Consider the following 144,179-nt stretch of genomic DNA (forward strand, 5'->3'; position numbering starts at 1 on the left):
TTCCTGACATTGTATTAAATCTCACTATCTCCTTTCCATTTTTATCCTAGAGCATTCCTCTCTTTGAATTGTGTGTGTGCAAGTGCATCTGTGTTAACCTGCTTCATGGCATCTGAATCATAACTCCACTCTTTTTCACAATGCACACCTGAAAATACAGGAAGTCATGTTCAGACAAAGAAACTTCTAACACAGAGTCCAGGACTCATTTAACATGACCACCATCACAGTCATTCATTAGCAGCCTTATTTTTTGCTATTATTTTTGTCTTGTGGACATTTAAATTTCAAACATTGAGCTCAAGTATGATCTGGCCCTTTGTTCAGATTTCTGAAATAAAGATAAACTGATAGACAGCTTTAAGGGTGCAATGTATTTAACACTGTACATTAAACAATTAGAGAAAATCTAGGGGGTATCATAACTATATACCTTTTATATTTAGTAGCACAAACATAGGGGCAAGCCATGCAGTTGGAGGAAAAACCTGTTCGGGACTGACAGAGAGGTCCTTGGTTGCTGGCAGAATCTCCTCTTGACTCCAGACTTGAGAAAAGCTAGGAGTCTGTCAGTATACGAAAACCACTGAACTCAGGACAAACAGTTACGGGATATTAAGGAACTGGCTCTTGCCAATTCAGATTATGGGGCCCAGTCTGAAGTAAGCAGGGTTGGCTGGAGACTGGAAGTGTTGCAGCTCAAGTCTAGAATCTATAGATTAGCACAGCAGTCCAGAAACAGAATGTTAGTGCCTTCTTCAAAAATCCCCAGCTTTCCAACAAGTTCTAGGATTCTTTTTGCAAACAACAGCAACACTTACTAAACTGACGTGGCTCCTTATAAATTCCTCTAATCTATATTCTAAGCCCTTCATCCTCGAGTTCTTGAGAAAACATCTTTCATTTCCACCAAACATTTTAGGAACCAAAGGAGTCGTTTAGGTCAGAGATTTTAGACCAGAGTCTCATTTATTCATCCATTGAATAAATATTTATTGAGTGCCTATAAATGTATAAGGCACTGTTATAGCCACTGGGGCTACAACTGTGAGGAAAAAAAAAGTAGAAAAATTCTACCCTCATGAAATTTATACCCTATGACATCTGTATATAATTTCCAGAGGATGGAGGCAGCCTCCAGGATGATTCCAAATGATTCTTGTCTCCTGGTGTTCCTGTAACCCTCTTCCCACAGTGAATAGAAATGTCCTGTGCAATCAATACAAAAGTTCAGAAATGACAGTGTGTGACTTTCAAGACAAGGTCATAAATGGTACTGCCCTCTCTTGAATCACCCACTGTGGAGGAAGCCAGCTGCCAACATCAGGATGCCCAAGCTGCCCAAAAAGAGATCCCTGTGGCCAAGAACTGATTCCTTCTACAAACAACCAGAGCTAACTTGCTAGGTTCATTAAAGAGCCATCTTGGAAATGAATCCATGAGCCCCGGGAAAGGCCTTCAGATGATTGAAGCCTCAGTTGACACATTGACTGGATTATGAGATAAAATACAGAATGCCCAATGAGATTTGAATTTCAGGTGAGCAATGAGTACTTTTTTCAGTAAAATCATGTCTTGATTATTACATGGGACACCCTTCTACTAAAGAATTATTTATTGTTTTTCTAAAATTCCAAATTAACTGAACATCTTGTATTTTTACTTGCTAAATCTGGTCACTCCAGTACAATCTAACCAGAGTCCTGGGTCAGAATCACTAAGCTAAACCACTCCTGGATTCCTGAAACACAAAACTGTATGAGATAATAAATCCATGTTGTTTTAAGCCACTAAGATCCAAGGTAATTTGCTATGCACTGATGGGTAGCTATTACACAGAGAGTCTGTGATCCCACCTGAAGTCATATGCAAGTTTCTGTGTATAATTGGGTAGGTGTATTTTAGGGTAATGGCTTTGATTAAATTCTTAATGGAGTCGGAGCTATTCCGAAGAGTTAACACACATGAAACAAAGCAAGAAGACAAGAGATATGGTTTAGTTGACCTCTTTGGCAGGTTATTTTAAGTCAAATGACATTTCCAATAGAACTTTCTGCAATGATGGAAATGCTCTATATCTGCACTGGCCAATATGGTAGCCACTAGCCTTAGAATATGGCTAGTCTATCAGAGAAATTAAGTTTTTAATTTTAAGTAGCCATATGTACCTATTAGCTACAGTATCCCACAAGACAATTTCAGAATATGGGGCAAAGTGTTGTAACAGAATTTGGGCTGAGCCACCCAGAACTACAGGACATTCTCAACAAGTGTAAATTCACTCACACAAGATCTTATCTGATACTTCTTCACATATCCATCACCACTATTACTCTTCACCCACCCTGGCAACCAGCAAAGAGCCTCCCTTATCATTGATTGGTGGAAATTAGGTAGAATGGCCACGTGAAACACATACCACAACTGAACTTTTGTCTAAACCCTGATCTTAGAGGGATTCACGCTGACACCAATTTCCAAGACTCTTTCTATCACATTCCAGCTTCACCCTTTACTAGCTCTGTGACTTGGGAAAAATCATTTTACCTGCCTGTACTTCAATTTCCACATCTGTAAACTGGGGTCATGGACATTGTAAACTGGCAACGAGGAACGCAGCCTTGTCTAACTCAATGAAGCTATGAGCCATGTAGTGTAGGGCCACCCAAGATGGACGGGTCATGGTGGAGAGTTCTGACAAAATATGGTCCACTAGAGAAGGGAATGGCAAACCACTTCAGTATTCTTACCTTGAGAACCCCATGAACAGTATGAAAAGACAAACAGATAGGCCTCTGAAAGATGAACTCCCCAGGACAGTAGGTTCCCAATATGTTACTGGAGATCAGTGGAGAAACAACTCCAGAAAGAATGAAGGGATGGAGCCAAAGCAAAAACAACATCCAGTTGTGGATGTGACTGGTGATGGAAGTAAAGCCCGATGCTGTAAAGAACAATATTGCATAGGAACCTGGAATGTTAGGTCCATGAATCAAGGCAAATCGGAAGTGGTCAAACAGGAGATGGCAAGAGTGAGCATCGACATTTTAGGAATCAGTGAACTAAAATGAACTAGAATGGGTGAATTTAACTCAGATGACCATTGTATCCACTACTGCGGGCAAAAGAATCCCTTAGAAGAAATAGAGTAGCCATCATAGTCAACAAAAGAGTCCAAATGCAGTATTTGGATGCAGTCTCAAAAATGACAGAATGATCTCTGTTTCTAAGGCAAACCGTTCAGTATCACAGTAATCCAAGTCTATGCCCTGACCAGTAATGCTGAAGAAGCTGAAGTTGAATGGTTCTATGAAGACCTATAAGACCCTCTAGAACTAACACCCAAAAAGGATGTCCTTTTCATTACAGGGGACTGGAATGCAAAAGTAGGAAGTAAAGAGATACCTGGAGTAACAGGCAAATTTGGCCTTGGAGTAAAACATGAAGCAGGGCAAAGGCTAACAGAGGAGTTTTGTCAAGAGAATGCACTGGTCATAGCAAACACCTTCTTCCAACAACACAAGAGAAGACTCTACACATGGACATCACCAGATGGTCAATACCGAAATCAGATTGATTATATTCTTTGCAGCCAAAAATGGAGAAGCCCTATACAGTCAGCAAAAACAAGACCAGGAGTTGACTGTGGCTCAGATCATTGCCAAATTCAGACTTAAATTGAAGAAAGTAGGGGAAACAACTAGACCATTCAGGTATGACCTAAATCAAATCCCTTATGATTTTACAGTGGAAGTGACAAACAGATTCAAGGGATTAGATCTGATAGAGTAGCTGAAGAACTATGGACGGAGGTTCATGACATTGTACGGGAAGCAGGGATCAAGACTATCTCCATAGAAAAGAAATGCAAAAAGGCAAAATGGTTGGCTGAGGAGGCCTTACAAATAGCTGTGAATATAAAAGAAGCAAAACGCAAAGGAGAAAAGGAAAGATATACCCATTTGAATGCAGAGTTCCAAAGAATAGCAAGGAGAAATAAGAAAGCCTTCCTCAGCGATCAATGCAAAGAAGTAGAGTAAAACAATAGAATGGGAAAGACTAGAGATCTCTTCAAGAAAATTAGAGATACCGAGGGAATATTTCATGCAAAGATGGGTGCAATAAAGGACAGAAATGGTCTGGACCTAACAGAACCAGAAGAGATTAAGAAGAGGTAGCAAGAATACACAGAAGAACTGTACAAAAAAGATCTTCATGACCCAGATAATCACGATGGTGTGATCACTCATCTAGAGCCAGACATCCTGGAATGTGAAGTCAAGTGGGCCTTAAGAGGCATTACTATGAACAAAGCTAGTGGAGGTGATGGAATTCCAGCTGAGCTGTCTCAAATCCTGAAAGATGATGCTGTGAGAGTGCTGCACTCAATATGCCAGCAAATTTGGAAAACTCAGTAGTGGCCACAGGACTGGAAAGGTCAGTTTTCATTTCAATCCCAAAGAAAGGCAACACCAAAGAATGCTTGAACTACCGCACGATTATCTCACACACTGGCAAAGTAATGCTCAAAATTCTCCAGGCCAGGCTTCCAGAATATGTGAACCATGAACTTCACATACTGTTCAAATTTTCTAAATCCAAGCTGGATTTAGAAAAGGCAGAGGAACCAGAGATAAAATTGTTGACATCTGTTAGATCATAGAAGAAGCAAGAGAGTTCCAGGAAAGCATCTATTTCTGCTTTATTGACTATGCCAAAGCTTTTGACTGTGTGGATCACGACAAACTGTGGAAAACTCTTTAAGAGATGGCAATACCCGACCACCTGACCTGCCTTTTGAGAAATCTGTGTGCAGGTCAGGAAGTAACAGTCAGAACTGGACATGGAACAGTTCAGTTCAGTTGCTCAACTGTGTCTGACTCTTTTCAACCCCGTGAATCACAGCACGCCAAGCCTCCCTGTCCATCACCAACTCCCAGAGTTCACTCAGACTCACATCCATCGAGTCAGTGATGCCATCCAGCCATCTCATCCTCTGTCATCCCCTTCTCCTCCTGCCCCCAATCCCTCCCAGCATCAGAGTCTTTTCCAATGAGTCAGCTCTTCTCATGAGGTGGTCAAAGTACTGGAGTTCCAGCTTCAGCATCATTCCCTCCAAAGAAATCCCAGGGCTGATCTCATTACAGACTGTTTCCAAATAGGAAAAGGAGTACGTCAGGGCTGTATACTGTCACCCTGCTTATTTAACTAATATGCAGAGTACATCATGAGAAACGCTGGGGTGGATGAAGCACAAGCTGGATTCAAAATTGCTGGGAGAAATATCAGTAACCCCAGATATGCAGATGACACCACCCTTATGGCAGAAAGCAAAGAAGAACTAAAGAGCCTCTTAATGAAAATGAAAGAAGAGAGTGAAAAAGTTAACTTAAAACTCAGCATTCAGAAAACTAACGTCATGGCGTCTAGTGCCATCACTTCACGGCAAATAGATGGGCCAACAAGAGAAACAGTGACAGATTTTATTTTGGGGGCTCCAAAATTACTGCAGATGGTGACTGCAGCCATGAAATTAAAAGACTCTTACTCCTTGGAAGAAAAGGTATGACCAACCTAGACAGCATATTAAAGAGCAAAGACTTGACTTTGCCAACAAAGGTCCATCTAGTCAAAGATATGTTTTTTTTCCAGTAGTCATATATGGATGTGAGAGTTGGACTATAAAGAAAGCTGAGCTGAAGAAAGAAAGCTGAAGAATTGATGCTTTTGAACTGTGGTGTTGGAGAAGACTCTTGAGAGTCCCTTGGACTGTAAGGAAATCCAACAGTCCATCCTAAAGGAAATCAGTCCTGAATATTCATTGAAAGGACTGATTTTGAAGCTGAAACTCCAATAATTTGGCCACCTGATGTGAAGAACTGACTCTTTTGAAAGGACCCTGATGCTGGGAAATATTGAAGGTGCGAGGAGAAGGGGAGGACAGAGGATGAGACTGTTGCATGGTATCACGGACTCAATGGACATGAGTTAAAGTAAACTCCAGGAGGTGGTGATGGACAGGGAGGCCTGGTGTACTGCAGTCCATGGGTCACAAAAATTGGACATGACTGAGCGACTGAACTGAACTGAAACTGGGATCATGCTTATCTACCTCAAGGTGCTATTGTGAAGATTAGACGTATTATTGTACATGCAAAGAATGTAGAAATCTGGCACAGAATCATTATTAACTAAATGTCAACTATACAATATAAATATTAATGAGTAACAAATTTATTATTAGAATCACAAATCTTAAAATAAATTCCATGATTTACAATATAAAGCCAACTGATTATCCCACCCCAAGTGGCACATTCCTGGCTCAGTGGATGTTGCTGCTCTTCTTGGGAGGATGGAGACAGCATGGCCCTCTAGTCAGAGGATCCAGTTCAGCTGTTCTGGCGGCCTCTTACAGACTGTAATTTCCCCTGAAGGCTTCTTGCTTGCTCTCATAATGTACAGAACAAGTCACAGTCAGGTTGTGTGACAGGAGAAATTTAGATTTGCTCACCTCAACAAGCATTTCCATCAACCCCTCCCAAATACTACCATCCTCTCAGAGTTGCCCACCCCTACATCCCTGGATGCCTCTCTTTTGGTTAATCCTCCACTGGCGTCCATGGTTCACTTCTATGGCTGAGACACAGGCATGTTACTCAGCGGGGAGAGGCTTCTTAAAGATCTCAGGGAAACAGAGTTATAGAGAAAACATATATTCAAGTACTCTTGAAGAAATTACAGATTTGTTTTCCACTCTTACTCCTGCTGTTTGCCTCACGATTATTTATACATGTAATCATTTTTCAACTTGTGTTTACTTTAAGATAGAGATTCAGTGATGTTCACAGACTGCTTAATGGGCCAGCACTACTCTGAAGCCCTCTGAATGACATTATTTTGCAATTCAGCAGTCTGCCCTTTAACCCAACAGTGAAAGCCAGTGTTCTGCTGGTAAATCAGAGACGTTTAGCTTGGCTGACTTTGCTAAGAAGGCAGTTTTACCAGAAAACAGGAAAACAAAAAACCACAAATGGGAAGAAGGAGACACGCTTCCAGAGAAAGAAGCCAGGGGGTTGCTTAAATGAGATTTTCCCCATATCACCACACTCTTAAAACATAAAATCCAAGATCAGGTACTTATTCTGGAGTCCTCAAGAGACTCCGACAAGGTTATAGCAAACATCTTCTAACAGTGTTATATTCTCAGTTGACTTAGTCTCCAACCCCATAATTATCCTTCAGATTATCTATGTATAAAACTAGAAAGCGCATGTCAGTCAGACATGGCAGCAACCTGTAAGGTGATCAGAGTGTTTGATCTACATCCTGACAGAGAGAAACTCTCTAGCAAGAAATTTTCTACAGCTACAGTCTGAGAATTATCATTCTTCAGAATGTCTCTTTCTTTTTAATTTACCTTACGTATCTCTAAAACCAGGACAGAATAAAACATGGGAAGAGTCAGGAGCAAAGTGAGGGAAGGACAGTGGGGCTCATCATAAAAATACGTGTGTTTGTGCACATAAAGAAATCCCTAAGGCATGACCTGAGAAATGGCATTTGCTTCTTCCCTCTGCTTTACCAAACTTTATTTATCCAACGAAACAATATTACTTGTTTGTATTCCTTCTGGACACACTGTCCTGGATTTTATTTATAGAATTAGGTGCTTATCCTGAAAGGAAGATAAATTTGGAGAACACAATTTTCTAAATATATGTGACTCACAGTTTCTTTTTCAATTTGAGAGCCACCAAAAAACACAAGATAAGAAATCCTTCCCTCTACCTTACCTATCACTTCCTCCTAATATTCTGAAGTGACTTTTGAGGATTAAATTGACCAATGCCTTAACACCTCAATTGCACGGCCGTCAAAAAGAAACTCTATCTTAAAACAGGAAATGTGGAGAATTGCTTATTAGTCTGCAGGACAGGTTCAGTAGGACTTTTTAAATTTTTCTGAGAAAGATGGGGGAGTTGAAATTTATCTTTACTTTCATTCCAGTGGAATTATAATTATCTCACATCTCCATGGCTCTGCTTAGAGTTGAGATGGTGAGAATGTGCCAGGCCTGTGGATGGGTGTAGACAGGTCTATGGGGCCATTTTGCAATCTGTACCATGTCATAGAGTGTGGAATGGAGCACCATGACTGTATTAAAAAGGTGTTACTACAAGATAAAGACAGCTAAATAGCAAAGGGCCAAATGTTGGAGGACAAATTGAGTTATACTGTATTTGGAAGAAACCAAAAGAAGTTCTTGATCAAGGTAATGAAATAAAAAAACTAGTATTTTAGCATGCAATTAACAGAGTAGATAAGCTGGCGAGTTGGACATAGGTGACAGCCTTTTCGACTAAGGACTGTTATTTTTAAAAAAGACAGAGACTTCCCTGGCCATTCAGTGATTAAGACTTCACTTTCTAATTCAGGGGGTGCAAGTTTGATCCCTACTCAAGAAGCTAGGATCCCATATGCCTTGTAGCCAAAAGTCCAAAACAATGTTGTAACAAACTCAATAAAGACTTTAAAAATGGTCCACGTTAAAAAAAAAAAAAAAAAAAAACTTTAAAAAATAAAGAAGAAAGAAATGACAGGGTCAATTACTAGTACGGAGACTGAATCAGTAATCAACATTCTTCCAACGGACAAAAATCTAGGACTAGACAGCTTCACCAGTGAATGCTACCAAACATGTAAAGAAGAATCAATACCAATCTTTCTCAAAAAAAATCTTATCCAAAAAATAGAAGAGGAAGGAACACTTCCAAACCAAGGCCTGCATTACCTCGATACCAAAACCAGACAAGGATGCCACAGGACAAGAAAATTACAGACCAAAATCCGTGATTAATATAGATGCAAAAGTCCTCAATAAAATGTTAGCAAGTCAAGTTCAATAGGGTACTAAAAGGATCATACACCACAATATGCTCAAGTAGGATTTATGGCATAACAATTCATAGGAATATAGATCACCTTTCTCTTTTACAAAGTATCACATCACGCAATTGCATTGCTGATTGGATCTAGTGAGCAAGAAATAGCAACTACTCCAGATTTATTGGTAAGACCTTCACATGTTCGAGGTTGGGAAATAAATCTACCTAAACTGAGAACATCTCCCTCAGTGACACGTCTAGGGGTCCAGTGGTATGGGACCATGTGGAGATATCCTATCTATGGTGAAGGGTAAATTATTGCATCCTGCTGCTCCTACAACCAAGAAAGGCACAACGTCTCGTGGGCCTCTCACTTCACAGCAAAAGAAGTGCTACAACAGGCTTTGGTATTTTGGAGCAAAGCCCTGCCATCCACTGCAAATTCCTCTTCTTTCAAGAAGCAAATTCCTCTTCTTTGCCTATTACTAGGCCTTAATAGGGTGGCTCAGAGGTTAAAGCATCTGCCTGCAATGGAGGAGACCTGGGTTCAATCCCTGGGTTGGGAAAATCTCCTGGAGAAGGAAATGGCAACCCACTCCAGTATTCTTGCCTGGAAAATCCCATGGACAGAGGAGCCTGGTGGGCTACAGTCCATGGGGTCACAAAGAGTCGGACACGACTGAGCAACTTCACAGGCCTTAATAGAATGAAATGCTTAGTCGTGGGTCACCAAGTTACTGAGTGAGCTGAGCTGCACATTGTGAATTGGATGTTATCTGACCACCAAGCCAGAAAGTTGATGAGCACCGCAGCACTCCATCATCAAATAGCAGTGATGTATAGTGATTGGGCCTGAGCAGACTGAAGAACATAAGTAAGTTATGAGACTATGTGACCCAAATGCCCATAATCCCTCCTCCTGCTATCTTGCCCTCTTTCTCCCGTGTGCACCCATGACCCCTTGGCACACAATGAGTGCCATGATCAGCTGACAGAGGAAGGGACAACTCAGACCTGGTCTACAGATGGGTCTGCAGTCCCCACTCAGGAGCAGATGGCTGCAGCACCACAGCCCTTCCTCTGAAAGCAGCAGGAAGGGAGAGCCTCCTGGTGGACAGAACTTTGAGCAGGGCATCTGGTTTTCCACTTTGCTTGGAAGGAGCAATGGCCAGGTGTGCACGATACTCAGATTCTTGGGCTGTGTCCCATGATTTTCTAGATGGTCAGGAACATGGAAAGACATGACTGGAAAATTGGTGCCAAGGAAATGTAGGGAAGAGGAACATGGATAAACCTCTCTGAATTTTCAAAAAAAAAAAAAAAAATGAAGAAGTTTGTGTCCCATGTAAATGCTCTCCAAAATGTATATCTCAGCAGGGGAGGACTTTAATAATCAAGCAGAAAGAATGACTTGTTCTATGGTACAAGTTGGGCTTCCCGGGTGGCGCAGTGGTAAAGAATCTGCCTGCCAATGAAGGAGATATAAGAGTTCGATCTCTGGGTTGGGAAGATTCCCCTGGAGGAGGGCATGGCAACTCACTCCAGTATTCTTGCCTGGAGAATCCCATGGACAGAGGAATCTGGGGGGCTACAGTCCCTGGGGTCACAAAGAATTGTACATAACTGAAGTGACTTAGCATGTTCACACAGTACCAGTCAGCCTCTTTCCCCAGTCAGTCCCATCATCACTCAGTGGGCTCATGAACAAAGCGGCCATGGTGACAAGGATAAGGTCATGCATAGACTCAGCAGCATGGCTGACCTGGCCACAGCCACCACGGAGTGACCAGTCTGCCAGCAGAAGAGACTAACACTGAGTCCTCAGTATAGTACCATTCCCAGGGTGGTCAGCCTGAGGGCACACTAATACATTGAACTGTTTCTATTACAGAAGAGGCAGTGCTTTGTTCTTACTGAAACTGACACTAAGTATGGATATGGATTTGCCTTTTCTGCATCCAATACTTCTAGTAAAACTAACATCTGTTGACTTACGGAATGTCTCATCCACAGTCATGGTATTCCACACAGGATTGCTTCTAATCTAGGAACTCCCTTCACAGCAAAAGAAGTGCTGCAACAGGCACATGCTCCTAGTCAAAAATCTGCAGAAGGTTGTACCTGCTCTGAATCCAAATCCAGGAAATGGTACTATTTCTCCCATCCACTATTCAGAGATCCAAGAACCAAGGGATGGAAATGGGGGTGGCATCACTCACTGGTGTCACTCACTATTATTATCCCAAGTAATCCATTAGTAAATTCTGTTTTCTGCTCCCATGATCTTATGACCTGCAGGCCTAGAATTCTTTGTTCTGGAGGGTAAATGTTTCCACCAGGGAACATAACAATGATTCTATTGAACAGGAAGCTAAGACTAACACCTGGCTGAACAGGAAGTTAAGACTAACACCTGGCCACTTTGGGCTCTTCATGCCGCTGAATCAACAGACAAGGAAAGAAGTAATTGTCTGACTGGTGTGATTGATCCTGTTTACCAAGGAGAAATTGAACTACTACTCCACAATGAAGGAAAGAAGAGCATGTCTGGAATACAGGAGATCCTTTAGGGCTTCTCTTGGTGCTACCATGCCCTGTGATTAAGGTCAACAACCTAATCCAGGCAGGGCTACTAACGGCCCAGACAATTTAGGAACGAAGGTGCAGGTCACTCCATTGGGTAAAGAACCACAGCTAGCTGAGGTGCTTGCTCAAGGCAGAGGGAATACAGATTTGGTAACTGAAGAAGAGAACTAAAATACCAGCTACCACCACATGACCAGCTGTATAGTAGAGATGAGAGCTATAATTGTCATGAATATTTTCTCTTTGCTTTGTCATGAATTTCTGCATGTATATTAAGCAAATATAATTTTTTTCTTATCTCCCTTATTTCCCTATCATGCAACATACTTTACATCATGTATGTAAGTATTGTTTATTTGGCATCATAGTACTTAACAGGATATCGAAGAGAAAAGTAAGAAGCTCTCAAGTTCTCTACCTCCTCTTCTGGGGAAAGGATGAGTATGTTTTCAGTTGTATGTAAGATGGTTAGGTGGAATTATGACCTTATTATTATCTTCATTTGGAGATTAAGTACAGCGTAGAGATGTGCATGGGTGCACAGCTTAATAAGGGATGGACTTGTGATGGTCAATTTTCTGTGTCAACTTGACTGGGCTACAAGATGCAAAATATCTAGTTAAACACTTTTTTCTGGGTGTGTCTGTGAGGGCTTCTCCAGAAGAGATTCCCATGTGAAAGTGGATAGAATGAAGTAGATTGGCCTCAATATAGATGAGGATCACCCAGCCCATTGAGGGCCCAAACAGAAAGAGAAACGTTGAATTTTCTCTCTCTACTTGAATGCTTGAGTTGAGACATTGGTCTCCTCCTGATGCTGGAATGAGAATTATACCACTGGCACTCCTGGGTCTCAGGCCTTCAGAGTCAAACTGAAATTTACACCAGGGGCTTTGGGATCTATAGCATGCAATAGTAGATCATTGGACTTCTTAGCTTTCATAATCACATGAGCCAATTCCTAATAATAAAACTTATTTTATATGTACATATATATATTTATACATGTTTATTTAGAGAACCCTAACAAATAAAGTCTACTTATATGTACAGTGTTTATACATACTACTTCAATAATCAAAGGGAAATTGGGGTAGCTATGTTAATACCAGATAAAGTAGACTTCAAAACAAAGAATATATCAGATTCAAAGAGATGTTTGATGGCAACAAACGGGTCAGTTTATCAAGAGGACAGAATAATCCTAAAAGTTTATGCACCTAATAATGGGGTTTCAAAACACATGAAGCAAAACGGATGGAATTGAAAGAAGAACTAGATAAATCCACACAATAGTTGGAGCTCTCAGCACTCTCAATAACTGATAGAACAAGCAGGCTGAAGATCAATAAGGATACAGAAGACTTGAACAACACTGCCAACTTGACCTTACTGACATTGTGGAACACTCGACTGAACCGCAACAGAAGGCAACTTCCTTTCAAGTGCAAATGGAGCATTCACCAAACTAGATCATATTTTGAACCATAAGACAAATCTCCATAAATTTAAAAGGATTAGGGGGGAGAGGGAAAGATGGCGGAGGAATAGGACGGGAAGACCACTTTCTCCCTCACAAATTCCTCAAAAGAACATTTCAACGCTGAGCAAACTTCACAAAACAACTTCTGTAGGCTGGCAGAGGACATCAGGCAACCAGAAAAGCAGATCATTGTCTTCAAAAACAGATTTTTAATCTTTGCTCTTAGGTTTTTGTGGTCAATTTTGTACATTTAAAAACCCAAACTTCACTATCCCAGTTTACCTGAGAGCGAGATTACTGGCTTGACCACTCTCTCCTCCTCTGGACTCTGCTTTTTCTCCACCAGGTGGCCTCTGTCTCTTTTCTCCCCCATCTCTCCTCTATCCAACTCTGTGAATCTCTGTATGTTCCAGACGGTGGAGAACACCTAAGGAACAGGTTACTGGCAGGATTTGTCTCTCTCCTACTCATTCCTCTCTCTGATCCTCCTGGTCACCTCTGTCTACTTCCTCCCTCTCCTCTTCCCCGTATAACTCTGTAAATACCTCTAAGCGGTCCAGACTATAGAGCGCACATAAGGAAGTGACTACTGGCTAGCTTGCTCTCTTCTCTTTTGATCTCACCGCATCTCATTCCAGTTACCTCTAACTACCCCCTCCATCTTCTCTTCTCCTTATAACTCAGTGAACCTCTCTGAGTGTCCCTCAATGTGGAGAAACTTTTCATCTTTAACCTAGATGTTTTATCATCGGTGCTGTATAGATGGAGAAGTCTAGAGGCTACTGTAAAAATAAAACTGAAAACCAGAAGCAGGAGGCTTAAATCCAAAGCCTGAAAACATTAGAGAACTCTTGAATTCAGGGAACATTAAGCAATAGGAGCCCATCTAATGCCTTCATACCTACACTGAAACCAAGCTCCACCCAAGGGCCAACAAATTCCAAAACAAGACATACCACGCAAATTCTCCAGCAACACAGGAACACTCCCCTGAGCTTCAATATACAGACAGCTAAAAATTATCCCCAAACCTTTGATGTCTCGTAACCCATTACGGGTCACTCCATTGCACTCCAGAGAGAAGAAACCCAGCTCCACCCACCAAAACTCCAACACAAGCCTCCCTAACCAGGAAACCTTGACAAGCCACTGATAGAACCCCACCCAAAGTGAGGAAGCTCCATAATAAAGAGAACTCCACAAATTCCCAGAATATAAAAAGGCCACCCCAAACGCAGCAATATAACCAAGATGAAGAGACAGAGGAATACACAGCAGGTAAAGGAACAGGAGAGTTGCCCACCAAACCAAACAAAAGTGGAAGAAGTAGGGAATCTACCGGAGAAGGAATTCCAAATATTGATAGTGAAAATGATCCAAAATCTTGAAATCAAAATGGAATCACAGATAAATAGGCTAGAGACAAGGATTGAGAAGATGCAAGAAAGGTTTAACAAGGACCTAGAAGAAATAAAAAAGAGTCAAAATATAATGAATAATGCAATAAATGAGATCAGAAACACTCTGGAGGCAACAATTAGTAGAATAACAGAGGCAGAAGATAGGATTAGTGAAATAGAAGATAGAATGGTAGAAATAAATGAATCAGAGAGGAAACAAGAAAAACGAATTAAAAGAAATGAGGACAATCTCAGAGACCTCCAGGACAATATGAAACACTCCAACATTCGAATTATAGGAGCCCCAGAAGAAGAAGACAGAAAGAAAGATCATGAGAAAATCCTTGAGGAGATAATAGTTGAAAACTTCCCTAAAATGGGGAAGGAAATAATCACCCAAGTCCAAGAAACACAGAGAGTTCCAAATAGGATAAACCCAAGGCGAAACACCCCAAGACACATATTAATCAAATTAACAAAGATCAAACACAAAGAACAAATATTAAAAGCAGCAAGGGAAAAACAACAAATAACACACAAGGGGATTCCCATTAGGATAACAGCTGATCTTTCAATAGAAACTCTTCAGGCCAGGAGGGAATGGCAAGACATACTTAAAGTGATGAAAGACAATAACCTACAGCCCAGATTACTGTACCCAGCAAGGATCTCATTCAAATACGAAGGAGAAACCAAAAGCTTTACAGACAAGCAAAAGCTGAGAGAATTCAGCACCACCAAACCAGCTCTCCAACAAATTCTAAAGGATATTCTCTAGACAGGAAACACGAAAAGGGTGTATAAACCCGAACCCAAAACAATAAAGTAAATGGTAACGGGATCACACTTATCAATAATTACCTTAAACGTAAATGGGTTGAACGCCCCAACCAAAAGACAAAGACTGGCCGAATGGATACAAAAACAAGACCCCTCTATATGCTGCTTACAAGAGACCCACCTCAAAACAAGGGACACATACAGACTGAAAGTGAAGGGCTGGAAAAAGATATACCACGCAAATAGAGACCAAAAGAAAGCAGGAGTGGCAATACTCATTTCCGATAAAATAGACTTTAAAACAAAGGCTGTGAAAAGAGACAACGAAGGCCACTACATAATGATCAAAGGAACAATCCAAGAAGAAGATATATCAATTATAAATATATATGCCCCCAATATAGGAGCACCGCAATATGTAAGACAAATGCTAACAAGTATGAAAGGGGAAATCAACAATAACACAATAATAGTGGGAGACTTTAATACCCCACTCACACCTATGGACAGATCAACTAAACAGAAAATTAACAAAGAAATGCAAACTTTAAATGATACATTAGATCAGTTAGACCTAATTGATATCTATAGGACATTTCACCCCAAAACAATGAATTTCACTTTTTTTTCAAGTGCTCATGGAACCTTCTCCAGGATAGATCACATCCTGGGCCATAAATCTAAACTTGATAAATTCAAAAAAATCGAAATCATTCCAAGCATCTTTTCTGACCATAATGCATTAGATTATATCTCAATTACAGGAGAAAAACTACTAAAAATTCCAACATATGGAGGTTGAACAATACACTTCTGAATAACCAACAAATCACAGAAGAAATCAAAAAAGAAATCAAAATATGCATAGAAACTAATGAAAATGAAAACACAACAACCCAAAACCTGTGGGACACTATAAAAGCAGTGCTAAGAGGAAAGTTCATAGCAATACAGGCATACCTCAAGAAACAAGAAAAAAGTCAAATAAATAACCTAACTCTACAACTAAAGCAACTAGAAAAGGAAGAGTTGGAGAACCCCAGAGTTAGTAGAAGGAAAGAAATCTTAAAAATTAGGGCAGAAATAAATGCAAAAGAAACAAAAGAGACCATAGCAAAAATCAACAAAGCCAAAAGCTGGTTCTTTGAAAGGATAAATAAAATTGACAAACCATTAGCCAGACTCATCAAGAAGCAAAGAGAGAAAAATCAAATCAATAAAATTAGAAATGAAAATGAAGAGATCACAACAGACAACACAGAAATACAAAGGATCATAAGAGACTACTATCAGCAGTTGTATGCCAATAAAATGGACAACGTGGAAGAAATGGACCAATTCTTAGAAAAGTACAATTTTCCAAAACTGAACCAGGAAGAAATAGAAAATCTTAACAGACCCATCACAAGCACGGAAATTGAAACGGTAATCAGAAATCTTCCAGCAAACAAAAGCCCAGGTCCAGATGGCTTCACAGCTGAATTCTACCAAAAATTTCGAGAAGAGCTAACACCTATCCTCCTCAAACTCTTCCAGAAAATTGCAGAGGAAGGTAAACTTCCAACTCATTCTATGAGGCCACCATCACCCTAATACCAAAACCTGACAAAGATGTCACAAAAAAGGAAAACTACAGGCCAATATCACTGATGAACATAGATGCAAAAATCCTCAACAAAATTCTAGCAATCAGAATCCAACAACACATTAAAAAGATCATTCACCATGACCAAGTGGGCTTTATCCCAGGGATGCAAGGATTCTTCAATATCCGCAAATCAATCAATGTAATTCACCACATTAACAAACTGAAAAATAAAAACCATATGATTATCTCAATAGATGCAGAGAAGGCCTTTGACAAAATTCAACATCCATTTATGATAAAAACTCTCCAGAAAGCAGGAATAGAAGGAACGTACCTCAACATAATAAAAGCTATATATGACAAACCCACAGCAAACATTATCCTCAATGGTGAAAAATTGAAAGCATTTCCCCTAAAGTCAGGAACAAGACAAGGGTGTCCACTTTCACCGCTACTATTCAACATAGTTCTGGAAGTTTTGGCCACAGCAATCAGAGCAGAAAAAGAAATAAAAGGAATCCAAATTGGAAAAGAAGAAGTAAAACTCTCACTGTTTGCAGATGACATGATCCTCTACATGGAAAACCCTAAAGACTCCACCAGAAAATTACTAGAGCTCATCAATGAATATAGTAAAGTTGCAGGATATAAAATCAACACACAGAAATCCCTTGCATTCCTATACACGAATAATGAGAAAGTAGAAAAAGAAATTAAGGAAACAATTCCATTCACCATTGCAACGAAAAGAATAAAATACTTAGGAATATATCTACCTAAAGAAACTAAAGACCTATATATAGAAAACTATAAAACACTGATGAAAGAAATCAAAGAGGACACTAATAGATGGAGAAATATACCATGTTCATGGATCGGAAGAATCAATATAGTGAAAATGAGTATACTACCCAAAGAAATTTACAAATTCAATGCAATCCCTGTCAAGCTACCAGCCACATTTTTCACAGAACTAGAACAAATAATTTCAAGATTTGTATGGAAATACAAAAAACCTCGAATAGCCAAAGCAATCTTGAGAAAGAAGAATGGAACTGGAGGAATCAACTTGCCTGACTTCAGGCTCTACTACAAAGCCACAGTCATCAAGACAGTATGGTACTGGCACAAAGACAGACATATAGATCAATGGAACAAAATAGAAAGCCCAGAGATAAATCCACACACATATGGACACCTTATCTTTGACAAAGGAGGCAAGAATATACAATGGAGTAAAGACAATCTCTTTAACAAGTGGTGCTGGGAAAACTGGTCAACCACTTGTAAAAGAATGAAACTAGATCACTTTCTAACACCGTACACAAAAATAAACTCAAAATGGATTAAAGATCTAAATGTAAGATCAGAAACTATAAAACTCCTAGAGGAGAACATAGGCAAAACACTCTCAGACATAAATCACAGCAGGATCCTCTATGATCCACCTCCCAGAATTCTGGAAATAAAAGCAAAAATAAACAAATGGGATCTAATTAAAATTAAAAGCTTCTGCACAACAAAGGAAAATATAAGCAAGGTGAAAAGACAGCCTTCTGAATGGGAGAAAATAATAGCAAATGAAGCAACTGACAAACAACTAATCTCAAAAATATACAAGCAACTTCTGCAGCTCAATTCCAGAAAAATAAACGACCCAATCAAAAAATGGGCCAAAGAACTAAATAGACATTTCTCCAAAGAAGACATACAGATGGCTAACAAACACATGAAAAGATGCTCAACATCACTCATTATTAGAGAAATGCAAATCAAAACCACAATGAGGTACCACTTCACACCAGTCAGAATGGCTGTGATCCAAAACTCTGCAAGCAATAAATGCTGGAGAGGGTGTGGAGAAAAGGGAACCCTCCTACACTGTTGGTGGGAATGCAAACTAGTACAGCCACTATGGAGAACAGTGTGGAGATTCCTTAAAAAATTGCAAATAGAACTACCTTATGACCCAGCAATCCCACTGCTGGGCATACACACTGAGGAAACCAGAATTGAAAGAGACACATGTACCCCAATGTTCATCGCAGCACTGTTTATAATAGCCAGGACATGGAAACAACCTAGATGTCCATCAGCAGATGAATGGATAAGAAAGCTGTGGTACATATACACAATGGAGTATTACTCAGCCGTTAAAAAGAATTCATTTGAATCAGTTCTGATGAGATGGATGAAACTGGAGCCAATTATACAGAGTGAAGTAAGCCAGAAAGAAAAACACCAATACAGTATACTAACACATATATATGGAATTTAGGAAGATGGCAATGACCACCCTGTAGGCAAGACAGGAAAAAAGACACAGATGTGTATAATGGACTTTTGGACTCAGAGGGAGAGGGAGAGGGTGGGATGATTTGGGAGAATGGGAATTCTAACATGTATACTCTCATGTAAGAATTGAATCGCCAGTCCATGTCTGACGTAGGGTGCAGCATGCTTGGGGCTGGTGCATGAGGATGACCCAGAGAGATGTTGTGGGGAGGGAGGTGGGAGGGGGGTTCATGTTTGGGAACGCATGTAAGAATTAAAGATTTTAAAATTTAAAAAATTTTAAAAAATTTAAAAAAAATTTAAAAGGATTAAAATCATTCAAAGTATGTTCTATAACCACAGTGGAATTGAACTAGAAATCAATAACAGAAAGATATTTTGAAATCTCCAAAATATTTAGAAAATTAATGTAAGTCAATGTTTGTTAAAGTTTCATATCCTTAGGATAAAATCATGATAGACATATTTCTAGGTAGATATACCCACGTGTGCGTATGTACTCAGTCACTCAATTGTGTTCCATTCTTTGTGATCCTATTGCAGGAAGGGGGACCCCTTCCAGGGCCCAAAACTGGGCTCTTGTCTAACACTCGGAAGTGAATTGTTCAAGGAGACACATATGCTGACAAAGCAAGAGATCTTATGGGGAAAGGGCACCCGGGTGGAGAGCAGTAGGGTAAGGGAACCCAGGAGAACTGCTTTGCCACATGGCTCATGGTCTCATGTTTTATGGTGATGGGATTAGTTTCTGGGTTGTCTTTAGCCAATCATTCTGACTCAGAGTCCTTCCTGGTGGTGCATGCCTTGTTCAGCCAAGATGGATGCCAGCAAGAAGGATTCTGGGAGGTGGTCGGACATGTGGTGTCTCCTTTTGACCTTTCCTGAACTCTTCCAGTTGGTAGTGGCTTATTAGTTCCGTGTCCCTTACTGGGACCTCCTGTCTTAAAACAACTCATGTTACTATGGTGCCTGGCCAGGGTCAGGGGTTTCAGTCAGTGTGCTTCCCCTAACAACTCCCCCTGAGAGACTTCATACTCAAGATACTTCTTGGGAATTGAGGCGGAGGTATCTTTCTTCTGTAACTTCTTCCTACTATGCATGGGCATAGGCCTGCCTAGCAGAGCAAATGTCTCTCTCTACCTGATCTAAGTCAAGGTATTCTTTGCCTGAAACCAGCATTCACCCTTGTAAATAACAGCACTGTAGTTTGAAACTGTTGGCTCCTCTCAGAGATGAAATAGACAGGGGCCAAACAGGAGACCTAACAGGATGGTCATTCCTGGTCCCCAGAAACAGAAGGCAACATCTGGGGAGAGGGCTGCAGGGTGTGTGACTTCTTTCTGATTGGTTGGTGGTGAGGCAACAGAGTGGTGCTCTAAGACTCTTGTGTTCAGCCTGAAGTTACCATCCTCCACCTTGGTGGGGGCCCCTGTTCTGCAGAAGAACTCAAAGACATTGCTATGCATATTTCTTGAGTAGGAACCAGGACCCTGTCTCAAGGCTGTACCACCATTTGATTGTTCCTCCTCTGTTTCTGTATCCCCTCCCTTCCCTGAATAGCAGCCATTTGAATCTGGTCTTTGGGACTCAGGGAAGGTTAAGGAGGCTGAATGAATGTTCTTATCTTTAATTATTTTTTTGGCATTTTACACACAATATTTTTTATTATTGTTAATCTAAAACATTCAGAAATATCAATTTTTCATTAATCAAAACTGGCCTCTTAAATATTTCAGGTATGCATACACGTATTCAAAATGAAATCAAATGGAACTGTGTATTGGTTTGATGTCACAGCTGCATTTTTTTTTGGGGGGGGGTGGACAGGAGGTCCTGGTAAGGGACACGGAACTAATAAGCCACTACCAACTGGAAGAGTTCAGGACAGGTCAAAAGGAACCACCACATGTCCGACCACCTCCCAGAATCCTTCTTGCTGGCATCCATCTTGGCTGAACAAGGCATGCACCACCAGGAAGGACTCTGAGTCAGAATGATTGGCTAAAGACAACCCAGAAACTAATCCCATCACCATAAAACCCAAGCCTGTGAGCCATGTGGCACAGCAGTTCTCCTGGGTTCCCTTACCCAACTGCTCTCTGCCTGGGTGCCCTTTTCCCATAAGATCTCTTGCTTTGACAGCACATGTGTCTCCTCAGACAATTCACTTCTGAGTGTTAGATAAGAGCCCAGTTTTGGGCCCTGGAAGGGGTCCCCCCTTCCTGTAACAACCCCATGGACTGTAGCCAACCAAGCTCCTCTGTCTATGGAATTTTTCCAGGAAAGAGTACTGGAGTGGGTTCCTGTTCCCTATTTCAGGAGATCTTCCCAACCCAGGAATAGAACCTGTCTCGTGCATCTCCTGCACTGGAAGGCATATTCTTTACCACTGTACCACCTGGGAAGCCAGGTATAACCATAGACACATTCAAACACACACAGCAGATTCATGGAGCGTTAGAAAAACATTTATTTCAATCCATGTTAAAAGATCAGTTTGAGGAAGTTATCATATTTACCCAGCTGAATCTTTTTAAAAGAGCTATGGAAATTACTGTGTTTTCATTCCAGTAACCAAATCTTATCTTGAATGTTGATTTATTTTTTTATTAAGATGAAGCATAACAAAAATTTTAGAACCAGTTGTTGTTGTTTAGGCGCCAAGTCATGTCTGACTCTTTGTAACCCCATGGACTGTAGCCCACCAGGCTCCTCTGTTCATAGAATTTCCCAGGCAAGACTACAGGAGAGGGTTGCCATTTCCTTCTCCAGGGGATCTTCCCAACACAGGGATTGAACCCATGTCTTCTGCATTGGCAGGTGGATTCTTTACCACTGAGCCCCCAGGGAAACCCTTGAATCAACAAGAAATGCTATTGTCATGCTATTGCTATCTATTGCAATAACTATTGCCTACCTACAATATATCAAAATAGTGGTTAAGAGTGTGATCTACCGAACAAAAGGGCTTTAATTTGAATTGTTTCCTCTAACAGTTACCTGTGTAAGTTGGGTAAGTCACTTAGTTTCTCTATGCCTCCATGTCTTCATTTGTAAAATGAGACTAATAATAGTACTTATTCACAGTGTTATTAAGCTGATTAAATGAGCTAATATATATGAAGTGCTCCCAGCAGGTTTAGGTTTTAATATTAATGTTGCTCCTTTCCTGCATTCAGGTTTTTATATTCCACAGCCCAAGACTGAGTTCCAATGTTGCTTTTCAGAAGAGATGGTATATGTCAGCCTGAGTTCCCTGGGACCTGTATTAGACATTCAAAACATTGGTTTTATAATGAGAGAGAAAAAATGTCTCCAAGAATATGCAGAGAGGATGTGTCAGTTTCCATAAATCTGCCCTGCTCTATTTACATTATTTGCCAAGATTGCCAAAGGGCAAGCTTATAAGATAAGATTCCTCACCAACCCACTGGAAGAAGCAACAGGTTTGACATAAATCACAGCAGTTTATGTCTCTTCTATGGACAAAATGTGTCTCATCAAAATCCAAAAGCTTTAATCCCCAAGGTGATGGTATTTGGAGATGGAACCTTTGGGAGGTAATTAGGTTTAAATGAGGTCAGAAGTCATAAGGGCAGACCCCCATGAGGGGATTGGTGCCTTTATAAGAAGAGGAGACCAGAGCTCCCACGTGAGGGCACAACGTCCACCACGTGAGGACACAGTAAGAAAGCAGTTGTCTGCAAACCAGGAGGAGGGCCCACACCGGAGGCCCAATCTGCTGGGAACTTGATCTTGGACTGTCCAGCCTCCAGGACTGTTTAAATCTTCCAGTCTATGGTAGTATGTTATAGCAGCCAGAACTAAGACATCTTGCTCTTTTACCCACTAAAATGGGAAAAAAAGACTGTTCATCATAGATCAGAATTCCCAGTCTGCATCCCAGGGAACTGTCAGCTATAGCCACTTCCACTCTCAGAAGCAGGATCAACAGTCTCCTAATAAGCCAGCATCCCAAGATCAACTTTTCCAGAACTTGGGCTTTTTGTCAATAACTTTTTAAATATTCATTTATTTATTTGACTGTGTCAGGTGTTTCTTGCAGCATGCAGGATCTTCATTTTGTCATGCGGGATCTTTCCTTGCCACACACTGGCTCAGGCACGGTGCAAGGGGCACACGGCATCTTTAGTTCCCTGACCAGAGATCAAACCCGTGTTCCCCGCATTGCAAGGTGAACTCTTAACCACTGGACCAGCAGAGAGGTCCTATCAATATCATTTAGATCTCAGGTATTTCTGCTTCTCCTTAAGTCCTCTGCCTCATTCTGTACCGCCGTTCTCAAATGCAAACATCCTCACCCTCAGTCAGTCCTCCAACAGGGGACATGAGTCAAAATTTCCTAACAATATTCCAAAAAAAAAGAAGGGAGAGAATTAGAAGGCCCACACTTTTCACAGCACTAAAAGACAAAGTGTATCTACTTAAATCCAAGTATTCAGAATACCTGCCCTGTGGGTGTTATAAGAGAACACTCTCACATAGCACATGAACCTGCCCCTGCCTGGCAAGACCCACTTAAACATGGGTTCACAGGACAGTCAAGGCACCAGCACTATATAGAAATGGACGAGTACCACTCTGGGAAGCATAAGAGCCATTTCCAGCCTAGGTCTGCCAACCAGCTATGTGACAGTGGAAAGTAACTGTAAAACGTCCGTTATTGAGCATATACAGCCAGGGTCCTGAGCTGCAGGGGGCACAGAACCATATCGTCAAGTCCCTACTCTCACCGGTCCAGAGGAGACTTGGGGACAAGATCTTTCCAAATGTGACTTCCCCTCACATCTAATAAATCTGTGCACCATGTCCTTGGTAAACAACCAATCATTGCATTGGTAAGAGACTCAAGATACTTTGGAAAGCTTCTCATCTTCCTACCAAAGTATTTAATCCTATGGGGCCACAGTGATCCCATTAGTGAGCATGTCCAGGTTTACATCACACCTGACTTCAAGATTCACGCCCCACCCCCTCACCCCACAGTACTCAGCGTCTGGACAGAGAAGAGTTTCTGGAGTTCAGTGGGAGCCCTTTATGAACTACCATCATGGTTCACACTTGCGTTGCATATGGTCTAGTAGTACACCAATCCTGGGACCTTCATGTTAATCACTTTCTCCTGAGACTGTCTAGTAAAACTTTCCCTTGATGAGAAAATTCCACTCCACTATTATAGAAAAGTCCTTTGACCTGTCTGTATTCCCAGCCCACTTGGTCAGCAGATTCTTGCATAACACACAGTTATTCAGCAGCACATCTGATTTATTCTGTCAGTGCTTCTCTGTCGTGAGCATCATTGATCTGTTGTATACCTGAGGCCCTTCCCCTGGGATTCAGTACCAGCCCCCTCTTGTAGGGATGCACAGAAATAATAGTGATAACAGAGTAGTACTTAATGTTTGTCCTTTCTCAGGAAATTGTCCTCAGCCTGTAAATCAAAAAGCACTTTATTGTTCTTTCTTCTGCCCACCCTTTCACCTTCAGCCCACCCTCTCTGAAACAACGGTCTTCTCATCTAGTCTTGTTAACCCTTGGCTAAAAAAGCAAAAATTTTTTTACATGATTGATGTTTTGAGAATCAATCGGGAGCTTTGCATAAATCTGGAGCTTTTACAGGAATAAATAAAAAGACAAATTGCAAGTGCTTCGGTTGTCACAGCAGGGACTCCTATCATGCCATCAGCTTTCTTGTCCCCAAATGTGCGAACTGCCTGAAAGACCAAGGTAATTGAAAAGCATGCATATACCTCGGGTTTCTCAGATATTAGGAGGAAATTGCCTCCTACTGCGGTTGCTTTCTGGCTCAGTGTTCTGAAAGAGAACAGGTCATTCCATTTCTAGCTAAAGTATTGAATCCACTTTAACTAGTCCATCAAGGAAGAAAAGTTCTGGTCCACCGGTAGGTAGCAGGGTTAATGCAGCGGCTCAGTTCTGCTACTCCTGTACTAAGGATGCTCCAATCTTTTTTTTTTTTTTTTTCTCTCGCTCTCTCCCCCCACCCTTCCCTCTCTCTCTCCTTCTCTCTTATTTTCATTTCTCTTCTCTCCTCTTGTGTCTCCTCCTCCTAACCTATCTCAGACAAAGAAAGAGTCATAGATACACTTGAATGCCTTAAGTATAGAGGATATTCATTTATCTTCAAGTTTATGATGACCACCTTCACTAACTATTATGCCCATCTTACAAATAATCCAAATGCCTGTGGTAGGTCAGTATGTGTGCAGGTATGAGGGCGTAAGAAATATTGGTAGTACAGAAAAAAATATAGAGCAAATGATAAACTGTGGGGTCAGTCCAAAAATATTGATAAATATACATACCTTAACCAAAACAAAAGTAACTAACAGTCTGTGGTGCAGCTTTTTGAGGGAACACCGAAAAAAACAGCTGCTCAGTACCTGCAGCTCTGAACAGCTACTCACCAACAGGATGGTCTTGCAGGTCCCATGTGAAGCTGAGATTAGCCATGACCTGCCCTGTTGAGAGGGGGTGCCCTCAATCAAATGAGCCAGTCACCTGGCTTGTTGTTAGGAAACTCAGAGTTCCAGAGGACATTTGTCAGACATCCCCCTTGCCATTCTGCATCCCCACCATACCCCACCTGAATACCAAGAACTTTCCCTCTATTTCACGGGGATTACAACCATCCTGGACTGTTGCTGCTGGGAGGGAAGTTCCAAACAGAGCAGTTAGGATGGGGCTCATTAAATCTCAGGGCATTGATAAACAGCACTTCTGTTGGCCAATTGTTAGGAAACGTGTGGAGTGTCGCAAGAAGACACAGTCCAGTGCAATTAGGATAACTTCCAAAGCAGCTTCTCTGCCCAGGTGACTCACAGGGTCCACTGAAATTGTGAGTGATGGGCAGCAGGATGTGAGTGGGCTCTCATGGAGCTCCCTGCAGTGAGTTAATGCCTGAGCCAATTCCCTCCTCTCCTCTATCCCCCAGTAGGTCCAGACAACTTTCACTTCAGCATTTTCTGCCTTCTCCTCCAAGGCTGGATCCCAGCCAGGTGCCCCTCACCTGGTCTGAGGCAGAGGAAGGGGCAGACGAGGGCATTCTCCCGCTGCCTCTGTTCTCATTGTGTCAGTTTTCATGACATAAACAGTCCTTCCAGCTTTCCTAAAACCTTCTCCTTAGATGTTCAGGAACTCATTTTGGAAATCTCAAAAGATTTATAATGTTGTATGTTACTTTCTTCCTGCAGCCCTGATGCCATGATGCTAATTCTCTCATAGAGAATTGTGAATGGCTCTGTCCAACTAGAGAAAAAGCCAAGGATAAGAATGTTCAGAAAAAAGAAAAAAAAAGATGAAATTTAGTATTTCAAGACAGCGTCTCTGTCCAATCTCATTCACTGGTCCCTGTTTAGCCACCAATTATTCACTCATCCAGGATAGAACCTGGAGGATATTATGCTAAATGAAATAAGCCAGACACAAAAAGATAAATACAGCATGATCTCTCTTATACAAGGTATCTAAAACAGTCAAATTCATGGAAGCAGAGAGTAGAATGGTGGTTGCCTAGGGCTAGGGACAGGGAAAACGGGGAGGTGACGGTCAAAGAATATCAAGTTTCAGTTATACAAGATAAGGGAGTTCTAAAGATCTCCTATACAACACAGTGTGTATAGCTAACAATGCTGTAATGTATATTTAAAATTTTCTAAGAGGAAAGATCTTATGTTGTGTTCTTTCTGTTCTTATCATGATAATAATTACAATGAGAGTGGGAGGGAACTTTGGGAGGTGATAGATATGTTTATGGTCTTCATGGTGATGATGTTTTCACACACGTATACGTCGCTTCAGTCATGTCTGACTCTTTGGACTGTAGCCCACCAGGCTCCTCTGTCCATGGGATTCTCCAGGCAAGAATACTGGAGTGGGTTGCCGTGCCCTCCTCCCAGGGATCTTCCCGACCCAGGGATCGAACCCACATCTCTTATGTCTCCTGCATTGGCAGGTGGGAAGCGCCACCTGGGAAGTTTCTCACAGATGTATACTTATCCCCAAACTCCTGTACAGCTCTTTACATGTCAATCATACCTCAACAAAGCAATTTAAAAGGCTTTAAATGTAAAAAAGAGCACATTAGCCATCCTTCATGGCAAGATTCTTTAAAATTAAACATAACACAGATTTTTTTAATGTCAAAGAATGGTATCTATAATGAGTTTTTAAATCATTGTCATTTAAACTAAAGTTTTATTAAAATGTATCAGAAAATACAGATATTATTTGTGTATAAATGCATGCTTAAATCCCACTGAATCCCACTCATTTAACCTACAGCTGCTATTTTGTTTTGATGAAAGATGAATAGGGGATAAATAGAGAGCTAATGCTTCAAACAGATCTACCTGTAGAGTCCCCGGAAAAATCTAGGTGTGTATCCATATTAAAGAACACTCTTCACTCAAATATGCAATCACTCAATAGCTCAAACATAAATGATGCTTCCTACCAAAAAAAAGAGAGAGAGAGAGAGAGAAGAAGAGGAAGGCAAATTACAGGTCTTGAATTTGGTACATACTAAAGAAAAGCTCCAGAGAGAAGCCTGAATTGTATTTGTTCTCAGATAAGAAGGTAGCCATCACAGAACGGATTCCACTTTGATGATGGGTGATTTAACCTTCTGATAAGATTAGGGATCTCCAGGTGTCCTGCCTGGGTCAACAGGGTGAAGCCTGGGATTACCATTTGGGATGGAATAATTGTATCTGTCTTCCTCCATTCCAGATCCCCTTTGTATTCGGTTTCACTGAGTGAAGACAGCCTCTCTAATCTTTCTGTTTTCCTAATCAATTTGTAGAATGTATTCTGGCTTATGAGTGGAGTCAATCATACTTAAAAGAATCATAGAGCATTGAAATTTCTCTAGTCTAACCCTCTAATTTTCAGATTAAGAAAAAAAAAAAAGGCAAGGTCCAGAGAACTACAAAACATTTGCAAAGGTTCATCAATATCCTTCAGACTGACATTTTTTAGAAAGAGAAGAGAAAAAAGATCTGAATTCGGGTCTGGGAGGACAAAGGGCTGTGGGATTATGCAGGGGTACAAGTTGGGGGAAGGGGACACGGAGGGGAAGGAGAAAGAATGGGCCTGCGTGCTTGGAAGCCTACAGGGCTGGCTGTGCAGAGCTTTAGTTCAGCCACAGCGCCTGAGGGACGGCGAGCCGGCACCTACGCGGCCTCGGCGGCGCAGGGCCGGATGCTGGTGACGGAGATGCTCAGTCCTCTGCATCTCAGGACGCCGGCCTCGCACTCCGTCATCGTCTGCTCCCTGCCGTTCACCTCTACGCAGACGCTAAATCCTGCTTCCTCGCACTCCGAGGCGGCTCTGCAGACACATTCGTTGCCCTCGGCTGGAAAAAGAAGCAAGAGAGGCTTAATGGCACCTGGTGGAGGTGGGGGAGCCCAGGCACATCCCATCCAAAGTTATGCAAGTGGTGACTGGAGAGCTACCGGTGTTCCTGTCACCCACTAACTGCCCCGCCCCGACTGTGGGCTAAATAATACAGACGGTAAATAATCTGCCTGTTACGCAGGAGACCCGGGTTCAATCCCTGGGCCAGGAAGATCCCCTGGAGCAGGGAGTGGCAACCTGCGCCAGTAAAGGGAGGCTTTTTGCTCCAGAGTAAGCAGGTTCTGGGGCTGGTGCCCGGCTTCCTGTCGACTGGACGCCCATGGGGCGGTTCACTCCTTCAGGTGCTGCCCAGGGGGGCCCAAACATGATGTGACCCCTCAACGCCCAGACCGAAGGCGGAGACCTCAGCAAAGAGCCGGGCAGCAAGCCTTAGAGGGAGACAAAGAAAAGGAGAATTAACTTGCTTTGAGAGAGAGGAAGTGAAACCCAAAAGGCCTCATACCGCGTAAAGACCAAACAGAAACGAGTGGGAAGGAAAGCTGTGAGGGCGCTGAAGGGGTGATGCTGGAACAGGCATCCCCCGAAGGAGGGTAACCAGGTCAGCCAGCAGACTGTGATGACTGCCAAACCGAATGTGTCGCAGACATGGCCGTAGAGTTGTGTGTGCCGCCTTTTCCGCTGCAAATGGGACAGGGGTGAGGGGAAAGATGCCCAGGGGGTACCAGCCAGGAGCAGGAGGCCCTGAGGAGCTGGTAGAGACCTTACAGATCCAGAAAGCACCATCAGGCTCCCAGATTTATAGATGGGAAAACTGAGGACCATGGCCTGGCTTGGGCAACTCAGCTCTTCTCCCTTAGAGGTGGGGCCCCTGGTGGTAGTGCTGTTAAGTGCTGCCAGGACACCAGGACAGGAGACCAGCAAGTAGTATCTCCTTTTCCATCACATCCTTCGGATTGCTTCTAGGAGAAAGTGTCAGCCTGGCACTCGTGCTTCCAACATGCCCCTTTGTTGTTGCTAAGTCAATAGGTCATGTCTTGACTCTTTGCGACCCCATGGACCATAGCCCACCAGGCTCCTCTGTCCATGGGATTCTCCAGGCAAGAATACTGGAGTGGGTTGCCATGCCCTCTTCCAGGGGATCTCCCCAACCCAGGGATCAAACCCTTGTCTCCTGCTTGGCAGGCAGATTCTTTACCACTGAGCCACCTGGGAAGACATTTTTATGGTTACTTAATATTTATGGTAAGGGATATTTCCTATTAAAGATGTGCTATAAAGTTTCCTCTTTTAAAAATTGTTATTTTTATGTGAGGCTGTTTCTTTTTTAATGAATATATAATATGGATACTACAAGGACAGAGCAAAAATCATGAAGGTGAAATGTGATATTTGGGAGGACATTCAGGCCATCAGGGCTTCCCTGGTGGCTCAGACAGTAACAAATCTGCCTGCAATGCAGTCAACCTGGGTTCGATCCCTGGGTAAGGAAGATCCCCTGGAGAAGGAAATGGCAACCCACTCCAGCATTCTTGCCTAGAGAATTCCATGGACAGAGGAACCTGGCAGGCTACCATCCACGGGGTCTCAAAGAGTCAGACACGACTGAGTGACCCAACAAGTTCAGACCACCATGGAGGGTTCTGCATCCACCACTTCCCCTCCCCAGGGAAGGCAGCGGGGGAGGATAGTGGGGATAGCAGAAGACTGGGGTTTGGTCCCTGGATCGGGAAGATACCCTGGAGAAGGGAATGGCTACCTGCTCCAGTTTGGAGGATCAGGCAAGGGAGGCATTTCGCTCCAGAGTAAGCAGGTTCTGAGCCTCATGGCAGGCTTCACACTCAGACCAGTCTGAGTCTTTGACATACTTAGGGATGTGCTGTCATCCATTGCTAAACATCCATAGCAAACTACATTTTTGAAAACTTCACTCCTACTACTGAAGTATTTTTATCATCACAAATATGAAATGTCCCTTACCATCACATTTTTCCCATAGTGGACACACACCGCAAGCTTCTTCAGCCAAGGCAGGCAGAATGCAGCTCTCCCTACCAGCCACAGTGTAATTTCTACCCTGGCACTGGAGAACGTGCATCTTGCAAACGGTCAGAGGCAGTATTCTTTTGCTTCTCTCATCTCGAGCACATACATGCAAGGAGGACCTGAAACAAAATTTTTAAGTTACTTCCTTTACAAAATTTTCTTTCCTCAAAGCTGAAAATGAAAAGTGAAAGGTGAGGCTCTGGGCTCAGTGCCTCAGATGTTGTCTCCCACAGCCAAATGAGGGGACAGAAATTCAAATCCCCCACATTTCTAAGGCCCAATCCCCTCCAGTCTTCAAAATGAACATATTTTGCTTTTTATTTGCTCACAAGTTTTATAATCTTAGGTATCTGGTGCCGATCTAGTTTCATTTAGAACAGATCAGATACAGCAAATTAAAAGAGAAGGCAATGGTCTGTTAGCAACAGGTAGATTGATGACAAAGGAAGAGACAGAAAATTAGCAAAGATCACTGGAGGAGGGCATGGCAACCCACTCCAGTATTCTTGCCTGGAGAATCCCATAGACAGAGGAACCTGGCGGGCTGCAGTCCATAGGGTTGGAAAGAGTCAGACATGACTGAAGCGACAGCACACACACACTCACTCAGAGGGACCGAAGTCAAATGCGATCATGTGATTGGGGCAGGAGGAGAAGGGGACGACAGAGGATGAGATGGCCGGATGGCATCACCTACTCAATGGACATGGGTTTGGGTAGACTCTGGGAGTTGGTGACGGACAGGGAGGCCTGGTGTGCTGTGGCTTATGGGGTCGCAAAGGGTCAGACACAACTGACTGACTGAACTGAACTGAACTGAACTGGACTGACACCTATGGCTGATTCATGTTGAGGTTTGACAGAAGACAACTAAATTCTGTAAAGCAATTATCCTTCAGTTAAAAAATAAATAAATTTTGAAAAAGTGGGACTACTAACTGCAGAAGAAAGCAGCTCTTCCCAGCCCAGCAGTCCTGAGAGTTCACATCCACATGATGGCATTATCCACAGCCAATGACTAAATTGTCAAGGGAAGATGAACTCTATTTTTCAATGCTATTTTTAGAGTATCTATGTTTACAAAATTGTTTAGAAATATTTCCGTGAAATGTGTTACTTTTTTTCCTTATGCATGGGTGCTAAAAAAGTGCCAGTATTTGAAATGTTGCTAATAAAAACAACCACTTATCTGAATACTGATGGGTAAGGATGCCATTACTGTAGTGAAACCTTAGACAACAAAAGGCATTTTTGAATAACAGACAGAATCTATATTTACTTACATATATTTAGCTCTAATGTTTTCTTCTCTAACCAAGAGCTAAATTTGTTTGGACAAAGAAATACAGAAATATATAACGGAAACAAATCCTTGTATCTTTTTTTAAATCTGTTTATTTAAACTTTAAATAGAAGTACTTAGAACAGCTTAAAGACCTTACAAGCCACCTCCCTTGTTATCAGTGCGCATTCAGTCGCTCAGTTGTGTCTGACTCTGCAGCCCCATGGACTGTGGCTCCATGGAGGAGCCCAGAGGACAGGCTCAACTGTCCATGGAATTTTCCAGGCAAGAATACTTGAGCAGATTCCCATTTCCTACTGCAGGGGATCTTCCCCACCCAGGGATCAAACCCATGTCTCTTGCGTCTCCTGCATTGGCAGGTGGATTCTTTACTACTTGGGCCATCTGGGAAGCCCATATCAGACATTAAAACTCTTCCCAAGTGTATGAACAACAGGCTGCAGATAGGCTCAATGAAGCAAAGAAATTGAAAGGAAGATGAAGGTGAATCAAGGTAAACAATGATTAACAGAGAATAACAGCACAGTCAGAAGATTCTGGGCTGAACTTTTTTGTGTGTTTGTTTCCTTTTTCTCCTTTTTCTTTCTTTCTTTCTTTTTTTTTTTTTTTTACAATTTCCATTTATGTTATTCAGCTATATATTCTCCTTCACACAAAAAGTTACTTCTTATAGGATACCCCTTAGTCATCACTACCCAATGTAGGTATTCAAGGAGTTGGATATGTGTTTTGATGACCATACTAACTGAAAGCCAAGTAATTGGCCAATAAATTTGTGTTTTGATTGTTAATCTTAGAGGTGGTCAGTAAGCCCTAGGGACTGGATGTTTCCTATTTGCCTCTCCAGATTCACCCTCCTCTCTTCTTCACCCTGCCTGGGAAGCTGAAGCGTATGGACCACATCAGTAGGCTTCCTTGTCCTCTAGCTTCAGGCGTGTTTGATCATTGTGGGGTTCTGGCAGAAGAGGAGGGAGGAAAGAGAATACATTTGGGGTATTTATTCCCCTGGCTCACTCCTAGGCACCTCTGAAGCCCCTAAAATGAGAGACTCAACTCCTCAACTAACCCTCTGTCAACAGATTTTCATAAAAGCTCCTCTCTCACAACTTCTGACTTAGGCATGGGAAAAAATGTAAACCAGTTCAGTTCAGCTTCTACCAGTTCAGGAATACTGCCCTGTTATGTGCAGTTTTCTTTGCTCGACCCACATTTCTGTAAATAGTCCCACCAATAAATCTCCTCTGGTCCTAATTTAATCATGCCATCTGTATCCAACATGTAGTAATTACTTCAGCTATATTTCTGCAAAAGAGTGATTTCAAGTGGGATGCTGTTCTTGGAATGCAAATCTAGAAACATATTTCAAGAATTAGAAAAGCAGCTGCTTTTTTCTCTGTTGGTATTGCTTTAAGAGTTTATGTCTCTGGGGCTTCCCTGGTAGCTCAGTGGTAAAGAATCAGCCTGCCAATGCAAGAGAGACAGGTTCAATCTCCAATCCAGGAAGATCCCACATGCTGCGCATAACTAAGCCCATGCACCACAACTACTGAGCTTGTGCTCTAGAGCCTGGGAGCCGAAACTACTGAGCCTGCGTGCCCTAAAGGTCATGCTCTGCAACAAGAGAAGCCACAGCAAAGAGAAACATGTACACCGCAACTAGAGAGTAGCCTCCGCTTGCAGCAATGAAGACCCAGCACAGCCAAAAATAAATAAATTAAATGATTTTTTTTTTAAAGTTTATGTCTCAAGGGAATTTCAGCCCTAATCTCCTCAAGCTCTAAATCCTCGTGTTTTGTCATTTTGTCCCATTTTATACAGAAAACAAGCAGCCTCAAGCAATCCTTCAGCCTTTCTCACCAGCCAGACTAGAACACTGCCTGACACCACCAATGGTCAGCCCTGGTGATCTAGGCAAAAACAGGCAGCAAATGGACTGGCCTGAAATGCAAAGGGCCTTGGTGCTTGGTCAGTAACATCTTTGACCCAACAGAGACTAGCATCCAAGAAATCATTCAATCTATTTTGAAGAAAATAAAACAGAGAAGAAAACAGAGCTTACCCACATTCATAGGGCATTTTACAAACACATCTCAAATTCTGCAGTTTCTCCCAGGGCTGACATTTAGGCACTTTCGGTGTCAAAGGTGCTTCTAAAAGAGAAGAATAATGGAGATGTGACCATTAGGAGAAGAGCTTGTTTGTAGTAAACAAGGATTGTTTCAATCATTGAACCAGGCAATGAATTCTTATAATCAATAAATTAATAAAGCTTTAAAGCATTTTATAAGAGGTACAGCATCACAGACCCAACAAATAACGTCTTTGATCATAATAGCCACCATTTCTTGAGCATTGACTCTTGATCCTGCCCTTTTTATGTGATATTTAATTCTTAATAAATAGCCATTTAAGAGATGAGGAAACTAAGAGTCAGAAAAGTCAAGAAATTCATGCTAGTTAACAAATTGGCCAAGCCAGGATTTAAGTCCATGTTTGTCTGAATTGAAGTCCCATGGTGTAGGCTCCCTTTCTTCAAAAAGGTGGAGTTTAAAATACCATAATAAGAGGGTAGCACTGAAATGTAAACATTACACGTGTAAAAGAGACAACTAGTGGGAATTTGATGATTGATGCAGGGAGCTCAACCGGGTGCTCTCCAACAACCCAGAGGTATGGGATGGTGTGGGGAGTGGGAGGGAGGTTCAGGGGGAGGGGACACATACATACTTACAGCTGATACACATTTTTGTATGGCAGAAACCAACACATTGTAGAGCAATTATCCTCCAATTAAAAATTTTAAAGAAGAAGTTGGGGTTTAAAAACCATGGGTTATTTGGGTACGTTTTGCCCGCTGTGCCTCTCATGAGACAGAAAGCATACCCCTGACCTATACAAGAACTCTCAGTATCTCCAGGATGACTATAATAATCTCTTACATGTAAATGTCCAAGTGGTCTCCCCTCAACAGTGAGTAAATGTGTGGAGGTGTTTAGATTGGTAAAATCCTTTCCTTCATGTTTTCTACAAACTGATAGAAAGCCAATTATCGTTCCAGTTTTGTCAGGGAAACACCTTGGTCTGACTTGCAAGAGCTTCATTTGCCATGGCCGCAGCTAGGCCTGACTACAAGGTGAGCAGTGTTCATTCTGCCATTTCCACTTGCCTTGCCACGTCCACTTCCGGCAGCTTCATTACAATGGAATTCTGCGGCATATACTTTTTCATCATGAAACTAGTTACCTGTTAGATACACCTATAAAGGTCATTTGTCTGAAGGTCATGTTTTTATGGATGCACAAACTGTAGAATGCTTCCTTACTTTTGGAAAACTTAAGAGCTTTAGACATGACAGGAAAATCTCATGAACAAGGAAGGCATAAACTTGTAAAAACGGTACCAAGGTGCAGTGTGTCTGTCGTGTCCAGCATTGTCTGTAGCAAGTATTTATTCTTTAAGCATTTTTCTTTAAGATGGTATTATCTTAAATGCAATGTAGTATCCTGAATTGGATCCTAGACCATGAAAACGACATCCGTGGAAAAACGTGATGAATGAAGAGTCTGTCGTTTAGTTGACAGTGTTGTACTAATTAATATTAATGCCTTGGTTTTGACCAACTAGATTATGTCAAGATATGTGAGGTGTTAATAGTATGGGAAGATGGGTAACTTTTCTGCAACTTTTCTGAAATCATAAATGATTCCAAAATAAAATACTTTAATGGTATTATTTAGATCTATGCTTCTCAACCAGGGACAGTTTTGCTCCCCAGGGGACACTGGGCAATGTCAAAGGACATTTTCAATTGTCACCCCGTGAGACAGCAGAGACCAGGGATTCTGCCAAGCATGTTACAGTACATAGGACAGTCTCTCACAGCAAAGAATTATCAGGTTCCAAAATTCCAATAGTGTGGGGGTTGAGAAAAGTCTGATCTAAATGTACCCAAGGTGAAGTTCAATGATTAAGCTGTGTAAATGAATTCTGCATTATTATTAGCAGTTTTTTGCTAATCATTCTTAAGGATGGAATGTTAGATTTTACATATTTTCTAAAAGTTCTCATAATTGCTTTGTGAAAAAATCGCTTGTGGAATTACCTAGACAAGAGACTTGCATGTGAAAAGAACATGGCTTTGTCATCTTCATAACTTAATTAACCAAGTAAACCCACTCTTAGGGCCCACCTACAGAATGTACCTTCACTATATTAAAATCAAATATTTTCACATCAAGTCTAAATACTGCTGGGGGTGGAGATAAATGAGAGACAAATGTTTAATGGGTAGAGTTTTAGTTTGGGAAGATGGAATGTTGGATGACAGTGATGGTTGAACAATAATGGGAATGTATTTAATGCTACTGAATTGCACATTTTTTAATGGTTCAAATGATAAATGTTGTGTGTATTTTACTACAATTAAAAAAACAAAAGACTACCTAAACAGCAGGTATTTTAAAACTCTGGAGGCTAACAAACCTGGCCTTTTTTTTGTTTATTATAGGCTTATTTTAAGGGTAGTTATTATTGTTATCCACATCTTTCAAACAATACAGAGGTTTGGAAAACATCCTTAATTACAGCCTTAATAGAATTTGCTGAGGGGGAGAAAATTCATGCCAAATTGTGCTATAAAGTGACTGTCACTATATGTTTTATATTTTTAGGATACCAAGAAAACAAAGAATTTCTAAAAGCTGATTTCTGGCTTCCTCCTGACTTTTTAAAAATGTACTTTTATGAAATACAGAGTTGAGATCACAATTTATATAAAATTCTGCCTATTTCATTTTTGGGTTTATAAAATATAAAGTGACAAACTTCAAAGTGAAAGTTGCTCAGTCATGTCCGACTCTTTGCAACCCCATGGACTGTAGCCCACCAGGCTCTTCTGTCCATGGGATTCTCCAAGCAAGAAGACTGGAGTGAGTTGTCATTCCCTTCTCCAGGGGATTTTCCTGATCCAGGGACTGAACAGAGACTCCTGTATTGCCAGGCGGATTCTTTATCATCTGAGTCACCAGGGAATATTATTATTACTTATGGAATTAACTATTTCATCTTTGCCATAGAAGACACACTTCAACATCAAATTAAAAATCATATACTCATGTATGGCAAAAACCAATATAACATTGTAAAGCAATTATCCTCCAGTTAAAAAATTTTTTTAAATCATATACTCAAGAAATAAGAATATCATATAGAATAGAATGCAAGTATGACTTCTTCCTTGGTTTTAACTGTTGCAAGCATAATATTTTCCATTTATTAAAGTGAAAGTCACTCAGTCACGTCCGACTCTTTGCAACCCCATGGGCTATACAGTCCATGGAATTCTCCAGGCCAGAATACTGGAGTGGGTAGCCGTTTCCTTCTCCAGGGGATTTTCCCAACCCAGAGATCAAATCCAGGTCGCCCGCATTGCAAGCAGATTCTTTACCAGCTGAGCTACCAGGGAAGTCCGTTTATTAAAAAATGTAAACAAAAAAGAAAGAGTTTATTTTGAAAACAAATCTTAAATATCTCTGAACAGAAATAGTTTGGACCATTTTATACAAGTGGACTTATTCACAAAACAGAAATGGAATCACAGATGTAGAAAACAAACTTATGGTTACCAGAAGGGAAGAGGGGAAGAGTTAAATTGGGAGGTTGGGATGGACATATACACATTATGATATATAAAATAGGTACTAATAAAGACTTACTGTATAGTATAGAAACTGTACTCAATACTCTATATAGGCCTACATGGGCAAAGAATCTAAAAAAGAGTGGATACATGTATGTGTATAACTGATTCACTTTGTTGTGTACCTAAAACTAACACAACATTGTAAATCAACATTCTCCAATAAAAATTAAAAACATTTTAAAAGGCCATTTAAATTTGCCATGTGTTCAAAATACTGGCTATTTGGATTTCTACTATTAAGAATAATTTCACAAACCACAATACTTTTCCTTCCATAACTTCTGTTTTGTAGGCTTAAATGTAAATGCTTTTAAATATTCAATTTCAATAACACTAATAAACTAATAAATACTAATAAACCCAAAAATGAAATAGGCAGAATTTTATATAAATTGTGATCTCAACTCTGTATTTCATAAAAGTACATTTTTAAAAAGTCAGGAGGAAGCCAGAAATCAGCTTTTAGAAATTCTTTGTTTTCTTGGTGTCCTAAAAATATAAAGCTAATCTTGGATATGAAGGATTTAAGTTAAAATTTGAGAATCACCTATTCTTGCCTTTCCTTGAATTCTGTGAGTCTATATGTTATGTGCAAAAAAGTCTAGTTACCCAGTCTAGACCTCCTTTTCATAGTGGGGTCTGGATGGAGGGAGTGATTCCATTACAGCAGTTCAGAACGGCCACAGGGACTCTCACTCCCTGAGTCCGTGTGTCCTTGGACAGACCCAGGAGCCACTCACCTTTCTGCACACACTGGACATTCTTTACCTCAGGGCTCCACTTAAGGCTGGAACTACAGAGAAATGTCGAGGGACCTTCTAAGGATCTGCTGCCTGAACAGGAAATGGTCACCTTCTCGCCAATGGTGTAGAAAGGTTTGCGGGGATGACCCTGTATGCCATCCATCAGTGCAGGCAGAATGCAGGCAATTTCTAAAGAGAAAAGAGAGCAGAATACAAGGTTCCTTGCTTTCCTAGACCATCTTTTTTTAAATGACAGCCCTGAATGGTGCTGATACACTTGTTCTGCTTTTTCAAATTAAAGGACAAGGTAGAAAAGGTGAGTTCACTCTTAGGAGGCCCTGAAAGACATGTCCCACTGTGCCTGTCATGTAGTGATGCAAACGACTGAAAGCCAAAACAGTTCCCACCCTTTCACCCCTGCCCTCAAAGTCATATGACAACTTGAAATGAATAAGCATTATCAGGTCCCCGAGTCCAGCCTGCTGTCAAAACCAGACTTTTCACAGCTGCCACTTCTCTCTCTCATCTGGTGAAGTCTCACCAAAATTTTCCCAAGAGCTGTATTCATTTGCATATTATTGCATATATCCAATTAGATATTTTGCTATCTGAAATTTTTAAAGAACCACCTTTAACTTTGCAACCATAAAAGTGTTAAATCTTTCTTGGTTTCCCAGTCTATCTTTCCTTATTTCATTACAGTCATTAGTTCATATCTCTACTTAAAAAAAAAAAAAAAGGAAAAAAGTGAAAAACATGCATAATGGTAGAAAGCAAGTCAGAATTCATGACTTAAAAAAAAATCTTTCTAGTGGGATTTTGGACAATATCCTACAAAGTCCTGGTCTATTTCTGCACCATTTTTACCAGAAAATCCATTCATTCATTCAAAATCAGCATTTATTGAGGGCCTACATTTGGCCAAGTATGTTGAATGCTGCTACAGACACAAAATATTGGTCACATACTCTGCTTTCAAATAACTAATAATCTAGCATCAGAACTGTTCATTTCTGGCCATGATATATTTGCCAGTTTCACATTAATGCTCCCACTAGGACATATAGGAAGGCTGTAAAAGTTATAAGAAAAACTATTTCTGAGAGCATCAGAGAACAATCAGAGCAGTGGAAATCCCAAGGTATAAGACTCTAGAAAAAGGAAAGTCTAAATCAGTGATTACAACATTTGATAATGCTTTTGTCCTTGAGGCTATTTGTAAATTTGAAAAAAAAAATTTCTTTTAATGTGCTGAAGGGCTGCTAAACTAAGGAGAAAGCTGCAGCTCAGAAGCTGAATAGCTACAGAGAGTTCTTAGCAGTCTCACGGGGCTAGGAGATCAAAAATTAAAGTCCAGCCCTGTTACAAAAGAGGAGCCTCAGTAGAAATCCAATACTTTCCCTTATGATCCCTTAATGGTTATAACCTAGGATAAAGGTAAACGACATAAATCAGCCTTGTTCTTGCCAGAAACAAACCTAGTTTTTTTCTAGAAAAGAATAACATCATGCAAAGTGTCAAATTATTTATTTTTTTATAAATAAAGTCTGGCATTCGGTCAAAACTAATCTAATATTCAAAAATACAATAGAAACAGATCTACAGCAGATCCAGATGATGGGGCTAACAGACACGAACCATGAAATCACTATGATTAGTATGTTGGAAAAAATTAAATTAGAAGAGGGAGAGTTTCAACAGAGAATTAGAAAGCATAGAAAAGTGGACAAATGGTTTATCTGGAATTGGAAAATGAAATTAAGAATTCAGTAGAGTTCTTGAAAGCAGATTATAACAAGAATACCAAGAATTAATAAACTAGAATATAGATCAACAGAACATACTTAGAATGAAACAGAAAGAGAAAAATTGATGTAAAGCAAAGAAATACAGGGCATTCCCTCATGGTCCAGTGGTTGAGACTCAGCGCTTTCATTGCCGTGGGCCTGGATTTGATCCCTGGTCAGGGAACTAAGGGGCTTCGGCTTCCCTGGTGTTTCAGATGGTAAAGAATCTGCCTGCAATGCGGGAGATCCAGGTTTGATCCATGGGTCAGGAAGATCCCCTGGAGAAGGGAATGGCAACCCACTCCAATATTCTTGCCTGGAAAATCCCATGGACAGAGGAGCCTGGCGGGCTACAGTCCGTGGGGTCGCAAAGAGTCGGACACAACTGAGTGACTAACATTTTCACTTTCAAGTAACTAAGATCCAAAATAAGCAAAAAAAGAAAGAAATGTAGCACACACACACACACATATATATACACGTATGTATATGTGTATGCATTGTAAAAAATGTCTCATCTATGTCTCATGAGCAGAGATGGGCAAGAATTAAACAGCAATATTTAAGGAAAAAGGTGAATAATTTTCTAAAATTGACAAAAAACATTAAAGGATAGGTTAAAAACTGCTTTGAAGATCAACCAGGACAAAGAAAATCACACTTAGGCACATCAGAGTAGAGTTGCTTCTAAAAAAAAAGAAAAATTCTTAGAAACATCTAGACCAAAATAGTATATGATTTCCAAAGGAGAAATAATAAACCTAAAAGTTGACTTCTCACTAGAAAATAGTGAAGTCAGAAGGCAATGTAAAAAAATCTTTAAAGGGTTTAAAGACAATAATTCCTTACCCAGTAAAAATATCCTTCAAAAGTAAAGTTAAAACAAGAATGTTTCAGATGAACAAAGAGTGGGACAATTCCTCACCAGTAGATACACAATAAAGAAAAAGAAGTTCTTAAAGCAAAGTAATCTTTTCAAAGAATCGACTTTTAGCTTTATTACTCCTAGCTAGGGAATATTTATTAATACATTCTATTCAGTAATATTGATATCCTATTTCTTCTGAAAGACTCAAGGGTGGAGAGACAGAGAGACAGAGACAAAGAAAACAGGAGAATTTCCAAGTCATTAAGACAAAGACTAACAAACCACCAGAAAAAAAATGCCCAAAAGATTAGACAGCCATTTCATCATAAAAAAGTATCCAAATGGCAATAAATACATGAAAACAGGCTTAACAACATTAGTCATGAGAAGAAATACAAATTTTAAAACACAAATTAAAAAACAAGATACTGCTACACATTCACCACTATGGCTAAAAGAAATTTTTTAAAGATAGGTGTTATCAAGTGTAGGTGAGGATACAGAGCAATCTTGACTTCTTGGATTCTATCCAAGATGTAAATTGGTACAACCACTTAGAAAACTGGTGTGGTGGCTTAGTCCCTAAGTAATGTCCGACTCTTGCAACCCCATGGACTGTAGTCCGCCAGGATCCTGTATCCACGGAGTTTCCCAGGCAAGAATACTGGAGTGGGTTGCCGTTTCCCTCTCCAGGGGATCTTTCCGACCCAGGGATTGAATTCACATTGCCTGCATTGCAAGCAGTCTCCTGGCCTGCAAGTGGATTCTTCACCAAAACTGGTAGCATACCAAATCTAAACGTGCGTGCGCCTGACAGCTCAAATATTTCACTAATAGGTATGTACCCAAGAGAGTAAAATGTATGTGCGTGCACTCAGACTTTCCTCACACAGCACAGAAGAATCAATATAGGAAAAATACATCACAGTAGTGCTGTCTATCCATCTGCTGCAGAATCTTATGTTGTAGTACAGCTGAGATGGAAACCCGAGAACAGTGTTAGGGGGATACGACATCCAGAAGCACTTATTCAGATGCTACATCTAAACAGACTAGGATCCAAAGCATCTGAGGAAGTAGACTGTAGTACATCCCTGCTAACTGAACTCTGAAGAATGTCTTGACTAGAACTGAGAACTGGCTAGAACTGAGCTCCCTGACCTATTCTGATTTACCCCAGAAACTTTAAAACTGCAATTAGGATTTCCCTGGTGGTCCAGTAGTTAAAATTCCAGTAGTCACATGCTGCCAATGCAAGGGATACTGGATTAGATCCCACATGCCATGTGGAACAGCCAAAAAAAGAGTTTAAAAAAAAAAGGGAATAAAAATGTAGTAAAATGTGCCTCATCCAACAGGACCGCTAGCAACTACAGAAAGCTGAGGATTTTTTCAAGGTACTCCTGAAACCTGATTGGGATCATATGAGCCTTTCAGGAAAAAAAAAAAAGAGAGAGAGAGAGAGAGATCAAGACAGGAGCATATGATAAGTAGCTATTTATTCTGATTTATTCCCTTCCACTCCTCCTAAACGAAATACCACAACCAAGGCCACTCACTCTGACAATGCATTTTCCCAACAAGCCATTGCAAATCTTCTCCACATCTGGCAACAGGGTCTCCAACCAGAGAGTATCCTTCATTGCAAGTATACATTATGTTTTTCCCAACAGGAAATGTGGCATCTTCATCCTAAACAGAAATAAAAGAGGGAGAGAGAAAGAATACATCTCTTTTGCATTAATAAATTGTTTCTTAATATATATTCAGCCTATAAACCATGACTTCTGTAATCATTAGGCAACCTACATTCAAATAGCTCACTTTGAAAATTGTCCATAAAATCATTTTTTCCTGTACAGTCCTAATTAACAACACTGATACCATCATCATTAAGCCATGCCCGTGGGGCCACTCAAGACGGGCGGGTCATGGTGGAAAGGTCTGCAGAATGTGGTCCACTGGAGAAGGGAATGGCAAACCGCTTCAGTATTCTTGCCTTGAGAAGCCCATGAACAGTATGAAAAGGCAAAATGATAGGATACTGAAAGAGGAACTCCCCAGGTCAGTACGTGCCCAATATGCTACTGGAGATAAGTAGAGAAATAACTCCACAAAGAATGAAAGGATGGAGCCAAAGCAAAAACAATACCCAGTTGCGGATGTGACTGGTGATACAAGCAAGGTCCAATGCTGTAAAGAGCAATATTGCATAGGAACCTAGAATGTGAGGTCCATGAATCAAGGCAAATTGGAAGTGGTCAAACAGGAGATGGCAAGAGTGAATGTCAACATTCTAGGAATCAGCAAACTAAAATGGACTGGAATGGGTGAATTTAACTCAGATGACCATTATATCTACTACTGCAGGCAGGAATCCCTTAGAAGAAATGGAGTAGCCATCATGGTCAACAAAAGAGTCTGAAATGCAGTACTTGGATGTAATCTCAAAAATGACAGAATGATCTGTTTGTTTCCAAAACAAACCATTCAATATCATAGTAACCCAAGTCTATGTCCCAACCAGTAACACTGAAGAAGCTGAAGTTGAACGGTTCTATGAAGACCTACAAGACCTTTTAGAACTAACACCCAAAAAAGATGTCCTTTTCATTATAGGAGACTGGAATGCAAAAGTAGGAAGTCAAGAAACACCTGGAGTAACAGGCAAATTTGGCCTTGGAATACAGGATGAAGCAAGGCAAAGACTAATAAGAGTTTTGCCAAGAAAATGCACTGGTCATAGCAAACACCCTCTTCCAACAACACAAGAGAAGATTCTACACATGGACATCACCAGATGGTCAACTCCGAAATCAGATTGATTATATTCTTTGCAGCCAAAGATGGAGAAGCTCTATACAGTCAACAAAAACAAGACCAGGAGCTGACTGTGGCTCAGATCATGAACTCTTTATTGCCAAATTCAGACTAAAATTGAAGAAAGTGGGGAAAACCACTGGACCATTCAGGTATGACCTAAATCAAATCCCTTATGATTATACAGTGAAAGTGAGAAATAGATTTAAGGGACTAGATCTGATAGAGTGCCTGATGAACTATGGACTTAGGTTCGTGACATTGTACCGGAGGCAGGGATCAAGACCATCCCCATGGAAAAGAAATGCAAAAAAGCAAAATGGCTGTCTGGGGAGGCCTTACAAATAGCTGTGAAAGGAAGAGAAGTGAAAAGCAAAGGAGAAAAGGAAAGATATAAGCATCTGAATGCAGAGTTCCAGAGAATAGCAAGAAGAGATAAGAAAGCCTTCCTCAACGATCAATACAAAGAAATAGAGGAAAACAACAGAATGGGAAAGACTATCGATCTCTTCAAGAAAATTCGAGATACCATCATTTCTAATTTCATGCAAACATTTAATGCAAAGATGGGCTCGATTAAGGACAGAAATGGTATGGACCTAACAGAAGCAGAAGATATTAAGAAGAGGTGGCAAGAATACACAGAAGAACTATACAAAAAAGATCTTCAAGACCAAGATAATCACGATGATATGATCACTCACCTAGAGCCAGACATCCTGGAATATGAAGTCAAGTGGGCCTTAGGAAGCATCACTACAAGCAAAGCTAGTGGAGGTGATGGAATTTCAGTTGAGCTATTTCAAATCCTGAAAGATAATGCTGTGAAAGTGCTGCACTCAATATGCCAGCAAATTTGGAAAACTCAGCAGTGGCCACAGAACTGGAAAAGGTCAGTTTTCATTCCAATTCCAAAGAAAGGCAATGCCAAAGAATGCTGAAACTACTGCACAATTGCACTCATCTCCCACACTAGTAAAGTAATGCTCAAAATTCTCCAAGCCAGGCTTCAGCAATCAAGCTGGTTTTAAAAAAGGCAGAGGAAGCAGAGATCAAATTGTCAACATCCACTGGATCATCGAAAAAGCAAGAGAGTTCCAGAAAAACATCTATTTCTGCTTTATTGACTATGTCAAAGCCTTTGACTGTGTGGATCACAATAAACTGTGGAAAATTCTGAAAGAGACGGAAATACAAGACCACCTGACCTACCTCTTGAGAAACCTGTATGCAGGTCAGGAAGCAACAGTTAGAACTGGACATGGAACAACAGACTGGTTCCAAATAGGAAAAGGAGTACATCAAGGCTGTATATTGTCACCCTGCTTATTTAACTTACATGCAGAGGACATCATGAGAAACACTGGGCTGGAAGAAACACAAGCTGGAATCAAGATGGCCAGGAGAAATATCAATAACCTCAGATATGCAGATGACACCACCCTTATGGCAGAACGTGAAGAAGAACTAAAAAGCTTCATGATGAAAGTGAAAGCGGAGAGTGAAAAAGTTGGCTTAAAGCTCAACATTCAGAAAACAAAGATCATGGCATCTGGTCCCATCACTTCATGGGAAATAGATGGGGAAACAGTGGAAATAGTGTCAGACTTTATTTTTGGGGGCTCCAAAATCACTGCAGATGGTGACTGCGGCCATGAAATTAAGAGACACTTACTCCTTGGAAGAAAAGTTATGACCAACCTAGACAGCATATTGAAAAGCAGAGACGTTACTTTGCCGACTAAGGTCTGTCTAGTCAAGGCTATGGTTTTTCCTGTGGTCATGTATGGATGTCAGAGTTGGACTGTGAAGAAGGCTGAGTGCCAAAGAATCGAACCTTTTGAAGTGTGGTGTTGGAGAAGACTCTTGAGAGTCCCTTGGACTGCAAGGAGATCCAACCAGTCCATTCTGAAGGAGATCAGCCCTGGGATTTCTTTGGAAGGAATGATGCTAAAGCTGAAACTCCAGTAGTACTTTGGCCACCTCATGCGAAGAGTTGACTCATTGGAAAAGACTGATGCTGGGAGGGATTGGGGGCAGGAGGAGAAGGGGATGACAGAGGATGAGATGGCTGGATGGCATCACTGACTCGATGCACATGAGTTTGGGTGAACTACGGGAGCTGGTGCTGGACAGGGAGGCCTGGCGTGCTGCGGTTCATGGGGTCGCAAAGAGTTGGACACAACTGAGTGACTGTACTGACTGAACTGACTGATACCATCATTAATTGAAATAAAGATATTAATGCCACTGTACTATAATTTATTGACTGCTCCCCAAATGAAGCACTGTACTAAACATTTTATCAAAATTATTTTAGTGGATACTGCCCAAGTAACTCCTCTTTTACTTTCAGGAAAGTCTGTTATCAGATTTTAGAAATGTCTTTGTCAGTCAGCTCTTCCTAGTGAGGTGTCATGGGCTGTTCACTGGCAATCACACCCAACAAAAGCCATTATGGAACAGGGAGAAATGTTTACATCTTATCAGCATGTTCATGGAAGTCTGAGTTTCCCACTGATGACTTTGAAGAGAAGCATAACGTTGCTCTTCGCCCACCACCCTCCCCTGCCCCATCATGTAAGGGAAGTGTTGCTGGAGCTGAGTCAGATTTGAGGACATGTCGTTAGCCTATAATGCCAAGAGGTGAGATTTCATGGTGAAGCAAGGAAGAATCTCAAGTCTGAGCCTTGAGAGAGTCGTCATGCTTATTTGGTTTCTCTATTGGTGCCTTTCTTTATCCTTTTGGTTCTCTGCTACTCAAGGGGATGGTGAAGAAAATCGGCCTGGAAGAGGACTTTCAGCTGGAACAGCTCTGCTGTTGGCATTAGAACAAAATTCTATGGAGCCTGCTTCTCAAAGTCCTACTCATCCTGGTCCATTCTGCCTCCATTATGGGAGTTGGTAGGAAACACAGCACCCAGATTGGCGTGGAGATTTGCAGAAAATGGGGAAAGATATTTAATCTGCTTTGGTTCTAGCCCCTAAGCCTTTTTCCTGCAGAAGGGACCTCTATATGAGAAAGTCTAACTCAACAGTGTCTAAGCCGAGCCATCTCTGTCAGCATCACTAGCAGCAATTTTAAAACAAAGAAAAAAGATTCTCAGGCTCTACCCCAAACTTACAAAATGGGGAGGGGGGGTGGAAAAAGAAGAAAGGTCAGGTAATAATCCATTGTTCAGTCCCCTGGGTGCCTATGAGGTAGCCAGGCCACAGGAGTGTTTAGAAACTCCAGTCCTTTACAGGTCACCACGTGCAGTGCAGCTGAAGAAGCACACACACCTCTGAATAGTACCTACATTCGGGGACATTTCAGCCGACACTCAGTGAGTATATGTTCAAGGGCCTGGCATTTGAGAGACAGAAACTGTCATGGAGCAAGCACAGCTGGTGGCATTGAGAACATCCTGATGAACAGTAACTCCTATGTGAGCACAAAGAGACACTAACTGGGGTTTGGAGCCAAAGTTTCATCATATCAAGGAGTGAGAAGAGCACGAATTAATACGGTCCCAAAGGCAAGAAAGTTCTCCCAAATGACAGTGGCAGATGACTCGTGTTCCTTTCTGAGCAGAAAATTGCTCAAAGTACAATGACCCATATCTCACCAGACACTGGCTAAATGTCTCACTGGCTCCTGGAATAAACAGAATGCTTCACCCCAGCCCTGGTAGTTATGAAAAACTTTAAACGACTCCTTTCAATGGAAAAAATATGGACAGTTCTCTATATTGAAAACCTTGCTTATAGATTCCGACTTTCTTGATCAGAATGGAAATGTTTAGCAGCCCTCTGGCATGATTACATTTCTAATTCATTGGGTGGTGATATTGATTTCCCTTACCATAGGAGATACACTGCCTTCTGCAGAATTCTAATCACCTTGGGCCAAAGAAGAAAAGTCACAAACTAAACCCCTCGCTGATTAAAAACTAAAATGCACACACAAAACGTTTTTTAGCACTGCTTCATCACAGGAGGAGGAAATAGATTATGAACATCAGTAGAGAGCTAGAACTTAGAGCAAAGAGGATACGTAAAGAAAAAAATCTCCTTCATAACCCACTTGAACAAATCCGTCTTTCAAGGCAGGAGGTGATGAGCAGAATTTTGTTGGAACCAAAGACAAGGGAAAACAATGTGGTTCGAGCAATCTGAAAGGAAAAGGAAATAAAACATAATTAATGTGATGGATTTTCTACTGTTAATATTTTACACTACAGTGAATGTTTCATTTGCATCTGAAGGGACTCCACCATGTGATGTGATGTTTTTGTCATTCTCAGAACCAAACATCTGATCACATCCATGACACAAACACAAACTTGAGCTTCCAGAAGAGAACAACCAGGTCAGTAGTGCAGAAAATAAGCATAAAGAGAAAAGAAAGAAAAGTGATTGGACAACACACATCCTTATATGACTTCTAGAGGACATCCATGTAATACTACCTTTTCTCCTACTGTCTGTCTCTTAAATACTTTAAACACAGAATTAATTCTCTATTGAAAATAAGGTAATTCAAGTTCGTGATTGTGGAAGAGAGATGACACAAAATAATCACTTTTGGCTGAGTGCTCACTATGTGCTAAGCACCATGGCAGATGCTCTACAAATGTGCCTCAGCTCAATTCACATGCAGAGTAACCCCCTGAGATATGTGGGAAAAGCCTCAGAAAGTCTGAGTAACTTGTCCAAGGTTATAGAGGAAAACATACCAGGACTAGATTCTCATCTAGTCAGTTGTTGTTCAAACACTCAGTCATGTCAGACTCTCTGCAACCCCATGGACTGCAGCACGCCAGGCCTCCCTGTCCTTCACCCTCTCCCAAGATTTGCTCAAACTCATGCCCATTGATGCCATGCACCCACCTCAGCCTCTGTAAGCTCCTTGAATTTATGCTCTTTCTACCTCTCACAAGGCAATCTCTAGTGGAGCTCAAAATAATTTAATTCAAACAGGTCCCTGTGGGGGCTCCCAGGCAGGGAGGCCTATTTTTGTCCCCTGATTCTTATAGGCAAGACTCCAGCCTCCATGACCTTCCCTAAAGGCAAATTTAAATAGTTGCTAATCAGGGGAGAAGCAACCAAGAAAAGAGCTGAGGCAAGACTAAGGAGACCCATCATCACCTGAGAGGAGACGAAGAGAGTGCAAGCCAAGTACACACCCTGATCTTGTCAGAGACCCCACCCTTGGACGTTTGTTACAAACCCCCCTCAGCAGATCCTCTGGGCTTGGGACACATAGTTTCTTGAGGCAGGAGCCTGCTATGTCCTCCTTTGCCTGGCACAGTAATAAAGCTGTCCTTTTCTGCTGCTGCTGCTGAGTCGAAAACACTGTCTGCAAGATTTAATTCGGCACTGGCACAGAGAGGCCGAGTTTTCAGCATCATAATCATGGTAACAGTGACATCCATCATCAGGCAATGATTATCAGTGGTGCCTCTGAGGTCACTCTTTCACCAATATTAACTCCACTCCAGGAACATGAAATCTGAAGGGAAGCCTTACAAATAGCCTCTGAATGTCACCTCCTTCTGAGCTAAGTTCCTTATATTCTTGTCACAACTGACGAAACTCAGAAATGTGAAGCAGTAAGCATAGTTTTCCTTTTTGTACTAAGGAGGAAGAGGATATTTTCTCTCTGAGCACCAAGAAGAGTGAGAGTTCTCTCAAAGCTTCCTTAGGAGGCTCCTGTCCATCCAGCTTTATGTCTGTGGATGAGGAAATACACCCGCTAGGGCCAAGGCTCCCTCAGAGACCCTCATCTTCCCAGAAATCTGTGCCCTGAATGCAGCTTTCTCCTCCTTCCAGATTTCATATGTTGCCAGCTGATTTCCCAGGTGGCACTAGTGGTAAAGAACCTGCCTGCCAATGCAGGAGATGTAAGAGGCGCAGGTTCAATCCCTGGGTCGGGAAGATCCCCTGGAGGAGGACATGGCCACACACACCAGTGTTCTTGCCTGGAGAATCCCCATGGACAGAGGGCTACAGTCCATAAGGCTGCAAAGAGTCAGACACAACTGAGCGACTTGAGCACATCTAGACCAAAGAACAGAGGAATGGCATCTAGGTGTCAAGGCACTCTCAGTGATTCTTACTTTCCACATGCCTCTCCCATTCAGCTGACCCCAGTGTTAAAAACCAAGCACTCCCTGATAAAATCATCATATAGGGTTTAAATGTTTCAATAGCAGCCATCATGTATTCCATGCTTCTGCAGAGGGCATTGAGTTTTATGTAATTGCCAGGAGGTCTGGACTCCATTACCGCAAATGCTCCAGCTCCTCGTCTTCGCATTGCCTGGTTTCTGAGGTTTCTCCAATGCAGGATTTCCCACCCGCCCTGGGAGAGGGGTTATTGCATTCTCGGCTTCTTGTTTTCTTCCCTTGAACACAGGGACCCCAAGAGGACCAGCAGTTCCACCCTCCATCCACCCCTCCTGCAAATAAAGAGAGATTTTTTGGAGAGCACTTGGAGAGAAAGATTTCTGAGCTTAATACTAAACCTTCTGCTAAGTGGTTATTGAGGAAGGGGACAATCCGGGGTGTACTCCCTTCACTCTGTTCACTGAGGTCTTCCACCATGGCCAGACTGTGCCTGCACACTGACTAGGATTGTCCATATTAAGACTGCATTAACAAATTTCTTGCAACAATATCTTAAATTTGTGTATTATTTTACATTTTCAAAGCACTTCCACATGCATTTTTTCATTCATTTACTTCTCACAAGAATGAATGGAGGTGACCAAGAGGTCTGTGAACATTTTCATTTGATAGGCATGGAATCCAAAACCAAACGGTTAAACGCTCTGTCCAGTGCTGTACTGTAAGCCGGGTGCCACATCCCGACTGTAACTCGGTCTTACAGCTGAATCCAGGCTCTTTTTTTTATCACCTCACAGTCTCTCAATAAAGGCACATAAGGTCCTATTGTTAAAACCGTGATTGGGCCTCAGAAGAACATAGTCTATTGGGTATCCAGGTTGCCCACCCTAGGGTTGGAGCTGTATAACATGAGGAAATATGCAAGTAGGAGAAATGTGTCTACCTCCTGTCAGCATCCTACTTAACCTGCAGGTACCTCCTCACTCACCCTGGCCACCTTCCACCTCAGGGCTGGTTCCTGTCTCACAGTTTTTAGTATTTTCCCCATCATGTTCCTTGGGGGAGGTAAGAGAGAATTTGAAGCATATACTAAGAACTTTGCTTTCCAAGTTAGAAACTAATCTCAGGAACCACTCCCTCAAAGCGTTATTTTCTGCTAATAGAAGAGGGTGTTTACTGCTTCTTAGCTATTTCTGTTGGAGAAGGCAATGGCACCCCACTCCAGCACTCTTATGCCTGGAGAATCCCATGGACGGAGGAGCCTGGCAGGCTGCAGTCCATGGGGTCGCTAAGTGTCGGACATGACTGAGCAACTTCACTTTCACTTTTCACTTCCGTGCATTGGAGAATGAAATGGCAACCCCCTCCAGTGTTCTTGCCTGGAGAGTCCCAGGGACGGGGGAGCGTGGTGGGCTGCCATCTATGGGGTCGCACAGAGTTGGACATGACTGAAGTGATTTAGCAGCAGCAGCAGCAGCTATTTCTACTGCGTGACCTACATCCCTCTTCCCGTCTCTCCCCCAACTCTCACTCCTCAGTATCGTGGACACCGAAACTAAAATAATTTGTATAATAATTTTCCCCGATCGTCCTTACTCTTTCCTCCACAATTAGAAATTGAGTTGTGTACATGCGTGTGCTTAGTCGCTCAGTCATATCTGACTCTTTGCGACCCCATGGACTGTAGCCCGCCAGTCTCCTCAGTCCATGGGGATTCTCCAGGCAAGAATACTGGAGTGCGTTGCCATGCCCTCATCCTTCCAATCCAGGGATCGAGCCCAGTCTTCCACATTCCAGGCAGATTCTTTACCATCTGAGCCATCAGTATTAATAGTAGGTAATAAGAGCTTGATGTTTTATGAGTGCTACTCCATTCCTCACCAGCAGGGGGAGCTTCCAGTTTAGCAAATAGCTGTAAATCAACCCTTCAAAAGAATGAATCACAGAGGCGGTATTTTAATTTATCAGGCCTGGTCACTTGGGAAGATATTAGAAGGCAAAGATGCTTTCTTGATGTTTGTCTATAAGCAACCATGGTTTATTCATCTATTCATTCATTTATCAAACATATATTTATTAAGTGACTTTATGGATCAAGCCCTATGTCAGGCTCCAGGAATAAAGGAAGCAAACAGTTCTGACCTTAAGAAATGAGTTTCGAGATGAAAGAGCCACATAAATAAATATAAAAACAAATATACACAAATCGTCTCATACTTTGCCTACTCATAAAGTCAACTTCATGTGCTAAATACTTAAAGCACCAAATGCTCTGTTGAGTACACAGCTGTTGTTCAACAAATATTTGTGAATGAATGATTAATTGGTGGGACATAATGGAAAATAAAAACAGTGGTGTTTCCAAAGGCTTGCCACCAGAAAGGTTAGTCAGTGCAGACGAAAGCTCTGTAGACCTAAGTTAAGACAAAACTTTACTGAGATGACCACGGAAGGATGCAACATGTTTCAGGCAATAAATCTATTCTAACGGAGAGTGGAAGATTGAAGGCAGGTCTGTTAGTTCAGCACCTTCCCTGGTGGCTCAGACTGTAAAGAATCTGCCTGCAATGCAGAAGACGAGGGTTCGTTCCCTGGGTCAGGAAGACCCCCTGGAGTAGGGAATTGGCAAGCCACTCCAGTATTCTTGCCTGGAGAATCCCATGGACAGAGGAGCCCGGCGGGCTACAGTCCACGGGATCACAAAGAATCAGACACAACTGAAGTAACTAACAGTTTCTGTTAGTTCAGATGGGGAAATCAGTGAGACAGCAAAGGGCCCTGACCCTTAGCTACAATCTGGGGGTGGCATAGAGAGGGAGAGTCAGATTCAAAGCCTGATGGGACTTCCCCCTATATCCATACATGAAGAAGCACAATCTCAGAGGCCAGAGGGAAAGTGGCCTCCATAAATGCAGCGCACTGACCTGCTTGATCCCCTAGGAGGACTCCTTGCTCACACGCCACACCAAACGTGTTTGGTTTGCAGTAGCACTGGCACTGGCTTCCCTGAACAGTGGCCATGCCACCATTTTGACAAGGCCGGCAATGGCAGGGGTCAAATTCATCCAGATACTCCTCGATGGCCCGTTTCAGGTATAGCTTTTTCACAGAGGCACAGGGAACTTCCTTGACCAGTTCATACAAAGGTGTAAGCTACACAGATAAAGACATCACATGGTCAGTAATCAGAGTTTTAATAAGAAGATTTTCCTTTCAGCATTTTGGCTCAACCCCATTAAAATAAAATCAAAAGCCACTCATCTTCATTCCAACTATTTCTTTTTCAAATAAAAAAAGAAAGCAGCCCACTTCTTTATAAGACAAACCTAGGGAAAACTAGAACCAGATAAGGAAGGAATATTTTTTGCATCTTGTGTGAATGCATACATTTTTTTTAAAACCAATAGGACCTTCATTTTCTAGTTATTAAAAGGTTATTTTGAAGACCACACATTTCCACCCTTGCAAGATTCAGGTTCTCTTCAAGGTGATACACCACATTTGTTGCAGAGTATGCATTTCTTAACAAGTTAACATGTATAAATCTGAAGCTGTTTTTATTGGTGCCTGTCTTTTTTTTTTTTTTTTATGAGTGTCACAGATCAAGCTTTTGTGTGTTGTGTTCCTAACACCATTTTCCCCATAAGCCCTGTGGTCTTTACTGCAGTTTTGCCTCACTCTGAATTTTAGGAACACATATGTTGTATTATACAAGAACTGACTGTACCAATAAAACATCCTAAAATTCTGCCAGCCAGATTGATTCTATCTTTTTAGAACTAACCTGCATGACTCCAGGAACCAATAAACCCTGGGTATAGGAAGAAAGATGATCTGCCAAATGTAATACTAGACAAGCCTAAGTACCTTCCTATTGAAAGAATCTATAACTCCTCTGAATCAGGGACCAGGAAAGCATAACCAAATTTAGATCAAATGCTAGAAATGCAAATTTTAGCATTAATTTCTCTCGGGATTTGCAAGACATTTAACCTTTACAACTGAAATATGGACATACAAGATAATGAACCTTCTGTTTCCTATTATGTATGCATTCATTTCACTATACAAACCATAATTGGGATACAGAAAACGCTAATTACAGCCTTCTCTGTTTAACCACCTTGATTTAATCTCACTCTCCCAGTGCAAATAAACATGACTGCTTTCTGGTGCTTTCTTCCTTTTTTTTTTTTTTAAGTTTTTATTGGAGTACAGCTGATTAACAATGTTGTAACAGTTTCAGATGCACAGCAAAGGGTCTCAGCCATACATAAACATGTTTCCATTCTCCTCCAATCTCCCCTCCCATCCAGGCTGCCATATAGCACTGAACATCACATACCTTTTGTTTTATGACTTCCGGAAGATCAGTTACAGATCCTGCCCACTGAGAATATCGACGTTTGTTTCCAGCAGGATTGTTCAGCTCCAGGTAACTAAGGCCAGCCGAGAAGCCAGGACGTCCTCCTCTGACAGATGGGACCCCTCGCAACAAATTGCCCTCATTTTCTACTCAAGGAAAAATCAAATAAGTTCAGATGTACAAATGAAATGAGAATGAGAAAATGAAATTGAAAGTCTATCAAGTATTTTAACACAATCCATTTAATTGTATGACATTCTGGGAAAGGAAAAACTATGGAGACAGTAAAAATACCTGTGGTTGCCAAGTAGGAGGGATTTTTAGTGGATTTTTAAGATCCTTAAAGGGCTTCTAGAGCAGTGAAATTGCTGTATATGAAACTATAGCGGATTGTTGTTGAGTTGCTAAGTCATGTCTGACTCTTTTTCAATCCCATGGACTGCAGCCCATCAGTCTCCTCTGTTCATGGGATTTCCCAGGTAAATATACTGAAGTGGGTTGCCATCGCCTACTCCAGGGGATCGCCCAGATCCAGGGATGGAACCTACATCTCCTGCATTGGCAGGGAGATTGTTTACCACTGAGTCATCAGGGAAGCCCACTATAACGTTTACAGGTCATTATGTGTTTGTCCAAACCCACTGAATATACAGAAAGTGAAAGTGAAGTTGCTCAGTCATGTCCGACTCTTTGTGACCCCATGGACTGCAGCCCACCAGGCTCCTCTGTCCATGGGATTTTCCAAGCAAGAATGCTGGAGTGGGTTGCCATTTCCTTCTCCAGAATATACAGAACCCTCATGTAAACTATGGACTCTGAGTGATTATTCTGTGTCAGTATGGGTTCATCAGTTGTAACAAATGGACCACTGTGGCCTGGATGTTGATAGCGGAGGAGGCTGTGCCTGTGGTTGGGGATATAGGGACTCTCTGTCCTTTTTGCTCAATCACTTAGTGAACCTAAAATTACTCTAAAAACAATATCTATTAAGAGAGAAAATAAAAGACACAATCATTACCTAACAATAGATGATTATTAAGAGCTTATTACTCATATTCTTAACGTTCTTACTATAATAAGAATATTTGTTATACAGGAGACTGTCTTTCTCCTTAGAAAATAATACATGTACATACTTAGGGATGAAACATTATGTTGTTTGAAACTTCCAAGTGATTCAGCAAATATTATAAATATGTTAAATACATATTTTTGTATTGCTAAACAGTCAACATTATAAATACTGTACATAGATATATATGCAAACATATCAAAATAATAATTATTACATATAAGGTATGTGTACATGGGTGTTTATTACTATGTTCTTTCAACATTTCTGTATGTTAGAAATTTTTCATAAGAAAATGTTGGGAGGGAAAGTTCATTGCATCTGGAATACTATAGTAAACAAAATGCTTTTAATTAACAGGCATACATTAACACATAAAAAGTGTTTTTAAAAACTCAAATACTAATCAAATCCCTTTTTTTCATATCTGTACCTTATAATTTCAGAAATATTTTCATCTCCATGTGTAGCTGATTCTACACTGATCATGACTGGAAATTCCTAACTTGCTGATCAGAGCTTGATTTTCATTTCCATTTTTAAATCAAATTTTATAATTTCATCCAATTTTACAAATTTAAAAATTACAGTTTTATAATCAGAATATTAAGAAATACTAAGTCTCATATTTTTAATAAAAATACCTGAATGTGTCCTCATCTTGTTAGTTACATCTTTAATATGCATATAGAACCACTTTTAAAGCAGTGTATTGCAAAGTTCAGTCCCTGAACTACCAGAATCACCTGGAACGACTGCAGATTTCTGATATCAGATGGATATCTAGAAGGAAATAGCTGGGAGAAAAGCCGTGGACTGAGCAGCTGAACAGGCTAACCAGGTAATCCTCATGCACACCGAAGTGTGAGAATTACCACCTTAACTGATAAGCTTGTTTACAAAATACAGAGTCTAAGAAATCAGCTTGCATATTTATTTTTAAGCCTGTAGCCTCTCTCTCTACACCTCAGTAAGCTCTCTGCTCAACTGGCCCTCTTCCCCTAGACAACAGCCCAGGACAACAGCGAAGGGTCCAGACTATGAAGCCAGACATTGGAATCTCAAGCTTAACACCAACTGTAGTCTTAGGTAACCTCTCTGTAGCTCAGTGCCCTTGTCAGTAAAATGGAAATATGGAATAATATCCAGCTCTTAGGTGGGAGTATATTGGCTAATTCTTGTAAATCACTTAAAATGGTGCTGGGCACATTGTAAGTGCTACCTGTTTGTTAAGCCCAAAAGAAAAAATAACACAAAATAAAATTGACGAGCTACTTCTAATCACCAACCCAGCTGATAGCTGATGTCAACACCTTTTCAAAGCTCCCACTTTCATTTCTATTTCCAGATCATTGTATGTCCACGTTGTTCAACTACTTGTCCTTCTCCTTTGTCCTGTCAGCTCTAAGAAGACAGGCTCTTTCTCTAGCGTGTTCACTGCTGCCTCACCAGTGCCTCGAACAATTCCTTCAGACACTATAGGTTCCATAAATAGTTGATGAATACAGTAAGTAAATGAGGAATTAAAGCTTGGCTTAACAGTGTCTCCCTCCTCCTTGCATTTATCTGCTAAAGAATCCTCACTTCCTTGATGAGGACCTTAGTACCTGCATCAGTCTTCTCCTTCATCCCAATTTCTGCCATCATCCCAAGAGAACTTGAGCCCCAATATCACTCCATGGCCTTACACATTTCACGGCACAGTCTCATTTCCATCCCTACACCCTAAAAATCTCTTCATGTGAGGCAATTAAGTCTTAACACCAAATCCAATAAAGAATCTTCAGACGTTCTCTTACTTAACTTCACTCTAGCACTTCTCGCTATCAGCTTCTTCTCCTCTAACTTCCATTTTACTCATCTCTTCTGGTTTTTATCCTATCGAATTATTCCCTTTCAATCCCTCTTGTTTCACTACAACTTTATATTTGTCATCTTTCATTTATTCGCTCCCTGTATTGAATCTTTTAACAGCATCCCTCGCCATCAGGATGAAACCCAAACTCCCTGACACAGTGTCTAGACAGTCTGAATCAGCTTACCCTTCCAGTTCATTTCTCAATCACTCAAAGACTAACACCCCACCTCCCCTACTCTGCCACCACCATCACCACCACCACCATGCACCAAAATCTTTGCCTGCACTGAGTATCCACGTTACAGAATGAAACTGGAGCTTCCCCTTTCGGGGTCATTTTTCTAGACTGGTTTGCCAACCATCCTCACAGGAGACAGTGGTGGTGTACACGGAGGACATAGTTACGGAGCACAGGGCATACTCAGTGAACCTTCTGTTCTGCATGATGGATGGATGCATGGATGCAGATGGATGTCCATGACATCCGACAGAGAGATCACAGGTAAAATAGCCAAGTATTTGAAAAACGCAAAATAGAACGCCTGCTGAAATATCAAAATCCCTGGGAGACCACGAATTAACCATAAGGGGATGGAGGTAAACTTGTAATGAAAATGACCCCCTTCTCATTTACCTGAAACCGATTTTAAGGCCTCTTCCATCGTTGTGCATTTTTGTTTTGATGATGTAAACAAAAACTGGAAATGCGAGGAAGCACACTTCCTCTTGTCCTCTGAATGGAAATCTGGAGGGAAAGGTTTTAAACGCGCTTAGTCTGCACATTTGTTGAAAGTCTTCTTTGAGATGCCAGGTGTGAGAGTGGGAGAAGAGGCTGTTTCCTACCACTGTGGCCATATAATCAAAAATGTATGATGTGTGTATTTTCAAGTGCTGTAGACGGATCAAGGGTCAGAAAAAGCAATATTTGATCTTTGTTATAAACAAAATAAGATACATGCATATATTTAGGGAGAAGGCATCAAGTGTCTGTCTCACTTTCAAATGATTCAGCTGATATTGGCTTCTAATATCTTTGACCAGAGGGTGGGGTTACAGTGGAGGGAACTAAAATTGAACACCCCAAAGTTTGATATCTTTCACCCAACCACAGTCAGCTTCTCAGGCACAAGGCAAATAGGTAAAAGTTAATATGCAATGGCCTCCAGCCCACCTACTGGAGACACCAAAAACTGGGTTCTGGTTCTATAATAATTAATTCCCAAAACCCTAGTTCTAGTGCCTCAGTCTCTCCATCTTTAACATCTCTGGTTTCTACATTTTTTTCCAATTACATCTTAGTTGGTTATAATTTCTGCTCATTATCAATTGGAATTTTGCCAATGTAATTTTAAAAAAGAGGATAGAAAATAATAAAGAGTTGAAATACATTTTAATATAATTTTACTAACAATATTATAATAAACTCAATATTTCTTAAAGAACACTTGTATGTATCATATCCCAGGAGCCTTGATTAATTTCAATTAAAACTTTTGGGAAGAACAGAAACTACTCAAGTAAAATTTTTACTCATAATTTTTAACAACTCAGATGGCTTTTTAAAAAATCCTCTTCATTTCTTTTAAGTGTTAAAGAAAAAAAAATGATCATGAAACTGAGTTTAGATCAAGCCATTTTCTGGATTAATTCCCCAAAGAAATGTTGCCTCTGTTGTTGCTACAAAAACCTATACTTGTGCATTCATTTCCAACCTGTTGAGGTTGGAGAGGTTAAGATTCTAATTGAACCATAATTGGTAAAACAAAAACAACAACAAAAATTAAGCTCAAGGTGGGAAAATAGTCAATGGAAACAGAAAATATTGTGGTTTACCCACAAGAGAAGGCTATATTCCTCCTCTGAATCTCATCTGAAAAGTCTTACTCTCCTCCAAAGTGGTAAGAAAGTGTTGACTGAAGAATAAGGCGCTGAAGAGGTGAATTGGGATAGAGAAACAAGTGTGGCCACAGGCTTCAGGACAAAACTGGGAAGAAGTTTGGACTTGGCCCATAAATAAGCCAGGGCCAAAAGGTCTTTGGAGAGGAGGAATGGATCCTAAGACTCACGTGCTCCTCCAACATGGCAGTAGCTGGTGAGGAACATCCTCTCACCGTGGAATCAACCAAGCATGAACTCAGTAGCGTGCCCAGTTTCTAACAAGAATCAGGCAATTCCAGCAACAACATAACATAAGGATAGAGCTAAGCTGATGCTGGAGCCCGCTAGACCTCCCTACAATCTGTATGCCTTGAGAAGAGTCTCTTCACAGCACTGAGTCTCCATTTCCCCATCTGTGGGGAGGAGCCATAATGGGCATCTCACTGAGTAGCGGTGAGGATCCTTGCTGACATAGACAACTCACCTGTTGAGGAGGAATCAATAAATTTAAGCTGTTGTTACAAGTCTTAGGTAGTAAGCAAACTTGTGATATTCAGAGCAGATTTGTTTTTAAAGGCATGTGAGTGGTAAAGAACAGAGGCAAATAAAAAAAATACTTCATTGAAACATCTTGATTTCTGCAATATTAGTAAAATCATCAGTTTTCCTCAAGGAATAGTACTTAATCTGAGAAATGGGGAGATCAAAAATGCAATCAACACCCTCTAGAGATAACAACAATGATAATGACTTAATTCTCATTTCAGGATACTAACCAAAAGAGTAAGCAAGCTTTTTCTTAAGGCCTGGAAGATTTTGTGTAGAGTATAATGGACTCATACAATTTTGGATTCCTTTGCAATTTAACCACTATTTGTTATATTTTAAAGCTCTAAAGTTTATGTTAACTACAGGTTATTCCCCCATTAAAATACTTGCAATGCTTATATATAGCAATGTTTTTAATACTCTACCAAATTTTTTGACTTTTTCTGAGTCCATATGAAAGAAAACTTTGTATTCTCCTCCTAAGGACCCAGACTGAAGATAATGTGTTCCATACTGGTCAATCAATCTTCGGTAGGCGCTGTAGTCATACAGAGAGGGAAGGTAAGAGAGTTCCTTCCAGAATGACTCAGCCAGTTGTAAAAATTCCGGATTGTTATTGATAAACTGAGCCACTTCAACAGTGTTCTGAAGAACCAACAATTGATAACTCTATAGGAAGAAGAAAGAGTAAAAGGCATTTTAGGTTGAAGATTAAAAGGCAACAGAAATAGTTTCTGGTCCAGTGTCTCCATCAACAGTCACCTACATTAATGCAGGCTTTATGAATTTTTGTTTTTGATGCATAATGAGGTCTCTTCTGAGCTCACCCACTTGTAGCAATCTAAGGAATTTTTGGAATCTCAAACAAGAATAACATCTGAGTGATGACTTCATAACTTGTTTTATAGCTAACTTTTAAAACCCCAAGACAAAATTGTTATGCCCTCCTCAACTAGCAAAAAGGAATCAGCATCATTAACTACTAAATAATCTCACAAATAGGGATATAATGTCCCTAGAGTCCACATCTTGACAATGACTTATCAGTAGGGTGACCATCTAATTTGTCTTTCATACTGGGGTATTTGCAGGGTAAGCCACTAAATAATGAGATCTTTTAAACCCTTCCTAGGCATCTTTTCATGATATCCAAGACAGAGTTAACTTACACTAAATTCTCACTTATATGAATAATATAATATGGATATGATAAATGTTTTTACACTCATATTTCCACTTAGTCATAAAACAAACAATATCTATATTCCTTTATACCTCGCTTATGTGATTTAGTTATCAAGTTACTGACTTTAAGAATGAGATGAATTGTGCATATTATGAATGATAATCAGCCTGAAAAATCCTTTAGCACTAAGTATGTATCAATTGGTACAATTCATCTCAACTGTTCAAGTTGCCCATGATGAAAGTCTTAGTATCTCAAAACAACAGAATATCTAAAGTTAAGTCTTTTAACTCCTCAGATGAAAATGTTTGTCTCTCCAAAGTAATAAGGTATTTTAACATCTTTTATTGTAATACACCTTCTTTGAAAAACTCTAGTATTAGTGTTTCAAAAGCACCTCTTTATTGGATTTTTGAAATTGTATATAGCACCTATAGTACCATCAGTAATCATGAATTAGAAATTTATGCTAGTTTTAACTCGAAGATTTTAAGTTTATAAGTATTTTTTAGATTTTTAAATAAGAACAAATAATGAGAAAATTAAAAATGCAAATAAATACAATATGAAAGAATTAACAAGACAAAAGCTATATATTTTAAAGAAGTATATTGGATTAACTCTTTGAAGAAGGTACTATGCCCTAATTAAAAAATGATGGCTGATTATTTTGGTAAATACACTTTTGTTAATGTTAGAAATACTTAAACCAGCAAAATATAGAAAAGTTAATGAATATTTCACACTAACCTTTTTCTTAACGAGTATATTCGTATTTGAAGCGTAACCATATGAAGAAGATGAGGAATGAAAAAAGAGGATACGTCCTTGACTAGATGATGAATGTTCTGTTGATGTATCTTTTACATAAGCCCAGGTACTATTGTAAAATTCATGATTAAAATCATTATTTATTTTCACCTATAAACAAAATGGAAATATTTGCTATGAGAAAATTAAGGTCTTAGATGTAACCAAGAATAACTTGTCATGGCTTCCCTGTGGCACAGAGGCTAAAGAATTTTCCTGCAATGCAGGAGACCTGGGTTTGATCCCTGGATTGGGAAGATCCCCTGGAGAAGGAAATGACAATCCACTCTAGTACTCTGGCCTAGGAAATTTCATGGACAGAGGAGCCTGGCAGGCTACAATTCCTGGGGTTGTAAAAGTCAGACATGACTTAGTGACTAAACTTACAACCACCACACCTTAAATATGTACCATAAAGAAAATGAAAATTTTGCTATGATCAAATTAAGGCCTTAGATGGAACCAAGAATCTTTCATCATGGATCCCTTATCATGGACACTTTCTTCACATGATCTTCTCCAAAAGACAAAGCTCTTCATTAATGTAAAACAACAGTGATTCTAAGACCAGGCCTATATGACTGTAAAGAATAGAGTTCATTATAATAATTACTTAGTCCATATTATAACAATTAGTGCATTATTAGAATTACTCTTTGTCAAGCAGGAGACGTAGTACTAATAACAGCAATCCCATGGGATTCACAAAATATGTTTGTGTACAAACATCTTGCATTTTCCTTTAATGCCAGCATTTAGCCCAAAAGTGAGCAAATTACCAGAGTTACACTAACGGAGACCTACAAAGCAGCTGGCTCTTGACTTTTCATCCAATAGAGGGACACAGAGATGCAAACAGGTGATATGAACTAGTTAGATCTCTGGGGCTTTGTTTCTGAAATGTTCTATATGATCCGTAGTGGATTTAAATTTCTAATTCTGTTAGACTTAAATAAATGCTAGGATTAGAATTGTCTTTCCTTTGCTAGATGGTAGAAGAAAAAGCCATCCCAGAAGAATTTTAAAACAGACAACAGGATAGTCACATGTGGCTGAGAAGTGACAGCTCCAGCATTCATGGAGAAAACTATCATTTCTTTATCCTTTATTTTGTCCTAGATTAAGTGTCAAAATGAGGGCTGTAAAGTAATATAAATGTTGGAAGCATCCAGTGGAAGGTAGGGTAATGAAGAAGTGAGCATACATCCCATCTAAGAGGGTCTAAACATTCAAACCCATCAGACAGTCTTGTATGTTACTATAAGTTCTACCATTGATAGATATCTGATGTTTCAGGAAAAAAAAAAAAATATATATATATATATATCTAAATCTTCATAAAAAAACTTTACTTTTTTAAATCATAGGCAACTAACTTGCTCAAAATGTGAGTCACCAGGAGAATAAAACAAAACATGCAATATGACTCTCAGTCTGTTCTGTATGAATATTCAAACCAGTAACTCTCCTTTCACAAGTATTTGTCTTTTATTATATGTTTATACACCTCTGTATTTAAAATCAAGGTATAAAAAATGCATAGAAAACTTAAATAAATAAAAATTTAAAAAAAAAAAAAAGAAAACTTAAACGATGAATATGATACATTTTTTGGAGAAGGAAACAGCAACCCACTCCAGTACTCTTGCCTGGAAAATCCCATGGATGGAGGAGTCTGGCAGGCTACAGTCCATGGGGTCACAAAGAGTCAGATACGACTAAGCTACTTCACTTTCACTTTTCATGATACATTTTTAAAATAAAGCTAAAAAATAAAGTACAATATTATGCAGCCATCATAAATTATGCTTGTGAGGACAAACTATTCATGTTAAATGATAAAGCAAGTATAAATGTGGTATTTAGATATCCTATTAATTACAAATATGCAAGTATATGCCCAGTCCAAAAAAAAAAAAAGACTAGAAAGAAATTCAACAGCAGAATGCCAGGAAATATTATAATACTTTTGTCACTACTCATGTTAAAAATTAGGCATGCCTTCTAAAAACATGCCAGGAGAGAAGAAAAAATGGATTTAGCTATACCTTTTATTTCAGCATTATTTTCAATATATTATGCAATTGACTTGCTTAAAATTCAAGTGCAAAAATTCAGCTCAAGTCAAAATGAAGGCTACACTATTATTCTTGACTACAAAGAGGACATTATTGCTTTTGGCTGCACCATTGGCATTGGCGTGTGAGAGATTAGTTCCCTGGCCAGGGATGGAACCTGAGGCCCTGCAGTGGAAGCACTCAGAGTCTTAACAACTGGACCTCCAGGCAAGTCTCAAAAAGGACAGTATTAAAAATGTATTAGAGATTTCTAGAGTCATTAGATAGTGTCTCAGTCATATTTGGTCTTGGATAGACACAGAAGTGTTTTTCCTTTCTTAAGAAAGAAAAGTTATCTACCTTCCTGTCAAAGCAAAAAAAAAAAAAAAGTCTATATTTTTCTTATCTTCAAATGCACAGTTCAAATACTTGATTCGTGATTTATGCACATAAGCCTCTTCAGAACATGAATTCAGCATCTCCTCACTCCTGTGAACTCTCCACATTGCCACAGGAATCTTTTCTCAAGGTAGTGTGATCTTAAATTTGCTTCAATTAATACCCTCTTCATTCTGGCTAAGATCCTGAATTCCCCCTAGACTGAGTCTTCCTCTGAAATCACAATTCAAACATCCTACACTCTGACTTTTTTACTCTTTTAACTCTCATTCTACTATTGCCAGAGCTTATTATTCAACTTCATAGAAAGAAGCCCTGCAAGTTACTTTCCCTTCTGTTTCCCTATCAGCACCTTCATTTTTTCACTTCCTTCCTGTTGTGGGTAAGCTTCATGGTTCATGACTTCAACCATTCTCATGCCAATGAACCTAACTCTTGCCAATGAGCCTTATCTAGGTATGTCCTGCCACAATATTTGCCAAGCAAAAACTCAACTCTAGTTCAGTCCTCACAGCCAAGCAGCTTAGCACTACTACAGAAAAATCACACAACTATCAGTTGGTGTTATGATAAATTCATTCATGATTTCTAATTTCAGGGGAACCCTCAGTACACGCCAGCAATCCTAAATCTCTAGCCAATTCTTTCTCCCATTCCCTACAGTATCCGTTTCAAAAGTTCTGCACCCATCTCAACCCCTCACCCTTACAGCCATTTCTTTCACTCTTAGAAGATAACCTTAATCTCTTTCTTTACAAATATTCCCTCTGTCAGACAAGAGACTTCTCGTACTTCTGGATAACAAATCTAAAACCTTATGAACACCCTCACTTCCTTTCTGCACACGTGTTCCTCTTCCTATCTAAGGCTAATTTCTCTGACTTCTTTCTATACCGCATTTCTTCCCACCTTTCCAAAGGACCAATTAAATCGATTACTCCCTGTCTTACAGCTTCAAGTTTTCTTTCTCTACTGGCTCGTTTCTATTAACACTTACACATATTCTGGGGCTTCCCAGGTGGTGCTAGTGGTAAAGAACTTGCCTGCCAGTACAGGAGACATAAGAGACACAGGTTAGATCCCTGGGTTGGGACGATCCCCTGGAGGAAGGCATGGCAACCCACTGCGGTATTCTTGCCTGGAGAAGCCCATGAATAGAGGAGCATAGCAGACTACAGTCCATGGGGTCGCAAAGACTTGGACACAACTGAAGTGACTTAGCACACACATACACACACTCTAATCCTGCCGAAGTAAAAGGCACTACAGTGACTCCAAAGTCACACTTCTGGCCTTCACACCCTATAGCTGTCATCTCCTAAAATAGTAGATGATACTACCTACTTACTTAGGTTATTATAAAGAAAAATAAAGGTACATTTAAAGCACTTGAAGCAGTGCTTAGTATACAGAGGGCTCTTAATATATGTGAGCTATTTTTATCATTATTCAAATTATTTTTTTGTTAACAAAGTAGATTTCGAAATCTTGGACAACTAGACTCATACCTTCAGAGGATGCAGAGGATCAGATAACTAAGCATTAGTTAAAATTTCCTTTAGAATATGTTTTTGCTATTAATTTGACAGACATATCTGATCTCTAAATAACAAAGTGAAGTAAATCAAAGACAAATATCACATATCACTTTTACGTGGAATCTAAAAAACTGACACAAATGAACTTGTTTACAAGATAGGAAAACAAACAGACATAGAAAAACAAACTTATAGCTACAAAGGGTAAGGAGAGGGATGGTAAATTAACTGGGGATTAGCAGATGTCAGCTACTAAATATTAAAATAGATAACCATCAAAGTCCAACTGCATAGTGCAGATAACTATATTCAATATTTCGTAATAAACTATAATGGAAAAGAATCTGAAAAGAATATATATACATATATATATATATATATTTAAAGACTCACTTTGCTATACACCAAAAACTGACACAACATTGCAAATCAGTTATATTTCAGTAAAAATTTTAATATTATGAAGTACATCCAAGACCAAGACAGGAGGATCCAGAAAGTTATTTTCTCCACCCTGATCTTTGCTCACTCCCATCTGCAACTCATTACATGCTGAGAATAAACAGGACTGTCTTTCAGCATCTCCCAAGCTGCACTAAGCAGGGTGGCACCTTCCCAAGTGACCAGGGAGCAGGAATGTGCTTGAATTTCAAAGCCTTCCTTGCAGTAGGAAAAACATGAGCAAACAGAGGACAAGCATAGCTTCAAGGTAAGTGGCCTACGTGGTACGAAACGGGGTTTGTCCTGGATAAGCTATCAAGCTGATTTCGAAAACAGAGAGTAGAAGAGAGACTGACCGATTCTGTTTTCTTTTTATTCTCTAATGTTATGTTCCAACAAGCCAAAAGTCACGTTCTGCCTGAAGAGGGCTGAATCTGCAGTGGCCCGCAGTCTGTCTGAACTGAGGAGAACATCGACCACCTCCATATTGGCACCTGGGTTTCGCACTTGCCTGACTGACTCACTGCCTGCTACTTCCACCTCACTTCCCTCGGGCTGGATTCTCAAAACATCTCTACTCTTCACTCAATAACAGGCTATAATTTCCCTCTACCTCTGACAAACATTCCTTCAAATTCAGTGACTGGAAAGGCATTTCAGATGTCAATCCAAAAACCAAGTCACGCTGTGAAAAATGAATGGCAGGATTATGCTGTTATTAAATTATTTTTCTTCTTCAGAAGTAGCAGGCTTCAACATGTCTTCCTTCCAATCATGTCAAAAGCCCTCTCCCTCATTATTTCCTCTGTTCTATACGTGTACACACACACTTCTCCCCCTTATAATAATGAAAGAATTATCAACACATTACCCTAGGAATAAGAGGAGAAAAATCTCTGTGCATATACCTACCTCACATTCTCCCTTTAGGCCAAAGGATAAATTACATGTTTTTCACTATGTTAGAATCTAGAGTTGAAAAAGCATTTAATACAATACATTGGGAGAGTAAAATGGGCTTCCCTGGAAGATCAGCTGGTAAAGAATATACCTGCAATGCAGGAGACCCCAGTTCGATTCCTGGGTCGGGAAGATCCTCTGGAGAATGGATAGGCTACCCACTCCAGTATTCTTGGGCTTCCCTGGTGGCTCAGATGGTAAAGAATCTGCAGTGTGGGAGACCTGGGTTCGATCCCTGGGTCGGAAAGATTCCCTGGAGGAGGGCATGGCACCCCACTCCAGTATTCTTGCCTGGAGAATCCCCAAGGACAGAGGAACATGTCCATGAGGTCACAAAGAGCAACTAAGCACAGCACAGGGAAAGTAAAATATACTAGAAAAATGAAGGGCTGTGAAGTCTGACATACTAGCGTGTGTGCTAAATCACTTCAGCCATGTCCAACTCTGTGCGACCCTATGGACTGCAGCCTGGCAGTCTCCTCCGTCCAAGGGACTCTCCAGGCCAGAATACTGAAGTGGGTTACCATACCCTCCTCCAGGGGATCTTCCCAACCCAGGGAGCAAACCCATGTCCCTTAGACCTCCTGCATTAGCAGGCCGATTCTTTACCACTAGCACCACCTGGGACACGCTGGAACCGAGCCCTAAGCCTTACTATTAATTTAGTGACTTAGAGCAAGTCAGTTGAAGTCCTCTGAGCCTTGATTTCTACTTATATAAAACAGTAAAATATTATTTACCTTCCACAGATATTGTGAAGATATTGTGATTAAAATTATACAAATTTCTTAAAATAGTACGGATGCCACCAGAGGTAATCAAAACTTGGTAGCCATGATCATTTTTCAGATCTGTTCCACTTTCTATTTTCATGATTCAATAATTTTTAAGTGTAACTTAATTCCATTATAATTTGGAGGTTTGTGGGTTTGCTCCTTATAATCAGAACTGCTTTCTGAAGATGGTTAATTTTGGTAAACTAAAGGCCCTTCCCTCTGAACATTCTAATAGTTTTGCTTTACAAATTTGGGAGTAATCAGTAAGCAGGGTTGAACTGGAAAATTTTGAGTTCTTGGAAGATGAAAGGAAAGGCATGAGAGAGGAAACCTTGGAAGAGAAGAGCAAGAAACAGGCTAAAACAGGATGAGACCAGAAACTTCTTTTTGTTGTGGTTGTGGAAGGACAGACAATTTAAGATGGAAGATCGCAACTGTTTTTGTTGAATGAGTTGGCATTGCTACAGCAGACAATCTCTATGTTCCCTTTAAATCTTCAGGAATTTCCCCTAAAGCCATTACGCTTTTGTCTGAGTAGATTTAGGTAGTGTATATGACAGAAACAGCCCACAAGAAGCAGAGGAGACCTCAAGACCATAAATGAAGTTTAAAAGCCTGGAATACAGATGCTGGCAATGATGTGGAGCACAGGTCACTCTTCCACACTGCTGGTGGGGTATAGATGGACCATATATATAGATATCCATTTTGGAAACTTTAGTAAAATATAACCTGCACATAACCTACAAGGCAGCCATTCGAGTTCCAGGTGTTTGCCCTAGAGAAACTCTAGCTCATTGGCATGGAACAACTCATGCACAAGAACTTTCAAGGCATTTTCATTAGAAAAAAAAAAAAGCAAACAGTAGTAAAAATGCCATCTACGTCAGCATGAATAAATTTCAAAACTAATCTTGAGTGAAAGAACAATTCACAGAAGAAAACATACTATATGATTTATCTGTGTAAGTGGCAAAGAATAAGCAAAACTAAATCACAAATTTTTCTTTAGGACAAAAACATATGGGATAAACATACACAGGAAAACAAGGAAGTGATTAATATCAACACAAAATGTAAGATAGAGGCTACACGGTCTGTGCAGGTGGAGAGGATGCGACAGAGAGGGGTAGATAGAAGCCTTTAAGTCACTGGCAATACTCTATTTCTTAAGGTGGGTGCTGGGCATACATGAGTCCTGTTTGTATAATTGTTTTGTTGTCCAATTGCTAAATCATGTCCAGCTCTTTGGAACCCCATGGACTGCAGCACACCAAACTTTCCTGTCCTTCACTATCTCCTGGAGTTTGCTCAAACTCATGTCCATTGAGTCGGTGATCCAACCATTTCATCCTCTGTTGTCCCCTTCTCCTCCTGCCCTCAGTCTTTCCCAGCATCAGGTTCTTTTCCAATGAGTCAGCTCCTTGCATCAGGTGGCCAAAGTATTGGAGCTTCAGCATCAGTCCTTCCAATGAATATTCAAGACTGATTTCCTTTGGTATTGACTGGTTTGATCTTTTTAGTTTTCTCCAAACTGCAAGTATATGTTATTCACACACTTCGGTACATATGAAATATTTCATAATTGCTGCCACCAGGGGGAGACTCTGTGGCCCCCAGAGGCCCCATTGTGATAGTGCTGCTTCCTGACCTGCTGGTCTTCAGGAGTTATTACACTAGTGACATCCTGGAGCGTGTGCTCTGTTTTGGAGGGGATATCCTGAATATTACAGGGAACATGCTCCTGGCACTCCTAACAGTGGAAGAGAATCCACTGGGTGACATCATTACCCTGGTGGCCAAATGGAGGCTGCACATACAGAAGTAATTTGGGATCTGCCATATCAGAGCTAAAGATAGTTCCCTGCAGCTAAAGATAATTCCCCCACCAAGGACTGATCTCCCCCCAACCTCCACAGTGAAAGCATGGAGTCCCAACCACTGGACCACCAGAGAATTCCTTATTTTGCATTTTTAAGTAATGTTATATAAGTGGTATCATACAGTATGTACTTGTGGGCTACTTTAATTCAGCATAACTTGCGATTCATCCATGTTGTAGTGCGTATGAGTAGCTCATTCCTTTGCATTGCTGGGTAGTATTGTATTGTATGGATGTAATATCTATTCACTTTTGATCTATAATTGGATTGTTGTCAGTTTTTAGCTATCACAAATAAAGGTGCTATGAACATCTGTGTAAAAAAAATAAAAAATAAATGCATTTTTAACCTTGGCAGTGGTTAGGAAATTATCACAATCAGTTATGACCAGAGTCTTGAGTTTTAACACCCACACAGGAACAGACCATCAGGTTCTGGGAGCATGGAATTGAAAATGAGACAATAGATATTTCAGCACGAATGACACAAATTAAAAGTATTATGGCCCTGTACCCCAGAGTTAAAGAATATGTGTTCTTAACAAACTAGAGAATATAACATAAAAGAAGTAGACTCACAGATAAGGAAAACAAACTGAGGGTTACCAGTGGAGGGGTAAAACCGGAGGGGGAGAGTAGGGGGCACAAACTAGTAGGAGGTGTAAGATAGGCTCAAGGATGTATTGAAAAACCGGGAATAGAGCCAGTATTTTTTTTAACAACTGTAAATGGAAAGTAACCTTTAGAAACTGTATAAAATGTTTTAAATGTTTATGAATAAATAAAACATTTTTTAAAGGAAAATGTATTCTTTTTAAGCTCATATAAGACATTTATAAGAATTGATTGCATATAAGACTACAAGTAAACTCTCAACAAAATATCAAAAAGCTCAATATCATAAATAATGACCTCTGGCAACAATTTACAGACTAGAAAGAAATTAAATCCATAATTAAGTACCTGGAATGTGTAGGAGAGGATATTTCCACTCAGTCTGTAGAAATCTCTCCCATCCCCACTATACACCTTTCTGCATTGACCACCAAAACTTTTGGTATTGAGGACTTGGTTTCTAAACTGGCCTGTTAGCACATTGTAACTGTTAAAAAAAAAAATGAAAGAAGAAAAGGCTGTTGAGCAGTTGTTGAAACAGGCATCATTAGTGAGCTCTAGATATTCTTGAAACACATTACAGTTAAGCATCTCTGGGCAATCTCAAATAAAAGCCTCCTAAAGCATACCATACATTACCAACTCCCCTTGATTGGTATAATGTCGAACACCAATAAATGGGGAAACTCAAGATCTTTTTAGCCCTAAGAACAGATTTAGGAAACACACAGCTCTTTTGTATCTATGGCAACAGCTGGTTTTGAATTGCATCTTTAGATAAAACCAATACAATTAAGATTACTCTTGAGGAGACAGAACTCTCTACAAATGAATTTCAACTAATTGGCCCCTTAGCATGCTAACTGGTATACTCCTTGGCGTAATTTTACCACTTTTCTGTTAACAAATTTCACATCTATCAGTCTCAGAGATTATCTTAAAACCTTGAAACCGTAACTTGAGCCTGACCTTTAAAAGTTTTTCAGAATTCTTTTTGAAAAGGCAAACAGGATCATTCTAACTTCATTTGAAAGTTCCCAGCTAGCTGAGACAATTACTTTTCATCCCAACACACTTTCTCTTTTCTTCCGCTGCTCTCATTCTGCGCTCTCTTAATTCCCTCGAATAGCCCCACATCATTGAGTTAGTTCTCCATCCCATCTCCCTCTCCCACAGGGTGACTGACTGGCCAGGTTTCCCCAGGTCTGAGGGGTTTCCTTGGATGCAGGATTCTCAGTGCTAAACCCAGGACACTCCAGGGACAACTGGTCCTTCTGTGCTTTACCGCATATACTTACAGGTGTATATGTAGGAATTTTTCTAATGTTTCAGGATGTGGCAAAGGTTGACTATTAGTTGATTTGCTATTATATTTACCAAACCACAGAATAAAACACAACAAAATGAAAACTACAGCTCTTAGATGCATACAGGAAGCCACCCAGCACCTTACCCGCGTCCAGTAAGCTCTATGTTGGGAGGAGGTTTAACAACGTCACAGGCGGGTCTGCTCTCTGCATCCTCGCATCTGTCTTCATCAGCACCATCCTCTTCACAGTCAGAATCCCCATTGCAAACCAAAGATTTGCTGATGCACTGACCTGAACACAAGACCATCCACCACACAAAAATATAAGAGGAAAAAAGGAAAACACTGCCTGGGGTCAAAAGGTTTCAGCCTGGGCTCCCAACATAGTACTGATACTGTAGTGTGAATTTAAGATAAATCCTCACCGCCCAAGGAATGAGTGCTGATTATTTTGGTCCTCATTTTGCAACATGCAAAATTGATTCCGACCTTGCATGAACAATAAAATTGAAAATAGAACCCAAATTCAAATTCCAGGCTCTTATCCATAACCATCAAGCATTTTGGTCTCCAAAATCATACAAGGTCAACTATTGGGAAGACAGAGTGATTTCCTGCTCTTCAATTTTTGATTTCTTTTCTGAAATCACTGACGAAGATGCTGAAGTCCTGCCTTTCTTGGTATTTTAAATATGTATGCTTTGAGAACATGGGGACTGGATTAAAAAAAATAAAATTCAACATTTATTTAGCATCTTCTTTGTTCTAGACACTCTTAGGTGTTGGGATGCAAGTAAAAAGGAATTCACCAGGCTTTTCATACACTTTACAGTCTAATAGGAAAGAGTGTGAAGATAGATCATTGCAATTCAGCAGTATAACTGTCATGATAGACACAAGCTGAGAGTGCCAGAAGCACAAGAGGAAACACTAGAGATACCAGATGATCTAGCCCCTGCCCTCCTCCCCAGTATCATCTCCAGCCATTCTCTTACCAGTTGCTTACACCCTAGTCATACTGGATCACTTACATAAATCAAAGGTCAATCTTTTGGCCACCTCCACTGACTTTGCAGATAGTTTTCTCAGCCTCAAAGGGGTTTCTCTACCTCTCGCCTACTTGTCCTTCAAAAATCAGATCATATATTATCTTCTCTCAAAAACCACCCCTCCCCCACAAACTATGATATATGTCCTTCATCTGTGTCTTTATAGCAAGCGTGGCACAAAACTGTCCTGCTAGCCCATCCCACTATGCTGTCATTTGATCCAATGCAACAAACGTTTGTTGAGTGTCTACTATGTACTACACATTCCAGATGAAAAAAAAACAAAAGAAATAGAATCCACATCTTCAAGGAATTCACAGTCTACCAAGAGACACCCAGGGCAACATATACTTCAGATTACAGATGATACAACTCACATGGAAAACATGGAAAGTAGTTTAAGTAGCTTTATTAGTTGGGTGTTTAGGGAAGGTTTCCCTAAGGAGGCATCGTCTGACTTGAGTTTTGAAATTAAAATAGGAGTTTGAGAGGTATTGTTGAGAAACACTTCTAACACAGGAATTTTTTTATGTACTATTCTGCCCATAAAACTAAGAATTTTGAGGGAAGAGGCTGTTTCATTCTACATCTGTAACCCTCATTTCTGTATCTGAACATAACAAGAATAATAAATGCTTGCTGAAAGTTGTTGAATTAACCTGTCTGCAAAAATGCAACATAGTGCATGCCTGCTAAGTTGCTTCAGTTGTGTCCAACTCTCTGTGACTCTATGGACCATAGTCCACCAGGCTCCTCTGTCAACGGGATTCTCCAGGCAAGAATACTGGAGTGGGTTGCCATGCCCCCTCCTCCAGGGAATCTTTCCAAATCAGGGATTGAACCCATGTCTCCTCCACATCCTGCAGGAGATGCAGGAGGGTTCTTTATCACTAGTGTCACCTGGGAGGCCCAAGACAAGAGGTCAAATAATATGCAATCCAAAATTATGTTTCAGTCCCCTATGCATAGGGATGACTTGTATCAGTCCTTAATTAACTAATTAGAGTTGTTTTTCTTGTAAACATAAAAATAATTTGGGCAGTCATATTGTTTTTGCCTGACTTCAGTCTTTATTCCAGTCTCCTTCTACATCTTAACCAAAAATGCAATGTCAAGAACTGTTTGGGTCTGTCAATAGCCATGTTTCTTTTCAAAGAGTATCCCCATCTTTATTACTGGATGCCACCCATGCATTTGAAAGAATGATAGCTGAATATGCAAATAATATGCCAATAAAAATCCAACTGATTTGGGGGGAAACTGGTATAGGCTAGTATAAGTGCAATAGAACTCAACAGGTATATACTGAGCAAGTTAAACAAATAACATCTGAATTCACCCTCTGCATGCTGAGCCTATGAGAAGCAAATACCTGAGAAACACCTGAAACGTTCTCCACATCCTTCTTCTGTGGGACATCCTCGAGTAGGTTTACATGGTTGTGTTTCAAAAGCACTTCCCACACAGGAATGGCCACCATACTGTCCATAAACAGCAATCGACCGCCTGCGAGTCTAAATACAAAACAAACACATCTCCAGTATCTCCAGGTTCCTTTATCTGAGAAATAAAATCTGAGATAAATGAATACATTTGGAGAAATGACATTCATAAAACTTTTCTGGTGTACTACAGAAGTAAAATGTCCGAAATCAATGAATCCAGAAACCCACTTGTCTTTGAGTCTGGTGACACTTGGGTTATTATTTCTAGAGCACTCCCAGTTTATATTTATGCTTAGGGTTGAGTGGGAAAAAAAAATAATGAATCTTTAAGAAAGAGTTCTGGATAGAACTATAAGCAAATAGATCACAATACAGAATGATTCATTTTTCACCAAAGCAATGTACCAAGGGTTAACTAGAAAAGGTGAAGTGAATTTGGCTGGAGGAAAAGTAAGGGTACTAGAAAGGGGAACTAAGATGAAGTGGAGTTAGGGAAACCTTTAGAAAAGTGGTGGAAATTGATTTGAGCTGAACCTTAAGCCTTCTTCAGGAAGGCAAAACAGTCCAGAGAGAGATATAGGCTACCATGAAAGTCAAATTTACAAAACAGAACCCTAAGTGGTCCATAGATGAAGGTACATCTACACTGAAACTTCACTAGAAATCCAAAATTAGTGATCTGTGAAATTAGAAATATATCAAATGCATCTGCTGGGGGTGGGGGTAAAAAAAAATTAGGGGAAATCACTAAGCCAAATGCGAAAACTAATTCATCCTAAACTTCATTCATTCAATATGAAGACATGTATCTAGTGTTTAAACAAAAAGAAAGATCTACAAAATCCCTTTCCTCTCCAAAGGCAATCAAAGGTACATCTATTAAGCCTCTTATCCATTTATTAATCTTATCCATTAATAAACATGGGCAAAATCTGAGATTCCAGAAAGTTTAAACCTTGAGCAAAGACCAACAGGCAAGACTGTATATATATATAAACCAAGGTTGCATCTATTCATTCATCCTAAATTGAGATTACATATAATTTGAACTTTGAGCAGATTTGCATCAGCCTGGGCCTGGTTCTGGCACATTTCATTGCACCTAAGCAGAGAAGTCATGGAGGAATGAGTGAGGAATTGAGCTCAGTACACTTTCTCAGTTAAGTTTTTAGTTTCTGTGTTTAGTAGAAGACATCTCTTATATGTGGCTTAGAAATGTGTGCTTTTCTGAAGTTCCAGAGCACAGATTGTGTTGGTGTGTAAGTAATGTTTTCTTTCTCCACAGACACCAGCACGACCTTGATGGCTGGCTACTCTCAGCGTCTCGTTCTCACCTGTCAAATTCTGATCCCATGACCTCATTTTCATTTTCACTTGTCTCCTTCCAGATGAAAATTCTGTTTTTATAATCTGAGCATGATGACCTTCCCTCAAAACAATTACTCATATGAAAAGTACCTTCTATCCACCTCTATTTAATGTTCTTTCTTAACTTGTTTTTAAATTCTAAAAGTGTTTTCTGAGGTTGGTGTTTGTTTGAATTTTGTCTTGTTATTCATGTACCTGTTTGCCTGTAATCAGAATTGTCATCTATTATATTTGCCAGAAGCCAAATTCAACACTTGTGTAATTTATTTTGTAAATACCCTTCATGTAGATACTAACTAAATGCTTGAAAATTGTGATAATGGTGATGCTTCCAAACATAAATTATCTTCTATAATATGGTTCTTTTAGTACTTCTAAATGATTTTTAAACACACATTTTTATCTAAACTGAACCACTTTTAAAATGCTTTATGAATATCAAATCATGCTGTATACCTGAAATTAATGTTAGATGTCACTGTGTCTCAGTAAAAAAAAATTTAGTCATTCAAATGTTCAGAACCTTTGAAACAGCATTATATTTTTTAAATTATCCTAAGATGATTATCAGAAAAAAGACATATCTATATACAAAAATGCTCATTAAAGTTTCATTCATAATTACAAAATATGTAAGTAAACTAAATCTCAAATGGATCTCAAATTTTCTCAATGGATCTCAAAATCTCAAATTTTCAAAAGAAAATGGATAAAGAAGATTGGTATATTCATATAATGGAATATAATACAGCTGTTAAAATGCACACTGATAGCATAATATTAAGTTAAAATAGTAGAATACAAAATCATGAACAAATGATCCTATTTTAAAAATCATTAGCACACAGAAAGAATAAATACTAAAATGCTAGTATATTGATTTCTTCTAAGTGGTAGAATTATGAGTAGCATTTTCTTTATACTCTTCTGTGTTCTCTCCAGTGAATAATTTATAATAAGGAAAAAGTAGACATTTTAAGGGTGCTCTATAAGCTAAAAGTCGTCAGGTTTTTATTTATATTACTTTTGTATTAAACTTTAAAACATTGAAAAATGTTTGACTTTTCATGGTCGTTCACTATTTGTTAGGTAAAATGAAGCAACGATTTTGCTACTCTTAGTGTTTGTTTCAAATGAAAAGTTGAATCCATGAAATATGAAATTTTGAATTATTTACTGACTTCATTTCAAGCTATTCCATTTCTCTGATAATGAAAGAATAAGTGAGTAGCTTTTAGCTTCTCTCCCATGTATATTTCTAGGCTCAAATGTAAGATTTAGAAAAGTTCTTCAAGAAAAACGAGAATGCAAAAAAATTTTACTACAATATTAATTATTAAATAAATCACACTTTTCCCCTTCAGAATTACTAATTACATTTTCGAAAACCATACAAAGTAACATTCAAAAGTTAATGTCATTTTGTTCATACCTAAGCTATTTTGGCATATGAATAAAAAATACAAAGCTTTCACGTGGTCCTACCTGAGTCTTGGTACAACCATTGCATTCTGACCAAGGAGCATAGGAACCCCACTGGCAGTTGACTGGCGAGGAGGCACTGCCATAGTGTTGAATTGTCCATTATAAAGCCGACAGAAAGGTAAGAGAGAAGACATAAACAATAGTCAAGAATAGTCAAAAGCAGTCAAAAATTGTGAAGCAATTTTTGCTTCACCAAAAGGATCTCAAAATACATTTAAAAATACATAGGAAGGGCTCACTTTCTCAGAGGTTTATTAAATATCATTTATAAGATATCTAGAATGTTCCAGGCACTATTTAGACCCTAGAGCTATAGACATAAGCGATAAGATAGAACATCCCTGATGGGACAGTGGATAAGAACCCACCTGCCCATGCAGGGGAGGCAGCTTCCACCGCTGCTCCAGGAAGATTCCATTTGCCTCTGAGCAACTAAGCCTGCAAGAGGCAGCTACTGAGCCCACAAGCCACAACACTGAGCCCGAGCGTTGCAACTACTGAAGCCCGAGGGCCTAGAGCCTGTGCTCGGAAATAAGAGAAGCCACCAAAATGAGAAGCCCAAGCACGCCAGCGAAGAGTAGCTCCTGCTCACCCCTAGAGGAAGCCTGTGTGCAGCAACGAAGACCCAGAGCAGACAGAAATAAAATAAATAAATAGATGATGTTTTTAAATGAGATAGTATACTGATCATTGATGGAGGAAAGGAAGAAGACATAGATGTGCAAACAAATAATTAGAACACAATAATATGGTCACAACGTGACTGTGACCAGCACATTCTCAGTCGCTAAGCCATGTCCCACTCTTTGCCACCTCATGGACTACAGCCTGCCAGGCTTCTCTGTCCATGGGATTTCTCAGTCAGGAACACCCGAGTGGGTTGCCATTTCCTTCTCCAGGGAATCTCCCCAACCCAGGGATCGAACCCGGGTCTCCTGCCTTGACAGATGGACTCTTTACTACAGAGCCACCAGGGAAGCCCCATGATCAAATACAATACAGCTAATTAGATAAATTTACTAACAGAATTGTGTACTTTATGGTGTGTTGTGGAATACAGATAAGAGAGGGTCCAGAAGAGGGGTATAAGTGAGAACACATAGAAGGAAGGTGTTACGGCCTTTAAGTGATTCTGGATGATGACGAGTTATACAGAAATTTAACTGAGAGACAATAAGCTGTAAAATGACCACATAAGAGGTAGGAAACCAAAATCTGGCAGAGGCCAAATGGATGAGAACTTAGTTCTACACGCTCCCCCTGTTTATTGAGGCTACTTTCTCAAGCACACACCCAAGTACAACAGGGGCAAGTTGAGCTCAAATAATTCCACTCAGATAATAAAATACACGTGGAAAATGGTGAGCTGACTCTCAAAATGCTTACAACGCAGAAATCTTGAGGTGTTTTTAATCTTCGGGTTTCTTCCTCACAGGGAATAAAATAAAGTAAAGTAAGAATAAAAATAAAACATGCTTATGCTATCATTGTCTTTCCTGAAAATGTGGAAAGAAACAAAGTGTGTGAGGGAAAAACATGCTCACACTACAATGTAAAAATCAGACCATAGTTTCCTCAAAATAAATGAAACAGCTGTTAATGATTTCCACACACAATCCAAAAAAATTCTCACCTTGAAAAAACTTGAAACTCTCCTATAAATCCCACCAAGAAGAATAAAGTTATTGCCTAGGAGGGAAAAAAAACAATAAAGCAATATTTGAACTTGCATTGCTTTAATGAGTCAAAAGTGAATACATTTGTACAAATCAAGATTTGTGAGTTGGGAATAAAAAGAGTGAAAGAATCACGGAGAAGCTTGATGATTCTGCTCATCTTACAATTTTTCATTTTAAATAAAAGTTTAACACAAAAATCTTGAGCTCACCTCCCACTGTTCATTTCTGTAAAGACTACTAGGCATTAGATGATATCACAGACAAATAAATTGGAAAGACTCCCCAGAAGTTAAATATTCACAAACATTTTTCTAGAGTCCCATCATCTTTTTTCCTTAATCCACACTCCTCTCTAACTTTGGTACCATGAGAACGCTGGAGTAGAGAAAGCCTAGAAAGAGCAGTTCCAAGGGTTGAGAAGGTAAAAAGGAACCAGTCTCCTAAATGGAGAAATCAAAAGTGGAGGTGCATCGCTAGCCAGAGGAACCAAGATGCTCATCACAATCCCTAGTTCTATAGGGGGTGCCCAAACACGACAGACGCCTTTTATAATCATCTTTATGTGATAGGGCAGCCTAAATACTGAGCATCTGACAGGCTACAAACTTGTATGCAAAATGTAATTATATTTCATTTGAAAATCAAATGTGTCTTAAAAACAAATCTAGAAAGAAACATTATAAAGGAAAATAGTTTATTTCTGGTTGTGAAATTATAGGTGACTTTCATTACCTCATTTTTACTTTTATGTATTTTCCTACTTTGACAACTGAAAGTGTAAGGGAATACAATTCACATTTGTACTAGAGACTCAAAGAATATTAAACACATTCAGTTCATAACCTAATATGTGCTGTGCTGTGCTCAGTTGCTTCTGTTGTGTCTGACTCTTTGTGACCCAATGGACTGTAGTCAGCCCAGGCTCCTCTGTCCATGGAATTCTCCAGGCAATAATACTGGAGTGGGTTGCCACGCCCTCCTCCAGGGGATCTTCCCAACCCAAGGATCAAACCCACGTCTCCTGCATTGCAGGCGGATTCTTTACCCTTGAGCCACTGGGGAGGTCCATATCCTGGGATAAAAGTCCTTAAATCATCTCACCCCACATTTTAACAGGCCAGTATTCTTTCTCTTCTCTTGACCTCTCCAAACCTCTTTTCTCTCAGGAGTTGTGGAATGGCTTCTCATCATTTCTTCCAGACCCTTCCACTCACCTTCTTAAATCACTCATCCTCTTATTAGGTATCTCCCTTTCAGTTATAAAATCCTAGTTGCCTACTTCTGCCTTTTATAGTTCTACAAACCTTTTAGCTTATATTCTGATTAGCATACCATAAGGGCTGAGAAGTAACATAACCGTGAGCACTCCGGAAATGTGAACAACGGTGGGAAAGGCTATAGATACTTTCCTGATTTTTCAACAAATATGTGAAGCACATAATGTAAAGCAACAACTTTAAAAGGTTCTTTTGTTCTTAATTTTAAACTATAACTTTTTTTTTCTTTTTCAACACTACAGCTTTACTTGTGCTGTGTCAACTCATTTTTCCTGCCCTTGGGCAAGTCTATCTCACAACTTTATTAGTCACTCCCAGTCCCTAAAAGGGGCTTCCTTGGTGGTTCAGACAGCAAAGAATCTGCCTGCAATGCAGGAGACCAGGGTTTGATCCCTGAGTCAGAAAGGTCCAGTACTCTTGTCTGGAGAATTCCATGGACAGAAGAGCCTGGTGGGGTAGCAAAGAGTCAGACACAACAAAGCAACTAACACTTTCAGTCTTTAACACCATCACATTTTCAGAAAATAAAAATTCTGAAACAATCTAATAGTAAAATTTCAATTTATCATCCAATTTTAAATATCTCTCCTATTCCCCACTTCCTGTGGGAGGGGTGGCGTCCACTTCAAAATCCCTCCCTTTTATTCTCCTGCTTCCCTTCCCCACCTCCCCAGGATTCCTCTGTCTTCTTCAGAGTCAGGGTAGCAGGAGTAAGAGGGCAAGAGCAAAAAGGCTTTTGCTCGATCAATGCAGCTGCAGTCTGGTGATTGTAAATCAGACTGTGCTGGACGTTTGAATGCCAGCTATCTGTCCCTCACAATATTTTCGTCATTCTTTGAATATCACTCTTTTGGACATCTACAACCACTGTCCTCTGCCACAAATGATTCATCTCTTTGTTCATCTCTATTGACTCTCACCATTGCCTGCTTCCTGATGCTATGTATTGGGGTTGCTTCATCCTGCAAGTGTCTCTCAGGGAGTCCCTGACAACCCAAGCCAAGCCCTTCTGCAAAAATCCACATCTGATGCATGGGATACCTGCATCTCTTCTTGTCCTGTCAGGATGTAACTGATATTGCTCTGTTGACTTTGCTAAACGCAGGGCAGTCAACCAGTCTGTTCTTTTAGATTTTCTCAAATGCGAGACTAGGGTGTACGTCCCCCTCCTCCAATGGACATAAACTTGCCTACTCTTAAGGATGGAGATGGCCAAAGGGTCACCAAACAAATTTAGGGCTACTTTTTGGTAACATTGCATTGAATGTGCAATATTTCACTTTAAAATGTGAGGCTACTGAGCACTTCTTATACTTGGCCTTTGCCTCTCAGCCAAAACAGGCATCATGAAAAAAAATCCATCTTAACATTCTACCACGTATTTTTTTTAATGTCAGTGGAGTTTTAGGGTATTCACTTTCACCAGAACTAATTTTGCCACTATTTTCCACACGTGCCATGTGCTCTGGCATGTTTGACTCTTTGTGACTCCATGGTCTGCAGTCCACCAGGCTCCTCTGTACATGGGGATTCTCCAGGCAAGAATACTGGAGTGGGTTGCCATGTGCTCCTCCAGGGTATCTTTCCAGCCCAGGGATCAAACCCAGTTCTCCCACGTTGAAGGCAGATTCTTCACCAACTGAACCACTAGGGAAACTAATTTCCTTATATGCATATTATAATCCATGAAGATCTGCTTATCAGTAGTTCATGAGTTATACAAGCTGAATCTCTTAACCAAAAGAATTTCTTGAAAATTGGCTAGCTGGGTACCTGAAAATGAAGCAGTTATTATTCCTTGCCTTTGGAAAGAGTATCTCATCAAATGGACATGACAAAACAGTTACAAATTAATAAATTAATGACAAATAGACATACATCCGAGTTAACTCTATAAAAGAATTCCTTAGTTGAAAAGATACAGGACTTCCCTGGTGGTCCAGTGGTTAAGAATCTGCCTGCCAAAGCAGGGGACACGAATTCGATCCCTGCTCTGGGAAGATCCCACATGCTAACGGGCAGTTAAGCCAGTGCACCACAACTAGAGAAAGCCCTCACGCAGCAACGAAGACCCAGCACAGCCATAAATAAATAAATAAATAAAATTTAAAAGATATGGTATCTTGGCAGTGTGTAATGTAGCTAAGCTGGGGCCACATTTCACAGAATTCTCTTCTCTTCTTCTTTATGACTAAATAAGCATTAGCTCTGCCTCGTTCCTCTAACATTTTCCAGCTAACCGCTGTTTCTCTGCTTCTAATTTCTCCACATCTGGCCTTTTACATTTGTCTGTTGAACCATGAGCCCATCTAGGGTAAAAATAAAACACTAATTATGGAAAAATCCAATCTAATTTCTTAGCATACCCTAATTAGTATCTTGATCAGTAAATTTAGAACATAGGGCACCATACAGATGAAGAAGGAGGTAGATTTTAAAATAAATCTTCTTACATCTTTATTAGAAATGAACATCAGTTTGTAACACTAGCAATAAAGAAATGCACAATGACATAATAATATGACTGAGTACTGAGTAGCCATTCGAAGCATGTTATAGCTTGATCAATGACAGGAGAACATGCTTATGATACAATGAGTAAAAAGATTCAGGTATAGATTGATAAAAATGTCATAAAATATATCTTATACATATTCATTTTAAAGTCTGAAAAGAAATAGATTAAAATGTTAACAATGGCTATCTCTGAGTGGAGAAATAATAGATACTATCTTCTTTTTGAACTTAATTACCAAGATGGTAGTGCTATAATCTAGATAGGGACATTTTTAAAAGACACAAAGACCATCACAGTATAGTTGGTGGAAGATGGGTGATAATGTCAAGTCAGCTCTGGGTGTGGTGAGGGAGCAGAGAGACCATCATCTGAGATATCATTGTGCTTGACCACATCCCAGCCCCATGAGAATCATGCTTCAGGTTTACAAACCCCAGGTTCATCTCAGTCCAGGGACGAGAGAGTGAAGGTCTGGACCACAGTTAGATCAAAGTGAAACCCTTTTTGCTCTAAAGTCTTGAAACACTTCAGATCCAATTATATCCTATCCAAGGGATACAAAGAGTACCAGTGGAATCCTGGGACCACCTCTCTGAATTCAGTTCACATGTATCAGGGAAAAGACAAAAGAATAGTCCTTCTTAAAGGCCAGACTTGGAAACCATAGTGTATCACAAAAGCATGCCCTTCAGATTAACTGTAAAAATATGAGTCTCTACTCTCATGAGAACTCTGAATGCAGCTCACAAAGAAATCATTTATTTGTTGATATTTTATCAACCAACTGAAAGATAAAAGTAAATATATTACCCCAGTAGAAAAATATCATAATAATCAATGACTATGAACCCATCTTCAAATACAAAACAATTATTAAGATGTCTCATCATAAAATAATAAGGAAATTGACTGATAGTTAATACAAATATTAGGAGAAAGAGCTGGATGACTCTAGGAAAGGCATCCTATTCTAAGTTATCAAATGTTCTAAATTTTTAAATAAAAATACAAAACAGACTGATAGAGATTATATTATATCATAATTCTAACTTTGTACAGTTACTTGGCATTCTAGCATTATAACGTTAGACAAATTAACTTTGTGATTTGTGTTTAATTTTCAATGACTTAGTGAAGTGCAATTTCGCACATAAAATACTCAAGACCCATGTTTCTGTCCTCCTCCATCCCCTTGGAAAGTGAGCACGGAGTCCCTACTGTAGTCAGGCAGCATAGTTACAGCAAAAGCAATCTAGCAGCTGACAGGGCTGAGAAATTACTGCTCCAGCATTAGAATGTAAAATTTTAAAAGTTTAAATACAAAACTCTGCAATGATAAAATTGCAGTAGCAGGTTCAACTTATGTTTACATCCCAGAAATATAGTTTATGATAGTTACATCTATCTTTGGTCCTACATTTTTTTTTTCTTAACATTCGGCCATTTTGCATTAGGCCAATATGTGTTTTTGGTAACTCTTTATCATCATTCCATTTATCTGTATCTTCTGCTCTTACAATCCTGATCCTTTCATCCAGATTCCAAATTCTAAAGTTCCAAGTTTCCAAATTCACTCTTCTATAAAGCTGTTAGATAAGTCAAATCACAGGGATTCATTGCATGCCTCCAAATCAAACAAACAAAATACATTGGAGGGAATTTTTCCCTAAGAAATAACAGTTGTGTTATTGTATTTCTTAACAGCTTTCTTGGGACTTTCATAAATACTGCTTCCAATCTCCGATTCCCAGACCTCTAAACCAATAAAATAAACTACAAGAAAAGAAAAAGAAATTCACTTCAGCTGAATTGTTAAATGTATTTAATTAAGGATTTCTTAAAAGTCACCCTCAGAACTTTCTATTTCCTATTTTCCCATGTCTTTTCTTTTTTTTTTTTTTTAATTTATTTGTTACTTAAGTGAAACCTTACTCCCTTTAGAGTTAGCTCTGTTCACAAAAGCAATGAAGTTATTATCTTACCTTCATGTTTGGGAAAACATTCAGGGCAGCAGAGAGAAGGAAAATGTCCTCTTCCAGTGCCCAGTGAATTTTCAACAGTGGGAAGAGGCCAGCAGTCTACTCCCCGCCTGTCTCTTCCTGCTGGGGATTCACTTGGCATTCATATATAGAGCAAGCAGTTCCGAAACTTTGCTCCGACCCCAGCTGGGTTCTCTGGGGACACTGAGAACCTGCCCTGTACTTAGGCTGTGTCTTGAAACCAGATGCATCTTGTCAATTTGCACAGGCCTTAGAGACAGTCAGCTGGGACTGTTTGGAAGCGTAGTTCTGAGGAAACATCTGTAACTCAAGAAAAGCAGAAAATATTCTCACTTCAATGTTTAAGTGGTTTTCAACCAAAGGAGACTCTGTGTAAGGCGAGGAATAAGCATCCTTCCTGTTTCAATTTATCACACAAAGCAAATGTTTTCATGATTCTCTAAAAGGGGGTTATACAGCAGACTTTGAGATTAGACGCTGTGGAAGAAAAAACTTACATGCCATTCTGTCACTCAAAATGGAAATGGAAATTCTGGAATGGAATCGTGTGTGTGTGTGTGTGTGTGTGTGTGGCCTAACACAATATAATATACATTTCCTCATGTGAAGAATGATCAAAAAGAGCACTGTGTTTTGCAAACATATTTAAAGGCATCACTAATTGCTCCCAAGAATCCCCCTTAATGCTGTGATATCCAGAAATCCTTTGATATCCTTTGGAAAGCTCTTGTCACAGTCACCGTTTATGCCCAGTCTGTCTTCAGCTGTCTTGTCTTATTGTGCCAGATCCTCACTTTCCATGGCTTTGCATTGATTCTAGCAGTTCTCCAACATCATTTTCACAGATTTCACGAAAGGCTGCACTTTTGCAAGATTTCAGATTTTCTATTGAAGTTGAGCTACAGTTTTATTTGTATGATTTAGCCAAATATTCTGATACTTGCTGTTAGGACATTATGGGGAGGAGAGACAGAAGCATGAAGTGGGAAAGGAAATTTGAATTTAGAATAATTTTATCATTAAACATTCCATTAGTGACTATTTTTCAGTTTTAATATTTTTTCTTTTTATATCTAAAACGTCTGAATAATAAAGAATGACCCCACACACATTCTCCCTTTATAAATTAATGGTGATCTTCCAGAGACAAAACTTTCCCATCTTTTGTTCAAGCCATTAGTGATTTGTGTGGAAACAAATTTTTGCCACAGAGAACAGGATGCTGATTCCTGAAAGATCTTCTTTTCATTCAGCTCCAAGTGCACGAATTCCAAATGTTGTGGATTCTCCTTAAGCACGCAGTGTGCATTTTCAAGTTCAGTGGCTGTCTTAGTTTGAGTTTTCCCAGAAGCAGATTCTGAGACAAGAATTCAATTGCAAGGGACTTGGGGATTTTTCTGCTTTGGGGGTTTTGTTGTGTTTTGGGAGGTTGTTTTGCTTTATGAAGTGAAGTGATCCTAGAAAGCACTGCTGAAGGATGAGAAAGTGAGAGTGAGAAGGAAAGGCAATCAATAAAAGGTATTTTAGCATGCAAGGTGCATGTGTGTGCTAAGTTGCGTCAGTCATGTCCAACTCTGTGTGACCCTATGAACTATAGCCGCCACGTTCTTCTGTCCACGGGATGGATTCTCCAGGCAAGTGTACTGGAGTGGGTTGCCATGCAGGAGATCTTCCCACCCCAGAGACTGAACCCACATCTCTTCTGTCCCCCACATTGGCAGGCGGGTTCTTTATCACTAGTGCCACCTGGGAAGCCCAGCATGCAAGATCCTGAGACAATTACAGCTCAGTCCCAGTGAGGAAATCTGGGAAACACTAAAGAGCACGTTTCAGTTATTCCAACGAAGGGGTTAGGCTATATATACCAACACCCTGTTCATCACTGGTTAAGGGTGGCTCCTGGACTCACTGAATCTCTGACACTTCCAGTTTGAACTAAGTGTAGGTTGAACATACGTCTCTAGCCAGGGGAAAAAAAAAGACTTCCAGTAGAAAGTTTCAGGTATTTTCAGTATTTTCAGGTATTTGCAGAATATCAACAGCACCTGCCAAAGTAGTTTTTCCATTCACTCGCTCACGCATTCATTCATTTATTCTAAATTCAACAAATATTTACAAAGCGTGCATAATATGATAGGCTAGGGGCTTTGACAGATGGAAGCCTTGAGTAACATCCTTCTTTATCTTCATAACGTATCCTCAGTACAGAGGATGAGTCATAAGTACAAATGCAACTGCAATAATTTAGAATTTGCATTGTTCAGCTTCCAGAGACCATATTGCAGAAATTAAATCTAAAAACTTTACAAAAACTTCCATTCACCAAGGGCTTTGCACTCACCCATTTCCACAGCTTTGCTGTCATATGAACAGTGTTTTTTCTTTCTAGAATTTCAGTGGAGAGCCACTGGAACAAAAGTTTCAAGTATAGGTGGAAGCCACGCTGTGGGAAATTTGATTACCAGCAAAAGTTGTGTGGGCTTTATTCAAAGGATAATGGAAACTCACCCTTTGCAAGTTTTAAGGAAAGAATCAAAGTGATGTTTTAGGATGATTTAAACACTGGTAGTGTGCAGGCTACATGGAAAGGATATGGAGGGGAAGCAGAAAATGTGATTTGGAATTTATTTCAGTAATCAGACAAGGGGCAATCGAGGCCTCTTTTGAGAAGAGAAAGACAAAGGACCAGAGGTTTCATAGGGTTTAGTGATTGAAAGTAATCTCGTGTCTGATTGACTGAAAAAATTGGAAGAATTTAAGAACAAATTAATGAAGGAGGGAAATAGGAAATTGAAGAGAAAAAAAAAGTGGTTTTAGAAAAGGGACATTTTTTATTTTGGAGAATATATCCAACACAGAACTGGAAACGTAGATGTCTTTGGGAAAAAAGTATCTTGGCAGAGGGTACATAACGAAAGTCATAGGAAACTCATCACAGTGAAAACTAAAACCACAAGAAATGCCCCTATTCTGAAGCAGGAAGAAGGAGAAAAGCCAAAAATGGAGGGAGAGAGGTTACAGAAGGAGGAGGAAAACCAAACAATTTATGGTCAAGCCAGCAGAGGGAGATTTCAAGGCCAGGCCAGCCAATGAAGACAAGTGCCATATGGAGGTGAAAGAGAAGGAATATTAAGGGAAGACCACACTGCTCAGCAATTAAAACATAATGTAAACATTGTGGATAAACTGAAGGCAGAGTTTCCACACACATTTTCCACTCTAGTGCTACAAAACACATTCAGAAAAAATAATTTTGCAGCTGAATGTAACAAGCTGTGTATATTATGAGCTTCCCAGGTGGCGCTAGTGGTAAAGAAACCACCTGGCAATGCAGATTAGATGTAAGAGACGTGGGTTCCATCCCTGGGTGGGGAAGATCCCCTGGAGTAAGGAACGGCAACCCACTCCGGTATTCTTGCCTGGAGAATTCCATGGGCAGAGGAGCCTGGCAGTCTGCAGTCCATAGAGTCATACAGAGTCAGACACGACTAAAGCAACTTGTCACTCACATGTCTATTATAGAGCATGGCTTCTCAATCTCTAAATTGCTGACCTTTGGAGCTTGATCATTCTTTTTGTTGGTGGAGGGAGGTGAGGGATCTGTCTTGTGCATTGGAAGACAGCAGCTAGCCTGGTCTCTTCCCACTCAGTGGTCATAACACCCTTCCCCAGTCGTGACAATCAAAAATGTCTCCAGACAATGTCAGATGTCCCCAGGAGGCAAAACCACGACCCTCCACTGAGAACCACTGTTAGTGTCTACCCCTAGCAAATGCTCAGCCCTAGATTCACAAAGTGCCGTGCACAAGGCAATGTCAATTAAGTGTTCTGAAAGTCTGACACCAAGTAAAACTTTTTCAAACTAGAATTTCCCAAATTCGTGTGACCACAGAACATGTATTTCTAACAACACTCAAAGCTGGTAAATGTGACAGGCTTTGGCAAAACTGTGTCTAAGCCAACACTGAATTGATAGAAGGGAAAGCAGATTTTGCCAGTCTGTGGAAGAGCCTGAAAGTCATGCTTGCAGACTTCTCTCCCCTTCTCCTGCTAGACACAAAAGTTAGCTTGTGTTCTGTTCCCCACTAGCCCCCAGTTTCTGAGGTGGCATTTTAAAATCTGTTACTATCCCCAAACCCTCATGAAACTATTAATATTAGACCACTGACGATATCAAGAAGCGGTTCTGCTCCATCTCAGAGAGATACTGGAAAACATTTTAACAAGCGTGTTTTATTTACTAGCCATTCTGTTTTGTTCTGAATTGTTCCAACAGATTCCACTTACTCTGGGGAACAAACTCACTGGGGAAGAATAAAGCCTCCTTTTTTCTGTTAAGCCTGATAAGGTCAGAATGGAAACTGCCAGAGGTGGGCATAAAGAAGCAACAGCACCCCCTAGTGGCAAGCATGCTCCAGTCTCTGGAGTGGAACAATAACATTAGGCTCGGGAGTTAAACCATTCACAGGGAATGAGAAACTGAATCTTCTTAGGCTCTAAGTCAGCGGCTTGTGAAGCCTAATAAGTACTCCTAATAGGAGCCTAATAAAATCTAATAAAGCCTAAAAATCTCTTTTTCCATTACAATTTTACTATGTGAATACTTTGAGAATGGAAAGTGATTGCTAGCCAATGCCCTAGCTAGAGGAGGATTTCAGCAAAATATTTACTGTTAAATGCCTTATCATTACCTCTAAATACTGTGATTTGTTCATAAAAGTGAGGTCACTAGATAATATCCTCTGTTGGTATCAAGTCCTTCATAAGGATGTTAAGGTTTAAGTAGATTAAGAGTATGAACAGGGCTTCACACCTCCCCTTTGGAAGGGAGGTTCTGACCCTACAACTGGACACATCTTTGCTCTGGTGGTCCCAGTGACTGCAGGAGGTGATGAGACATTTTGTCATGATGGTTTTCAGCGCTTGCTGAATTTAGAAGAGGACCTGTATCTCTCTGACTTCTAGTAGTCATCTGGGGTTTTCAGTTCTCCGCAGTATGTGGCAGGAGCCTGTAAGTCTAAAAAACATTTCATTCAGTTTAAATTTGAATTAAATCAAACAGCGCTAAGAAAGATGATATGAAATGCAAAGATCTCCGTGAGCAACAGCTAATCAACAGCTGCTAATATCACAAAAGACAAATTAGGCATGAGGTGCCTCTGAAGGAAGGAACATACCACTACCATCCATGTTCCTGCCAGAGGGACCAAACCTGAATCTGATCAAGCCTCTCAATGAGTTTGCAGAAAGCTCTGAGGACAGAGAAGCAGGCAAAACAGCACCACAATATGCAAATAGCAACATGCAGACTAGGAGAAACCACAAGTCAGACGCCCAGGACCCAGAGGCTGTTTGAGCTTCCTGAGCCATACAGCAACTGTATCAGCCTAGAGAGGTGTATCAACTTAGGCTGTATCAACCTAGAGAAGGGAGATGGGAGGGAGTTTCAATCATGTTGAGGTTTGAAGAAAACAGCAAAATTCTGTAAAGCAATTATCCTTCAATAAAAAATAAATTAATTAAAAAAAAACACCCAGGACCTTTAATAGATTGTGAATCGTACAACGCAGGAAGAATGAGACTGAATCATAATGTCCAGGGATGCCCTTTAAGTGATAAAGCTATAGAGAAATGCAGGTGAGATTGTTATGAAATCAGCTGGAGGTTGCATTGGTGGATGAGGCAGGTATGACTGAGATGGACACAGGGAGTGGCTATTGGATGACTGAGTTTTTTTGCCCGGATGGAGGTTATAGGGTAACAATTCATAAAATGTATTATGTCATATGTTGATTTTCTGGACATGCATTTCATTTAACAATAAAAGTAACTTCAAAAAAAAATTTAAAGAAAAGAAAAAGATTTCCGTGGCTCTACTGTGTAAAATCCTGCAGAGGAAGGGTGAATATCAAAGGGCAAGGTCATTTTTTGATCTTCACTTTAAACTTGTGGTGCCCAAGTAAAAAAAGTGATTTTTTTTTTCAGACCAAGAGTTCAGCGTATTATGCCTTAAAGTGAAAGTCAATCACTTTCAGAAAATGTCAGTTTATCCCATAATTTTGAACATTACATCCTTAAACTGTCTTTATTTTCTTAATATTTATTCATTTAGCTGGATAGAATGAGTCTTAGTTGTGGCCTGCTGGATGTGGGATCTAGTTCCCTGACCAGGGATCAAACATTGGAGTCTTAACCACTGGACCATCAGGCAAGTCCTTTAAACGCTCTTTAAACAGTCTTTAAAAAGATATAATTTTATATCAGAGTCATCATTACATACTCCACAGGTTAAGAAAGAATAAAAGGATGAGTGATGAAAAGGAATAAAATCCCAAATTATACAAATTTTTCAAATGTTTGTAGTAAAATCTTAGAAACCAATGGAAAACAGTTGTAAACATATAACTAGAGACTCAAAAAGTAGGAATTTTCCTGAAAGCAATAAAAGGTACTTATTTGTGTTTCTCTAGTACAAGTATGTGCTCTAAAGGCTGACGGTCTGTGTTCAAATCTTGAGCAAGTTGTTTAGCCTCCTTGATCCTCTTTCTTCCTTATTCAAAAAGGGGAAACAATATCATCTAACTCAAAGGGTTGCTGTATTAAATGAATCCAAATGAAGCAATCAGCACTGCATCTGGAATATAGTAAACTGAGTCCATACAAATGTAAGCTAGTATACAAAAGATTAGAACCAAGCCAAATATTCATCAGCAGTGGATTTGTTAAATAACTCATAACATACATATTAAATGCAATATTTTGTAGCTATTAAAGAAGTTTCCTATGCAACGATATGGAAAGATCTACAAAACGCACAAGAAGAAAAAGAAAGATACAGAACAATAACTTACTTTGGGGTTAAAAGGAGGAAGGAGAGTAAGAATATATTGGGAAGGGTGGGGTCTCTGCACATTCCCAGGGCAATGCTGTTCTCTGGGTGTGTGAGGCTCACTGAGTGCCCAAGGAGAGGCAGGGGTGGACTGTGCTTCAGTTTAGTCTGTGTACCCAGATGATTTCCATCCACCTTGGGTGGTTACCCCCTTCGATCATCAACACTACTGCTTGCTATATATGAAAGTTGTTAAGAAAGTAAATCCTAAGAGTTCTCATCACTAGGGAAAAAATATATTTTCTACTTCTTTACTTTTTATCTATATGAGATGAGGGATGTTCACTAAATTTATTGTGATAATCATTTCATGATGTATGCAAATCAAATCATGTGCTATATTCCTTAAACCCGTACGGTGTGCGCGCTCAGTCGCTCAGTCGTGTCCAGCTCTCTGCGACCCGATGGACTGTAGCCCACCAGGCTCCTCTGTCTGTGTCATTCTCCAGGCAAGGATACTGGAGTGGATTGCCATTTCCTCCTCCAGAGGATCTTCTCCACCCAGAGATGGTACCTGTGTCTCCTTGCATTGGGAAGTGGATTCTTTACCACTGAGCATCCTTTACCACCTGGGAACCCCTAAACTTATGCAGTGCTTTTTATCAATTATATCTTAATAAAAACAGAAGAAAAAAGACATTTTAAACAACTAATTAATTTTAAAAGAATTTTTTAAAGGAATATATTTATATATATGTTTGTATTTGCATGAAGAAACTCTGAAAAGATATACAAGAAACTAATAAAAATTATGATCTGACCGGGGATGCATAGAAACAGGGACTGAGTTGTCAACTGAAAAAAAAAAATACAAAACCTAAAATTTGAGAATTATGTTCTATTCAGAGGATTTTCTATGGACTTAAGCCTGGAAGGCAGCCTCTCAGATGGCTCTGAAGAACTGCCCCAAAGAGGTTGGGGAGGATATATAGGAGTTCTGCAACATAAACCAGGTAGCTAGATCATAAAAAGATTACTGTTAAAGAAAACCAGACATTTCAAGTTATTGAATTTAGCACTGTTCTGTGTATGGAAAGATTCAAAAGTCTGGGCTCATTGAAATCATTCCTTTGATACACACCTAGCTATCTAGAGTCAGCATTGTGCTTTTCTCCATCCTGAATACCTCAGGGTGCACAGCTCGGGGTGACTGCAGGGGCTGCTGGCTTCTAGCTGCAGAATCCTGTTTTACTGATACGGCAGGCAACGTTTTTCATCCACAAAATGAAAAGATGGAAACAGGTTACATGAAAAAGAGATGGGACTAAGGCTTTATACCTTACATTAGTATATATTTTTAATATGTTGATGAATGTATTACCTATTCACAAAAGAAATTTTAAATTATTTAATTTTATTTTGTTAGCTTCTATTACTTTTTCATTCATGGGTGCATGCCAAGTCACTTCAGTTTTGTCCAACTCTTTGCAACCGCGTGGACTATAGCCCACCAGTTCCTTTGTCCATGGGATTCTTCAGGCAAGAATACAGAAGTGGGTTGCCATGCCCTCATTCAGGGGATCTTTCTGACCCAGGGACTGAAGCCATGTCTCTTAAGTCTCCTGCATTGGTCGGCAAGTTCTTTACCACCAGCCCCACACTTGTTTGTTCATTCATTTGGTTGAAGGAACTGGGGTACGTGGTGGGGATACACACAGCCATGATAGAAACAGGAATCTTACTGAAATGGTCCACCGGCACCAGGGCCAAAAGGATGATCTGGATTCAAGGCAGATCTAGTGATTTCTAGATCTTCACTTTGGTGCACTGCTGGTATATTTCCTTAATATTGACGTGGCCATGTTTCCAGTTTATGCTCTTTAACAGGGAGCACATGCAGGAAGGGCAATGATTGTATGTATTTAAATATACATATGGGGACTTTCCTGGTGATCCGATGGCTAAGACTCTGAGCTCGCATTGCAGGGGCTCCAGATTCAATCCTTGCTCTGGGAACTAGAGCCACAACCAAGAATTTGCAGGTCACAACTAAAACCCAACACAGCCAAATAAATAAATACACTTACACACACACACACACATATATATAATAAGTTATTCATATTCATAAAGAAATCAGTTACACTCCCTTCCTGCTCGTTTTTCATCTTCTACTGGTATGGGCCTGCTTCTTGGGAGAAAATGTGGCTCACCAGAAAATCAGTCAAATTTTGTCTCAAATGTAGGCTTTATCTTTGCTATCTGTGTTATTCTGTTAAGCCTCAATTTTCTTACTTAAAGGATAGTGAAAACTTCTTTACAGGGTCGATGAAATTCAGGATGTATAAAATACACACTGCAGCATCTTGAACACACATAGGCAATGGGCAATAAGTGAGTTTTTTTAAATATACGTGGGGCTTCCCTGGTGGCTCAGATAGTAACGAATCTGTCTGCAGTGCAGGAGGCCCAGGTTTGATCCCTGGATAGGGAAGATTCCCTGGAGAAGGAAATGGCAACCTACTCCAGAATTCTTACCTGGAGAATTCCATGGACAGAGGAGCCTGGTGGACTGCAGTTGATGGGGTCACAAAGAGTTAGACACGACTGCAGGACTAACACTTTCTTATCTTAAATATATGCATAAGCAAATGTGAGCCAAAGAAATTTAGCAAAACAGTTGATCCAAAGATATTCCTCCAATAATATCAAGTTTGGGTGCCAAACTTTCTGAGAACAATCAAATCAACTCAGTTCAATAGGAATCTGATTAACAATTTCCAGGGAGATTACCAGCTATCTGACATTAGATTCTTATGGGTCTGTGAAAATAGTCATTGGGGAACCTAGTGCTATTTTACAGGTCTAAGTTGATATGATTTAAAATAAGAATGTACAGGCTTAACGAAGTATCGAGATCCTTTCCTTTAGATTCAAATTAAAGCAACAAGCATTGTGATAGTGATGGTACAGCTCACCCAATGAGAAAGTCCAGTTGACAGTTGCATTATTATAACTTTGATGAGGCAAAAAGTGAAACCAATTATGTTAGTAAGTGCTTTTATTGTCCAAAAGAATTTTCAAAACATGTGGCTCAATGCAGGGTGAAATGAAGAGGGCACCTCGTATGTAAAAACATCAGGAAGAACTCGGCAGAACATTTAGCACTTAAAGTCAATAAAGGTTAGTGGTTTTTCCCATCAAGCCTATAAAGTGTGTGTGTGTGTGTGTGTGTGTGTGTGTGTGTGTGTGTGTGTGTTAGTTACTTAGTCGCGTCCGACTCTTTGCAACCCCATGGACTATAGCCTGCTCCTTTGTACAAGGGATTCTCCAGGTAAGAATGGTGGAGTGGGTAGCAATTCCCTCCTCCAGAGGATCTTCCCAACCCATGAAACAAACCCAGGTCTCCTGCATTTCAGGCAGATTCTTTACCATCTGTGCTACCAGGGAAGCCCAAAGACTAAAGTGGGGAAACCTCAAATTGAGAAGTAGTCTTTCAACACTGTGCCAACACAGAAAGTAACCTCTCAGTTCCCTGGGAAAATTGTGTAACACTCTTCAACTGTATAAAACAGGCTCATGAAAATGGGCATACAGTTGATTTTTATCTAAAGTGTGTCCCTTACTTCTCCTTCCCCAGAATAGACCTTGTGTTTTTGGCCAGAGTAGTTTGAGAAACACATATTTTAATGGGTGCCAGAGTAGTTTGAGAAATACATATCAGTGCAATTCAAGGTGAAAAGGCACTCCTGAATCATTCAAGACTTTCTCTTCCTTCTCACTGTCTCCCACATCCAATTAGTCAACAAGTTCCATAGAATGTGCTTCTGGGTTATACATTGCTTCATCCCTTTCTACTGTTAATGTATAGCTAAGCCCTCCATTTCTCTTGCTCCATATTCTTGTCTGGTATTCTTATTTGAAAGTGTTAGTCACTTAGTCATGTCTACTCTTTGTGACCCCGTGGACTGTAGCCCATCAGGCTCCTCTGTACATGGGATTCTCCAGGCAAAAATACTGGAGTGGGTAGCCATTCCCTTCTCCAGGGGATCTTCCCTGACCCAAGGATCAAACTCGAGTCTCCACATTGCAGGCAGATTCTTTACCATCTGAACTACAACTCACCCTTTCAAAGTGTATAATTTAGTGGTTTAAAAATATTCACTTGCGTGTGAAACCATCACCACTGTTTTAGAAGTTCTGTAACCATTAGCATTCACTTCCCATTCTCCACAACCTCTAGCTCCTGGAAACCACTAATATATTTTCTGCCTCCATGGATTTGTTTTTCTGATAATTTATATAAATAGAATCATACAATATGTGGCTTTTTTGTCTCACTTTTTCACTTAGCATAATGTTTTTAATATTCACCCATGTTATGGTATGTATCAGTACTTTATTCCTTTTTATGGATGAATAATATTCTATGGCTGTGATATATTTTGTTTATCCATTCATCAGCTGATGGACATTTGAGTTGTTTTACTTTCAGGCTGTTCTAAATAATGCTGCTGTGAACAATCCTATAAAAGTTTTTATATGGACACATGTCTCTAAGTCTTTTGAAACTACTCCTAAGTATAGAATTACTGGGTCATATGGTAACTCTTTGCTTAACATTTTGAAGAACTACCAAACTGTTTTTAAAAACAGCTGCATCATTTTACATTCCCACCGACAATGTTTAAAAGTTTTCATTTCCCCACATCCTCAAAAGCTGTTTATGCATCTGTTGAGAAGATTGTGGGTTATCCTTTATTCATTTACTATGATCTATTACCTTGATTGATGTTCATATGTTGAGCTAACCTTGCGTTCCTGAATAAACTCTCATTTGGCCATGGTATGTAATCCTTTTTATGTCTGGTAGATTCAGTATACTAGTATTTTCTTGAGGAAACTTGAGTCTATACTGATAAGGGATACAGCTCTGTAGATTTCTTTTCTTGTTATATCTTTTCTCTGCTTTTCATATCAGAGTAACACTGGCCTCCTAGAGAGAGGAACATGTTCCCTCCTTTTCTATTTTTGGGAAAAGTTTGTGAAGGATTGGAAAGACTCCATCTCTGTCTCCTTACCCTCCTATTAGTAAGCATTTGTATAAGTAACAATTTCTATTTGCTTGGGCTGTCCTTTCAATGTTTCTTTTATGCAACTATAAGAAAGACAAATATATGTTCTTATGATTGGACAGAAGGAACAGTTATCCACATGCCTTTCACTGTAAGAATTCTTGGATTCCTACAATCAAAACTACCCTTGCCAATTCTCCTCCATTCCGCCCCATCACTTATCCCTGAAATATATGTCAAAATCACAACCCTTGTTAAACTCACTCTGCCTGGTTTCCCCCTGTACCCTGCGATTGGTCTTACTTTAATTGATGACCGTGAACCTCAGGGCTAAATGGTAATCACACTGCTTTGCCTAGTCCTATCCCCCCTATTTCACACTTCTTTTTCTAAACTTTTTTTTTTTTTTTTTTTTTTCACAAACTCAGTATCTGGTAATATCTTTCTTCTTTACCTCACTGAGACAATGAAACTTCCACATACCCTCACTGGACCAAAGTACTCTGCTTTCTCCCTGGTTATACATATTGCTTCTTTATACTCCTAATTCAGTACCTAGAAATTCTACCTCACGTTTCTCTACTAGAAGCCCTGAAGAGAAAGAAAATAACTTTGGACACATACTGAGTCTTTTTGATCTCCAGAATCCCTGGATGCCTATCACAGTAAATTAGTTCAGAATACTCTCAGGCTGGCCTTCTAGACAAGAACAGAGCCTCTGTCTCAACCCTCAGCCCTGAAACTGGGGGCACTGGGATGGATGTAAAGATTGGTGAGATGATGCTAACAAGATTTTAAGTGGCAGAAACAGAGCTCTCTCTTAGCTTCATAGAGCTTAGCAGAATCAACACTGAGCTTAACCAGTGTTTGTCTTGCATGTCAGTCCCCTATGACATTCATCTCTTGTTCAGCTTGTCTTGAATCTTTCTATACTGGTTTCTATTGAATATTGATCTTTGGGATGCTAGAGATAGATATGAGGTACAGTGGGGAAAACTGATAAGTGTAATTAAGGCTGAAAGAATCCAAGAATTCTTCCACTGAAAGACTTATGGATAACTATTTCATCCTTACTTTCCCGCTCATACTTTCAACATCTACTATCTCACATCTGTTGTTAATCAATGGCCTCCTTATTTCATTGAAAAAAAAATCCATTTAAAAGGACTTCTACACACTCCCACTGTGAATCCACGCACTTACCAGCATCCATGCCCAAATAGCCTCGCTATCCTTTGTTACCACAGGTGAGCTCTGCAAGCTTCTAACCGAGCCACCTCCACCAACTGTCAACCAAACTAACTTGTTCACTCACAGCTAGAACCTGAGGAGCCAGCCTTCATTAATCTTAAAAACTCTGCTTAGAAAAAATCCTGCACTCCGTGAGAGCGCATCCCCAATAAAGCGCTGCGTAGTGGAGTGATTATGCGGCCCTTGTTCCAGCAGAGATATTTACATGGGCCCCAAACAAGTACATTTTCAGGACCCAGCAGCGCTTTGCATTTGAGCCCATGGAAGGTGCTCAGAGCATTTGCAGAATAGATAACATTCATAGACACAACCCTAGATCCCAGGGTTCAGCTCCAACCAGAGAGTTTCTAACTCTCTCAGGAAAAGTTTTGCCTAGTGTTTGATTCATTATTGATGAATGAACCCAATAGAGTAAAATAAAGTAGATTGATAAGGCCTATTTCAAGAAGAAAGCTTACTATCCTTTCTAATCCAACAAGTTCCCCACACCTCATGCTGGAGGAACTTTTTTTCGCTCTCATAACAACTAAGCACTCTGCTGAATGAAGTGTACTTTTGATTAAAAAAAAAAAAAAAAGTGATGAACTCGACCCTCCATTTACCTTAAGTTTCTTCAGCAAGAGTATAGAAAATATGATGCTGCTCATAAATAAAATTGAATTTATAAACCATTTTATATTCCATATGAGAACATCTTTCAAAAATATATGGGAAAAAATGCCACTGATGATGTAAGCTCCCAGGCATTGAAAGGAGCTATTGAGCCTGATTCTTCAAAGATAGATTCAATGCATTAAAGCAGTGTTTTTGTGAATTAGTGGCAACATCAGGTCACTGCCTAGGCTTTTCCATTGTGCCCCAGCCTCTGTCATCTGCCTTTTTGTTTTTCACTTCTCTTTCAACCAAAAAGAATTCCCCCATGTCAATTTTCAGGCATATTTTCCATATACCCTTAATCCCAATATTCATCTCTCATGACACCTGAAATTATGGCTTTAACAATCTATTCTTTGCTTCAAACCATCCACCCCTAATCTGGGCAATTTAAAAGTCCTGCTTGAAAAGAATACTGACTATATGAAAGGCAAGAGAAAAGAAGGGAAAGAAAAAGATATGAAAAAGAAATTAAGCAACATATTGGGCTTTTCAGTTTGTGCCAGGATTGAGCCAGTGATACCAACAATCCTGGGTCTCGAAGCTCCCACTACGGCCTTACCTCCTCCTCCATCCCACCATTATGCCATGATTAAACAGATCATTCACTATCTTCGTATAGTGACAGTTGGACAGATGGGAATTAAACTTGTAGTGGTATTGATTTTGAAATGTATAGAATATCAAATCACGTGCTGTACACCAGGAAGTAACAAAGGTAAATTTTACTTCAAGAACAAACAACAAGAGAACTCATAGAAAAAGAGATCAAATTTGTAGTTACCAGAGTTAGGGGGTGGGGGAAGGAGGAATTAGATGAAGGTTGTAAAAAGGTACAAACTTCCAGTTATAAGATAAATAAGTATCAGAGATGTGATATACAATGTGATTAATATAATTAACAGCTGTATATTATATATGAAGGTTGTTAAAAGAGTAAATTTCAAGAGTTTTGGTTACAAGAAGAAAATGTTTTTTCTTACCCTTTCATTTTGTATCTGTAGGAGATGATGAGTGTTCACTATATTTTTTGTGATAATCGTTTCATAATGGGTATAAGTCAATTACGCTTTACATCTTAAATTTATACAGTAACTTATATCAATTATGTCTGAATAATAAAGGTTAAAAATTGGAACTTCCCTGGCAGTCCAGTGGTTAAGACTTCAAGCTTCCACTGCAAGGGGTGTGGGTTCAATCCCTGGTGGGAAATAAGGTCATGCATGATGTGTGGTGTGGCAAAAAAAAAAGATTAAGACTCCATGCTTCCAATGCAGGGGGCCTGGGTCGAAACCCTAGTCAGGGAATTAGACCTCACATGCTCAAAATAAAGATCCTGCGTGCCCTAATGGAGATCTAAGATCCCATATGCCACTAACTAAGACCTGGTGCAGCCAAATAAATGAATAAATATTTTAAAACAAACCAGGACTTTCTTGACTGCAGCATCACCACTGGTCTTCAAGACTGCCGTGTGGTTTAGTCAAGTGAATGAAGCTACAACACATGAGCGGAGAGATGACTGCCGACTCCTTGTACAAAGGCGGAGGGGATTGTATATTCTAACTTCTCAAAGAACAGGAGATACGTTCCTTCTGCAAGGACAGCATGACAAGCGTCAACAGATATCTCCATGCTTGAGCCCTTCACCGTGCCTAAAGGATAACTGCAAGCAGGGGTTTTCTTAGCAAGAACACAAGTACACACAGCACCAGAGGCATTTTGCTAGCAAAGTGGTCCCTGGTGAAACAGCTGTAGCCACTTGACTCATCTTCATCCACTCATCAGGTTTTCCCAGAGCACACTGTAGCCCAACTGAGAATATATGGACTCAGTTCCTGATTTGACCAAGTGCTTAACTTAACTCACTTAACTTTCTTCACTCGGGATTTCATTAAATAAAGATATTATCTGTATACTGTCTTTCCAGAGTCATGAAGAAAATAAACTGACTTCTCACATGATAACATTTGGGACACTTAGCACATACAAAAGGCTTGATAAATCCCAGTCATGAGTACTATGCTTAGTCAATATCTTATTATTAAATAATAAAGGTACGTAAAAAGACATTACCCTGTAAACTTAGCTTCATTGTACGGACTTCACAGAACACTAAGTTTTCCTTTCTGTTGCTTTAAATTTTGGGGTAGAAACCACAAAATATAACTTACACTCAAATTACCTTTATCTTATTTATTGTACCCTAGATTATGAAACTAATATTGAGGACTTTATTGCTTCATGTTCCATTTTTTAAAAGGTGAGTGTATCACTCTTCTAGGGTCAGAAATCCAAACGTAATTTTTGGTTTGGTTTGCTACATAAACATCTGTTTAAAAACAAATATATGAAAGAGTACTTAATTTGCATTGAATCTTCCAGTTCTAGGCCAAAATATTTTATACAAACCTCTTATAATATCAGTTATTATAACTGATATATTTAGAACTACACCATTGTTTATTCTTTAGTTTTTACTTTTTCGCCACACCACTCAGCACATGGGAACTTAGCTCCCCGATCAGGGATCAAACTCACATCCCTGCATTGGAAATGAGAAGTCTTAATCACTGAATCACCAGGAAAGTCCTGCTACCCTATTATCTTTAAACACTTTCATAGAACCACATTGCCTAGGTGTAGTAGCATCATTTAAAGACTATGAGGTTTTTTTAGTACTTTATAAACAAGATTTTATACATCTGCTGTATACATTTTTGCATATATTAACAAGAATATGCGTAGGATGAATTCCCAAAGTAAATTTACTGGTTCAAAAGTTACAGATAGAGAGAGGTGGGAGACATGTTCAAGTGGGAGGGGACATGGGTAAACCTATGGCTGATTCATGTTGATGTTTGGTAGAAACCCACACAATACTGTAAAACAATTATCCTTCAATTAAAACTAAATAAATTTAATGTTGATATTTGGCATAGAACGACAAAATTCCATGAAGAAATTATCCTTCAATTAAAAATAAATAAAATCAAAGTCAAAGTAAATGAATAAATTTTTTTTTAAGTTATGGACATTTTTACATATGCAATCAAATAGACTTCCCAAAAGACTGATAATTTATACTGTCACCAGCAACGGAATTGCTTTTCTACCCAATATCTCTATTAATGTTAATTTTAAAAACTGTTATTGGAAAAGGTTGAAATTAATGCCCAAAGGTGGAGGTCGAGTAACTTGTAAATTTTAACTATGTACATTTGCCTCCATCCTCTACCAACAAAAATAACTTACCTCTACTACACCTACTTTTTAGCTTCTATATTCACTATGTATTAAGTTTTTTAAAAAAGTTTCCAATTAGCTAAAGAAATAATTTTAATTATACAGAGTTTAATACATCAGCCCTAGAATACAAAGAGTTGGGCAGACTTTAGTGCATTGGAGAAGGAAATGGCAACCCACTCCAGTGTTCTTGCCTGGAGAATCCCAGGGATGGGGGAGCCTGGTGGGCTGCCGTCTATGGGGTCACACAGAGTCGGACACGACTGAAGTGGCTTAGCAGCAGCAGCAGCAGCAGACCTGGTTTTAAATATCTGTATTGTCATAGATGTGTTAGCATTAAAAAGATCCAGAAGATGGCAGTATAATGATGTTTTTCTTAAATTCCAGAGAAAAATTTAAGCGGATAAAATCTGAAACTGCAGATTGTTCGCATTTTTATTTTCTTTTTTCTTAAAATGGTGGAAGATCATGAGTATTAAGGCAATAAGGAATCAGTAGAGGAGCCCTCACCCTTAGGAAAGAGAAGTCGTGGTGGATGGACAGGGAATTTGAGAACTCTTGCTTCAAATTTCAGCCCTTTGGGCCAGTATACTCTTAATCTACATTTATCTGGAGGTGAAATCATGAGTAATGCCCTCCCTGCAAGACTATTATGAAGAATAAATAAAATAAAATGTATAAATGTGTGCAGCCCTGAGAATATCATGGGCATTCTGGTTTTAGTTTTTAAAACCCTCCTCTGTTAGAGATATCTACTGAAATATACATGCCTGAAATAATGTGGCATCTTAAACTTACTTTTAAATGCTTCATTTAAAAAAGAAAAACTGAGGTAGAGAGAGATAAAGCAAAACTGACAAGTCATTGCTAATTCTTGGAGTTGCTGTAAGATTAAGGGGATTGGTGATGCTCCTCTATTTGTGCATGTGTTTTAAAGTGTCGTGTATATGCACACAGGCATCACTCTGGGTGGAATGCAGAGACTGGGTTGCACGGCAGCAGCAGCAGAAGCAGAGAGGGCAGGCAGAATGATGCTGCAGTAGTCCACAGAGAGGTGATGGTGGCTTAGGTGGGACTGGTGGGAGCGGAGATCTGAGAAAACCAGATGGGCTCAGAATACTATGGTGGTGATTTGGGAGGCGAGGGGTGATTTGGGGCGGAGGGAAGATGGAGTACCACAAGTTCTAGGTTTGGGCAGTATTACAATTGGGGGATGGGACTGTGGGGGCTGCAAATTTGGGAAGAGTTCTAAGTTTGAGATTTCTATCAGGAAATGTTGAATAAACGACTGGATGTAGTTCACAAAACAGATTGGGACTAGAAATGTAGATGAGGGTGGGTGTGCAGACAGAGCCGTTAGATATCATCTGCTGTCAGGGAACTAAATGATGTCAACAAAGGAGTGGAGAAACAGAGAGGTAGCCTCAGGATAGGTGTAGAGAGACTGAACAAAGGAGAAGCCTGCAGAGCAGTGCTGTCCCCTCTGTAGAACAGGACTGGCATGGGGCGGACTAAATATGCTCCGGTATGTAAGCCACTTAGCGACTAAACCACAACAACCCCTTGTGGCACATAGCAGGGCTTCAACAGTCATTATCCCTTTTCGCCCGCTTTGTTCCTCACAGATGGCCTCTCCTCTCACTTCCCTGGGGAAAGCATGAGAAAAGGCCCTCAGGAGCCAGCACATCAACAACTTCCTGCTTCCCTCCCAACTCAAACCTACCATCCACTCCCGCTTCCTTCCCATCCCAAGAAGACAAACTCCCTTCTCAAAGTTCATTGTTCACCCACAGCCTGCCAACTCTCTCTGCTTCTGGGACATTGCCCTACCAATTACGACATTTGTCTTGCACTTTCTATTCTTTCCCTTGTGTAGATTCTTCCTCTCAGTCTGTAAGCATGAGTTCATCCCACCTTTCTAAAAAAAGTCTTCCTTTAGTGATTTTTCTCTAAAAAGTGCTGCTCAGTTTTATTGTGCATATGAAATACAAATGAATGTATTTACAGAACAGAAACAGATACGCAGGCATAGAAACAAACTTGGTTACCAAAGGGGAAAGGGGAGGAAGGGATAAATTAGGTTGGGATTAACACACACACACTGCTATATATAAAATAGATAAACAACAGGGGTCTTCTTATAGTACAGGGAACTATACTCAATATTCTGTAATAACTTATAATGGAAAAGAATATATATATATATACATATATATGGGGCTTCCCTGGTGGCTCAGTGGTTAAAGCCTCTGCCCACAACACAAGAAACTGGCTTCAATCCCTGGGTCAGAAAGATCTCCTGGGGAAGAAAATGGCAACCCACCCCAGTATTCTTGCCTGGAGAATCCTATGGTCGGAGGAGCCTGGTGGGCTACAGTCCATGGAGTCGCAAAGAGTCGGACACGACTGAGTGACTTCACTTTATACATATATATATATATGAATCACTTTGCTGTATACCAGAAACTAACACAACATTGTAAATCAACTATATTTCAATTTTTTTAAATTAACTATATTTTTTACATTTACCATAAATGTAAAAAAAAAAATATTGTGCATGTGAAATATAAAGGGATATTGCTAGCTTGTAGATCAGCATTCAGTAGGTAGAGAGGCTGCAGAGCTAAGGTTCTCCTGAATGCTGAGGCTGATGCCACAAGTTCACAGACCACACCTGTAGCAATGGTTCGCAACCTTAACTGTGTGTTACCTAGAGAGCTTTAAAGAATGCTAGTATCTGAGTGCCACTCCCAGAAATCTTGGTACCCTTGACACAGAATATGGGCTCAACACTGGGCTTCCCTGGAGGCTCAATTGGTAAAGAATCCCCTGGCAATGCATGGAAAAAGGAGCCTGGCGGGCTGTAGACCACGGGATCACAGAGTCAGACTTGACTGAGAGACTAAGCACACACACGTACATGGGCTCGGCATTAGAATTTTTTAAAACCTTCCCTGGTGATTCTAATGTGCAGACAATATTGAGAATTCTTACTATCCAGGGGGTGGAATTACAAGGGACTTTCTACATCATACATTTCTATAGTGTTTGAACTTTTTGCCAAATATTACATTGTTGCTGTTGTTTAGTAACTAAGTCTTCTGCAACCCCATGGACTGTATGTAGCCTGCCAGGCTCCTCTGTTCTTGGGATTTCCCAGGCAAGAATACTGGGATGGGCTGCCACTTCCTTCTCTAGGGGATCTTCCCGACCCAGGGATCGAACCCACATCTCTTACATTGGCAGATAGGCTTATTTTGAGCCATCAGAGAAGCCCAAATATTATATTACCTTGGACTTAAAAAAAAAAAGTGAATTGGAAGAAGAATGAGGAGGAAAAGGAAAAAGAAGGGAGAAGAGAAGAAAGTGGGGAGGGGAGAAAGAATAGAGGAAGAAAACATATTCTTGACCTAGTAGATACAGCACTTTCCTTTTCAATCAAATTTCTTGAAGAGTCCACTTCCTCGCTTTCCATTCACATCTGACCCTCCCCAGCCTGGCTTCTGTGCTTTTTTCTCCTTAAAGCTGTACTGACAATAACCACACAATGCAAGGGGCCATGTCTCAGTTCTTACCTTACTGATCTTTGACAGATGTTGCAAGAGGTCTTGGGAAACTAAAGCAATTTTCCAGCATGCAACATATCTTTAATTTTTTTTCTTCTTTCTTGTTGACTACAAATTAGAATAGTAAATTATGAACCATTCTGTTTTGTCATCAAGCTAGGAAGAGTGTTTATTGACACCTAGCAGCAGATAAAACGTATATGCATGCAAAGTTCTTGTTTTAAAAAAATCTCTCAAAAAAATAAATAAAAATTTTAAAATCTCTCCATATTCAAAATTAATGTCCACTAAAGTCCTAAGTAGGTAAAAGAGTCAAAACAGTTTTCCCTTTTGAAGCCGACTCTCAAGCACTGTAAAGAAGTTTCCCTGGGTCTGCTCTCTCACAAAAGGAGATGGGGGAAGTAGGGGTGTCCAAGAGAGCTTGAACATTGAAAAAAAAAAAAAGGAAAATTTTTACAAATATTTCATAGCTTGTGTCAGTTCAGGTCCAGGAAGCAGATGCTAAGATGAAATTCAAGTCCATGAGAAGTCTGTGACACAGAAAGGGAGAAGGGAGCAGGAGGAGATGGGGAGAGCCTCTCACTGTGAGGAAAGAGAAGGAAGGGGGACTGAGGAGGAAGAGCATCAGACGAGAGCGCAACTGGGAGAAAGTCTCAGCCAGGCCAATTGCCCAGCGGAGGCTCCCACACGTGGGAAGGACTGGCCCAGCTCTGAACCCCTACCGTGCTGAGTCCCTGGCTCCAAGCAGCCTGTCCAGAGTGGGGTTTCTGGACCACTACAGTGGGTCCCCACAGAGGGCTGCTGGCCCTTGACTTTACACATATTGACAAATGGCTCTGAATTTTTGCATTTGACTGAAAATAATCAGACTTGTGCATTATACAATAATACCCTTCAACTATATTATATGTCCTGAATGCAGACTTTCTTAAGACATCTGGTAAACCAGTAATTCATGCTGTTTATATTGCCTGCGCCTAACACTGTGTTTGACTTTGCCACCTCAACCCTGGTGCAGACTCAAAAATGAAATAGAATGCTGCCTGTAAATACACAGACATAGGAAAAGTACATGAAAATATTACTAGTGAGTTAGAGGACTATTCTACTAGTTATTCTGAGTCATGAGGTTACAGGTTACTTTTATGTTCCTTTCTTCTTTGTCTGTTTTTGAAGTTTCAAAATCATGTATAATGAGCTGACTGTTTCACAATTGGGAGGAAACACAGATTTATAGGATTTCACAACTATAGTAGAAGTCTCCTTCTGTTTTCATGTCTTCTCAGCTCTGAGTCCAGTGACTCACAGATCATAGATTCTTGATAAATAAATATCAGAGAAGAATGTAAACAAGAGGAAAAAAGGAAGAATGGAACGGGAAAGGTATCTTTTGAGTACCTTCTATTTGCCCCTCTGTATCCATCCTCCACCCTGCTCTGAACCCTAAAAGACTGACCTACATGAATAGCCTAGGTGAGCTCCTTGTTCTGTTTTCTGGTTGGGCCGGTTAAGGGGGAGAACACTAGCACATCAGAAGTAGGAACAGATATTCACCACCTCAGATACCTCCCCATGGATCGCTGCAACCCCCCAGACCCAAGACCCTTCCCACACAGCTCTTCCGCTGTGGAAAGCACACCCTCCCATTCCCCTTCAGATCTCGGAGTAATGACGTGTCTTTCTTTTACTAGATCCAGTCCTTTGTGCTGTTTTTACATCTGGCCTACCCCTTTATAAATAGTCCCTTTATTAAACTCTCCTCAGATTGTCCAGTTTGAATGTACCCTGTACGTATCATTAACCCCAGATAGATACACAGTCGTTGGTGACAATTACCCAACAAGTTCTGTTCTACAGGAACTAATCTTGAAAAAGGATATGGAGAAAAGTTTTTAAAAACAGTCCTTTTCTGCTCATTTTGGATGTTTAAACAACAAAAAATTTATTTTCAGTGAGAAACTTCACTTTTACACCAAATATTTTGTAATTATGAATTAGTTATGCTTTTTTGCCTGCCAAAAGACAAAAATTCATATGCACTGTCCTCTATTTCTTTCTTCACATTTGCAGAAATCTTGAGAGAGGTTAAATACACTCTAAATACACCATGTTGATTATTTAATACATGCACAAACTAATGAAGGATACCTACTGCAGTATGAGAATATTCTCAGAGATTATTTCTTTTGAAAGATCATTTCTCATCTGTTTGTTAGTAGGATTTCTTTGTAGGTGTCTTTGAAGACAATTTTGGTGTTTTTTTTTTTTTCCCAGAAAAGACAAGAGGCTATTTTAATACTTATAACTAATATTAATTTTATAAAGGTACAAATTCAAAAATCAGGGCTCTTAATTCAACTTATAAAACTGATTATTTTATTTCTAAGTTTAAGTAGATTTTAAAATACTCAATTTAAAATTTAAGTAGATTTAAAATTAATCTACTGAATTTTAACAGTTTCCTTTAAACTGGCCTTTTATTAATATTTAGTGTCACTCATAAACTTAATTAAACTTCACTGAGATTTTATTTTTAATTATATAGTTAATCCACAGTGCTGTGTTAGTTTCAGGCATGCAGCAAAGTGAATCAGTTACACATATACATTTATTCACTCTTTTTTTTATTATTTTCCCATATAGGCTATTACAGAGTATTGAGAGTTCCTTGTACTATACAACAGGTTCTTGTTATTTATTTATTTTATACATAGTAATATGTATATGTCAATCCCAATTTCCCAATTTATTCCCCCCTTATCCCCTGATAACTGTAACTTTGTTTTCTACATCTGTGACTCTTACTGTTTTGTAACTAAGTTCACTTGTACTCATTTTTTTAGGTTTCACATATAACAGAAATCATATATTTGTCTTTCTGTGCCCTTACTTCACTCAGTATGACAATCTCTAGGTCAATCCATGGCACTGCAATTAAATATTTTAAATTTAATATTCCTTCTACTTAATGCTTCTAACTAGTAGAACTTAACCTAATGTTTAGACAATGATGAATCTAATAAATTAAAATTGAAAATTCTGCAACTCTTAAGTTCTCTTATACATTTCAGTGCTTTTTACAAACTTTGTAAACCTATCTTAAGCTTTTCAATTTAATAAAATTACTACTCTAAAATTAAAAATTCAGTTTTACAGTCTAAGTTGGAGTCATGAGGTTAATGTATCAGATCCTCAAATTAGTCAAATTATCTTAACTATGACAAATATTAAATATTTAAAATATGAAACATACACAATCACTCCAAAAGTTTAGGCAAAATAATTAAATTTATTGGTTGTTAGTTCATTATTTCTATATGTAAGGGGCAAATAAGCTTTATCATCCAAGCAATTTGGGGCTATTATTGCAAGCAAGTTGATTTTAAAATTTCAAACAAACAGGGTTATCTGCTTAGTGACTGATATCAAACATGAAATTTTTGACCGAAACATCCCTAGAGCAGCCAACATCTAGAACAATTTTTCTTGCAACACTGAGGGTATTTGTGCCCTATTTTATGATCACCTTGAAATTAAAGGCTTCATCCTTACTTTCCTCCAAGTGAAAGAGTTTTATAGCCTCTATTCCCTAGGTTCAAGTTGTGCATGCTTAATCGCTTAGTCATGTCTGACTCTTTACGGTTGCCATGCCATCCTCCAGGGGGTCCTCCCAACCCAGGGGTCAACACAGGTCTCCTGCATTGCATGCAGATTCTTTACCGTCTGAGCCACCAGGGAAGCCCAAGAATACTGAAGTAGGTAGCCTATCCCTTCTCCAGGGGCTCTTCCCGACCCAGAAATTGAACCAGGGTCTGAATTCTTTACCAGCTAAGCTACCAGGGGTTCAAGTTATATACTGCCAAATATTCAAGGTTGTATTCAATTTATTATTTACTGCTTGATTCTATTTTTTATTCTTTTCATATTTTTCCCTTTTCTTTATGGACATAATTCTCATAGATATTTTTATAATATCCAGTTATGCTGTATATATCTTGTTTCCTGTGTCATGCTAATGATAGTACATTTTTACCATCACTGCCACTCTCCTCCAGGTTACCCTATATATGATAGCAAAGGCCTGGGCAAAGAATACATTTCATGGGTCCCTAGAGTAAACATTTTAATGCTTCCCTCCCTTCTTGGGCCCTGCTCTTGGGTGATATGCCTTAGCCTGTGAAGGAGCAGTATGAGATGACTTGGGTTGAGTGGGTTTGGGCTGAAAAGGTTTAGATTGGGAGGACTGGGGCTGGCATGGCTTGGGCTGAGTGGGTTTGGATGGAGAGCTTTCAGCTTGGGGGGTCTGGTGCTGAGTGGGTTTGGTTTGAGTGGGTTTGGTTTGAGTGGGTTTGGGTTGAGTGGGTTTGGGTTGAAAGGGCACAGGTTGGGAGGGTTTGTGCTGGGACTGTTTGACCTGGGGTGACTTGGGCTGATTAGATTTGAATTGAGAGCTGGGCAAATACATGCTGTAGGACATAGGATGGAATCCTGTTTGGAAAGATGAATTTGAAGGCCCACCTTGTGTCTTCAGCTTAGCTCCTCGCTGAGAGGCAGTCCTTCTTGGGTTTTGTGTGGCTCCTGCTGCTTGAAAGGCCTGATGGTGAGGATTTTCAATATGGGGTTTCGTTCTCATGAATGTTCTAATTGTCTCTGTTGGCCTTGTTCCCCAGGCACTGACTTGCCCAGGCTTTCCAACTGCTCCTCTTGGCCGTGAACCCAGGGAATGGAGGTGACCTCCCTGGGAGTCCTCTTTCCCAGATCTTTCGAGGGTTCCCATTGTCTGTGGTCTCTGAGGCCAGGGCGGTATAGGCTGAGAAATGGGTCTTGGTGGTCTCCCAAAAGTTCTACCCATGTGATGTCTCCAAGGAGTTCCTGAAAATCTCATAAATGTTTCACCTGAATAAAATCTCTGGGGCTGGAAATATTGAATTCCAAAATGTTTGCCTGGACTATGTGCCCTTGTATTCTGAAAGGGCAAAGGATGGAATCTCTTAGGCCTCTGCTGTAACCAAAAGCGGGAGCCCATAGCCCAAGGGGTTGTCAAAGAACCACGGTTAAAGTTACCTCCAATTCTGGCTGGTGAAGGATGGAAGTTTCTCAGAGGAGGCATGAATATTGGGGTGAGATGGAAATTCTGACGATTTTGGCTGATCTGACAACTAATCTCAGACATCTTAGCGGGGCTTTCAGATGAGATTTTTGGCGGACTGTGTCTTTGTGACCCCTCATCTTCAGCTGTTCCAGCCAAGTCTTCACTAGGGGAAACTTGAATCCCCTGAATGTTCTCAAAGTCTTGGTCTACCTGTATCCCCAACTCTCTGGCCAGGGGGGCCATGTCTTCCACAGACACACATCTGAGTGACGAGGACATCACTTCTTGGAGGGCAGCTTGAAGACCCTCCATGTTCCTTCCTCTCTGCTCTACTTCCTCCTCCTCCCAAAACAGTAGCTGTGATGGCTTCAACTTCAGGACCCTCTGGAAAACCTGAGCCTCTTCACTCTCCCTGGCCTGGGGACTGAGGACAAAGTAGCATCTTTCAATGGCAGCTTCTCCTAAAAACATTAGCAAGTGCCATTCCTTCTCACCTAGGCAGTCAGTGAAAAAAAACACAGCCGAGGAAACCTCCATCAAGAAACCAAACTGTGTCCAAAAACTTTCTAGATCTCCACGAAGGTTGGCCACAGCAACAGGCTTCTGGGGGAAACTGGGGTTTTCACTTAAACCTCTGCCATCAGGAAAACACCATGTTATCTCAACCAGGCCATCAGAGATCTGCCGGGGAAGCACCTGAACAGGCAAGTCCTGATGAAGAAAGATTTTGTGTGATTTCAGATGGGCAGGGCTGAGCAGGGCATTGAGGACTCTGGACTTGGAAAAGCTACAGTATCCTAGACGCACAAAAGAGATGACAGGCATCTTCATGAGAGTCAAAACCTTTTCTGTATCCCCTGTAGGTCCTCCTGAAGACTGTGTTGACTGCTCCTTCACAATGTCCTTCATGGCCCCTAGCATTAAAATGCTTCTGTTGTTCTCTGCATCTGGCAGTAGCAGGGGAAGAGCAAACTGGCAATGATACATGTTTGACATGACTTCACGTTGCAAAGAGCTGTGTGAAGACAGCAAGGAGGCGCAAAGGACATCCAGGGGGTTAATGGTTGCTGTTTCTCTAATTTCCAAGTTCTCTACTCCAGTCAGCAGTTCCCCTTTGCTCTCTTCACCCAGAACCTTGGGTCTGAGGACTGAATCTCTGGCTGTCGCATCCAGTGCTTGAACTTTCATCAGGAAGTTCCAAGCCAAGTCACCCGGAGTCTCAGGCATCCACGTACATCCTCGGTCTAAGGAGAATTGTTTCACGAAGTCTGGCAGAAGCTTTCTGCTTGTGTCCAGGTTTAAGCAGGACATGACATTTTTAAACACATTTTTTCTTTCTGTAGGAAAAAAAAGATATAGTCAGTGAATGTCATGCTCAGCATCTAAGCTTCCTTCACTGACTTTTAAAATTAAGTAATTGATATTTTCTTCGGAAAAAAGATGATCCACCATCTGTCTGTTCTTTTTGTGGTTGAGTAATATTTCATTGTATATATGTTCCACAACTTCTTTCCTCATTAATCTGTGGATGGAGGAGGGATGGAATGGTGTAGGAGATGGGAGGGTGGTTCAGAAGGGAGGGGTCATATGTACATGTGGCTCTTTCCTGTAGATGTATGGTAGAAACCAGCACAATATGGTAAAGCAATTATGCTCCAACTTAAAATAAATTTTTCAAAAGATGAAACAAGTAAAGTGAAAGTACTGTTTCATCACCCTGCCAAGCCTACTTTCCTTCTAAGAGATATGTCAACATGGTATATGGTACGTTTCCTTCTCTTCCTTTTTCAATACTTATGTAGAAGTACATATGTAGTAGATATGTGTATGTACTTGCATACGTAGAAGTACACAGTTTGGTATAATGGATGCTATTTTATTCGATAAATGATATTATACCAAATGATTTTCCAACTTCTTTTCACTCAGTGGTATTCCTTGCAAATTCTTCCAAGTGAGTATATACAGAGAACTACTTAATTCATTTTATTAATCCATTGTACTTAATGGTTTGGAAGAACCACTATTTACTTGACCATTGTCTACTGATGATCATTCAGGTTTTTGAGTTTTTTGGCTATGTTCATATGCAGTAATGAAAAAGCCTGTTAATGCTTCTTTATACATATGTATAAGGAACTCTCTAGGTAGATACTGATTTATTTATTAAATGTTAACTCTTGCTAAAGTTTGGAGAAATGAAAGATTTTGTCTTCGCAGAATTTACATGTTGTATATAATTTCTCCTGATGTCATTTTCTAATTTATCTTCTAGCCACTTATTGAGAAGACAGAGATAGTGCTAAGTAGAGAAAGAATATCAGAGAGCATTTTCTGCTCCCGATGGATAGTAACATAGCATAAGCTTCTTGGATCCCTTGTAAAAATAGCCTAGAAGAAACAGTAGACATGAGAGAAAGTGTAGGTTTCAAGAATTAACAAAAGGAACTCTAAGAAATCCTTCGACAGTCTGAAAGTTGCTTGAACTGGTGTATCTGATGGGTAAGAAGGTGAGGGAGGAGTTGAGGTCAGCATGAAGGATCCCCAAAGGAGGAAGAGAGAAGTGAGGAAGTGAGAAAAGGGATTGCAGAAAACATATAAGTTCTGCTCTGGCCTCTCCCCTGCCTATCCCCCACTTTTCCTTAGGACACCCATCCTCTGTTTCTTCAGCACAGAAATTGGTACCCACATAGCCCAAGCCAGATGCCAAATGTTGACAAGGTAATATTAGGCTACAGTGGAATAATACAGTGATATGTCTAACAAGCACAGAGATGAATGAAAAATTAAGAAGCAATAATTTCTAGAACCCAGTATCATTTTGTAAATTAAAAATTCATGAAAATAGCCCAGGTAAGGCAAAAAGAAATGATTGGAGATTTTAGCTGCCACCCACTGAAACAAGACAGAGTTTTTCATTTGAATCCCACAGTTGATCAATGGAGACCCACTCCAAGATGACCCAGATGTTGGACATAGAAAATAAGAATTTTAAAGTAGCTATCTTAACTATTTTCAAGAATGTACAATAATATAAACTCATAATGAATAATTTAATAGATATTATCAGGAAAAAAGAAGACAGCATTTAAAAATGCAAATTCTTGAACTGAAAAGCATAATATCTGAATTTTTTCAAAAATCAGTAGATGGACTTTAAAAAAGACTGGAAATGACAGAAGAAAAATTCAGTATACTTAGAGATATAGTGATAGAAATGATCCAATCTAAAGAATAAGAATAAAAATACTTAAAAAGAAAATGAACAGAGCCTCAGGGACCTTGGGAAAAATGTCAGAAACTCTAACATACATGTACTTGGAGTCTCAAAAAGAGAAGGGGGAGCAAGTGGGACAAAAAACATTTGGATAAATAACAGCTGAAAATTTTCCAAATTTGGCAGGGGGGAGGAGATTCCAAATTTAGAGGTTGATAAACCCTACGTAAGATGAAAACAAGAGAATCACACCTAGACACACCAGAGTTAATCACAGAAAACATTTTAAGGAAAACATCTTGAAATCAACCAGAAGAAAAATAGTACAACATAAGAGGGAACAATGATAAAATGACAAGAATTGCACTCATCTCACACGCTAGTAAAGTAATGCTCAAAATTCTCCAAGCCAGGCTTCAGCAATATGAATCGTGAACTTCTAGATGTTCAGGCAGGTTTTAGAAAAGGCAGAGGAACCAGAGATCAAATTGCCAATATCCGCTGGATCATCGAAAAAGCAAGAGAGTTCCAGAAAAACATCTATTTCTGCTTTATTGACTATGCCAAAGCCTTTGACTGTGTGGATCACAAGAAACTGTGGAAAATTCTGAAAGAGATGGGAATACCAGACCACCTGACCTGCTTCTTGAGAAACCTGTATGCAAGTCAGGAGGCAGACCTGAACATTGAAAAACAGACTGGTTCCAAATAGGAAAAGGAGTATGTCAAGGCTGTATATTGTCACACTGCTTATTTAACTTATATGCAGAGTACATCATGAGGAATGCTAGGCTGGAGGAAGCACAAGCTGGAATCAAGATTGCTGGGAGAAATATCAATAACCTCAGATATGCAGATAACACCACCCTTATGGCAGAAAGTGAAGAAGTAAAGAGTCTCTAGATGAAAGCGAAAGAGGAGAGTGAAAAAGTTGGCTTAAAGCTCAACATCCAGAAAACTAAGATCATGGCATCTGGTTCCATCACTTCATGGGAAACAGATGGGGAAACAATGGAAACTGTCAGACTATTTTTCTGGGCTCCAAAATCACTGTGGATGGTGATAGCAGCCATAAAATTAAAAGACATTTGATCCGTGGAAGGAAAGTTATGACCAATCTAGACAGCATATTAAAAAGCAGAGCCATTACTTTGCCAACAAAGGTCTGTCTAGTCAAGGCTATGGTTTTCCCAGTACTCATGTATGGATGTACTCATGAGAGTTGGACTATAAAGAAAGCTGAGCACAGAAGAAGTGATGCTTTTGAACTGTGGTGTTAGAGAAGACTCTTCAGAGTCCCTTGGACTGCAAAGAGATCCAACCAGTCCATCCTAAAGGAAATCAGTCCTGGGTGTTCACTGGAGGGACTGATTTTGAAGCTGAAACTCCAACACTTTGGCCACCTAAAGACCCTGATGCTGGGAAAGATTGAGGGCAGGAGGAGAAGGGGACGACAGAGGATGAGATGGTTGGATGGCATCACCGACACGATGGACATGGGTTTGGGTGGACTCCGGGAGTTGGTGATGGACAGGGAGGCCTGGCATGCCGCAGTTCATGGGGTTGCGGGGAGTTGGACACGACTGAGCAACTGGACTGAACTGAACTGAGCATCAGAAAGAATGGAAGCCGAATAACGGAAACGATATCCATCATTTCTGAAGGCAAAAAGGCACCAGTCTAAAATTCTTTACAGGAAAAATATTCTTCTGGATTGAAGACAAAATGAAGACATGTTTCAATAAACAAAAAATAAATAAAATTCTCCAGGCTAACAGGGAATAACATCAAACAAAAACCTGAATCTTCGGGAAGAAGACAGAGCAGAGAAAATGATAAATTTATGGGTTCCTGGACTTCCCCTGGTGGCGCTAGTGGTAAAGCACCCACCTGCTAATGCAGGAGACGTAAGAGACCTGGGTTTGATCATTGACTGATCCCAAATAGTATAAACTAGAAGGGAGAGTGAAAGTGCAGTCGCTCAGTCGTGTCCAACTCTTTGCAACCCCATGGACTGTAGCCTACCAGGAAGAGAGTTGATTACATAACCTATATCCGAATTGACTGTATACATTGCAGAGCAGACAGGCAATGCCTTAAGTCTTCCTGAGACTTCAATATGAGATGCAATGATGGGGTGAGGAGAGAGGGGAAGAGAGTGGCCTAACATTTAACATGACATAAAGCATTAAGATCCTTCTGCTTTGAATCAGATGTATTTGATTTTTTCCCCCAGTTCTCAGCTGTATAGACAAATATTACAGAGGAAAGAGACAGAGCATAGCCATAAATTTTTATTAAAAAAAATTTTTTATCCTCCAGTCAGCTAGAGTGGATTGGAAACCATTAGAATCATATACAGTCGTAACTGCATTATTATTGAAATTTTCTTCTGGTTTCCTAAGGCTGTGTCAAATACAAATTGGCACTTGCCAAGGGCATTTTTCCATCCACCTCTTTGGAGATTGAGTCCTGTGCTGCGGCAGGTATTGACCTTCAACATGCTCTGAAGGGGGTTCAGGGTGGAGAATGAGGCACTTTGTTGCTGCAGGAAAACTGGTGGAACAGGCCTTTAGATGGTTAGATATTTTCAGGAACTGATTTCAGTATCCCAATCCTTATACTTTCTCATATCCAGAAAAGCACTCAGTCCCCTCATGGTGACATCAGCTCCTGGTGGCTAGCAGAAAACTTTTTGTAAAATAAGTGCTTGATTGTGTGAACTCCTCCTTCACCAAAAATCCCATATATTGACCTTCCCCCACTACTCCGTTGGAGCAGTTTCTCAGAGCTATCTTAAGTGCTGTCTACCCAACTGCCATCCTCATTTTAACTCAAATAAAACTGAACTTGCAACTCTCATGTTGTGCATCTTTTTTTATTCAACAAGTGTTAGATTGGTTGCAAAACTAGCCCCAAGTAATGGCTTTCCTGGGTTTCCCTGGTGGCTCAGATGGTAAAGAATCTGCCTGCAAAGCAGGAAAACCAGGTTTGATCCCTGGTTTGGGAATACCCCCTGGAGGAGGGCATGGTAATCCAGTCCAGTATTCTTGCCTGGAGAATTCTATGGATGGAGGAGCCTGGCAGGCTACAGTCCATGGGGTTGCAAAGAGTCGGACATGACTGAGAGACTAACACACAATGGCTTTCTGGTATCCACACGTTTTGTAATATTACTTTGCAAGAGATGCAGCCTATTCTTCCCCAACCCTTTAAGCTTTGTGACTTGCTTTTGCCAACAGAATGTGGCAGAAGTCAAACAGTGTTATGGATTGAATTGTATCCCCTACAAAAAGATGCTAATTCTCCCAGTACTTCAGAATGTGGCCTTATTTGTGAATAGGGTCATTACAGAGGTCATCAACTTAAAATGAGGTTGTTAGGGTGGGCCCTAATGCAATTTGATCAGTGTCCTAATTAAAAGAAGAAATTTGAAAACAGACACACGCACCAAAGGAAATGACTTGAATACACAAGGAAGATGGTCTTCAAGGCAAAGAATTCCAGAGGCTCCTGGAAGCTGGGAGAGAGAACTGGAACAGGTCCTTCCCTAATGTCTTCAGAAAGAGCATAACCCTGCTAACACCTTGGTTTCGGTCTCTACCTCCATATCTGTAAAACAATATATTTCCCATTGTTCTAAGCCACCTTTTTGTAGTATCTTACCGTGGCGGCCCTAGGAAACCTATCATACAGATGGCATGATAGTTCTGAGTCTAAGCCTCAAAATGCCTTCAGGACTCTGTCTCTGTCTCTCTGACTCCTCTGCTCTCACTCTAAGAACATGCCTGACATAGTCTGAGAGTTAGCCAAACTAGCTTGTTAGAGGGCATGGCAATCCACTCCAATATTCTTGCCTGGAGAATCCCATGGGTAGAGAAGCCTGGTGGTCTACAGTCCACGGCATTGCAGAGAGTCAACTGAATCAACTGACCATGCATGCACAGCTTGCTAGAAAATAAGAAATGAGCCAGTAGCTAGCTGACCACTGATACAGAAGTAAACCCAGAGAAGACCAGAAGAATGCCTGCCAACTATAGACACATAAACAATTATACACTCTTATTGTTTTAAGTGACCCTAATTTTGAGGTGCCTATTAATTTATTATGGCAAATAAATAACACAGAAAAAAACATGCAAAACAAAAACCAAAACAATATCATGCAAGAAACACATAATATTAGAGTGTTACCTATGGAAGATGGTGAATAAGGAATGGAGAAAAAAGTCAAGTAGAGTAAACAAAAGGAGGGGGTTGCAGAATAATGCTGATGGTATGCAATGAAAAAGTAATTCAACCCTATGTAACTACTGTAATATATTTAAAAAATTAAGAATGAGGTCTAAAAGCAACTATGAATTGGGAAGGTATAGGGAGTAGGGCAAGAATTGTGTTATAGGTTGAATTATGTACCCCTCAAATTCATAGGTTGAAATTCTAAGACCCAGTATCTCAGAATGTAATGGTATTTAGAAATGGAGTCATGGTAGATGTATAATGAGTTAAGATGAGGTCATTACGGTGAGCCCTGGTCCTATGACTGTTATCCTAATAAAATAAGAAAATTGGGAATTCCTTGGTGTTCCAGTGGTTGGGATTCTGAGCTTCTCCTGCAGGGGGCTTGGGTTCCATCCCTCGTCAGTTCAGTTCAGTTCAGTCATTCAGTCATGTCCAATGCATTGTGACTGCAGCACAGGGAACTATTAATAAGACTCTGCAAACTGCATGGTGCGGCCAAAAAACAAAAGAAAAAGGGGAAATGTGAACATAGAGACATGAACCCAGGAAGACATCCATGTGAAGATAAAGGCAGATTGTAGGGGATGGGGGGCAGAGTGCTTCCACAAGCCACAGAATTCTAAAGATTTCCAGCAAAGTACCAGAAGCTAGGAACAGACTCTTTCTACAACCTTCAGAAGGAACCAACCCTACATACACCTCCAGACTTCCTGCCTGCAAACTGTGAAACAACATATTTCTATTGTTTTTTGTCTTGCAGCCATGAAATTAAAAGATGCTTGCTCCTTGAAAGATAAGTTATGACCAACCTAGACAGCATATTAAAAAGCAGAGACATTACTTTGCCAACAAATGTCCGTCTAGTCAAAGCTATGGTTTTTCCAGTAGTCATGTATGGATGTGAGAGTTGAACCACAAAGAAAGATGAAAGCTGAAGAACTGATGCTTTTGAACTGTGGTGTTGGAGAAGACTCTTGAGAGTCCCTTGGACTGCAAGGAGATCCAACCAGTCCATTCTAAAAGAAATGAGTCCTGAATATTCATTGGAAGGACTGATGCTGAAGCTGAAGCTCCAATACTTTGGCCACCTGATGCGAAGAACTGACTCACTGGAAAAAACCCTGATGCTGGGAAAGATTAAATGCAAGAGGAGAAAGGGACTACAGAGGATGAGATGGTTGGATGGCATCACTGACTCAATGGACATGAGTTTGAGCAAGCTCTAGGACTTGGTGATGGACAGGGAAGCTTGATGGGAAGCAGTCCATGGGGTTGCAAAGAGTCAGACATGACTGAACAACTGAACTGAACTGATTGTTTAAGCTACCAAGTTTGTGGTACCACTGTTATAGCATCCTAGTAACCAGGTCAAGGTGTGCAGAGGAGGAAATTACTCTTTTCAGACCCATAATTGGATTATGGATTTGGGCTGAATGTGAGTTGGTAGTTACCTTCCCTTTCTATATTCAGAACTTGGTGGTGTTTATTTTCCCAGACAATATCTCTCCAAATTAAGCATTTCTCATATTTTGAATTTTCATTAAGAAATATTCAAATTCAAGGTACTGGTATAATCTTCCTTACTGAAATGGCATATTTGGATAGCTCAAGCCAAGCATTATTTTGGAACCTTATCCATTTACAACAAATTTCTCTCCTGTTTCTGCTTCAGTAGTTAGGTCTATAATCTCCATATTCTATTGGTCACAAAGGTTCTAAAATGATTTAACAGACTTAAGCTGAGGTATAGAAGGCAACAGCTAAAATGAGTGGTTAGCAACTTGTTATATGTGTGATGGAGGTGACTGCAGAAGCCTAATACTTACTTTATCTTATACTGTCCACTTGGAGAAGGGCATGGCAACCCGCTCCAGTATTCTTACCTGGAGAATCCCCATGGACAGAGGAGCCTGACGGGCTACAGTTCATAGGGTCACAAAGAGTTGGACACGACTGAACGAACTTTGCACACACGCACATACTCTCCACTATTTCCAGGTCCAGGGTTTTCCTCCCTGTCAACACCCACCTCTGAGGAAACTCCAAGTTAGAGAAGTTCAAGGAATTTCTGAGGAGCGGCTTTTCTGCTTCTATGTGGTGCCCTTCCTCAGTCCCCTCCCTGTTATGATACTGCAATCAAGATTTAAGTTTTTGCTTAAGTAACTCTACACACATGATTCCCATACCTTCCATACTTTTCTCCTCTTCCTCCTCCAATGACATGCCAGTTTCTGGATCCTCATAATTCTGTTCTTCATCAGAGAACTCTGTGGTTTCAAGGTACACAGAATCCTCTCTGCCATCATAGAGGCCTCCTGGGTCACTGTAAGCCTCCTCTTCCAAGGTGATGTTTGCATCTTCAGAGTACCCCACAGATTCTAGATAGTCCTCTTGTCCTAAGTATAAAGAATCATCTGGCTCCTCATATCTCTGTCCATCCTGTAAATACTGAATAGTTGCTGGATATTCATACTCAATGATCTCAACTGACTGTGGCGATGTGCATTTTGATGTGTTATCTTCCTTCTCATTTTCCTTTGAGGACCAAGCAGTTTCCTGATAACTAGTTTTCTTGTCTGTGAAAGACTCAGAGGTTTCTAAATCCAAGCATTCTTTCTCTTGGAAGGACGTGGTGATCTCAGGGTTCTCAGGCTGTTTCTCTCCAGGAAGGAAAACAGCTTCCTTTCTTGCACCTATCGGTAGAGGTGGCTCTATATACTCATGTTTCAAAACTTCTGGAAAGAATAAGAAAGTTTGAGAGATTTTTATTTTCTCTCTCGAAATGAACAGATGTTATATTAGGGAGTTTCCATGACCTCAAAGCATCATCTATTTCACTAGATGATAGGAATACTTACATAAATGGCAATAAATCAGCTCAGAACTTTCTTTCTCCCACTGAAAAATATCAGATCACACTCCTGCCCAGCTCAAAAGTTTGAGTGTTTCACAGCAAACTCAAAGGGTAAGTGGATGAAATAGAAAACTTGAATCCTTTGTGTACTTGTGGATTTACTGTAACCCAAAATCAGGCTTCCCTGGTAGCTCAAATGGTAAAGAATCTGCCGGCAATGCAGGAGATTTGAGCTCGAGCCCCGGGTTGGGAGGTTCCTTTAGAGAAGGAAACAGCAATCCACTCCAGTATTCTTGCCTAGAAAGTCCCATGGACAGAGGAGCCTGGTGTGCTGCAGTCCGTGGGGTTGCAAAGAGTCAGAAACGACTGGGTGACTAACACTTTCAATACCAGCTCAGACTTCCTAGGGTCATTACTAATGAAATTTGAACCAATAATTTCTAATGAAGAATTGAAAAGCTCTTATTTAGAATAAATCCTGGAAATACTAAGACCTATATCTCTAAGCATATGGGTCCTGTACTGCATTAGAAACCATTAGCATTAATATTTTTATCTTAGCCTCTGCCTCTCTGTGCTGCGCTTAGTTGTTCAGCTGTGTCTGACTTTTTGCAACTCCATGGACCAGCAGGGGCCCACCAGGTTCCTCTGTCCATGGAGGTTCTCCAGGCAAGAATACTGGAGTGGGTTGCCATGCCGTCCTCCAGGGGATCTTTTCAACCCAGGGATAGAACACAGGTCTCCTGCTTTGCAGGCAGATTCTTTACCATCTGAGTCACCAGGGAAACCCAAGAATACTGGAGTGGGTAGCCTATCCATTCTCCAGGGGATCTTCCCAACCCAGGAATCAACCAGGGTCTCCTGCATTGCAGGCAGATTCTTTACCAGCTGAGCTACCAGGGAAGCCCTAAATGCTCCCTATTTGCCACTAATTATCATTGAACATTGAAAAATTAGCATTTGACTTGGTCCAGAAAATGAGGATTCTGCTGGCATTCTACTTACAGAGAAAATGAAATTGCTAATACACCACATATGTGTGTCAAAAGTTATTTTCCCTCTATTTTCAAAATGGCCATACTAAGTGAAAGACGCATCTTTTGGTCTTAAGGTTGTTAATACCTATGAATTCACTTACTTGATAAAGAAATCCCAATGTATCACTAACAGTAGTCTCTTTCCACTGTATTTCGGGATGTCACTGTCAGAACAGTAAGACATTTACACCAGCAAGAAAACTGCTGGTTTTGGATTGTGTTTGAATAAAAAAGTTATAAATCCTCCAGAACAATAACATACATCATTCCCTGCTTTTTAAATCTTGGACACTTTTCCCTTTTATCATATTTCACTGAAAATTATCTCCAGGAGAATGACAAATGAAAATAAAGAGTAGTCATTTTCTTTTTTTCAGGAAAACTGCCTCCTCCCTCTTGGCCCAAAAAGTGTAGAAATTCAACCTACCGTGATTTAAGTTGCAAATGGTAGCTGACTGGGAAAAAGTATTAAACAAACAGTTGAGAAAAAGCTGACAGCTCACTTCTCCCTTTTTCTGTACCAAAATCAACAGCTTCCGACTTTTCTTCAGGGGATCTGTAATAGTCTCCAGAATCTCATACTCTTCCTCAGAAATCAGCTTCCGAGAGGTTAACGTATCTAAGACACAATCAGGATCCTGTTGTAGGATTTCTAGCAACTTTTTTCTTTCTTTTTCTATGATCTGGGATGGAACACTGCCAGTAGCCATTGTTCCTGTTTTCTGCAGACCAGGAAATGAACTACGAAACTGTTTCGATGCAGAAACACAAGTTAGGTTTTGCTTTTTTTTTTTTTAAAGGCAGAGTAATGCTTTTTGGCAAAGATTAACCATGTCGGTGACCTTTAGTGTTGGAGAGAGCAGATAGAAACAAGCCAAACAGTTCGGGGGAATCCAGCCATGAGCCCCCACAGATCCTGGATCCCTATAGATTACTTACCCTTTTTTTTTTTTTTAATGACTTGTCTCAGTTTCATATGGTTTAGCCTCCAAGAACTCTTTCTCTGAGTAGCACCTCTTAAACTTCAGATTCCTTGCTCTGCAATAACAAGATTATGAATTGATTAACCCTTTTGGAGAGAAATCTGTCAATATGCAGCAATAAATAAATAAATGTGACAGATAAAAATAAAAATTAAACCATTCAATGCAGCAATTCCACTTCTAGGAAATTATCTTTAAAAATAATGAGACAAATGACCAAAGATGGATGTGCAAGAATCTGCACTTTCATATTTTTATAATAGTATAAAAATGAAAGTAACTCAAATTTCCACAAATTGGGATTTATGGAACAGATGTTGATACATCAACAATGGTGTTACCAAGTAAAGTCTGGCTGCTCATCGCTCAAAAACCAGTAGGTGAAAGTTGCTCAGTCGTGTCCGACTCTTTGCGACTCCTTGGGCTATACAGCCCATGGAATTTTCCAGGCCAGAACACTGGAGTGGGTATCCCTCTCCAGGGATATCCGTTCCCTTCTCCAGGGTATCTTCAGGGATTGAACCCAGGTCTCCAGCATTGAAGGAGGATTCTTTACCAGCTGAGCCATCAAGGGAGCACTGGAAAGACAAATATTGATAGAAAGGAAAGTTGTTTTAATCAGAATGCCAGCAGTCTGGGGAGATGGTGGACTCAGTGTCCTCCAAAAACTGCTCGGAGGATTCTGGTTGGCCACGAAATTTTTATAAGAAAGAGGGGAAGTAATCTCAGTTAACCATTGAAATAGGGGGTCAGAGTTGTTGCCACCTCCCTCTGTGTGTAGACTTGTGGGCAGACCAGTCAACTTCTTAGATTTTTCTTTAGAGGTTATCTTGTTCACACAGTGTATTTGCAAGATTATATTAAACAGGAAGCTAGCCAAGAGATCTGATCTTCTGTTAACTACTTATTCTTCATTTCAACATCTTTGATGTATGGAAAGAACCAATAGATTAGGCAAGGTATGGAGTGATCAAGATTTGAAAGTCATGCTAGGGCCAGAGGCAAGTAGAGTGTGGAGTGCCAGGTTTAAGGCTAGTGACAAGGCAAAAGGGGTCTCCTGCAGAGAGCTCTTTCCTAAAAAGAGCCCTTTCCTGCCAAAAGGTGCTTACAAATCTCCACTTGTCAGAACATCATTCTGAAACTGTTTGGTACCATTTTGGAGGGCTCCAACAAGCTCCAGTACTGGAGTACTTTGTGTCCCAGCAGAGTAAGAATTCAGAGAGAACCAAAGTGATAGGTTGCCGGGGTCCAGCCCCGGTGGATCCAGGGAATTCGAAGCGGGGACGGCGTTGGTGAGGGAAAAACTTATTTATTTATTACCATAAGATTAGATTAGGAAGAAATAGTATAGTAGGAAAATTAAGTGGAGAGAAGAGGCTGATTAACTTGGGTTACGTGGAAAACCAATAAAGTTCCAGACAAGGAGCTTGCACCATCTACGTTAGGCCGCAGGCGCCCGTTTGAATATCGGAGAGTGCCCCGCCTTGGGCTCTCTCTCTTACAGATCTTAAAAGCCGGGACAAGTAAGTAGACATGGTGAGCCTCCATGCCCCAGATGGGAATTCAGCCTGAAATTAGAGTAAAGAGGAGACAAGGGGGAAACCAGTTCTTCCAATGATTGCCGCCCCCCATTGTTCTTCAAGGCCTTTTATACTTTTGATTATACATAGAGATCAATGGGTAATACAAAATTATGTAGCATTAGCAGCCCAGACTCTTTCTGTATATCTTTTGGTATGCAAAAGGTCTCAGGTGATTTACATTATTTCTGGCCAAGAGGCTTGCTAACACTTTTTGGCTCTCTTCCTTAATGAATGTTAATTTCGTTTCCCCTGAAGTGTTTTTCTTTCATCTGCATCTCCTTAAAGCACTAAAGTTGCATCTCTATAGAACAAAGGTGCAGTGGGTTATAACAAAGAAGGTACTTAACTCAAAGACCTAATGTTGCTAATACCAGGTCTACTACTTGTTTTTCTATATACCAACTATATCTAAAAATAAAGGATATGAAAATTTGGCAGCAACTATTGGCTCAACAATGAAATGCTTAATCAGTTTTATTCTAATGATCTTGACACCTCAGAAGCCCCTGCATTCCTAGGATGTTTTAAGCTTCCTGTGCCTCTCGAGGATGGGAGACTGTAAACAATCACATGCGCAGCTGTACGAGTCCTGCAGGCAGGCTAGAAAGCCATCAGAGGGGTTTTTGGATTGAAACACTCGTATTATGCCCAGGAGATTTGTTATCTAAAAGCTCTAAATTAATTTTTTTTCCATAAAAATGTGGTGGGGGGACAGCCCCCTGTTAATGACGGAAGAGTAGGTGGAAAGCATAACACAGTAAAGCAGGCAGACTCTGGTCTTGAGGGGTGGATGCTCAGGAAATTCCAGGGGGAACCCCTGAAGTCTGATCACGTCCTTGCATTTTGTCAGGATTCCTTCCGCATGACCTTGTCACGGGTGGGATTCCTCACGCTGGCCCCCGGCAATAGGTAACAAGTGATTTATTAGGTAAGGATGCCTATGAGGCTTACAAGTGGAAAGGAAAGCGTGGCATGCTCTGAGAACTTAGTGGGCTATAGTTTTATTTATTCATTTATTTTGGGTCTCTGTTGCTGCATTCGGGTTTTCTCTAGTTGTGGGAACAGGGGACAACTCCCTAGTTGTTGTGCATGGGCTTCTCATTGTGGTGGCTTCTCTTGTTGCAGAGCACAGGCTCCAAGCACACAGGTTTGGCAGTGGCGGCTCCCAGGCTCTAGAGTGGGGGCTCAGTAGCTGTGGCATATGGGCTTAATTGTTCCAAGCCATGTGGAATCTTTCCAGACAAGGGATTGAACCCATGTCTCCTGCATTGGTAGGTGGATTCTTACCCACTATACCACCAGGGAAGTCCTATAGTTTTCTAATCAAAGGAAAAGTGGGGAGGGGGAAAGACCAATTTCCTCCTCATTTTTGAGTAGACATTATGCTTGCATCATCAACTCCTCCAGGTTGGGCAGTTTTCTTGCCCCTACATGGTCAAACCAGAATTGTCATGACACTATGGAAATGGCCTCAGTACAATGAGAGTCTTTACTTTGAAATGTCACCTTTTCATAAATTATTGTTCTTCATGTGTGTAGAGAGCATGCCGTCACTGGGCAGAACAGCATTGTTTTATAGTTTTAGGGCATGACCCATGCTTCTGCATGATTTTGTTGCTAAGCAATCCACTTGGGTTTGTGGTTACGCTGACCTGTTTTCTTAAGTGATCATTAACTTATGGGGGTCTCCCATACTTTTTTCTTTACATACAGTCCTCTAGTGGGATTAACTCTGACCCTATCAATTCTGTTTCTATGGGATTATGGGCCAAAGGCTGTCTTTTGTAACTTCTTCATACTGACAGAGGGTGCCGTATTTTTAGAGTGGAAGATGTCAGATGGGTTTGTAGCATCTCTTTGCCTACAGTTTTAGTTGCCCACTTACATATGCAGACAGAACAAGCTACAATTATTTTTCTTTTAAATAGAATGTATATCTACATATACATATTATATACATGCACTATATATATTAACATTTTAAACAAAACTGGAATCTATAACTTGCTGTTTTCCATAATAACGTATCATGGATATCACTACTTGTCAATATGTGTAGATTTACTTCATCCTACAATTATTTCATGTCCACCAAGATATAGATTATTATTGAAACAGGGAACCAAATTCTGTTCACAGAGCCAAAGAATGGAATTCACAAACTGGAAAACACTCATGCAGGCAAAGTTTATTTTAAAGGACAGAGATACATAGCCCTCAGCATAGACACTGAGAAGGGGTGAAGAGACCCCAAAGACAGGAACAACAGCAGTTTTTATATCTTTATTAGAATTGATCTATTCATTTTTGGTTGGCTCTGGGCCAAAAGCATGTAATTTCTGACCAATCAGTTTAAATGTTGCAATGTCCAATTTGCCATTTTTATGGTTTTCTTTTTTTTTTTTTTTTTTTGGTTTCCAGTTTCTCTAGACATTGTGACACCATCCCTTGACCCTTTCTCAAGACCCCAGACTATTACTTAGAGACCAAATGTATGTTTAGGAACTAATGGTCCACCTGCAGTTTTTCTCCTTGATAAACTGGACAGCAATTAACGATTGTCTTGTCCTGGGTCTGAATGTTTTATGACCCTCCAGACAAGGGTGGCATTCCTTGGAATGCCTAGAAGCTGAAGCAGTAAATATAGCTCGGAGCTAACAGAGCAAAATGCTTATGTGAGAGAATTAAAACTGAAATTTAAGAGAGAAACAAGGCTCTGACTCTACACTGACTGCCTAACAATTTCTGCCTCATTATGAGCCATAGAGTTAATCCCATTCTCTTAAGGCCAGTTCTTGGAATTGTACTGGCCATAGATTCAGTATTGCTCAAGATGGAACAGTTTATATTATGGCTACAGTCAGTTCATCATGCAGATGGCTTTTTCCCACTGATGGCAGTTACAGTATCTGTAAAACAACTCAGGAATGTGCATCAGACACCGAATCTGTGACTCTGCTGTCCTAATCATTAATGGCTTGAGTTTGCTCTTTTGTGACTCAGGGAAGCCTGGAAGACTTCAGTTTTCCTATAAACAAGAGGCAGGAGACATGGAGGGGCCTTGGTGATTGGGATGGGATGGGGCAAGCTGAGTTCTGCTCAGTTCCAATGGAATACCAAAATGAAGTTAAAAACGATGAAGTAAATCTACACATATTGACAAGTAGTGATAGAAATGATATATTATTAAGGAAAATAGCAAGTTATAGATCCCATTTTTGTTTAAAAAGTTAATATGTATAGTGTATATATACTATTTGTATATATAGATATACATTATATTTAAGACAGCCAGGAAAGAGATAACACAAATGTACCTCTGGTATCTCTGATTGATCTCAGAGAGGCAGCAGTGAGTGGTGGTATAAAAGGAAATCTAAATCCCCCACCCAGGAATTGAACCTTGGGTAGCCTGGATGAAAATCAGGATTCCTAGCCACCAGACCAGCAAGGACTAGAAGGTAGAAGCTATTTTTCCCTGGTTTTACCCCAGTGAAAAAGCATTTCTCATGCAGGCAAAAACTATAAATGCAGGTACAAAGTTTATTATTAGAGACATACACAGCACAACAACACACAGGAGAGCACACAGAGAAATAGCTTGTTAAGACAGAAGCAAGGCAGAGATACACCTGGAGAGAAAGGTTGTGAGCTTCCCCACTAGTGAGGAGGAGCTCAGTAAAGAAGCAGTTAAGTTATTTATATAGAACATTTCTTCCAGGTCTTTTTTTTTACCCTTGGCCAATTGTTCTTTTTCTTTTTTCCACACCTGACCCACCCTTGGACCCTCCCAGACATGCATGTGCAACTTGTTTCCAAGATGGATTCCAGTCCAGAGGCCTATGGGATCACATGTTAGCATCACATATTATGGGGTGGCATCCCCTCCTTTTTGACCCCCAAGGAGCCTTTCTGGCCACATGAAATGTCTCCCTTGCCCCAAGGATGGGAAATATATGACTTCCTGATTCTTTGCTTAAGCAAGGTTTAGCCCTTCTCTGTTGCTACCATGACCGTTGTCTTAAGGTGTCCACTGGACACAAAGCCTGACTGCTCACCCTGTATCTGTTGTTACTTCCATTTTGGGAGGGCACACAGGAGGATGGCTGTAAGTAACTAACCTGGAGCCCACCTGTCCTGTTTCTGGAAATGCAAACAGGAGACTAGTTGCAAGTGTCTAGCCTGAAGCCCACTTTTTTCCTGCCCAGAGATATGTAAACAGGAGGCCAGTTGTAAATGCCTAGACGGGGGCCTGTCTCCTGCCTCATGGTGATATGATAACAGCAGGATTAAAACTTCTACTTTAAACATTTCTATTTATTTTAACACTTTTTTGTTATCAACAGAATTTAATTTTCTAAAAAGTTATATGGTTGGTTTTTATTTTCAGTTATAGATCTGCAGCAATCTTCTTCTGAGGATGGCAAGAAAAATAGACATTTCAACTGTGCCTTTAGATTCGCAATCAGGTTGATGAAAACAAATAGTCCCAGGTCATTCACCCTAAAACCAAAGTAAAGAAACAGTCAGCCAACCAGAGGTGCAGAATTGGTATAGAATTTAAAGGCTCAAGAGACAGTTTTCTATGGTAGTTAACCTGGGGTATCCTCTAATGCACATTAATGAAGTCTCCTTTATGTACAGTTGGGAAGGTCCCCTGGAGGAGGAAATGGCAACCCACTCCAGTATTTTTGCCTAGAGAATCCCATGGACAGAGGAGCCTGGGGGGCTACAGTCCATGGGATCGCAAAAAGTCGGACACGACTGAGCGACTAATATTTTATATATATAATATATATAGTTCACAAGAACCTGAAAGCAATATAAATATCAACAGAATACTGGATGAGCAAACTGTAGTATTTCACGTAATGTAAAAGACAGTATTCAAAAAGAATGAATTTCAGTGACCCACAGTATAGATAAATCATCATAGCATTAAGGGGAAATTTTAAGTCCCCAAATATTATATGCAGCATAGCACTCTCCTAAAAGGCTCAAAATAATGGAAATACAGACACATAGAGATTTTAGAAATTCACATGAAATCAATGGAAACAGTGAGAGACTATTTTCTTGGGACCCAAAATCACTGCAGATGGTGATTGTAGTCTTGAAATTAAAAGACACTTGCTCCTTGGAAATCAAGATTGGTGGGAGAAACATCAATAACCTCAGATATGCAGATGACACCACCTTTCTGGCAGAAAGTGAAGAACTAAAAAGCCTCTTGATGAAAGTGAAAGAACAGAGTGAAAAAGTTGGCTTAAAACTCAACATTCAGAAAACTAAGATCATGGCATTCGGTCCCATTACTTCATGGCAAATAGATGGGGAAACAGGGGAAACAGTGACAGACTTTATTTGGGGGGCTCCAAAATCACTGCACCCCAAACCAGTACTCTTGCCTGGAAAGTCCCATGGATGGAGGAGCTTGGTGGGCTGCAGTCCATGGGGTTGCTAAGAGTCAGGCATGACTGAGCAATTTCACTTTCACTTTTCACTTTCATTCATTGGAAAGAGAAATGGCAACCCACTCCAGTGTTCTTGCCTGGAGAATCCCAGGGACGGGGGAGCCTGGTGGGCTGCCGTCTATGGGGTCGCACAGAGTTGAACACGACTGAAGCGACTTAGCAGCAGCAGCAGCAAAATCACTGCAGATGGTGACTGCAGCCATGAAATTAAAGGACGCTTGCTCCTTGGAAGAAAAGCTATGACCAACCTAGAGAGCATATTAAAAAGCAGAGACATTAGTTTGACAACAAAGGTCCGTCTAGTCAAGGCTATGGTTTTTCCAGTAGTCATGTATGGATGTGAGAGTTGGACTATAAAGAAAGCTGAGTGCAGAAGAATTGATGCTTTTGAACTGTGGTATATGAGAAGACTCTCGAGAGTCCCTTGGACTGCAAGGAGATCTAACCAGTCCATCCTAAAGGAAATCAATCCTGAATATTCATTTGAAGGACTGATGCTGAAGCTGAAACTCCAATACTTTGGCCATCTGATGCAAAGAACTGACTCATTTGAAAAGATCCTGATCCTGGGAAAGATTGAAGGCATGAAGAGAAGGGAATGACAGAGGATGAGATGGTTGGATGGCATCACCAACTCAATGGACATGAGTTTGAGCAAGTTCTGGGAATTGGTGATGGACAGGGAAGCCTGGCATGCTGCAGTTCATGGGGTCACAAAGAGTTGGACATGACTGAGCAACTGAACTGAACTGAAATTGATATAATAACAAGAAATGAGAAGGAAATGAAATTCAGAAGGATGGCTACCTTAGTTGGGGGAGGCTGGGGATGGGATGGGAATGGGGGACAGGGAAATTATGGAGTTAGACATATAGTATCATCTGGGGTGAGTTTATAGGTGTTTATTATATTATTAAAGGTAAATAGTTAAACATATAACTGAAAGTATACCATGTTTGTGTTACTGAGTCCAAGCTTGCTCTGCTCGGCACATGACAGGCCAATGAATCTGAGAGATGAAGTGTTGAGGCAAGAAATACAACTTTATTTGGAAAGCCAGTTGACAGAGAAGATGGCAGACTAATATCTCAAAATAACAATCTTATTGGAGTCTGGATGCCAGGTTCTTTTATAGACCAGAGACGGTTACGAGTTGAGGAAGTAAAAAATCCTTTATCTTGAATTCCCTTGAATGGCCAATCTCAGGGAGGGGATCTGTTCATCTCTTCATTCTCGCAGCCATTCACAGGCGAGCAGGGTCAGATTATCTCCCGGTGAGCTGAACAAGGAGCAGGGTTCCCTGAGGCAGACCATTATGTATAATTATAACAAGCCAGTCAATCCTAAAGGAAGTCAACCCTGAATATTTATTGTAAGGACTGATGCTGAAGCTGAAGCTCCAATACTTTGGCCACCTGATGCGAAGAACTGACTCATTGGAAAAGACCCTGATGTTGGGAAAGATTGAAGGCACAAGGAGAAGGGGATGACAGAGGACGAGATCGTTGGATTGCATTGTTGAATCAATAGACACGAGTTTGAGCAAACTCTGGGAGATGGTGAAGGACAGGGAGGCCTGATGTGCTGTAGTCCATGGGGTCACAAAGAATTGGACACGATTGAGGGACTGAACAATAATAACAAAAGCAACAAAAAGACAAAGGTTAAAATCAAAGAAACAGATCTATCATGGAGTCAGAACTGGCTCTTCCTTCCAAACACTTGGACTAATGCTGAGCATGTAGTTTTACTAAAGTGCCACCTCTCTGGACACCAGTGCCAAATCAAATCCCTCAAATCCCCAAGACAAAGATTTGGGTGAATTACTTTGCCAGGCAAAGGAGGACTTCTGCATCAAAAAACTGTGTCTCTACCCAAGGGAACTTGATGAGGGGTTTTTATAAGAGGGGGTTTCAAAGCTGGGGTCTCTGACAAGATTAGGGTGTAAGCAGGATTTACACTACCTTAATTTCATCTCAGGTGGTGAGTCTCCTAATCTTGATGAGCTTCTCGGTCCCTTTAATCTTGCTTCCTGTGGTTTCTTGGCTGCCTCTCCCTTCATTGTGGAGGTTTAGTAGCTAAGCTGTGTCCCACTCCTTTTGAACCCATGGACTGTAGCCCGCCAGGCTCCTCTGTCCATCTGATTTTCCAGGCAAGCAAGTGGGAGTGGCTTGCCACTTCCTTCTCCAGGGGATCTTTCCAACCCAAGGATTTAAGCCAGGTCTCCTGCATTGTAGGCAGATTCTTTACCAACTGAGACACTAGAGAAGCCCGTGATTAGAATTGTTCAAATCTGCCCTTTGGAACTCAGGGAAAATAATGGCTGGAGTCTTGCCTACAAGAAATGGGGGATAGAAAGACCCCATGCTTGGAAGTCCCACAGGGCTCCACTCCGTTTCAGTATTAGAAACTAAGGATAATGATTCTTTAAATTTTAGGGACCCTAAAGGTTGAAAAAGAATAAGAAAAGCCTTCAGTTCAGTTCAGTCGCTCAGTCGTGTCCAACTCTTTGGAACCCCATGAATTGCAGCATGCCAGGCCTCCCTGTCCATCACCCATCCCGGAGTTCACGCAGACCCATGTTCATCAAGTCCGTGATGCCATCCAGCCATCTCATCCTCTGTCGTCACCTTCTCTTCCTGCCCCCAATCCCTCCCAGCATCAGAGTCTTTTCCAATGAGTCAACTCTTCGCATGAGGTGGCCAAAGTACTGGAGTTTCAGCTTCAGCATCATTCCTTCCAAAGAAATCCCAGGGCTGATCTCCTTCAGAATGGACTGGTTGGATCTCCTTGCAGTCCAAGGGACTCTCAAGAGTCTTCTCCAACACCACAGTTCAAAAGCATCAATTCTTCGGCACTCAGCCTTCTTCACAGTCCAACTCTCACATCCATACATGACCACTGGAAAAACCATAGCCTTGACTAGACGGACCTTAGTCGGCAATGTAATGTCTCTGCTTTTGAATATGCTATCTAGGTTGGTCATAACTTTTCTTCCAAGGAGCAAGCGTCCTTTAATTTCATGGCTGCAGTCACCATCTGCAGTGATTTTGAAGCCCCCCCCAAAATAAAGTCTGACACTGTGTCCACTGTTTCCCTATCTATTTCCCATGAAGTGATGGGACTGGATGCCATGATCTTTGTTTTCTGAATGTTGAGCTTTAAGCCAACTTTTTCACTCTCCTCTTTCACTTTCATCAAGAGGCTCTTTAGTTCCTCTTCACTTTCTGCCATAAGGGTGGTGTCATCTGCATATCTGAGGTTATTGATATTTCTCCTGGCAATCTTAATTCCAGCTTGTGCTTCTTCCAGTCCAGCATTTCTCATGATGTACTCTCATGATGCATATAAGTTAAATAAGCACTGTGACAATATACAGCCTTGACGTACTCCTTTTCCTATTTGGAACCAGTCTGTTGTTCCATGTCCGGTTCTATCTGTTGCTTCCTGACCTGCATACAGATTTCTCAAGAGGCAGGTCAGGTGGTCTGGTATTCCCATCTCTTTCAGAATTTTCCACAGTTTATTGTGATCCACACAGTCAAAGGCTTTGGCATAGTCAATAAAGCAGAAGTAGATGTTTTTCTGGAACTCTCTTGCTTTTTCAGTGATCCAGCAGATGTTGGCAATTTGATCTCTGGTTCCTTTGCCTTTTCTAAAACCAGCTTGAACATCAGGGAGTTCACAGTTCATGTATTGCTGTAGCCTGGCTTGGAGAATTTTGAGCATTACTTTACTAGCATGTGAGATGAGTGCAATTGTGCAGTAGTTTGAGCATTCTTTGGCATTGCCTTTCTTTGGAATTGGAATGAACACTGACCTTGTCCAGTCCTGTGGCCACTGCTGAGTTTCCCAAATTTGCTGGCATATTGAGTGCAGCACTTTCACAGCATCACCTTTCAGGATTTGAAATAGCTCAACTGGAATTCCATCACCTCCACTAGCTTTGTTCGTAGTGATGCTTTCTAAGGCCCACTTGCCTTCACATGCCAAGATGTCTGGCTCTAGATTAGTGATCACATCATCATGGTTATCTGTGTCATGAAGATCTTTTCTGTACAGGTCTTCCGTGTATTCTTGCCACCTCTTCTTAATATCTTCTGCTTCTGTTAGGTCCAGACCATTTCTGTCCTTTAACAAGCCCATCTTTGCATGAAATGTTCCCTTGGTATCTCTAATTTTCTTGAAGAGATCTCTAGTCTTTCCCATTCTGTTCTTTTCCTCTATTTCTTTGCACTGATCGCTGAGGAAGGCTTTCTTATCTCTTCTTGCTATTCTTTGGAACTCTTGCATTCAGATGCTTATATCTTTCCTTTTCTCCTTTGCTTTTCACCTCTCTTCTTTTCATAGCTATTTGTAAGGCCTCCCCAGACAGCCATTTTGCTTTTTTGCATTTCTTTTCCATGGCCTTATATGACATTAAAAATTAACTTTAGGTTAAGAGTTTTACAATGTGTCACAAAGGTATGGGTTTCAAGAGATGTACCCTACTTAATATCAACAATCTGATTGTCCATTTTAGTAAATCTGCCACCTTTTTTTTTTTTAATTCAAGTTGGTTGGTAAGGTATTCTAATAACCAGCTTCTCAAACTAGATCTCCTCTCCACGTGTCCCCCAATACCATCCTCTCCCACAATAACCTGCTCCAGTTCTCAAAGATGATGGGAAAAAAGGTGTTTCTCTGAAGCTGGATATTTTACAGTAAAATTTAAATTTAAGGAAGGCAGTTTAAATTCAGTTCCTTGGTAACAGGAAATGTGCATTGCACAAGCTTAGAATGCAAATGGAAGTGAGTTGGGGCAAGGGTATGTATTTGATGTAGTTGAAAATACATCCATCAAATTAAATACAATGAAACAGGAGTAAAATTTTTGTTTGCAGCTAGAAGTTTAAGTTATGTGATTTTTTGAAGATGAAGTTAGTTAGTTGCTCAGTTGTGTCTGCGTCTTTGCAACCCCATGGACTGTAGCCCACCTGGCTCCTCTGTCCATGGAATTCTCTAGGCAAGAATACTAGAGTGGGTTGTGATTTCCTTCTCCTTCAGGGGATATTCCTGACCCAGGGATTGAACCTAGGTCTCCTGCTTTGTAGGCAGATTCTTTACCTTTTGAGCCATCATGGAACTCTTAAAGATAAAAGTCAAAAGTAATTTCACCTATTGTAGGGGGAAAAGGCAGGTCAAATTAAGAGAATTGAATTGTATCAGAACAACAGATGCAAGATTTCAGATGTCTCTATCACTCTCCACTAAAAGGCAAAATGCCATAGGGCAAATACCCAGGTTGGAGAAGGCAATGGCACCCCACTCCAGTACTCTTGCCTGGAAAATCCCATGACGGAGGACTCTGGTAGGCTGCAGTCCATGGGGTCCCTGAAGGTTGGACACAACTGAGCAACTTCACCTTCACTTTCATGCATTGGAGAAGGAAATGGCAACCCACTCCAGTGTTCTTGCCTGGAGAATCCCAGGGATGGGGGAGCCTGGTGGGCTGCCATATATGGGATCTCACAGAGTCAGACACGACTGAAGTGACTTAGCATAGCAAATACCCAGGTAAGAGCAGAGGTCATCTGTTTTAGAAGTCAGTCTACTCCTGATCTAAACTTGGCATCTGGATAAAAATCTGGGGGTACTAAACTGGCTTGATAGACCTCTATAGAGCCAAAGGCCTACCTGACCAGGGTTAGAATGGTGTGATTTCAAGCATATCAAAAAGGGAGAGGAGAAATTTTTCACCCTGACAATTTGGGGAATGTCTGGGGTAAAAGACTGTCACCTAGTGCCTGTTGCGCAGTTCGACTCCTCCCTGGTTGCTACCTGTCCTATTCTTTCTGAAACTGAGTAGGACCCTGTAGGGACCCCCGGGTACAAAAGTCTATCCACGTCCCTCTTGTTTTTAAGAAAAAGGTTTCAGCTTTCAAGATCTTTCTTGTGTTTCAAAGGGCCGAGAACTGAAACAGTTAACTGTTCAGTTATTTGTTAAGGAAGTGAGGGAATGCATAAACAAAAGAAAGGCAGTAAAGGGACTTCCCTGGTGGCTCAGTGGTAAAGAATCCACCTGCCAGTGCAGAAGACACAGATTTCCCCTGGTCCTGGAAGATCCTACATGCCAAGGAGCAAGTAAGCCCATGCTCCACAACTATTGAGCCTGTTCTCTAGAGCCCAAGAGCCGCAACTACTGAAGTCCGTGTGCCGTGCTCTGCAACAAGAGAAGCCGCTGCAATAAGGAGCCTGCACACAGCAACCAGTGAGTAGTCTCTGCGAGCCAAACTGGAGAAAAGCCCACACAGCAACAAAGACCCAGCATAGCCAAAAATAATTTTTAAAAATTACTTTAAAAGAAAAGCAGTTAAGAAACAACAGCACAGCAATAAAGGAGAGTCCCAGTCCTTTCCAATGGGTATACATAATAATCTGACACAAATCTTTGAGTTTGGCTATTGAAAAAGCAAGAGCATTCCAGAAAAATGTCTATTTCTGCTTTATTGACTATGCCAAAACCTTTGACTGTGTGGATCAAAATAAACTGTGGAAAATTCTGAAAGAGATGGGAATACCAGACCACCTGACCTGCCTCTTGAGAAACCTATATGCAGGTCAGGAAGCAACAGTTAGAACTGGACATGGAACAACAGACTGGTTCCAAATAGGAAAAGGAGTACATCAAGGCTGTATACTGTCACCCTGCTTATTTAACATATATGCAGAGGACATCATGAGAAACGCTGGACTGGAAGAAGCACAAGCTGGAATCAAGATTGTGGGAAGAAATATCAATAACCTCAGATATGCAGATGGCACCACCCTTATGGCAGAAAGTGAAGAGGAACTAAAGAGCCTCTTGATGAAAGTGAAAGAGGAGAGCGAAAAAGTTGGCTTAAAGCTCAACATTCAGAAAACTAAGATCATGGCATCTGGTCCCATCACATCATGGGAAATAGATGGGGAAACAGTGCAAACAGTGTCAGACTTTTTTTGGGGTAGCTCCAAAATCACAGCAGATGGCGACTGCAGCCATGAAATTAAGAGACACTTACTCTTTGGAAGGAAAGTTATGACCAACCTAGATAGCATGTTGAAAAGCAGAGACATTACTTTGCCAACAAAGGTCCGTCTAGTCAAGGCTATGGTTTTTCCAGTGGTCATGTATGGATGTGAGAGTTGGACTATAAAGAAAGCTGAGTGCCAAAGAATTGATGCTTTTGAACTGTGGTGTTGGAGAAGACTCTTGAGAGTCCCTTGGACTGCAAGGAGATCCAACCAGTTCATTCTAAAGGAGATCAGTCCTGGGTGTTCATTGGAAGGACTGATGCTGAGGCTGAAACTCCAATACTTTGGTTACCTCATGAGAAGAGTTGACTCATTGGAAAAGACTCTGATGCTGGGAGGGGTTGGGGGCAGGAGGAGAAGGGGTCGACAACAGAGGATGAGATGCCTGGATGGCATCACAGACTCAATGCACATGAGACTGGGTGAACTCTGGGAGTCGGTGATAGACAGAGGGGCCTGGCATGCTGCAAGGGTCGCAGAGTTGGACAGGACTGAGCAACTGAACTGAACTGAACTGATAGGAACTAAGCTCCCTCTCTGCCACCCCCAACCCCCACCTCCACTCAGGTGGAGGATGGCTGAGCATAAGTTTCTTGGAACATCACCCTCTTACAACTAGAAGGAAGTCACATGCCCCTGCAGTCCTTACTTGGTCTTGAAAGACTTCCCTAAGGGAATTCCTCGAGGGTCCAGTGTCTGGGACTTTGTCCTTGCACTGCTGAAGGTCCAGGTTCAAATCAATCCCTGGTCCAAAACTAAGATCCTGCAAGCCCCACAGAATAGCCAAAAAATTAATTAAAAATGAAAACATAACAAATCCTCTCCCCTGAAAACCATTGGGCAGTTCAGTTTTCTGAGCAGGAGCTATGCTGACCTCCTTGGTTGGTGTTTTCAAAACCTTTGTCTGCCCTAAACTCCAGTTTCAGTTTCTTTGGCCTCACTACGCCTCAGGCACACTAACTTGGGCTCAATAGTGTGTCTTCACCGATCTCATTTAATACCTGTGCTAAGCAAAATAATGCTCTCCCTGAAAGATGACTATGTTCTAATCTCCACATCCAGTGAAAATACTAGTTTACACCAAAGGACAACTAAGGTTGCAAATCAGCTGACCTTGAGATAAGAATGATCTGGGTAGAGCCAAAGCACTCACAAGGGATTATTAAAAGATAAACAGGCATCCAAAACTTAAGTTTAAGCAAAAATCTACCCAAAAAGGGCAGCACCAAACTGGAAGTGGCTAGTAGCATTCTAGGAGCCAGGGGACTTTATAAAAGTGTGGAAGCAAAGAAAGAAATTAGTTGATGGCTGTAGGTTAAAGACTAATTTGTGGTTTGAGTGTTGTCCTTAAGTATACTATACAGTATTTTCAACTGTAGATATAACATTGTACTGATCTCTTGCATGTTGCATAACTGAAACTTTATACTAGCTGGTTAAATGTTTTGTCTTAAACCATTAAGTTTGTGCTAAATTGTTAGAATGGCAACAGGGAACTAATACAGTACCTAATCCAGTTAAGTCTAACCTGAACTGCAGTTTGTTTCAAAAACTCAAATGTTGGTCTTCTCACTCTCTCCCTGCTGGAGGGGATCTCCCCCTGAACGCCCCATTCCCCACCTACCGTTTCCATAAGAACAATGACTCTGTCCTCTTCCCAGTTCCTAGAAGAGCAGTTACCACGAACTTATCAACTCATCCTGTCAAAAATATAACCTCCTAAGCCCTAGACCTCATCTTGTTCTTTTAACTGTGTGAAAGACGCTCAGTCGTGTCCCACTCTTTGCGACTCCATAGACTGTAGCCCGCCAGGCTTCTTCTTCCATCCGTGAGAATTCTCCAGGCAAGAATACTGGAGTCCCTCCTCCAGAGGATCTTTCTAACCCAGGGAAAGAACCCAGGTCTCCCGCAATGGGGGGCAGATTCTTTGCCCTCGGAGCCACCAGGGAAGCCCAAGAATACTTGAATGGGTAGCCTATCCCTTCTCCAGCGGATCCTCCCAACCCAGGAATCCAACCAGGGTCTCCTGCCATTGCAGGAGGATTGTTTACCAGTTGGGCTATCAGGGAAGCCTAGAAGTTAATCACTTTTGCCAATATTTCACAAGTGTTAGGTCACTAATTGCTTCCTTTAGACAGCATGCGTTTAGGATTGTTTTTCCCTACTAACTCTTAAATGTTTGTGGGGGCTTTCCTCGGAAGAAGGTTGCAATTGAATTAAGTGTTTGTACCAACAAGGTCTGGGAACCGCCAATATTAACACTTTAAAGTGTTTTGGACTACACATGTCCAGGCCCTACCCAAAGCTGTCAAAGCATATTTCCTCACGTTAGAGTTTAGGAAACTTCTTAACAAGTTCCACGTCTGATTCCTTGGCATAGTAAAATGGGAGACCAAACCATATGCCTATTATTACAGTTAAAAAAAGCATTTTCTGCCTTTCTCTTCAAATTCTGAGCCCAGCTATGTCCTCCTAGCAAGTGAGGATTGTGGTCAGTAGCTTAGTCTCAACCGACTCTTTGCGATCCAATGGACTAGCCCACCAGTCAGTCTCCTCTGTCCTTCGGATTTTCTGGGAGCGGGTTGTCACTTCATTCCCCAGGAGAGCTTCACCACCCAGGGACGGAACCCGCGTCTCCTGCACTGGTAGGCAGATTCTTTTCCGCAGAGCCTGTGAAGATCAGTCAGTCAAAAGCTTCAGGCCGGAGTACAGAGGAACCTGGAGAAGTACTCCAGCCCAACCCCCAACCCTACACAGACGCCGGGAGGGCTGAGCTAGCGCCTGCACCCCAAGCAGGGGAGCCTCTCTACCCACATTTCCCATCTCCTAGGAAACCAGAATCCGCAATATGGCCTTAGCGGGGACAGAACATTCGTAAAGACCGGAGGGAAACAACAGGAGGGTAGGTAGTCGAGTTCCGGCCTAAAAGTTTGCCGCAGGGAAAGGCGGGTCCGGAGAGTATACGCCCAATCCCTTCCCCAGAAAGTTGTGAGTTCCGCTCCGCTGAACTCTCTATTGGCCCTAACTAGCTCCGCGATCCTCCTCTCGAACCCACCCACACTGCGGTGACGGACGATTGAGAGAGGTGCACTGCGCCCCGCCGGAAGTGCTTCCCTGGGCGGAAGTTCAGAGCGCAATATAGCGGAAGTGCTTTCTCTTCCGGCCTCTTTGGTCTCGGCGGCAGAAGCAAGATGGTGAGTGGTTTCCAGGGGCTCTCATCATCGGCTTTCATCCTCACCCCCTGAACTGCGCCCCATGCAATCCGTGGGGGCCCTGGAAGCTTTCGGATAAGAAGAGCCGGTGGGTAGGGAAGGCAGCTTTCGAGAGGCACGAGAATGGCTCATAATCTGATGTGGGGATGCTGAGCCTGCCGTCGTGGAGCTGCAGCTGCTCCAGGCCCCTTCTGTCTGACTTTTGGGAAGCCCTCACAGCCCTGCCCGCCAGTGGGAACTGATGGAAGAAGCATGGATTGGGGGTATTTGGCTCTGTAAACAAAAGAATAGTTGGCGACGGTCCCTGGGCAGGAGCTCTTAGATTTTGGAGTAATAGTAGGTAGGAAAACCACGTTACCTCCTCTTTTGCCTTTTACGTTTTTTATTTTTCTTTTTAATAATGTATCAGGTTTCAAAACATGGCAGCTCTTGGAGGGGCTTTAGATGACGTGAAATTCTAATAGTGGTCACTGATTTAGCAGTGTCAGCCCTTGTGATTGTCATTAATTTATATCAGTAGTTACTTTAACTGAAAATGTTGAGCATGTGTATAGAAATGACTAGACTTAAACATTTATCCCCGTAACATTTATCCCCTTAACTTGCAGACGAAGGGAACGTCATCGTTTGGAAAGCGTCGGAATAAGACGCACACGCTGTGCCGCCGCTGTGGCTCTAAGGCCTACCACCTTCAGAAGTCGACCTGTGGCAAGTGTGGCTACCCTGCCAAGCGAAAGAGAAAGTGTAAGTTAATATTTATAAATGTACTTTGAGAATAGTCTCTTGTTTCATATGTACCTCAGTGGGGCATGACTTTGAATGTTGTTTTCTAGCAAAATTTTACATCTATATACCATTATGTTGATTAGTTGCTAAGTTGTGTCCAACTCTTGCAACCCCATAATCTTTAGCTTAGTAGGCGCCTCTGTCCAATGGCTGTCCCAGGCAAGAATACTGTAGTGGGCTGCCATTTCCTCTTCCATGTATGGTCTTCCATTCTGGCTCAGCTGGTATGCTGAGCTTGCAGTGCAGACCTGGGTTCGATCCTTGGGTTGGGAAGAGTCCCTGGAGAAGAGAAAGGCTACCCATTCCAGTCTTCTGGCCTGGAGAATTCCATGGACTGTTTAAGTATGCCGATAAAGTGAGTTTAAAGCCAAGGCAGGCATTTTTAATTATATTGACAGTGTATACTGGGTGTGTGAAAGTGAAGTTGCTCACGGACAACAATTTGGATCTTAACCTGAATAATACATATTTTTTTTTTTTTTTAGATAATTGGAGTGCTAAAGCTAAAAGACGAAATACCACCGGGACTGGTCGAATGAGGCACCTAAAAATTGTATACCGCAGATTCAGGTACAGTTTTTTATGTTTCAGTTATAGGTGGGTGTATGAGCTTACATAACAGTCGTCTCAACTACCCTGGTTTGTGGGATGAGGTGTTGCTAGGATCCTTTTTCTTCTGCCACCATAACCTTCAGATCAGTCTCAAACTTAGGAATCAGTGAACAGTAATACGCACTGAATAGGCTGGAGTGTAGTTTGAGGTAGACTCCAGAAAATAATGGCATTTATTCGCATACCTACATTTCATTTTCCTGCCAAAATTTGTCAAGATGATAGTATGTAATTGAGGCCTTCAGTTTTGTGGCTTTGGGCAAGTCTGCTTGCTGTAGAACACTGTTGTACTTAAAGAGAGGCCTTAGAGTTTTAATTTCAGCCCCAACATAGTCTTACAGAGAAACTGCATTTTTAATGGTAGCGGTTGAGGGGTGTAAGGCCTCAACTGAGGTGATTTCTTTGTTGGAGACTGGGGTTGTCCTGTGCATTGTAGGATATTTAGCAGAATTGGTGACCTCTTACTCAATTAAAGATCTTCAAGACCACAAGACAGTTTGGGGGGTGTAAACACAACACACTTAGATGTATTTGTGTGTTGGAGTGACCTTTGTACTTAAGGCCAATATATAGTAGTATGGGATAGGGTTCAGTGGTCTGCTAGTTTGAGTTAAGAACATGAATGAAGCCAGTTTTAACCTGTGTGTTCCTCAGAAGACATTTCAAGTAGATGTTAAGTGAGTTAAGACATAAACTATAGTTAAGCAGTTGAGAAAATGTCTATCATTAATCACATTTTTCCTTAGCTAAAGGAAGGTAGGGTCTCTGACCCATAATTTAAGAATCCGTTTTCCCAAAACCTTAGGAATCATAAGTGGTGGGGAAATACTGATCACTGCAACCAAATATGTTGCCTTGGCTATTTTGAAGCAGAGGGAAATAAATAAAATACCACAGCTTATCAGTGATGTTCTTAAAATAAATGTCTGAACTTATGAATTCAATATTGATTTCATCATTTAACTGAGATAAGCTTATAAAAATATATTTTAACAGAGATTGAAATGTATACATTGACATTGCTGAAGTAACCATTCTTGTTTTTAACACAATGCAGGCATGGATTCCGTGAAGGAACAACACCTAAACCCAAGCGAGCGGCTGTTGCAGCATCCAGTTCATCTTAAGGATTTCAACGATTAGTCGCACAATAAATGTTCTGGCTTTTAAAATTATCTGGTGTGCTAAGGTATTTTTAATAGGCTTGTATCAGTGATTTACATAGGTTTGCAAATGTGATAACTAAAAAGCAGGTTTATTTGTTAAGTGGCTGTTCTGGAACACTAACTTTTAAACTGGGTTGTGATACTGCTTAATAGGATCGGGCCTTTACCAGCAGAAGATTCCTTCAAGCAGACGACATTAAGAAGTAACGTCTGTGCTACTACAAGAACTGTGTTACGTCTATGGTCTTTGTGGAGTGGTTGTTGTCCTATATGATAGGCTTTGGATTTCTGGTGAGAACACGAAGGATAGGAGTTGAAGGAATTCCATTTTGGAAAGGTGGTTTTGTTGGATTTTTTTTTTTTTATTTACAATGTTGCGTTAGTTTTTTTACAGCAAAGTGATTCAGCTATACATTTTTCTTTTTCAGATTCCCAGGTGATATTAACTCCTGGTGCCCAGCTCCTAGGCTGTGTTTGCCTTTTAAGGTGGTCAGCTAAGTGAGCAACTAGGTATGAGTCAACAACGTTTTTAGAACCATGTGCAAGTGCAGTGGATTGAGTAGAATGTAAAGGAAGGCCAAGTATAAACTCACTTGTAGGCTAGTAGAATTTTTTTAATCCTCACCTAGGTGATCATTGACTTTTCAGGGCTCTGAATTTTTCTGCCTTGCTTTCTGGTGTTTCTGCTAGTTTTTTTGAAGTGAAGACAAAACCAACTTTGTTGGACTGATGAGAGAATCGAACATTAATTAAACATCACAAGTGTTGGAGTAATTATCATAAAATAGCAGTGTGGCCAAGCCGTGCTGTCCCAACTTGTAGCTTCCCATTTTTTAAGAATTTAATAACTTTAATCTGACCTTGAAGGAGTTTTCATGATCATCACTGCCTCCGCAACCTTACCTTTAAAAGGTGCCTTAGAATGCATTCCAAGATTAGTCAGTTGCTCCCTTGCTTTTTTTCCTTAGTTGCTAACTCTTTCAGTTCTCAGCTTGCTTCTATAGGAACCCCAGCTGATCTGAATCTATATTGGGTTTCCTCCCAATAATGTGTGATGTAAGATAATGACTGTTCTACTTTTGCTGCTGTTGAGTTGCTAAGTGTGTCTGACTCTGCAACGCCATGGACTGTATCCCACCAGGCTCCTCAGTCCATGGGATTTCCCAGGCAAGAATACTGGAGTGGGTTGCCATTTCCGGTGTCTCCTTTGGCAGGCAGATTCTTTACCACTGGGCCACCTGGGGGCCCTGTTTACTTCGTTGTTGTTTGGTCTACTAAGTATAGTCCTACTCTCCGTGACCCCAAGGACTGCAGCACCCTAGGCTTCTCTGTCCTTCACTATCTCAATGGAATTTGCACTCTTATGTTAACTGAGTGTGTGATGCTATCCAGTGATACTCCAGGGATGCATAATAAAGTTCCTGTATCCAGTTGACATTTGACCATGTGATTTTTATTGGTGTACCTGTGCTTATTTAAGCTGGAAGTCTAACTAACTATGGGCTTTCAACTTAAATAAGTGAAGGTGCTTCTACAGTGGCTGTAGCCTCGTTACCGTAGTGGGTTCAAGTATTCGAAATTGCTTTGACCTATATAATTTTATTTTGGCTTGACTATTGAATAATCTGATGTGGTATTAAGATCTTCCTGAAATCTTGCAGTGTTACTAAAGGTTGATTCCTGGGTGTTGGAGAGGCCCATTAAGATAGGTAATACCTGGGGTGGAATAAATATTAGGCCTTGAGGTAAGTAGGTGCTGACCTGAAGACAAAAAATTTCTAAATCGTGGGTCAGGAAACAATTGGCACAATGGGGGTTGCATGAGAGGTAGACAGTGATGCCTTAAAAAAGGCTTGTATGTTTACTGAGTGTAAGGTGACTTAGTCCTTGTTGGCCAGTGCCTGTGGCCTTGACTGTTTGAGTTTCAGTGGGAAAT

The 144,179-nt window shown here is 40.5% G+C and overlaps 3 protein-coding genes across 3 annotated transcripts; 1 reads left to right on the plus strand and 2 right to left on the minus strand.

Moving 5' to 3' along the window:
• C7 (complement C7) lies at positions 27,190–84,478 on the minus strand. The gene is made up of 18 exons (XM_005694754.3): positions 84,291–84,478; positions 78,468–78,523; positions 76,835–76,910; positions 73,909–74,050; positions 71,632–71,779; positions 70,527–70,665; positions 61,451–61,621; positions 59,940–60,183; positions 57,722–57,832; positions 54,137–54,303; positions 52,716–52,944; positions 49,952–50,123; positions 47,748–47,835; positions 42,421–42,553; positions 38,204–38,395; positions 33,822–33,912; positions 30,394–30,578; positions 27,190–28,414 (listed from the first exon to the last, which is right to left on the minus strand). Exons 1-18 carry the CDS (start codon positions 84,294–84,296, stop codon positions 28,233–28,235), a joined length of 2,532 nt encoding a protein of 843 aa, XP_005694811.1. The 5' UTR covers positions 84,297–84,478; the 3' UTR covers positions 27,190–28,232.
• CARD6 (caspase recruitment domain family member 6) lies at positions 108,202–122,113 on the minus strand. Its single transcript, XM_005694755.2, has 3 exons — positions 121,802–122,113; positions 119,670–120,218; positions 108,202–111,361 (listed from the first exon to the last, which is right to left on the minus strand). Exons 1-3 carry the CDS (start codon positions 122,082–122,084, stop codon positions 109,056–109,058), a joined length of 3,138 nt encoding a protein of 1,045 aa, XP_005694812.2. The 5' UTR covers positions 122,085–122,113; the 3' UTR covers positions 108,202–109,055.
• Positions 139,517–142,252, plus strand: RPL37 (ribosomal protein L37). Its single transcript, XM_005709429.3, has 4 exons — positions 139,517–139,661; positions 140,288–140,423; positions 140,951–141,035; positions 142,135–142,252. Exons 1-4 carry the CDS (start codon positions 139,659–139,661, stop codon positions 142,202–142,204), a joined length of 294 nt encoding a protein of 97 aa, XP_005709486.2. The 5' UTR covers positions 139,517–139,658; the 3' UTR covers positions 142,205–142,252.

The sequence above is a fragment of the Capra hircus genome, chromosome 20 (genome assembly GCF_001704415.2).
Source record: "Capra hircus breed San Clemente chromosome 20, ASM170441v1, whole genome shotgun sequence".
In the NCBI taxonomy this organism is placed as follows: domain Eukaryota; kingdom Metazoa; phylum Chordata; class Mammalia; order Artiodactyla; family Bovidae; genus Capra; species Capra hircus.

What these genes read in the sequence shown, in the direction of transcription:
- RPL37 (XM_005709429.3), top strand. An exon ending in TGCCAAGCGAAAGAGAAAGT is followed by an intron (nt 140,424 to 140,950) that starts GTAAGTTAATAT and finishes TTTTTTTTTTAG; the next exon opens with ATAATTGGAGTGCTAAAGCT. An exon ending in ATTGTATACCGCAGATTCAG is followed by an intron (nt 141,036 to 142,134) that starts GTACAGTTTTTT and finishes AACACAATGCAG; the next exon opens with GCATGGATTCCGTGAAGGAA.
- C7 (XM_005694754.3), bottom strand. An exon ending in ATAGAGCTTACTGGACGCGG is followed by an intron (nt 70,666 to 71,631) that starts GTAAGGTGCTGG and finishes TTTTTTTAACAG; the next exon opens with TTACAATGTGCTAACAGGCC. An exon ending in AAAATGCCCTATGAATGTGG is followed by an intron (nt 30,579 to 33,821) that starts GTAAGCTCTGTT and finishes ATTTTGTTTCAG; the next exon opens with GTCCTCCTTGCATGTATGTG.
- CARD6 (XM_005694755.2), bottom strand. Translation starts at nt 122,084, where the DNA reads ATGGCTACTGGCAGTGTTCCATCCCAGATCATAGAAAAAGAAAGAAAA. An exon ending in CATTTGCAACTTAAATCACG is followed by an intron (nt 120,219 to 121,801) that starts GTAGGTTGAATT and finishes TATTCTTTCCAG; the next exon opens with AAGTTTTGAAACATGAGTAT. An exon ending in AGAGGAGAAAAGTATGGAAG is followed by an intron (nt 111,362 to 119,669) that starts GTATGGGAATCA and finishes TTTTTCCTACAG; the next exon opens with AAAGAAAAAATGTGTTTAAA.